Source organism: Capra hircus, chromosome 1 (genome assembly GCF_001704415.2).
Source record: "Capra hircus breed San Clemente chromosome 1, ASM170441v1, whole genome shotgun sequence".
Taxonomy (NCBI): domain Eukaryota; kingdom Metazoa; phylum Chordata; class Mammalia; order Artiodactyla; family Bovidae; genus Capra; species Capra hircus.
Window position 1 is genome coordinate 2226265 of NC_030808.1, and position 144179 is coordinate 2370443.

A 144179-nucleotide genomic window follows, 5' to 3' on the forward strand; every position below is an offset into this window, starting at 1 on the left:
TTTACCACTGTACCACCTGGGAAGCCCAGATCTACAAAAAGATCATAAATATGTATTGAAAATCCTCATCCTGATCTTCCTCTAAAACAGGTATCATCATTAGTCAGGGTAAATGTGTACTAAAGAAGGGGAAGTACCTAGATCTTCAGAGGATTATTACAAACTGGTCCATTACTAATGCTAATTCCTATGGAAACAGAATGTCACTGTTGTCTACCAGTCAGAGAGAAGATTACGGGCAATAAGGTAATAAATTGATTTGTTTGTATTCATTAGGCTCAATGAGCCCCCAAATCTGTGTTCATTTCCTCAGCTTATGAAGTTATAACTGGAACTGATACATACAGCAAAGAGCAATTCTCCACATTGGCTCTCTAGTCCATGAAGTAAGGGCTATTATGATAGGAATGGTCAAGTGCAAACTCTCCGTAGATAAAATAGCACATCATAAGTGAGATCACATCCCTAGAAGAATTTCAGAGATTAAAAGGTCTGAAAGACCAAAGATGATGATTGCTACCACATTCCAATTTAACTTTCTAGATTGGTCAGTGAAGAAAACCAGGTGGGTCTTAGAGAGCAACAACAGATTATTGTAATCTTATTTAATTACATCTACATCTCAGCAGGCTTCATTTGACAGAAGCAAACATACAGACCCTGGCACTTTGTATGCATCCATGGATTTGCCAAAGTGTGTTTTCTCTATTCCAGCACACAAAGAAAACCAGAAGCAAGCATTTGCTTGCTTGTTTTACCTGGCAAGGACAACAGTTCACTTTTATTATCTTACCTCATTAAGTTACTTCTCTGGTTTTGTGTCACAGTTGGGTCTGAAGCGACCTCAATTGTCCAAAGGACATCAAGTTGACAGAATCTAGGAAGCTGAAGTAGCAGATACCCAGGATGATTGGATTAGACAGTTTACATCAAAGGGTGAGACATAAGTCTCAAAAAAACTACACTGGATTTAGGGCAGTGGATTTTAGGAAGAGGTGGGGGAAAGGGTCTAATAATGGAGGACATACAGGGCTCTGTCTCCAAAATGAAGAGTAAGTTGTTATACCTTGCAAGCCCTATCACTAGGAATCAGGAGCTGTGTTTGTGGACTTTAGATTTGTACAATACATTGCCATCTGACTCCATGGGTGACTCGGCTCTCAGTTTAGAGAATGAGATGGTCCAGAGCTGGTCCAGGCTATAGTACAAGCTACTCTGCCATTTAGCACTTGTGATCGAGCTGATCCAATGAGGCCTGACATGTCTCTGGCCAATTGGGATGCAACAGAGTCTAGGATGAGATGGATAGCATCACCAACTGAATGGACATGAGTTTGAGCAAACTCCAGGAGACAATGAAGGACAAGGAAGCCTGGCGTGCTGCGGTTCATGGGGTTGCAAACAGTCGGACACAACTTAGGGACCGAACAACAACAAGTTTGTGGCAGGCCCTGATAGAAGAACCAAAATAGACAACCGTATGGATCTAAGAAAAGCTAAGAACTCTGAGCAAATAACAAACCTTTAGAGAGCCGGCTCTAGGGTTAATACGCTACAAGGCAACACGACGTAGTGAGTGAGCGAAAGCTTGCCTGGCTCCAGGCTGCCAGAGTTTGAATCTCATCTCTGTCACTCACTAGCTGTGAGGCTGAGGACCACAGCTTATGTTCCTTTTGTCTCAGTTCCCCACCCATAAAGCTGGCTTACCAGTAGGGACTTGTTGAGAGGATTAAATACGCTCACGCATGAGAAGTGCCTGGCATGGTATCTAGTACACGTGAGTGCTCTATAAGTATTAGTTATCACATCCAGTATGTTGAACAAGCATGGATCGTGCCACAAACAAAACCTTAGTTGTGGGTTTCCCCTCAATCCTTCAAGCTCTTCTCAGTGGAATTTATCTTCTCATCGAAAGAGCCTAAACGAAATTCTAGGAAGTCCCATAGCTTTTCTACTAATTTCTAGGTAATACATGAGTCATATTCAGTCACAGTTTTATTAGTTAGAATGTCAGAAAACTCAACTTGACAGTGTTAAGCCTTTACCCTCCCTTGACTTTTTGGCTGGAAGCTTCTGCTCCCCCTCTTCCCCTGCTCAAGTCCTCCCCAGATTGCCAGTTGTTGCTGTGGTGCCACTGGGGCAAAGCAGGGGTGGGCAAGGAGGAAACGGGGTCTAGACCAGCTCTCATTCAGCTGGTGCCTTCACACTGAGTCTCAGGGCTGACAGATGGTTAGTGCTGGCTCTCTCTCATGGGTTCATTTGTGGACTCTTTAAAGGTTTTCTTCTGGACCCTTTTCTCCCCTTCTTCCGTTGACCATGAAGGATGTACCTACTCTGTGTGGTCTCTTATATGATCTTCTTTAATCTCTGGGCAAGCAACACCTGGTCAACTCTGCCTAGGTCTCCAGGTGGCCTATCCAGTAAGACCCCAAATGAACCTTATCATTACTTTCCGCCTCCCATTCAGTCCTGACTGGTCCTAAGGAAACACTCAGTCATTTCCCCTACCCATCCTGGATCCAGGAGTCACAGGATTGTTTCTGCCACCAGAAAAGGGCTCACCCTCTAGATTTCTTAGGAGTCAGATCCCAGCCCACGGGTTACCTTCGTTGCCTGAGACGTGGTTTATACCTGTCTCCAATGTCCATAGATCATTTCAATACTCTCCCACGGACCCCTGAAGTCTTCCTCATGAGGCATGAGATTAGAACAGAGGTCAGCAAACTTTTCCTGAAGAGAGCTGGGTAGTATATTTCAGACTCTGTAGCCTCCAGCTCTGTGTCACAACTACTCAATTCTGCACTGTAGCTTGAAACACAGTATATAGACAATACATAACCCAATCAGCATGACTGTGTCCCAGTGAAACTTCATATATGAAAAGGTGATGCTGAAGCTCCAATACTTTGGCCACCTGATGCAAAGAGCCGACTCACTAGAAAAGACCCTGATGCTGGGAAAGATTGAGGGCAGGAAGAGAAGGGGGAAACAGAGGATGAGATGGTTAGACATCGCATCAAGCATCACTGACTTGATGGACAGACTCCAGGAGAGGACAGGGAAGCCTGGCATGCTGCAGTCCATAGGATTGCAAAGAGTTGAATATGACTTAGCAACTGAACAAGGACAACCAGGTTTGGCCTGCAGGCAAAAGCTTGCCGATCCCTGGGTTAGAGGTAGCATTCCTCCATTCTTCATTTCACTTCCCAAACAGATGGGGTGGAACCCTGAGAAAGACAGTCACTTAAAAAAAAAATATTTATTTATCTATTTATTTAATCTGGCCATGCCAGGGCTTAGTTGCAGCAGACTAGATCTGGCAGGACTTGGGCGCCCTGCACTGCGAGCAGAGGGTTAGCCACTGGACCACCAGGGAAGGCCCGACAGCCACTTTCTTATTTCCAATCCTTACACCAAACCCTCTCTCTTTGTACCCTGACCACTTTTATCACCTCAAAGTGGGGGAGGGTGTTTAAGAGTTTAAGAAACACTTGCTCAGACATTTCCCTTGAAAATGTTCATACATGGACTTGCTTCACAATCACTTTGGTAATTGATATCAAACGGGCACCTTAATTGAAAATGAGGTGGGAAATGTTTCAGATGCACTGAGCTGGAAGTGGCTGCAGACTCCAGCTGGCATGTCCAGTAGACAGCTGAAGGTTGTGCCTTGAAAGTCACAATGAGCTGGGCAGAGTTCCTTTCTCAAGAAAGACATAGCTATTCTAACATATGCTGTCTTGCTTTCTAAAAGAATGTGGCATACACCTTCAATTTCCTTGTTAACTGGGGTCTGACATCACAGCAACCTTGTTGTGACTTACTCTGAAAAGGATGCCAGCAGGGGTTGGGGGTGGTGGTTACGGAAGTGCCTAGAACCAGCTTCTTTTAAAATGAATGGCCCTGACAGTTTTGTCTTGATGAGTTCTTGTGTCTGCTTTCTGCAGACTTTTGTCTCCTTCCTCACTATGAGCCCTGCCGGCAGCCGCTTGGTGTTGCTGTGTTTACATTCTCCAGCAGCCTCCTTCCCTATTTCAGTGCTTTTAATGTGCTTGGACTTAAAAGACTCAAGGTAAGGTATTATAATTGTTGGATAATCGTAAGAGTGAGGGCTGAGTGACTGTCCAGTCGGTGGCAGGTATGATCTTTATATGTGGACAATAAGACATCTATTTTGGTTGTTTGAAGACTTGTGTTTGTTTAGCTGGAACATCTATTGGGGCTGCTTCCAGATATTATTCATTCACTCGCCCTTCATTTACTTATCTTTTGGTTGAATGCAGGCGCTCAGCCATGTTGCTGATTTGTTTTGGATGGGGTTGGGACCGCTTTTTTAATCTTCCAATTGATTTATGTAAATACATATAAACACAAATATTCATTTATATAAATATTCTATGTATTTTTAGAACGTGTGTGTGTGTGTGTGTGTGTGTGCTCTCTTCCTCTCCTGCTTCATCCATATTAGGGCCCCTTTCCCAACTGTGATGGAGCACGTGCCAACAACTGTATATATATCCTTCCATATTTCCTGCACGTGTATACAGTCATACAGCACACACTCACACACCGAGTGTCTTTAGACGGCAGTCAATCTTGGTTGTTCATTCAACAGCCATACCTTAGGGCTCTTCCTCACCCTTCTTTTTTAAGTTTGTTTTTTTTTAATGCAGACCATTTTTAAGGTCCTTAATGAATTTGTTACAATATTGCTTGTGTTTCATGTTTTGTCTTTTTGGCTGCAAGGCATGTGGGATCTTAGCTCCCAACCAGGGACTGAACCCACATTCCCTGCATTGGAGGGTGATATCTTAACCACTGGACCACCAGGGAAGTCTCTGCACCTTCTTCTTCTTCTCTAAAAACTATTATTTTTTTAATTTGTGGTTGTGCTGGGTGTTCATTGCTGTGCATGAGCTCTTCCTTCTTCCTCTTTCCTTTCCTCATAGCTCACTGCACTATTTTGGCGCCAACCATATAAAGAGCTCGGAGACAGAGGCTGACACAAAAAGGAACCAGGTGGGGATGAAGGAGGATGTCCACATGGAATTTTCTAGTGGCTAGCTGGAAATATAGTTGCCAACCAGGGGAGATTTCAGATCTGTAAGTGGGGAGGGACAGCAATATCTGAGATGTCAGGTGAAATCTCAGGAAGGGGAGGACGCTGGCCAGAGAAAGCACGCAGACCAAGAAGAAAGGAAGAGTCTTGTGCAGTATCATTAGTTTATACTTGCTCCGGAAAGCATACAGCCTAAAGCATGAGAAACAATGCTGTTTCCTCTTGAACTCTTTATCTATGAATGTTTTTCTGGGCTCTTCAGGAGTGAGCTGATTTCTAGTTTCCACTCCTACAGACTGTAGCCAGCATTCAAGAGAATGTGTTGACATGTGAAGGGCACAGAATTAACCGGAATATTGCTTTCTGAATGTCATCTTTTCTTTCCTCTGAATTGATTTCGTCTACTCTTTTTAAAAACAAGTTTGTTTGGAATGGCTTTTAAGAACTATTTCCACACCCACATTATGAACACATGAATCTAAGTCAATGTTCTTTGAGCGAAGGGAAGTCTGCAGGTGGATAAAATGTCTTGCTGACTTCTGCCGCGTGTATTTACGATTCGCCAGCCATCTTTCTAACAGGCTGCATTCCGACTGCTTCAAGGTCTGCTCACAAAGGACGGTCCTCGTGAATTTTTGTTATTTGCCCAAAATTTCCTATTGGAGGATTTGATTTGTGTGCCTTGAGAGTCAGAGATGGAAGTCTGGCAGTAGCTCTGCAAATGGTTGCCAGGCTTACCTGGTGACTGAGATGGTAAAGAATCTGCCTGCCATGCAGGAGACCCAGGTCTGATCCCTGGGTTGGGAAGATGCCCTGGAGAAGGGCATGGCAACCCACTCCAGTATTCCTGCCTGGAGAATTCCATGGACTGAGAAGCCTGGCAGGCTATAGTCCATGGTGTTGCAGAGTCGGACACGACTGAGCAACTAACACTTTCACTTCCTATGGGAGGGTTTGATTTGTATGCCTGGAGAGACAGAGATGGAAGTCCAGCAGTAGTTCTGCAAATGGTTGTCAGATATCCCGAAGCAAACAGAGGTGCTGCCATCTTCTGAACCGAAAATTTGTAGTAAATGTTGCCAAGGCACCCAAAGCCTAGCTGATAACACATATTCCCTAAACAGCTTGTCTAAAAGACCTCCCAAATACTATCAACACATAAACCAAACAACCCTATTCAGAATAGCACCCCCCGCCTCTAAATTACTACTTCAAACAGAAGAATGTGTGCTCAGTCTCATCCGATTCTTCGCAACCCCCTGGACTGTACCCTGCCAGGCTCCTTTGTCCATGGAATTCTCCAGGCAAGAATACTGGAGTGGGGTTGCCATTTCCTTCTCTAAGAAATATTCCTGACCTGGGGATGGAATCACACCTCTTGCTGTCTGCGCCACTTAAAAAGCCCTCAAATTTAAGGATGGTGCTGGGTGCTCAGATGTGTCCGACTCTTTTCAGCCCCATGGACTATAGCCCACCAGGCTCCTCTGTCTCTGGGATTCTCCAAGCAAGAATACTGGAGTGGGTGGCCATTCCCTCCACCAGGGGATCTTCCCAATCCAGGGATCGGACTCGTGTCTCTTGCGTCTCCTGCATTGGCAGGTAGATACTTTACCACTGCGCCACCTGGGATAGCTAGTGGGAAGTTGCTGTAAAACATAAGGATATCAGACGTCAAATCTTGTTCCTTATACATTCAAATCTCAATAGAACGGTACACAGAAAATGTTTTCCTCTGGGCCATCATTCCCTCAGTTCTCATGCAGACTTCTCTGGTGGTCCAGTGGCTAATACTCCAGGCTCCCAGTATAGGATGCCTGGGTTTGATCCCTGGTCAGGGAACTAGATCCCATATGCTGCATCTTAAGACCCAGCACAGTCAAATAAAGAAATATTTTTTAAAAATAGCACTGAGTCCCAAATGCAAAATATGTGAAGCTGAAGTCACCACCTTCCCCCCAGCTCAAGACTTCAAACTTCCCTGGCCCAATCTACTTCCCTGAATCAGAGGAGGAAAGAAGACTGCACTTATGAATTGAAGGAGAAGGAACTCCATTAGACTCTGTAGATTCCTTTTAAAATTCTGTTGCTGTTCACAGAAAGAGGGAGAGGAAGGCCGAGGACACAACAGACCTTTTTTCCCCCTCTTTTCAGATAATAGCAATATAAGGTAAGAGGTGCTTGGGTCATGGAAGCATATGGTGGGAGATGTTGAGTCTGGCTGGGAGAAGAGGGAAGCTGTTCAGCACAGTGCCTGACACAAAATAGGTATCTGAGAAGTGATTAATAATTGAAAGGAAGTATCATCTCAATGGGCTTCCCTGGTGGCTCACACAGTAAAGAATCCACCTGGCAGTGCAGGAGACCTGGGTTCAATCCCTGGGTTGGGAAGATTCCCCTGAAGGGAATGGCAACCCACACCAGTATTCTTGCCTGGAGCCTGGAGAATTCCATGGACAGAGGAGCCTGGCGGGCTACAGTTCATGGGGTTGCGAAGAGTCAGACACGACTGAGTGAGTAACACACATATACACAATGTCTGAACATCAACCAGGTGCTAAATCGGCCTGCCTATACCAGACGCAGGGAGGGATTTTACATAAGTGCAAAGGTGTGTCCAGGGAATGACCAACCTTGGGTTGGGCCCCTGGCTGTAGGCTGGAAACATGGTGTGGGAGTCTTGGATAGGCTTTGGTAGACAATGGAATATCCAGAAAAGCCAAGAGGAAGATCTTCATAGAACTGTATTTTCTAACACAGTGCCCTATGGATAACTACTTCTACAGAAGCCAAATGGGTTTAAAAAAACATAATGGTAGTTCAACTGAGAGATAAAAAAGGGAGTGAAATGAAGTAGAGGCCAGATGGGCCCTGAAAGAATATCCTGCTTGTTCCTTCAACAAAATTAAGAGTGCACTTCTCACAGCCTACAAGAAACAAGCACAGTCCTCATTCTACAGCTCTTTCCTGAGACCCTTACAAACTTGCTTTCATAGTCAAGACTGTCAAATACCTCCTGCTGCCTCCCGCTGAGTGCACCTCGGTCTGGCTTCGGCTGGCCACTCTCACCCACATTCCTGCTGAGGTCCCCGTTGCTCTCAGGTACTTTCCAATCTTTACCTTGCTGACTTCCAACTCCAGCATCAGAGGAGGCTGACCTCTCCTGCAGTATTCTTCCTCCGCCTTTCCTCACTCCAGCTTTTCTCCTCTCACACAGCTCAGTTCCCAGCCTCCTTTCCCCTTGTCTGTTTCAGTGAGCTGTCAGTTTCAGCTCCTCCTATCACTATGTGCACTAATGACTCCCTGATCTCCACCTCCTCTCAGCATCTCTCCTGACTCCACTGTTTACCCAGCTGCCTCTTAGACATCTTCACTTATTTGCCCCAAGTGGCAGCTCAAACTCCACAGGCCCTGGAAGGAAATCATCTGGCCTTGGGCCTGGTAGTTAACTGGGCCTCACTGCCTCAACTCTAAAACAGGGGAATTACCTATAGTCACATCATACAGAAACCCATTAAGCAGATTAAATGAAATAACACAGACTAGCATGTCAGATAGGGCTTCCCAGGTCGTGCTAGAGGTAAAGAACCCACCTGCCAATGCAGGAGACATAAGTGACGCGGGTTCAATCCTTGGGTCAGGAAGATCCCTTGGAATAGGAAATGGCAACACACTCCAGTATTCTTGCCTGGAGAATCCCATGGACTAGAGGACCCTGGTGGGCTACAGTCCATAGCATCACAAAGAGTTGGACACAACTGAAATGACTTAGCTCACACGCTCCTCCTAACTGTATCACACAATACCTGGGATGGGAAGATCCCCTGGAGGAGGGCATGGAAACCCACTCCAGTATTCCTGCCTGGAGAATCCCAAGGACAGAGGAGCCTGGAGTGCTGTGGTTCATAGGGCCATAAAGAGTGGGACAGGACTGAATCGACTTAGCATGCAGGCATACACACATGAAAGAAAAACAATAAAGACTAGAAAGCAAAAAGAATCCACCTTCCAATGCAGCGGACACAGGTTCGATCCCTGGTTGGGAACTATGGTCCCACATGCCGCAGCACAACTAAGCCTGCATGCTGGAATGAAGACCCTGAATGCCAATAAATAAATTAAAATATATACATATATATGATAAATTAAAAATTAAACCCATGCACTTCATTGAGCCAGAACCTACAGCATCCTCCTTCATGTCAACTGTTCTGCCCCAGCCCATCCATTCCCCCTTCTCAAGGTATTTGACCTTGTCTCTCCACTCCATTGCCTTAAGCCCTCAGCATCCCCTGGGGCTATTCTTTCCCTGACCTCACTCTCCGACTCTACACAGTAGTCTTGAAAGAGCTCACTGGACACCATCCTCCTTTTAAAAACCTTTAAATGGCGCCCTTGGGGACAAAACCCAGACTCCTTGGAAGGGCACAGACTGCTCAGGGCCTGGTCACAGTCCTTGGCACTCTCCAAACTCCAGCTGGTTCTCCTTGAGTTAATGCCACCGTGCTCAGCAAGCTCAGTCCGGCCAGAGTGCCTTCTTCAACCACTCTGGCCGCTTCTTCCAGATACAGGAAGATGCCACTTCCTCTAAGAAGCCTTCCTGGACTTCCAGTCAGACGAGTATCTTTGTTCCCCAGGGTCCCTGCCCTAACACTTACCATGCCATCGTTATTACCTGTTCATTTGCCTGTCCTCTCCCACTAAAACGAGCTGTCTGCGGAAAGAGAAATTATCCTTTAATTTCCGTATTCCCAGAACCCAGCACAGAGCCCGGCTGACAGTAAGGTTGCGAGGGAAGTGAATCAGAACAGTGTGGCCACCGACAAGGAAACAACGCGGTTGTAAGCGAATCCACTCCTCCCGCGGCCGGCAGTACAGGGCTCCCTTTAGGCCTGAGTGGACGTCCAGGGCCTGCATGTCCTCGGGGCTTCAGTTTGAGCAGATTTAACCCGCACCATCAGGGCAGACAGGGGACGGCATCAGCAGAGGCTGCGCGGGGAGCCCGCAAATGCACGCCTAGCGGGCTGAGGTTGAAAAAAAAAAATCGTGAGCCCTTTGTTCCAGGCGGCAGAGGGTAAGCGGCTCCGAGTCCCCCGACGGGTGCGGGGCCTGCCTGGGCAGGATGGCACACAAAAACGCACCCGGCAGCGCCGCGTCCGGTAGGGGCGCGCGTATCCGCGGGCCTTCTCCGTGCCAGCTTCCCGGCCCTGAGATTTCCCCGCACTCTCCAGCGCCCCTCGCGGGGACCCGGTGTAAGCGCCAGGCGGTCTCCCCGGCCTGAGGCGGCAGCAGGCGGGAAAGGGCTCGGCGTTCCGGCGTCACGCGCCAGCGGCTGGGCGGGCGGCGCGCGCACGCGCGCGGGGCGGGGCGGGCGCGGGGGCGTGGCCGGCGTGGGCGGGGCGGGGCGGGGCGGGAGCCGGGCACAGGAAGCGCTGGGAGGCCGGAGCCGTCCCAGTGTGCCCCGCGCGGCGTGGACTCGGGTCGCTGCCGCCATCCCGCTGGCGAGAGGCAGAGGAGAGGCCCGCCCGCTTGCCGGTCGGGCCAGTGTGGGCCAGTCCGTGAGGGCGCGGGGGGCCGTGTCAGCGAGACGCAGAGCGCAGCCGCCGCCACCGAACGGACATGTTGGAGCCCAGCGCCGCCGCCGCCGCCTCTTTTTCCTCATCCTCCGAACGGGACTGAGAGGGGGCCCGCCACCCCTCAGCCTCTTCAGCCTCAGCCGCCTGCCCCGCCGCCTCGGCCGCAGCCTCTTCCTGCCCGGCCTCCGGCTCCGCCGCTCGTTGCGTCCGCCGGCCCCTCAAGGCCCGGCCGGTTCCCCAGCTCCTCTCCGCCGCGGCGCGAGGTCTTATGTGACCGGCGGGCCCGGAGCAGCCGCCGCCGCCGCCGCAGCGCGAACATGGACGCCGTCAACGCCTTCAACCAAGAGGTGAGGGGTGATCGGGACAAGGGGGTGCCGGGGCCCTTCCAGGGGGAGCCGGACCGTCGTTTCTCCCGCCGCCTGAGGTTTAAAGCTTAGGTCGGGGTGGGGACGCTTCCTGCCCCGGTTCCGGGGCGGCGGGCCTGCGCGGAGCGGGCCTGTGTGGCCCGGGGAGGTCGCAGCGGCCCGGGCGCCGACCCCCACACCCCTCCCCCACCGCCCACCCCCGGGCGGCGACCTCAGGCTGCCCCCTCTCGCCCCCTTCCGGCCTCGTCCAGCCCAGCGACGGCCGCCGGTGCCTTTAACTTCGCCCCCCACCTCCCCCCCACACACCCTTTTCAGGTCTGGGCGCTCTCGCCCTCTGCTCCCGTTATTGGCTTCGCGGTGCCGGGAGCCCGCAAGGGGCTAAGAAAGAAACGCGGGCGGGCCTGGGTTGGGGGGTGGGGGAGCCGGGAGCATCTGCCGGTCGCGGGGCCGGCAGAGCGGTGGCCTGGGCTTCTCCTGTTGCTCGGGCCTCGCGGCGCGCCGGCTGCTGGACTCTGATCTCGGGTCGGGGAGGAGTTGGTGAGGGTGTTCATCCCCCCTCCCTTCGGGATTCCTGCACTTGGGAAATGAGTTAATAGACGGGGCTCTATACCCTCCCGAGTCGTGAACTCAGCCCTGTTAAGGGCTTCGTGGCCCCAACGTGACACCTAAAAAGTTGAATGGGAGAGGACAGCATTTGCTCCGCCTTAGACCGCTAGAAAGCCGGCTTTGGCCTCCAGTCTTCCCACCCTCGCACCCTCCTCGCGGTTGGTTAATCCTTGGCTCCCTTCTTTGGGAACATTTACATGTGAAAAACCTCCCAAAACCGGGAACAAAGCTGCCTGCCGCCCTAAAGCTCTCAGGTTTTATCTCAAAACCTTCCAGGTGCTGTTTTTGAAGCGTCGAGTCCACAGATTCTGTTTTTCAGAATCCGTTTCAGGGGAAGGGGTCTTGACCATTGATATCAAACGTACCTACAAAATGGAAACAATTGGCTATGTTGAGTTGGATTATCTTCCTTTTCCAAATACCGCAGATCAACCCACACTGAAAAAAACAGATGTAGCAGTGCTAGATGCCTTGGGACCACGTTGATAACTTGGTGCACCCTGCACAACGTGATTTTGTAGTTTCACTTGTAACAATTAGGGTGCAGTAACTTTCACTTTGTAGCGCCTCCAGTAACACTGCAGTTAGGACCGTTCATTGCCTTGTCAGTTATCCTAGAAATGATTTGTCTTTAACTGATGGATACAGAAAGTTGGACAGTGTCTTTTAAAGTTCTGTATTGCCTATTTTCAAAATGATGAAATAGTATTTCCTGATTTTTTTTTTTTTTGATGGCTAGGGAGTTTGTGATAATGCTCCAAAGATTTCAGGATTGGAAGTTGACTTTGTTTCCTGAAGGCAAAATATACTGGAATGTTGGCTTCATGAGGGTGGAGAGTTTCTGTCCTTTGCTTCCTCATAGCACATGCTTGGAAAAAACTTGTTGAATGAATGAGAACTTATACAAATGACACAATGTTTTAAAAGATAGGTACATTTCTTTCTCAAGATGAAAACTTTCTGGATGTTTTCAATGAACAAAGAGGAGGGGTTTTAACATATTCTTAAGACCAGAATTATTTAATTATGATTGAGGCATTATGGACATTAAACACGTTATTAAATAAAGTATCACGTTAATTCTGGGAAAATGTGATCAGTAGTTTTTACTTTGAAAACCAAGATTAGGAATGATCGTGTCTTCTTGAAAAAGGAAAATGGCATTTTAATCTTTTAAAATGTACAAAGTAAGAATTTTCCTATCATCGATCGTTTTCCTCTTTAAATAATTTTTATTTCTGTTCCTAGTCTTTATTAACTGCATTATGTTAGGTGTATGTTACCAATTCCAGCTCTTTTCTGCCAAACTTTCTTCCCCAAAAACTTTTTTCTGGAGAAATTAGTCCGACTTCAAAATCCATCTCCGTGTCCCTGCTTGATGTAGTGCTTCTCAGTTAATTCTCCCCATTCATAAAATGTTAGTGATTAGTTCCTTGTAACCTTAAATCTCCCAAATCTTCATTTTACAAATATTTGAGGGCCTGCCTAGCTGTAAAGCTGTGTCCTAATTAGGATGGCACTGCTACTAAGGATCTCTGCCCGCTAGGAGCCTAAACTAATAGAGGACACAAAACTTAGACAAGTAACTTTAATGTATGCTGAAACAATTTCCTTTGGGGTCCTTTTAAAGTACTGTGGGATGGCCATGGGGCATTATACTTGGGAGAAGAGAGTGTCAGTCTAAGAATTTCCGAAGGTGTAGGAAAAGTAATTCAAAGGCAACATTGGTGTGAAATAAGGAACAGCAGTTTGACTCCTGAGGCTACTGAAAGCGTGGTTAAGGTAGTTTGGGGACTGACAAGTTTCAAGTCTGTCTAATGTGTTTGAATTCCTTTTTCTTTTTTTCCCAGTCTCTGGATAAATTGAAGGTTTTAGGTAGGGGAGTAATACAGTCAAAATACTGCTTGATTTATAGTGTGTATTGTAGAAGGCAGAGGTTTGGGGAAACATGGCAGGTTGGGGACTGAGGTGGGAGAAGAAACTAGAATCTGAACTTGGCATATCTATAAAGGGAATAGAGAGGAGGAGAAGGATGTGGACCTGAAGAATCTGTGGATTTGACATCTGGTAGATTTATAAGCACCTTTTGCCCTGGACATCTAAGCTCTGGGAGAGGGGTGACACATCAAGCAGTCTTCAAAAGTATATTTAGTGGAGGGGGAAATATGTTTGATTTTGAACAGTTTATGTTTGAAACAGTCATGTGGAAACTTTTGGCCAGCACTTTATCATATTGGACTCAAACTTGGAAGCAACAAAGAGATGGAGGAAGACATCAAAGAGTCACTGTCAGATTGCCCTAGAGAAAATTGAGAGGGGGAGACAAAATGAATTAATAATAAGCATCTATAGCATATGAGGTGCTTTGTATGTACATATTGAAGTTAATACTCCTTCAACCTTGCGTAGACATCCATTTATAGATGAGAAAGCTGATTTTCGATTTCAAAGAAATCAAATAGTAATTCACCCAGGGGCATACTGCTAGTTCATGGCAGAGCTGAGGTTTAAATACAGATGGTCCCATCTTAATTACTGCCTGAAAATAATATTTTATATAATACCAAGGGAATGGTCATAGGTTAAGTAATACAAAGGCCACAAAATTTTTTGAGCATATGGGATCTGTAGTTTAAGATTGAATGGTGATGGGAGAGATACGGATAAGAGGTAGCAAATATAAAGTAGCTGGGTGTTTTGGGATTTATTGTTTTAAAAGTTTGATTGTAAGGTGTTCTGGGGAAAAGTCTCTTCAACGATAAAGGGAAGAAAGAGCAATTGACAATGTAGTAGACACTGGTGCTAGCCTTTTGATATGTTTATATATATATAGTGTATATATAAGGTCTTAACCTAAGTAAGTGGTGTTCAAGCCCTGGTCTTTATTAGATGGGCGTAGATGCTAGAGCATATTGAGGGAGGGGATGTGCAAAAAAGCATAGTTCAAGTGGCTAGAGGGATTGGTTATCTTAGAACAAAATTGTGGGATAAAAGGAAGGGGACGGATTGGAAGCATAGGTAATAGTATGTATCTGTGATACAGAAAAAGAGGAAGATAAAGATAAGGTTAAAGACCTTTTGAGAGAACTTTCATGGCAAGACAGTATTAAGTGTTGTAAAGAATGGAAAGATGAGTTTAAAAATCAGTGATCACTTAATTGTGTTCTATATTTATATACTCCTTATTGTGAAGGTTTGTTACATGGATAAAGGTTATAGATTGGAATTTTTGAATCCATTGATTGCATTTTTAGCCTTTAATCACTCTTCTCTAAATCAAAAAGAATAACTCTTCCCTCATCCTCACTTTTTTTTTTTGCAGCATCTGTGATTGTAAGATCTTTTAACTAAAGTACAAAAAAATGCAGAGGATATAACAAAAATTGACAGTTGTTATTAGGTGTTTTTAATTTAAAAATAAAATATTATGTCTTCCGTTCCTCCCTTTCCCACCCCTCTACCCCCCCACTGATCCCCCAGTCAGAAGCAATCAGGTAATGAATTTAGTATCAATCTCTGTGGTCCCTAAACTCTGTGTGTGTGTGTGTGTGTGTATAAAATCTGTTTTGATACATATTCCCTGATGTTTTGTGTGTAAAAATTACTAATGCTGTATATTAAGAACTGTATAGTTCGTTCTGATCATTGTGTAATATTCTATTATTTGAATAAACCGAATTTTATCTGGTTCCCCAGTTGATGAACGTTTGTTTCTCATTTGTTACTGACAGACACTGCAATCAATGAACTTTCTCAGACATGTCTCTGTGTAAGAGTTTCTCTCGGACAGCTGTTCTCAAACTTTGGATTTTGACTCCTTCAAGCTCTAGAAGTTAAGGACCACAGAGACTTTCTGTATCTATGGGTTATATCTTGATATTTACTGTATGAGAAATTCAGACCAATAAACATTTATTAAAAATAATAAACTTGTTACATGTTATCATAAATAACATTTCTAATGAAAAATAATATTTCCAAGACAAAACCTAGTGAGAAGAATGACATGGTTTTTTCTGTTTGCAGATTTCATTTAAACTTAGGTTTAATAAAACTTGAATTCTTGTATATACTCCATTCACTTTCCAGCTGTTACACAAGTCAAGTAGCCTTTGGAAAACTTCACTGTATACTTGTGAGATTAAGGATAAGGAATGTCTTAGCATTAATATGAAAACAGTTTTTACCTCACAGACCACTGAAAGGAAGTCAGACACCCCTGACCACCCCCCTCCTTTCTAGAGTTACTTTTTAAGAACTACAACATAGAGATGGTATGCATATAATGATACTTTAAAGTGCAGGAAGAAAACAGGAGTACTTTTATATTTTTATTTATTTTGGGGGGCTGCTCCTGGTTTTACTGAGAAATGGGATCTTTTAGTTTCAGCTTGTGAATTCTTAGTTGCATTATGTGAGATCTGGTTCCCTGACAAGGGATTGAAACTGGGCCCCCTGCAGTGAGAGCACAGAGTCTTTGCCACTGGACCACTAAGGAAGTCCCTTTTGTTTATCTTTAAAATCAGACAAATTAAACTTTATGAGTACTTTTAACGTATGAGTTGACATTACTGCCCTTAACCACTTAGGTTGTCAGTCTTGAACCATGTTACTCTGAAGAAGAATTGAGTTCACATCTCATTAGGGAGCTTGTCACCCTTCCTAGTCCCAGGGGAAATTGTTCTGTATAAACTGTTCTGTATTTTACCTCTTGATTACTGCTATGATTATCTTCTAGACTTTAGATCATATGATGACAGTACCTTGTTAACTTTTTTTTTTAACCTGTAATGTTAATCTGGTTGTTTTTGATCATTCCCTTGTTCTCTGAGAGGTCTGTCTAAAGAAGTGGACAAAGATTTGAAACAAGGTTCTTAACTGTATGGAAGAGACGTATCGGACCAGGGCAACAGAAGTAAAATTTGAGGTTTCTCATGACTCATCTGACTGTGTTATGCTATTTATAACAGGGGTTGGAATATTAAAAGTTAGTTGTAATTTTGTTCCTCTTGACTTGCAGAGATTTGCTTATCTCTGACAATAGTAGAAGTCTGGCTTTATTATGGAATAAAGCTGGCTCTTCAGAGCTTTCTGTAGCAGAATTTATCACTGATGTTCTTGTTGAAAACATCGCACTCCCTAATCTGTCATTTTGTTTAGAATTTTGTTTCAGAAGAAAAAAATACGTGGACATATGATAAGGAACTGATTCAGAGAATAATTGGAATAATGGAAAAGTTGGCTTGTAAATCTTGTGGAACAGAATTCGCAGACAAGATGGCTGTTGGTTTTTGTGGGAGTGTTTTGTTTTTGTTTTTTATGTGCTCAGTCGCGTCCAGCTCTTTTCGACCCCAAGGACTGTAGCCCACCAGGCTCCTCTGTCCATGGGGGTTCTCCAGGCAAGAATACTGGAGTGTGTTGCCAAGCCCTCCTCCAGGGGATTTTCCCAACCCAGGGATCGAACCCACGTCTCCTGCATTATGGGCGGATTCTTTACCATCTGAGCTACCAGGAAAGCCGAAGAATACTGGGGTGGTTAGCCTATCCCTTCCAGTGGAACTTCTTGACCCAGGAGTCTAACTGGGGTCTCCTGCATTGCAGGTGTATAGTGGATTAACAATATTGTGTTAGTTTCAGGTGTACAGCATAGTGATTCCAGGCTTTTCTTTTTTTTTTCAAATTCTATTCCATTGCTACTGCTGCTAAGTCACTTCAGTCGTGTCCGACTCTGTGCGACCCCATAGACGGCAGCCCACCAGGCTCCCCCGACTCTGGGATTCTCCAGGCAAGAATACTGGATTGGGTTGCCATTTCCTTCTCCAATGCATGAAAGTGAAAAGTGAGAGGGAAATTGCTCAGTCGTATCCGACTCTTAGCGACCCCATGGACTGCAGCCTACCAGGCTCCTTCGTTCATAGGATTTTCCAGGCAAGAGTACTGGAGTGGGGTGCCATATTATTATGTTATTACAGAGATACCTTGTATCTTGCAGTATCAATTGTCCCTTCCCCTCTCCAGCTCCTTTTCTGTTAACCATAAGTTTGTTTTCTATGAGTCTGTTTCTGTTTTGTATATAAATTCTTTTGTATTATTTTTTAGATTACATACATGTGATATCCATACTTTTCTATTATTTCACTAAGCACTCTCTAGATCCATCCACATTGCTGTCAATGACGATATTTCAGTTTTTATGTCCATGTAATGTTCCATTACAGAAAGAGTCAGACACAACTGGGTGACTGAACAACAACAAAGATCCATTGTGTATATTTACCACATGTTTTTAAGCCAGTCGTCTGTTGGTGGGCACTTAGTGCTGCTGTGGAACATTGGGGTGCATGTATCTTTTCAAATTAGAGGGGTGGTTTTTCTTCCTAGATACATACCCAGGAATAGAATTGCTGAATCATATGGTAGTTCTATTTTTGTATTTTAAGGAACCTCCATATACTGTTTTCCATAGTGGCTGCACCAATTTACATTCCCACCAACAGTATATAAGAGGGTTCCCTTTTCTCAAAACCTTTTTCAGTACTTATTATTTGTAGACTCTGATGATGGCCATTCTGAATGATGTGAGGTGATACCTCATTGTAATAGTTTTTATTTGCATTTCTCTGATCATTAGCGATGTTAAGCATCTTTCCATATGCCAGTTAGCCATCTGTTTATCTTCTTCGGAAAAAACATCTATTTAAGTCTTTTGCCCATTTTTTGATTATTTTTTTTTTAGTTGTATGACAGGTAATTTTTCTGTAGATAATCTGCATGTGTTTAAAACTCATTTCAAATATACTTTGATAACAGGGAAAACATTGTTAGGTAAATGATCAACCTTTAGAAGTTTGTGATAACGTTTGTTGAGATAATATGCAGAATCTTTTCAGAGCAACACCATACAACTTTTTAACAATAAGCTAAAAATAAGCTGTACTATGTTATTAGGTAGTGTATAGGATAAGCAGCTATTAACAATTGAAGTTTCAATAGAGTTGGTAATAGTTAAATTTGGTTAAGTTTTACCAAGTTCCGTTGTGAGCTTAGTCTAAAAGAGACATGTCAACATTTCTGTGTTAATATTAAGTGTAATTAACAATGTACTGTTCGTGATTTTTTTTTGCAAACTAGAAGATTGATTGCTGAAAAGGTATTAAAATTTATTATGCTTCAGTCACCTTCATCCTTTTCAATATTTGCATGGTTTATCAATTAACATTTTATTGTATTAGGACTCTTTACTGGTGCTTGTGAGGCCAGAGGTATTTATAGAAACTTTGATAATATTGAGAAAGCATTGTATAAGTTAGTAGTGAATTCAGCAAGAAATCCAGTGAAACTCTGAAGGGGATTTAAGAATTAGAAGCCAAGGTTCAGATGGGATGGGGGAAATACCAGGGCTCTTGAAAAGTGGAGGGCTATACAGGTACCCCTTAAAAGTTATAATTGGTGTTTGGATAATTCATGATTTTTGGTATAAATCCAGTGGGTCATGTGGAGGAGATTGTAGACAGTAGCATACCTAACATATTTGACATCCTGAGAACATCTGTCTTCTTTCTTTTTTCTTGAGCTTCATTCCTCTTTTAACAACAAAATTATTTTCAAATATAATCATAAAATTAGCCAAGAAAGAAATTTGAACTTCATGTCACTTACAAGTAAATATTACAACAAAGAAATAATTGATTAATGTATTAAAATTTCATTAATACTTCTTTCTGTTATATGTAGAAAATCTTACCTACATACTGCTATCACAGTAATGAGTAATAATATTCAGGTTCTTTTAAGTCTTAACTTCTGCATATTTGTCAAATGATTGTCAGTGTTGATCTTCACCGTATTTGAGTTCAGTAGACAATTATAGTCAGATTTACCAGTGTTATCTCCACCTGTAAGTGGTTGAAGAACACTTTTCATTAATTCTATTTACTAAAGGTTGTATGTGTAGCAGCAGATACACAGTAGTTGGGAAATCTTAAACATAAAGTTACCTTTGGCAGAAATTTAAGAAAAGCTCAGTTCACAATAAATTCTGGAAATCAAAATACTACCCATGTCTTTTTTGACATCGATTCTAGTGACTTTGCTTGGCGACTCAGTGGTAATGAATCCATCTGCCAGTGCAGGAGACATGTGTTCGATCCCTGGGTCAGGATGATCCCCTGAAGAAGGAAATGGTAACCCATTCCAGTATCTTGCCTGGGAAATCCCACAGACAGAGGAGCCTAGCAGGCTTTAGCCCATGGGGTCGCAAAGAGTCGGATATGACTTCTCTGCTAAACAACAACTAGTGACTTCCAAATGTACTATCAGTCAAAAAAATTTCACTAAAATATTTTCACCCACAGTTTCTATGTAGGTCTCTTTTGTAATTGATGAACCTCTTTAAAATTATATGTAATGGCATTCTCCATATTTTTATTCACGGATCATCAAGCTTTGTGTTTTCTTTAAGACTCACTCTGCTGTTTATAAATATTTATACCACACAGAAAAAGATATATCAGGAATGAAGAACTGCAAACAGCTATCATACATTAAATGTACTGTTTAAACATTTGAATATATACACTTAGGAACTGCAGAATTGGAGATACAAAATGAGCCTAAGGAGACTACAGGCTATCCTGAAAAACAAGAATCTCGGTCAACCAAATGTTTTAGGGAAAGGAGTATTTTATCCCTGATATCATTTAGAATTGCTAGTATTTGCTGATGATAGAACAGTTTTCAAACAGTTTTATTATTTTGTAAGTCAGACAATTCACCCATTTTTTGCCTGCTCCTGGGTGGACTTCTCCCATTGTTCAACTCTAGGTGTGTTACTACTCTGGAGAGCAGTAATTATCTAATGCTATAGTCTATAAATCTTGTGCAGTATCCCCTGTATATCTTTATGCCGTTTATCGTGAATACTCCACTTTAATCCTTCTTTTGTCAGAGTTTAGCCTTAGCTGATGTAGAATTAGAATACCCTATAGGAAGCCTGTAATAGGGAAATTTATGGTAATACCCTTTTAAGTTTTCAGAAAGCATAAAGTATTACCTGGTTCACTGTATTTACAAGTTGCTGATAAATCACTTTATCAAGGACAGCCGAGTTTGGGGTTCAGTTGGAGATATGTTCAAATCTTTATGAAGACCTTAAACATTGTTGACTAATGTAAGAGCATATTTTATAAAGTTGGGGGTTTTGCTTTAATATATGAAAGTAGTCCAAAATGGGCAAATCTGTATAGAGAGAAAGTAGGTTATTCATGAGGGGATGGAGAAGGAATGGGGATGACTGCTAGTGGGTATGGAATTTCTTTGCGGTATAATGAAAATAATTCTAAAATTACATAGTGTTGATGGTTGTAACTCTGAATATAGCAAAAACCACTGAGATGTACACTTTAAAGAGGTGAGTTTTATGGTATACGAATTGTATCTCAGAACTCTTTTAAAAATAACACAGAAAAGTTATGTTTTAACACCATTTTCATTATTTTATTGCTTGATTTGATTATCAGATCGAAAACAATATCTATTAGCTGCTGACTGGCTCTGCAAGTTGTTTTGTTGATCCTGAATCATAAGTTTGTTGAAAGGATATCTTTAGTTTTTACATGCTATTTTAAGAAGTAATCCAGCAGAGACAGTTCAAGGGAAGGACAGTAAATGAATCTTGCATTTGCTTATTCCCAACTAGATACTAGCATATGGGTTCTTATATATACTTTTCTTTCTATTTTATATATTCTATATATTTCTTATATATACCTTTCTATTTTAGAGGTAAGGAAGCTGGAAGAGATGGTGTTATTTCACCGAGAACTGTTAAGAGGCTGCTTGAGTCCAATCCACAGCCCCACAGTACTGCTCTGAAGTTTTTTGAGCAGCTCATCTTTGACTGTTGTCTTGTTCATGAAGGGAGAGAGCTTCCCAAACAACTTTTGTATATTTGACTCAAAGTAGCAAGGGCACTGTAATGTATATTTGTGGAAGGATTTGCCAGAGTTTAAGAAGGATGAAGTTTGGAAGTTTTTAAGTCATCTACAGTAATGCAGTAGATGCAGTCAGTGTTGTGAACTTAAGATATGCTTTTTAGATGTTATATTTCATTTGCTAATTTATATTCACGATTAAAATTTTTAATTGGGGATTTTATAAATGTTAACCTTTTCAGTTTTATTCCCATGCTTGTTTGTAGATCTAGTCATTACAACTCTGGGGAGAAAAGTAGATATGGATAAAACATACAATGTATAGGATAGTGTTTTTCTTCTAATCAAATGATTTTATATCCTGGAACCAGTTTTTATTTGTTCAATTAGTCTGGAAGGAGCTGTTTAATTCATTAAAATGTTTGATAGCCAGCTTTGGGTAAACACAAAGTTTACTTAGTGAGGCACAATAAAAGCAATTTTGAAACCTGGCAGCTATGCTAGTAAAATGGGGAGTAATGGCATGGGTACAATATTTGGCAGTTGCAAAGATCAAATCCTGGCCTATTTCGTGAGCAAGTGAAGACAAAGGAGTTAAGGATTGATTGCAGTTCAGTGAATCAAAATGGAGGAAAGGAATAAAAAATCATCTAGTAAGTGGAACTGAGGGGGTTAAAAGGCCTGATGGCAGGGGGTGCAGCAGCCTTGGTTCTAAAGTAAAAGGTTTAATTGAAGGATAGACCCTTGGAAATTGTAAGGGAGTTAGTCTTACATGAAGAATAAATTAGGGCATACTTTGTGGAGTGAGTCATCAGAAATTAACTACTTAGAAAATTAGTTCTGGCACATGGTAACAGAATTAGGGATTGGTGATATAATTAAATAGGGAGGAAGTTTAAACTACTGTTTGCTGTATTACTATATTCTATTTTCATAATGGACATAGAAACATAAGTAGTTAACTTGAAAGTGATTTCATATATAATTTAACAGTATATGTTTGCATTTATATGTGTGTATTTTGTAAAGCATTTCCCTTGGTTCTGGAACCAGGAGAAAAATTGGTGAGTTTGTGGGTAAGTATAGTAAGGTATAGAAGTGTAGAAAGGGGTAAGTATGAAAAATTTTAAGACTCTTTAAACTTGAGAATAGTATATGCAGCTTTGCTGTTCGTAAAAATACCTGGTTTATAACCTTATGGAGAAATAAGTAGAACTGATTTGTAGTGTTTTAAGTAAAGACCCTGCTCCATAGGAGCAGAGGAACTGTGTAGTTTCTTTTTTTCCATCTTAAGAGCCATGTAAATTTGCCCTGTTATTAGACATACTATGTATTAGTGCCAGACCTGTCTTATCTCCATACATTCCTTTAACCAGGTGGAAAATTGATTAAATATTTGGGTTTCAAAGGATTTGACTCTCTGGAAAGTAAATATAACTTACATGGGAGTAAATCCCTGGGTTGGGAAGATCCTCTGGAGAAGGAAATGGCAACCCACTCCAGTATTCTTGTCTTGGAAATCCCGTGGGCAGAAGAGCCTGGAGGGCTACAGTACATGGGGTCATAAGAGTCAGACACAAGTTAGTGACTAAAACAAAACAACAAAAATCATATATCAGTAATTAAAGGGATGCTTTCTTTAATGCACAGATGTCAAAAAATATACTTAAGTGATTTTTCAGTTTGGGGTTTTATGCACAAAGACTTCAGTTATAAAGATTTTAAATGGCAGATTTTATGTTTATTTTAAAAATTTTGTTTTAGCAGTTTTGAAAAGTTATATTAAAGATTTACAAGGCATTAATTTAAACATATGTGTTAACTTCAAAGATATGATTTACTCCGCAGACAAGTTGTACCTGGTAATGATGATTTTATATATTTACAATCAAGTTGGAGAAATGCATTTCTGTGTCTTAGACACAAATGTAAAGTTTTCCATTTTTAACCCATGAATTCTAATTTATTTATTTTTGAACTAATGCAAATTAGGTAAATTTAAGTAAGAAAATATCCCACCAAATATCTTTAACATTTTAGAGTATGTCAGTCTTTTTTCCCCTTCCACTTGTGTTTGGATGTGGTTACCAGTGATAACATGAATTGCTTTCTGATTTTAAAAGCCATCTTGAGAATTTGGGGAACATCTAATTTAGATAAATTTCTAAAAGTGGAATTGTTGGTTTAAAAGATAGGACTTTTTGAGTTCTTGATATATATAGCTTTAGATTTCTCTCTGAAATTGAAACTTCCCCGTTAGTTCTCATCTGCAGAGTGCTTTCTTTGCTTTTTGCTAATCTACACTCATGCCCATTAGATACATAAGTGAACTGTTATCTCATTGTCTTAATTTGTACCTTTTTGACTATTGGTAAGACTGAACATTTTTTTCCATGTTTGTTAATTAGTTTCTGGCTCTATTTATTACACTTTGTACAGTTTCCAGTTTTATTGTTTTTCTTGGTGTTTGTTATTAACTCATGCACAATATTCTGCTTTAGGGTAGAGTGGTATAATGGTACTTGTCTAACATGCTTGGCTTGCAGCTCTTCTTTCCTTCCCTGCCCACCCACACCCCCAACTCTCTCTGTCTGTCTCTCTGTCTCACATACATACACACGGTCACATTAAGTGCCCAGTATTAAAGAATTAGCTCAGACAAAGCTTTGGTAAAGGCATAAAATGAAATGCCAGGTTAGAAGAGACTGTAAAGTATCTCTTTATCTGATTGTTCTAGCAGTATTTTATAGAGCTGTCTTCAGGCTATAATTAGAGGGACAAAGCATCTTTGTGGAGATGACTTTAAGATTTCCCCCCTACGTTTTCTTTTGTTAAATTTAATGTGTGCTTTTATAAAGTATATTTTACCAGTAAATGTTTAAGTTGGCTTTAACTCTTGATTTGGTTGAAGCCAGTGTATCAGATTTGATGAGACAAATGAGCAAAAGATGGAGGGAGATTGTAGACTGGAACACTTTGATAACTTGATCTGTCAGAAGGGAAATTTGAGTACCAGCCTGTTACTGTATGTGTATGTATTTTTGAAAACATCCAAATTTTTAATTTAAATTTAGTAATTATTAATAACAGGAGCTTAAGGCAGAATTTGTCATCATGGAGATCATAATAGCAAAGGAAGGAATACTAGGTATCTTAAGTATAATTCATTATAGTAAGTTTAAGAGGATAAGATGGGGTAAGTATCCCATTGAAAGAGATTCTGCCTAAAGATTTCTAGTCACTTGGAGCTAGAACAGATTCTCACAAACCAAATCAAACATTTTTCTTTCATAAAGTGTGTTTCGTCTAGTGAGGACTCCATATATTTCAGATATTTGTCATGATTTCATCTTGAATAAATTAGAAAAAATATTGATAAGTTGAGAATATTGTTAAGTGAATTTTAGCTAACTGTCAGGGTCCACGGATTATTAGATAAAGTCTTCCTACAAGTTGCAAGTATAGATCTTTCTAATTTTTAAAAAACCATGGTGTTGGAAAAAGCCATCTATATAGCAGATTCATGAAAGTTACAAACTAATTGGAATAGCTGCTACGTTGAAAACAGAAAGTGATTTCTAGACTACCTAAGTAGATTGAAGGACTGTCAGAAACCAACATAAAATCAACATGAAGTTCTAGTTCTGATAAAGGTTGCAGTGAAACAGTCTGAGGGTTTCGGTTGCTTATAAATATGAGTTAATAATGAATTGAGCACTATATATTTAAACTGCGCTGGATCTTGATTGCTTCATTGGCTTTCCCTAGTTGTGGAGAGGGAGGGCTACTGTGTATTGCGGAACGTGGGCCTCTCATTGCAATGGCTTCTCCTGTTGTGGAGCACAGGCTTATGGGATCTTTCAAGACCAGGGATTGAGCCCATGACCCCTCCATTGGTAGGGAGACTCCTATCCACTGGACCACCAGGGAAGCCCCAGCTAAGCAGTATTTTAAAAAATAATAATAATAAATGATCTCCCCTACCCCAGAGTGACCATGTTCTGAATCCTAGAACCTGTGAATGTGTTACCTTACTTGGCAAAAGAGACTTTGCAGATAAGCACCCTTTGGCTAGAAAAGGAAAGAAATAGATTTTGACCTAGAGTGCCCAGAAGGAAGGCAGCCCTACCAATGCCTTGATTTCAGACTAATGAGGTTGTGACTTCCAAAAGTGTTGTTTTAAGCTACTGAGTTTGTGGTAATGTGTTCCTGCAGGAAGAGGAAACTGATACAAAAGACAACCCACTAGATTCTGCAGGAATATATCCAGGCCCTCTTTATTTTGTTTTATCATACTTTTAAAAGGAATTAGCCAGTATAGTCAGATCTAGAAATCATATCATTTGGCTAATAGTTGAAGCAGATAAGAAAACATGCTTAGTTATGTTTACTTTCTCAAATGAGAAAGATCACTATTGTTCTGTGCTCCAGAGGCAGAACTAGAGCAGGAAAAGGGAGGGAAGGTTATCAGAAGGGAGATTTGGGGTCAGTACAAAGACGACAGCTGTAACCGTTGGAGCTGATTAGTTATGAGTTAGTAAGCCTGTGAACTAACATGGGACCTGCCACATATATTGTGAAAGCAGGTGTGAGTTTAGTATGAATACTAAATTAGGTAGTAAGGTGCTATACAGCTGTAAAAGTCTTTGATACTGCTTTGTTTTCAGTATGGAGAAAATTTCTCCAAATGCAGCACTTGAATAGTAGATGTAACACAATAAAGTTTTTATGCTAAGCCATAATAAAAAATTGGGCTTCCCTGGTGGCTTACATGGTAAAGAATCCACCTGTAAATGCAGGAGACCTAGGTTCAATCCCTGTGTGGGAAAGATCCCCTGAAAGGAATGGATATCCACTCCAGTATTCTTGGCTGAAGAATTCCATGGACAGAGAAGCCTGGCAGGCTGCAGTTCATGGATCACAAAGAGTTGGACACAACTGAACCACTAACACCTTCAGTTTCATGACAAAAACTTAAACTTGAGATCTATGTTAAGATTCCCAGGGCATTATGTACTTCTTTTTACCGAGCCATTTATGTGTCAGATATAGGCCAAGATAATATACATTATCTCATTTAATCCTAACAGTTTTATGAAAGTGAAGTCGCTCAGTCGTGTCCGACTCTTTGCAACCCCGTGGACTGCAGCCCACCAGGCTTCTCCGTTCATGGGATTCTCCAGGCAAGAATACTGGAGTAGGGTGCTATTTCCTTCTCCAGGGGATCTTTCCGACCCAGGGATCGAACCCAGGTCTCCCGCATTGCGGGCAGATGCTTTAACCTCTGAGCCACCAGGGAATCCCAACAGTGAATTGAATATTACTAACCCTTTTTTTCATACATCATTGAAATTCAGAAAAGTTTAACTAAACTTGTCAAAGTTTATGCTGTCAATAAATAGCAGAGTATCATGTTATTTTGACTAACCCTCAAACCTTATGAATTCTACAGGTGTCATGGGCCAAATTTAAAATTGTTCTTAATTGATATTAGGAATCATTGTGAGTGATTTTTTTTTTCATAATTTTTAGAATACTTTGTATATCAGGCACCCAGCAGAACAGTGTTCATGTTTAGGTTTTCTAATAGTCATTCAGCTGATGACAGCAAAAAACAACTGATGACAGCAAGTATGTTTCTCTTACTAAGGTTTTCTAAGGAGGTTTTGTACCTTTTGGGGCCTACTGCTGCTATTATCCTGTATAAGAGAATTGCATCATTTTCTGTGGCTGCGTTGATACTTTTTTTTTGTTTGTTTGTTTTTTGACAGATCACATTAATTCTGAATGCAGATGTGTAGTAGCAAAGAGAATGCTGCACCTAGAGATGTTCATTGAGCATTTGCCCAGTTGCAGATGATAATACTAGTTATTCAGTTCAGTCGCTCAGTTGTGTCTGACTCTTTGCAACCCCATGGACTGCAGCACGCCAGGCTTCCCTGTCCATCACCAACTCCCGGAGCTTATTCAAACTCATGTCCATTGAGTCGGTGATGCCATTCAACCGTCTCATCCTCTGTCATCCCCTTCTCCTTCTGCCTTCAATCTTTCCCAGCATCAGGGTCTTTTCCAGTGAGCCAGTTCTTTGCATCAAGTGGCCAAAGAATTGGAGTTTCAGCTTCAGCATCAGTCCTTCCAGTGAACACTCAGGACTGATTTCCTTTAGGATGGACTGGTTGAATCTCCTTGCCGTCCAGAGGACTCTCAAGAGTCTTCTCCAACACCACAGTTCAAAAGCATCAATTCTTTGGCACTCAGCTTTCTTTATAGTCCAACTCTCACATCCATACGTGACTACTGGAAAAACCATAGCCTTGACTAGACAGACCTTTGATGGCAAAGTAATATCTCTGCTTTTGAATATGCTGTCTAGATTGGTCATAACTTTTCTTCTAAGGAGCAAGCGTCTTTTAATTTCATGGCTGCAGTCACCATCTGCAGTGATTTTGGAGTCCAAGAAAAGAAAGTCTCTCACTGTTTCCATTATTTCTCCATCTGTTTGTCATGAATTGATGGGCCTGGATGCCATAATCTTAGGTTTTTCGATGTTTTAAGCCAGCTTTTTCACTCTTCCTCTTTCACTTTTGGGCTTCCCATGTGGCTCAGCTGGTGAAGAATCTGCCTACAATGTGGGAGACCTGGGTTTGATCCCTGGGTTGGGAAGATCCCCTGGAGGAGGGAAAGGTTACCCACGCCAGTATTCTGGCCTGGAGAATTCCATGGACAGAGGAGCCTGGCGGGCTACAGTCCATGGAGTCGCAAAGAGTCAGCTACTACTGAGCGACTTTCACTTTCAAGAGGCTCTTCGGGTCCTCTTTGCTTTCTGCCATAAGGGTGGTATCATCTGTATATCTGAGGTTATTGATATTTCTCCCAGCAATCTTGATTCCAGTTTGTGCTTCATCCAGCCTGGCATTTCACATGATGTAATGCTAGTCAAGCCATACAAAAAAAACTGTAGCATTAAAGGTTTAGTTTCTGGCATTTGTCCTGGTGTTCTTTTGTGTCGCCTCCTTGTCTGTGCTACATTGAAATATTTGGTATATTGTAGTTAGTTGTATCTTTGTTCCCTTCTTACTCGTCTTCATGGTTTTGATTCTGTAACATCTCAATTTCTAGCAGGACCTCTGCTTTTTCAAGATCCATATTCCAGTCTGCTGAAATATCTGCCTGGATTTTCAGTAGGCATCCCAAGTTAAATTCAGTATGTCTCTTCATTATCCCTGAACCAATGCAATATATATAGAGAGAGAGATGAGCAAAGATGCCTACTTGATATTTTGCCTGCATTCTCCATCATAGTTAATGGTCTTTGCATGTATTTACAACAACAGCGTTGTATAAGGAGTTGACTGTATGGTTTTTCCAGTAGTCACGTATGGATGTGAGAGTTAGGCTATAAAGAAAGCTGAGCGCCACAGAATTGATGCTTTCGAACTGTGGTGTTGGAGAAGACTCTTGAGAGTCCCTTGGATTGCAAGGAGATCCAACCAGTCCATTCTGAAGGATAATAGGCCTGAGTAATCATAGGAAGCACTGATGCCGAAGCTGAAACTCCAATACTTTGGCCACTTGATGCAAAGAACTGACTCACTGGAAAAGACCCTGATGCTGGGAAAGATTGAAGGCAGAAGAAGAAGGGGACGACAGAGACTGAGATGGTTGGATGGCATCACTGACTCAATGGACATGAGTTTGAGTAAGCTCCAGAAGTTGGTGATAGACAGGGAAGCCTGGCGTGCTGCAGTCATGGGGTCATAGAGTTGGACACGACTGAGCAACTGAACTGATAATCTTAAGGATTGTGAGCTTTACAACCAACAAATTCTAGTCCAGACACATTCCCTGGGAATCATTTGAAAGCAGAGGTAATCCTTTTTGGTATCAGCTGAAAACAGCTGTGACAATCTATGTTAATTGTTAATGTGGTTAAATAAGATGATGCACCACCTTATACTTAGGCACTTAGTGTTGCTCCCTTCCTCTTTTTCTTGAGTTGTACCTTCTTTAGTGGAATAAATACTCTTCCTCTGTCTGTCTCTTAAATGGTAGCACTTAAATGCTCTCTTGCTGGTTTATTGCCTGAGTGATAGTTATACTGCTATATGGTATAGTCTGTATTTTAATTTTTTAAGAAAAATGATTTAAATGTAAACTGTAGAGCATTTCATCAGAATATAACACTAATCTGTCTTGTCTCCTCAGTTGGCTGGGTTTTTTTTTTTTTAATGGGGAGTTCCTTACTGTAGAAATAATCAAGAATGTGGGACATTAAATGAATATTCGTGCTGGCTTAGGCTTCAGAGAAATATGATTCTCTAAGCTTTTAATGGCCGGAGAAGGCAATGACACCCCACTCCAGTACTCTTGCCTGGAAAATCCATGGACGGAGGAGCCTGGTAGGCTGCAGTCCATGGGGTCGCTAAGAGTCAGACACGACTGAGCGACTTCACTTTCACTTTTCCCTTTCATGCACTGGAGAAGGAAATGGCAACCCACTCCAGTGTTCTTGCCTGGAGAATCCCAGGGATGGGGGAGCCTGTTGGGCTGCCGTCCATGGGGTCGCACAGAGTCCGACACGACTGAAGCGACTCAGCAGCAGCAGCAGCTAGTTTTTAATGGCCAGAAAAGTAGTTCTCGCTGTTACTCATTCTTAAGATCGTGTAACAACTTTTTGTATCCTGTTTCTCTGCTTTAAGATCCAGAAAAGGAAATAGAACTGTAGTAATAAATAACTGTCTCAATAGCCTTTATAACTTAGAAATGGGCAGAATATGCCCTTTTATAAACTGTGAGCTGCATATATTTTTCAGTTTGTATTGGAGTTAAAATACTTTAAATCGTTTCTTAGCTTCTCATTGTTTTGTATAGTTTTAAAGATTACTGTCTCTAGTTGTTTTTCAGTTAGTGAGCATTTATATTCACGGAAAATTTTTATTGTGCTGGAAATAAAGAATCATGACCCGAATTAGATAATGCCTTTAAAAAAAAATCAGTCTCTGTGTTAGTATCTTTGTTTTTCCCATTCTCTGTATTTTAGTATTGTTGTTCTTGTTCAGTCCTAAGTCATGTCCCACTCTTTGTGACCCCATGAGCTGCAGCATGCCAGGCTCCCCTGTCCTTCACAATCTCCCAGAGTTTACTCAAATTCATCTTAGTATTATTTATCAAAAAATTCTACTTTTCTCTGCTTAAACAGAGTACATTTTTGGTTCTTAAATTGATCATATCTTGTATTGCATACTTTTTTAAAAAATTACTGTTACCACTATCTATAGTCCCATTGTGTCTGTAGTTTTGAAAAACTGCAAAAATTCTGTTGCCAGAATATTTTGTTGACAGGTAGGGCTATTTATTCTGGAAAAGGAGACTTTTGTTCTTTAGGGTACCTTCTTAGTAGGTGTCTGGTAAAGATGGTCTGTGTCTTAGGGGTTCCATATTTGAAATTGGAGAGAAATGGAAATATGATTCATATAAGATTGATAATGCTTAGAAGACCCTGAAACTTATTTCAGAATGTATTTTTAGAAGAGTATGTATGCCTATGGTTAAAACAAAAACAAGATTTTAAGAAACTAGATATAAGCTTCTTAATGTCAGAATTTTATCATTGTGACTCTTCATGGGCTCTCATTATATCTTGGTTGGGCTTAAACTTTAGGGGAAAGGTGTGTGCCTGTGTGGTTTCATCTCCTGGGACTCCCTGATTGTTGGATTTACTGTAGTGAAATTTGTTAAATATGGTGACATTTTTATTCCTGACTAATCAAGAAATTGTGAATTTAAGTTTTATAATGACATGTTAAATTTCTTACCTGATGTAATACATGTGTATCTCCAAGTGAACATCAGAATTATATGAAGTCCTCCAAAATCTCAGTGAGGTTTGGATGTGAAATATTAAATATTGAATCACAATATTGCCATTTTCAGTATAGGAACATGGTGTGTTTGTTTCCATTCAAATCAGTTTTGAGTTCTTCAGTAGGGTTTTATAACCCTACTGTTACAGATTTTTGTCAATTTTTTTACCTTTTCCCCCTTTTTTGCTGATTTTAGCATAATCTTTTCCCATTCTGTTTTCAAAGTGATGATGCTAGCATGTAAGAAAGCTCTTGGTTTTTCTTTACCAGACAAATTATTAAACCTGGTTTCAGAAATTTTATTATTCTTTTAGTTACAAATATATTTGTCAAAATGAAGGGTAAACCTCTAATTTTACTTTTAATTAAAACTTTTTTCCTTTTTTTTTAATAAGCTCTTTTCACTTATGGATATGAAACCTCCCATCTCTCGAGCCAAAATGATTCTCATCACGAAAGCTGCTATTAAAGCTATAAAGGTAAGAGTAAAAGAAATATATTAATTTGGAAAGAGTTTTTAAAATGTTGAAAATATTATTGTTAAATTTGAGGTTTCATGTTGTGAAGTAGTTCAGGCCTAAGTCAAAGAGCACCAACCAAGTTTTGCTGAAAGTAATTACAACTGTGTGATGTGTCTACATTGTAGCATATTTCAGAATCTGTTAATGTTGTATTTCCTCTTTATATTTTTTAATTTTATTGAGGTATAGTTGACAGATTTAGTAGTATGTAATAGAGCACGGTTTGATGCACATGTACATTGTGAAATGATTAGCTTATACTAATTGACACATCCATCACCTCACATAATTACCTTGTTTATGTGTGGTGCTAAAAAAAAGTTGAACTCATTGAGGTAAGGAAAAGAATGACTGAGGGTTTTTGTTGTTACTGTTTGTCTTATTCCATTTAATTCTTACCATAATAGATCAGTGGAGTATTAGCTTTATTTTTATTTAAAAACTTCAGACTTCATGAAATTGAATGTCTTACCCAAGATCACACTTTGAAGAAGTGAGTCTCTTTAAAAACTGCATTATTTAGTTCCAGTTCCATTGTTCTTCTCTCTCCCATAAAGTCACTTGATGAACTGTTTTATGAAGATTTATTGATTAAAAATGGAAGGAAAGAATCTTTTGGTGGGTTTTTGTAGTTTCTGTTTTAGTTAATAGTTTCTTTCTGATTTGTTAAGAATTTTTTGAGTTGTTGCTATGGATTATTTACCAGGGTTCAGTATTACCTTGAGAATTATTCAGATTGTACAAATTCTGAGGTTTTAGGTATTTTCTAATTATAGGAAATATATTGAACAGAAAAGTGTGTTAGCTGGATAATGATACTCTTTTTGTTCTTTTCAGCTTTATAAGCATGTGGTTCAAATAGTAGAAAAGTTCATAAAAAAGGTAACTATCCATTTTATTATTATCTCATTTTAGGTATGATCAGTATTGTACTTTGTGAGTTGTAATTTGAATAATTACTTCTAAAGTCACTCTACAGAAAAGTTGTCACTGGAAGTCTTGTTTTTTTGTTTCATAACAAAACAAAAATGTATAGCAGTACTGTTGATTGAGTACTTACTACAAGTCAGGATTTGAAATAGTTTTTTGTCTGCTTGAGCCTTCTCTCCCCATTGCCCTGACGACTCTGTTGACTTTTAACTTATCTTGGAGTACTTCAAATGAAATTACCCTGGTGTTTTCAACTTCCCTTTCTCCCATCATAATTAAATCACTTTCCACTTCTACAGTTGTAAGTTGTTTGATAACATATGTAACATCAGCACATGTCTATGTCAGTAAAGGACTGAGAAAGGAGACTTAGACATCATTGTCTTCTCCCCCAACCTAGAGTTGTACCTTTTTTTTTTTTTAAACTTTTTTGGCCATGCCATATGGCTTGTGGAATCTTAGTTCCCCAACCAGGGATCAAGCTGTGCCCCCTGCATTGGAAATATGGAGTCTGTTTTCCTTAGTATAAATTTCTAGAAATAGAGTTGTTGGATCAAACAAGGTTTGTGTTTATTGCTAAATTATTTTTCATAAAGGTTGTACCACCAGAAATGTTTGCAGATATCTGTCTATTCATTTTATCTTGTCGGTTTGTAAGGCCAAGAATGACTTTGCCTTTTGGGTTTTGTTTCTCTGATACTGTACTTTATTAGGATTGAAATTAATATTTTGGTTAAAATTGGCTTTTTGATGATTTTAAAAGTTAAAAGTTATTTTTGTGAGCAGAATGAATGAGAGTAGATTTTTCCATAATAAATAGATCTGTATGGAGGTGGCTTAGGCATTGGTAAAGTAATGCTGATTCTAGGAAGCTGGAATGGGGGGAGGACAGAGGGATCAGAAAAAAGTAAAATATTGGGAGTCTGAAACATCAAGAGAATGGTAGTTCTCTACAGACCTGTGGGCTAGCCAATGAGAGAATTTAACATTTAAGTAGTTATTTAATTACTTGATTAATAACTTTAGTTATTTCTATAGAAATAACCTTGGATATATAGTTTCATAACAGTGAGATTAATGGGTGTCAGATTGTGATTTACTTTTCTTGTATTGACTTTACGTCTTTAATCTTTGTAGTGTAAACCAGAATACAAGGTTCCAGGATTATATGTAATCGACTCAATTGTGCGACAGTCTCGTCATCAGTTTGGAACTGATAAAGATGTTTTTGGGCCAAGATTCTCTAAAAACATAACTGCCACATTCCAATATCTGTATCTTTGTCCATCTGAAGATAAGGTATAGTTTATAATTTTTAAATTAAACTTGTATTCTTACCCTATTCTTAAATATATATTAGGTATTTAAAGCCTACTGTATTATTAGGAAATGGCAGCCCATTCCAGTGCTCTTGCCTGGAGAATCCCAGGGATGGGGGAGCCTGGTTGGCTTCCATCTATGGGATTGCACAGAGTTGGACACCACTGAAGCGACTTAGCAGCAGCAGTATTATTAGAAAGGTTGATCACATAGCGATCTCTGTGAACTTGAAACAAAACGCAGTTTTTTTTCTGTAGTAGTCATATCTATTTTCTTGTGAAGTGCTTCAGAAATGTTGTACTATTGGAATAAAAAGAAGCATCAGTTCAATTCAGTTCAGTTGCTCAGTCGTGTATGACTCTTTGCAACCCCATGAATCGCAGCACGCCACGCCTCCCTGTCCATCACCAACTCCTGGAGTTCACTCAGACTCACGTCCATCGAGTCAGTGATGCCATCCAGCCATCTCATTCTCTGTCGTTCCCTTCTCCTCCTGCCCCCAGTCCCTCCCAGCATCAGAGTCTTTTCCAATGAGTCAACTCTTCGCATGAGGTGGCCAAAGTACTGGAGTTTCAGCTTTAGCATCAGTCCTTCCAAAGAACACCCAGGACTGATCTCCTTCAGAATGGACTGGTTGGATCTCCTTGTAGTCCAAGGGACTCTCAAGAGTCTTCTCCAGCACCACAGTTCAAACGCATCAATTCTTTGGTGCTCAGCCTTCCTCACAGTCCGACTCTCACATCCGTACATGACCACTGGAAAAAAAGGAGCATCATCTTTCTTTAAAGAAAACATTATTAGAAAGATTTCTTGTGATTGAATGGTAAAGAAATTCTGCAGTAGAGGAGGACAGTGCTTATGTCAAATTGTTGTTTATTCCACAAGGAAGGGACCAATCATTGACTTTCCCCATCATATAGAGATGTTGAAGTATAAATGATATTCATTAGCAATCAGACTACTGTATTTAATTCCTCACATTTATAGCTGGTTTTACTCTGTACTGTAAAAAGATGGAAAAACATAGACCAAAAAAATAGACTCTTAATAGATAGGAGAAATACACTGGAAAGCTCAGAATAACGAAGACTAGAGCCTGTATAATAAATGACATATAAATTTCTGTGTTTTGGATTCTCTATATTCTTGGAGGAATGCTCTTGTGGGAAAGATGTACAAGAGAAAAGTTCATTCCTAGAGTAGGAGATAAGAGTTGTAACCGTGAATAACACATTTTCTCTGGATCTCCTTCAAATTTGGTAGCCCACAAAACAACTTACCTAACAATTAGAGGCCAGTTAATTGTGTTAAATATTTTAACTATTAAAATCATCCTGGATTTTACTCTTCTTAGATAACTGAATTTTTTGGTTTCTTTGTGATCATAAATATAAAAATTTCAAGTAATTCTAATGCATTTCTTCTGATTCTCTAGGTTGTTTGTTTTTTTCCTCTCCCTGTTTCTTACCCTGGATTACACTACTGAAGGAAGGCCCATTAGAGTAGTTTAATGAGGCTATAATTCTGATGATAGATTGTTTTCTATTTATGAAACAGATGTAGCATGGAAATGTTAGCCTGTGGTGTTTTGTTCTCTTTTCATAAGAGGTATAATTATTTATGCTAATACTTATTGTGTATTTGTGTTTTTTCACATAACAGAGTAAAATAGTTCGTGTATTAAACCTTTGGCAAAAAAATGGAGTATTCAAAATTGAAATTATTCAGCCTCTTTTGGACATGGCAGCAGGAACCAGTAATGCTGCTCCAGTAACAGAAAATGTTACTAATAATGAAGGTAAGGTCAGGTGTGTCTGTGCACTTAGAGAATTGTATCATTTTTTGTACATGATATGTTTGGAATCTGTTTATAGTGATGGAATTTTTCTGTAAGAAGGAACTTGAGTTAACATCTTGGAAGATAAAGTTTTCTTCCCATCATTATTATTTCTAATAAAAAGTATTCAGTGCTTATTGCAGTATAGGCTGTAATACCATAATCTATATTTTTTACTGTATGTTAAACTGAATGGAGTATTGTTTTAGTAAAGAAGCTTAATGGAGCTTAAAGGAAATATTTATGAATTAAAAGTTTTTGAGGCCTTAATGATCTTTTCTTTTTTAGGTTCACCTCCACCTCCAGTTAAAGTTTCTTCTGAACCCCCACAAGCCACTACAAACTCTGTACCAACTGTACCACAGTTGCCCAGCTCTGATGCTTTTGCTGCTGTGGCCCAACTGTTTCAGACAACTCAAGGTCAACAGGTAAACTGTCTACCCAAAGATTAAATAGTTTGCAGTTAGGTACTATTTTCAGTTCTTATTTTACATTCCTGGTTACCGAGCACATTGTGAGGAGGGAATATATCTACTGGAAAAAGCCTTTGTGAGGAAGGTAAATTCACAAGGGTACTGGGGGAAATGTGGGAGAGGTAAGCAAGGGACCAGCACACTGAGGAATAGTGTGCCCCTTTGGAGAGAATTGCAGAGCTCTAAGGGTGTTGGAGTTGCTCACAGTGCTAGTTACAAAGTTATATGGATTGATACAGATGATTGTTTTACACTTTTTTAGAAAACATATATATAGTGTTCACAATTCAGTCTATTTTCTCTTCTCTCTGACCATCATTGTCTACCATTGGCTTTTAACCTTAAGTGACACACATTGTATCCGTGATACATTCATTCACGGTAAACTTAACCATTACTAAAAGGTTGGTTCCTTTTTCCAAGTTCCTCCATGCCTGTGCTATTTTGATTCACCATTAAGATTTTTTTTTTTAGTGAATTAACTTTTGATACTATGATTATCCTTTGTTGTGTGGTTTATCAGTTTTCCCATTCTTTAAGCTTCAGCAGATCCTTCAGACTTTTCAACAGCCTCCAAAACCACAGTCTCCCGCCATTGACAATGCCGTGATGGCTCAGGTTCAGGCTATCACAGCTCAGTTAAAGACAGCTCCTACACAACCATCTGAACAAAAAGCTGCTTTCCCCCCACCTGAACAAAAAACTGCATTTGACAAGGTATGCTTCTCTCACATAACCCATCCCATTGTTTATATCACTCTGTAGAAGTTAACCCTTTTCTGACTTACCTGGATTGTTCATTTAGTTATTTGAGGGATTTTCCCCCTCAACATCAAAACATTGATTCTTATTCTTGGTTATAAATGTGATATATACTCATTGCAGAATTTTCAATATAAGAGAAAAATAAACAGTATAAAGGAAACAGAACATTCACCATTAACCTCCTTACTCAGGGATAAGTGCTGTGACATTCTGCTATGTATCTTTTCAGAATTGATTTTCTGTGGATATAGTCTTTTCTTTTTTGGCCATTATGTGTATCTGTGTTTGTGTGTACGTGTGTGTATATACATGTATAAAAATAGGTATTTTGAATCTATATAAATAAGTATATATACACATTGTTTTTAACTGGCTTATTTTTCATCTTAATCCTCATGTCTCTGGGTGGTTGTTAAGGTTAATAGATGTAAATATGTACTGAGTGCTCATTAGGGTTATTATTATTCCCTTACATGGGCACATCAGTTTAACCATTCCCCCTGTTGAAAGACATTTAAGTTGCTTTCTGTTTTCTGTTGTTGAAAACATTAGTTACCTTATCTATAATATGAGAGTTTGGGTTGGTTTAGTGTCTTCAGACTTCTCTTTTGGGCCTTAGTTATGTTTAAGACGCTCCCACTAAGGGTATAGATGTGTTGAAAATGCACAGCTCAGAGCTTCCTGTTGAAATGTTTGCCTAAACAACCCCCCTCTTACCTGTTTGTGTCTTGTCTATATATGACTATATAAAATTTAATTTCATTTTACAAGTTGCAGTACAAAAAACACAGAAGTTTGATAATCCTAGAAAGAACTATCTTTTAATTTAATCATCTCTAAAATATGTTTCTTTCTAGCATTCTAAGATACAGTAACTGTTGCTAGTAGTTAATATTAAGAATCCATATGGAAATTACTGCTTGTTATTCTATCTGTATGATTTATGAGTGACTACTGATTAAAAGAAGGTTGTATTAAAATTTTTGAGTACAAAAGAAGTACGTGCTTTTAGGGGAAAGAAATGCAAATTAAAAAAAAAAAAGAAATGCAGATAATACAGAAAGTTCTGGAGTGAAAAGGGAAATCAGTTCCACTGATTTGTGTATGGTTCTTCAGACCTGTCTCCTCTGCGTATGTGAATATAAAGTGTTAAGTGCTGTGGTTTTGTTTTTTAGTCTTCTGTTCTGTGTTGTGATTGGGAAAATTCTCCCCACTTGTATTAAAAATTCTCTATTTCTCCTAGTAGTTTTATATTTGTGTTTTTTATGTTTTATATTAGCATATAGTTCAAGATAGTTAAACCTTTATATTTTTGGAAATAGCTAATTCTCCCTCACAATTTTTGTCATACACTTTTTTCTGTGTCTGTCTCTAGATATTTCGTCCCACTAGTATCTGTATTTGTTTTGGCATCATAGCAGTTTAAACACTTGCAACTTACAGTTCATTTCTGGATGTGTTTTCTGCCTTTATTCTTTTTCAGACATTCCTTGCCTATTCTTGGGCATGTGAATTGGTATGTTCCAGAGAAACAGAACCAGTTACAGGCACAGACACACAAAGGGAGAAGGGGGGGATTTTTTAAGGGATTGGTTCATGTAGTTGTTAGGTATAAGTTAGAGTGTCAGGCTGGAAATCCAGGTAAGAGTTAATGCTGCAGTCTTGAGTCTAAATTGTGCAAGGCAAAGGTTTTCCTGTTGTTGTCGTGAGAATGCCATCTTTGGGAATCCCTGCTATAAGGCCTTTGACTGATTGGTTGAGGCACACCGATATTATGGAAGGTGTTTCTTTATTCACAGTCCACTAATTTAAATGTTAGTCACTTTTCTTTTTCTTTGCTGCTCCATGCAGCTTAAAGGATCTTAGTTCCCCAACCAGGGATTGGACCCCAGGCTATTTGTTTCATTTATTCTTAGATAATTTACTCATTTTTCATGTTTAGTGTTTCATAACACTTCCATGTCCAACTCTTTGCAATCCTATGGACTGTAGCCCACTAGGCTCCTCTGTCCATGGGATTCTCCAGGCAAGAATACTGGAGTGGCTTGCCATTTCCTCCTCCGAGGGATCTTCCCAACCCAGGGATTGAACCCGTACCTGCTATGGCCCCTGCGTTCCAGGCGGATTCTTCACTGCTGAGCCACCCTGGAAGCCCAATTGATGCTGTCGAGGGAAACTACTGAGTTTTTATGTTATCTTGTAAATTATTGTTTTTTCTAGTTGGTTCTCTCAGATTTTGTAGGCTGCTAAATTTGACTTTTCCCCTTCAACATCTAGACCTGTTTCTTTTTTTTTTTACTGTCTGATGGCTAGGACTTCCAGAGAAATAAAATATTGAGTAATAGCAGTGCTAGCAATGGCATTCATATTTTGTTGTTCATTTGAATTGCAACTAATTCCTCTAGTGTTTTATCTTAAGTGGATTGATCAATGTTTGTTAGCTACATTAAATTTAGAAAAAGGAATTGTGCTTTGCTTTTGACTGAAAAGGTCTATTTTAAGCTAGTCAAACAGCTGACTGGGAACAGCTTGTCTGTTTCAGCCACTTCATAGATGTTCAGTTTCCTTAAAAGCAGCAGAAATATCTTTTTAGATAGTAGGGCTCAGTTAAATTTTTTAATTGCTTCTGATGTTTTCCCAAAGCAATAGGTATGAATTGTAAAACTTTTAAGGAACGTGTCTATATGTGATAAACTGCAGAGAGTTCTTTTGTTTGTTTTTGTAGATAGTTTAAACCTAAGTTTTTTTGTTTTTTTATTTTATTTTATTTATTTTTGGCTATGCCGAGAGTTCGTTGCTGTGCAGGCTTTTTCTGGTTGCAGCAAGCAGGGGCTACTCTCTAGTCTCCTCGTGTTGGCTTTTCTTGTTGTGGAGCACAGGCCCTAGACATGCAGGCTGCAATAGCTGCAGCTCTTGGGCTCTTGAGCACAGCCTCGTTAGTTGTGGCACACAGGCTTAGCTGCTCCATGGCATACGGAATCTTCCCAGACCAGGGGTCAAACCTGTGTCTCTTCCACTGGCAGGCAGAGTCTTCACCCCTGAGCCATCAGAGAAGCCCTAGACCCGAGTTTTAATTTTGGCTCCTGTCATTGACTATTGATATTGAGTTACTTAAATATTCACTATATGCCTCTGTAAAAGAGCAATGGTAGTACCTTTTTTTTTTTTTTTAACTGCCTTGAGGATTAAATTAACCTCATGTGCAAAAAGCAACAAGGTGCCTGAGCCATGTTGGGTCTCTCGATTATAATCAGAACTTTTAATCATGTGGCCCAGATTTATGAAGAAAGAAGCAATTTAGAAATCTGTTGTCCAGAATTTCCAGGCAGAACTATCACAGAACAATACAAATTTAGGAGTTTGAGATTGGAATTCCATGCACGGGAAGGTCATACCCTGAGAGGAAAAGACTGCCTTATTGAACGCCAGGGACTGAGGTTAAAAAAAGACTATTGTCCACATCTAGACTCTAATATATATAACTGTACAGTCTAGGTTATGTTTCTTAATTACCTGACCTTAGTCTCCTTGCCTGTAAGAAGAGGAAACTGTATCTACATTGCATGCTTCTTGTGATGAAGTATTATGTATAATCTACCAAAACACAGTAGTGGTTGTGTAACATTGTAAGGAAAAACCCGAACAAGCTTTTGGGCTAGCCCAATACTTTGATTCCTTATTCTGAATAAATGTAATTATATTTCAAATGACTCTTCTAGACATGTGATCCTGTGGAGTACACTGGTTGGTTTTTGCTTTCTGTTTTTGTTTTAATGGAAGTTTCTGGTAAAAGGTGAGCTGTGAAGTTTTAAGAAAGAAGCAAGGGCACAGGTAGATTTTGCAGCCTTGTCTGTGCTGTTCTCTCTTTTTTTCATATTCTTGAGTGAGCAGAATTTATAAGATAGTTATAAGATTGGATAAGATGGTTTTTCTTTGTGTACATTTTACAAAGCCAACCAAAAATATATACCCATTTTAATGTGTGCAAAGTTTTTAGTCTAGGAAAATGTTTTCGTAAAATCTTTCTACTGCTAAATTAGTTATAATATAGAAAATAGAAAAAAAAAGGAAACACTGTATTTAGAATTGGAAGAAAAACTATTTTTAAAAGGGTCTTTTCAGAATGGCATTTGGGTAAAAATTGTCTGCACCAGAGTCCCTACGAGGCATGTGGGAAGATGAAATTGTACATCATAGCATAGCAGGATTATGCATGATGGTGAATGTCTGTTTTTATAAAGTTTTTTTGTGCAGTGAATCACAACCTGAATTTTAAAACGGAATATTGGCATACCTCTTGCAGAAGCTACTTGATAGATTTGATTATGATGATGAGCCAGAAGCTGTGGAAGAATCCAAGAAAGAAGATGCTGTTGCCGCCTCGGCCACCACAACACCTGCTCCTGCCGCTGTTGTGCCCACTACACCTGCCGCCGCCGCCGCCGCTGCCACCGCACCTTCTGTGGCTGCGCCCACTGCCTCTCCTCCACAGGCACCCTTGTATGTCTCTTTCTTTTGATTCCTCGGAACTTTGGTAGTCATTACAAGGCATAATGCAAGTAACACTTAATAACAGTCAATTTTCATATAGCATCTTCTAAAATTCTTTTTTAAATTGTGGTATTTGGGGATTTCTTCTGAATGGGGAGGGGATCCTGTCAGATTTACAATAAAAAATGACTTTTATTTTGGGAATAATGCTGAGTTTTTAAGTTAATATAGGCAAATAAATAAATGATTCAGTAAAATGTTGATTGTTAACAACAACTGAACAGCATTCTGTAAGTTTCTGCAGCGTAAATGTGGCCAAGAATGATGTGTTTTTGAATGGGTAAAAAGAAGACTGCTTATCTCTTTTAGTGGGTTTCCTGGCGATGGCATGCCACAACCAACATATGCCCAACATCAGAACATGGACCAGTTTCCGCCTCGAATGATGGCAGTGCCGCAGGATCCAGTGCACCATCAGGTGGAGGCATTTCTGATTACTAAAGATGTGTTCATTAGCGCATCTGGGTTGCACTTGCCAGAGTAGTAGTATTTACCTGTGTGGGTAGCTAAATAGTCCTTAAGCTGTACTAAAGGCTGTCAAGCACATAACTGGTTTGAGTTGCCTTTTTGCTTTAATTAAAACAAGGATGCTAAATATTCATGCTAATAATTTAATAGGTATTTTTATTTAAATAGTTGAGAGAGAGATTGTTGGTTCTGTTTTAAGGAACTGACCTATTTACAGCATTTCCCCTTCTGAGAAGCCTTCCCCCGCTCCCCTTTTCCCTTCTATTTATTAATTTTTGCGGTATACTGTGTTATGCAGGATCTTAGTTCCCCAGCCGTGGGTTCAACCTGTGCTGCCTGCATTGGGAGCACAGAGTCTTAACCACTGGACTGCCAGGGAAATCTCCTGTTTTTCTTTATTAATGTTGTGTGGCTTGTTGCTTTGGAGGGCTTTCAGCTCTTCAGCATTCAGGAATATTGTTTGAAATCTGTAGTATAAGATAAGGAGGACATCATACTGGAGAATTTCAGAAAGTTAGACAAAATTTGTTCATTGGATTTATTTTAATAAATCCTCTAATTCAGAGTTTTCTAAACTTGTCTGTACATCTCAATTGGAGAAAACATACTACAAAATACATATCCTAGACTTCTGGTGCTGTAGTCAATCTTAGAGGATCTTTATTTATTTTAATTATGTGATGATTCTGTTGCACAGCCAACCTTTGAGAAATGCTCCTTTTAGACTTAATTTAGAAAGTGTTCTAAGAAACCTTTTAGAATCTATTCATTTTCTTATCTGTATCATGTTCAATCCATTAATATATAAAGGCATACCGTGTTTTTCATTTCTCACAGATCCTGCACTTTTTTTTTTTTTAACAAATTGAAGGTTTATGGCAACCGTGGGTTCTCAAATGATTATTGGCTTTTTTTTTTTTTTAGCAAGATAGTACTTTTTAGTTAAACCATGTACATTATTTTATTTGGATATATTGCACACTTACTGAACTGCAGTAAGTATGAGCATAAGTTTTAAATGCTGTGAAAACCAAAATATTCATGTGACTCACTTTATTGCAGTATTCACTTTATTACAGTGGTCTGGAATCGAATCTATCATATTTTGAGATACGCTTTTATTTGGTCATATGAAACGACATCGTGATTCAGTGACTTGTTGATCAGTTCAGTTGCTCAGTTGTGTTTAACTCTCTGTGACCCCATGGACTGCAGCACACCAGGCCTCCCTGTCTATCAGCAATTCCCAAAGTTTACCCAGACTCATGTCTGTAGAGTTGGTGATGCCATCCAACCATCTCATCCTCTGTCGTGTCTTCTTCCTGCCCTCAATCTTTCCCAGCATCAGGGTCTTTTCAGATGAGTCAGTTCTTTGCATCAGGTGGCCAAAGTATTGGAGTTTCAGCTTCAACATCACTCCTTCCAATGACCCAGGACTGATCTCCTTTAGAATGGACTGGTTGGATCTCCTTGCAGTTCAAGGGGCTCTCAAGAGTCTTCTCCAACACCACAGTTGAAAAGCATCAGTTCTTTGACACTAAGCTTTCTTTATAGTCCAACTCTCACATCCATACATGGCTGCTAGAAAAACCATAGCCTTGACTAGATGGACCTTTGTTGGCAAAGAAATGTCTCTGCTTTTTAATATGCTGTCTAGATTGGTCATAACTTTCCTTCCAAGGAGTAAGCGTCTTTTAATTTCATGGCTGCAGTCACCATCTGCAGTGATTCTGGGGCCCAAAAAATAAAGTCAGCCACTGTTTCCCCATCTATTTGCTATGAAATGATGGGACCAGATGTCATGATCTTAGTTTTCTGAATCTTGAACTTTAAGCCAACTTATTCACTCTGCTCTTTCACTTTCATCAAGAGGCTCTTTAGTTCTTCACTTTCTGCCATAAGGGTGGTGTCATCTGCATATCTGAGGTTATTGGTATTTCTCCTGGCAATCTTGATTCCGGCTTGTGGTTCCTCCAGCCCAGCATTTCTCATGATGTACTCTGCATAGAAGTTAAATAAGCAGGGTGACACTATACAGCCTTGACGTACTCCTTTTCCTGTTTAGAACCAGTTTTGTTGTTCCATGTCCAGTTCTAACTGCTGCTTCCTGACCTGCATACAGATTTCTCACGAGGCAGATTAGGTGGTCTGGTATTCCCATCTCTTTCAGAATTTTCCACAGTTTATTGTGATCCACACAGTCAAAGGCTTTGGCATAGTCAATAAAGCAGAAATAGATGTTTTTCTGGAACTCTCTTGTTTTGTTTGATGATCCAGCGGATGTTAGCAATTTGATCTCTGGTTCCTCTTCGTTTTCTAAATTCAGCTTGAACATCTGGAAGTTCACGGTTCATGTATTTTAGCTTAGCTTGGAGAATTTTGACCATTACTAGCGTGTGAGATGAGTGCAATTGTGCAGTAGTTTGAGCATTCTTTGGCATTGCCTTTCTTTGGAATTGGAATGAAAACTGACCTTTTCCAGTCCTGTGGCCACTGCTGAGTTTTCCAAATTTGCTGGCATATTGAGCACTTTAACAGCATCATCTTTTAGGATGTGAAATAGCTCAACTGGAATTTCATCACCTCCACTAGCTTTGTTCGTAGTGATGCTTCCTAAGGCCCACTTGACTTCATGTTCCAGGATGTCTGGCTCTAGGTGAGTGATCACACTATCGTGATTATCTGGGTCATGAAGATCTTTTTTGTACAGTTCTTCTGTGTATTCTTGCCGCCTCTTCTTAATATCTTCTGCTTCTGTTAGGTCCATACCATTTCTGTCCCTTATTGAGCCCATCTTTGCATGAAATATTCCCTTGGTACCTCTTAATTTTCTTGAAGAGATCTCTGTTCTTTTCCTCTGTTTCTTTGCACTGATCACTGAGGAAGGCTCTCTTATCTCTTCTTGCTGTTCTTTGGAAATCTGCATTCAAATGGGTTATCTTTCCTTTTCTCCTTTGCTTTTGGTTCTCTTCTTTTCACAGCTATAAAGGCCTCCTCAGACAGCCATTTTGCTTTTCTGCATTTTTTTTTCTTGGGGATGGTCTTGCTCCTGGTCTCCTGTACAGTGTTAAGAACCTCCGTCCATAGTTCATCAGGGACTCCCTTAAATCTGTTTCTCACTTCCACTGTATAATCGTTAGGGATTGATTTAGGTCATACCTGAATGGTCTAGTGGTTTTCCCTTCTTTGTTCAATTTAAGTCTGAATTTGATAATAGAGGAATTCATGATCTGAGCTACAGTCAGCTCCCAGTCTTGTTTTTGCTGACTGTATAGAGCTTCTCCATCTTTGGCTACAAAGAATATAATCAGTCTGATTTCGGTGTTGACCATCTGGTGATGTCCATGTAGAGTCTTCTCTTGTTTTGTTGGAAGAGGGTGTTTGCTATGACCAGTGTGTTCTCTTGAGAAAACTGTATGACTTGTTGATAGGTGAAATTTAAAAAATATTTTATCATCCTGTTTAAAATACAGATGAAACCTATGAACTTAATTCCAAATGTTTAACAATTATTGATAGTTTATTAATAATTTAGAAAGACTGCTTTTTTATATTATAGTGATATTACAATTATACTTTCCATTGTATTGGCATCAGAATGTTACCTGTATAAAATTGTTAGATTGTGACATAATACTCTCATTATTATGATATTTCAAACCCTAAATAAATTCAGCCATAGGCATGTTGGCTGAAACTCCCCTTGGAGTAAAACTTTTAAAACAAACTTAGAAGTCAGTGCTTCTAAATACTTTTCCTCCCCTAAAGCTTAATTGCCTTCAAAGTTGAAGAGAGGAAATTTACAGTCGAGAACCTCTGAATTTTAAGTTTAGTCTGTCACATTGCTTCCTCATATAAATGGAGGTATGTTTTTAAATTATAAAACCTGACATGTGTGTTAATTTTAAAATGAGTTGTAGGGTTTTTAAGCTCTGTTCTTGGATATAAGCAGTTTTTTTTGGATAAAAATTGTATATGTAGAAATTGTCGGTCATGGTTGAATGTCATGGTTTTTTCTTGATCAAAATTTATTGAAGATGTTTTAGTTTTATATAAAGTTAACGAAAATTTTTTAAAAATTATTTTTGGTAGCAGCTACTTAAAATCTACTCACACAATTTTTTTTGTTTTAAACAAACAAGGTTCCACTTCCTCCTAATGGACAGATGCCAGGCTTTGGCCTTCTTCCTACACCTCCGTTTCCTCCCATGGCTCAGCCTGTGATTCCTCCAACTCCACCTGTGCAGCAGCCCTTCCAAACTTCCTTTCAGGCACAAAATGAGCCACTTACACAGAAGGCACATCAGGTAAAGCTTCACTCTCCGGTTGCTGATTATTTTTTGGTTCCCTTGATTTACAAGCAGATTCCTGCCTGTTTGTTGGCTTTCTATCTTCAGTTTTGAATATGAAGAAAAACTGTTAACTGTGGGCACATACTCACCTTCTCTGTGACCTAACTTATTCTTTTGGGAAGCGGACATAATAATAGTATAAATTTTCATAGGGTGCATGAGGATTGAGATAGAGTATGGAATGCTTAAATAGTGCCTAATTCACTGGCTTTAGGTGATGGTTTGTTAACACGGTATGTTAACTTTCACCAAACAATTTCCAGAAGTAGATGAGTATTTCTTCTAAGTTTGTGAGCCATATGAAAAAACTTTTTCCACTCATGCCCAGTCATCATTAAGCTAGTAATTAGGTCTCAAGTAATCAAAAGAGAACTTTCCAGGTAAGAGATTTGTAGTTTGGCATTTTGTAAGTTTTTGGCCTCTTTTTTTCTGTTTATAATTTCCATTTTCTCCTTTAATGATGGGTTTTATGTTTTGTTTTTCTTTTTAAAGGAAATGGAAGTAGAACAACCTTGTGTTCAAGAGGCTAAGCGGCACATATCTGATCACAGAAAGTCAAGATCTAGATCAGCATCCAGGTAGCTTATAGAAAATGTTAATCCAGATGTTCATGTTTTGAGAGACTTAGTATTTAAATCAAGTTGGATTGTTTCCAGATGTATGGGACTAATAAAATAACACTTGGTATGTTTGTATGTATGAGTGGAATGGGGGCAGGAGACTTACTAATTTTAAAAAACTAAGTCATCTTAACCAGTATTTTTTCCCTCTGAGTTTCTCTAATGCCTGTTTACAGATATGCATGGATTTGTAAGATTTATGTAGTCAAAGTTCCTTTACCAATTTATCAAGCCAAAAAAAAGTGGAAAGAAATTAAGGAATACTATAATCAGATCACATACTTTTAATTGCTACAGAAAAAAAGGCTTTCTGAGAAGATAGAGAATAGCAATCACAGTATATCTTTGTGATGACGTTAGCTTTTTAATTACAAAGATGTCATTTAAAATAGTACTAGAGGTATCGAAGATGAGAGATACTTTTTTATAAGTTAGCAAACTTATCTCGTTTATACTATATATGTGCTTTCTAACTTTCAGCATATTAAAAATCCTAAAAATGAATTCCCTACTATCAAATTCTTACACATCTTACAAATTCTTACATATCTTACATTAAATTACCTAGTTGTATTTTTTTCTTCTTCCAGTTAACACATGCTGAAGTTTTGTTTATTTCCGCATATTAATCCATTCTCCCTTGTCCTGAAAATATTAGGTCACCAAAAAGGAGACGATCTCGATCTGGTTCTAGATCTCGAAGGTCTCGGCATCGACGTTCTCGATCTCGGTCCAGAGATAGACGCCGACATTCTCCTCGGTCTCGATCCCAAGAAAGACGAGATCGAGAGAAGGAAAGAGAGCGTCGACAAAAAGGCCTTCCTCAGATCAAAGCAGAAACCGCCAGTGGTAAGTGAACATTTATATTCACATTTCCTGCATTTTTTTTTCCAATGTCATGAGTTTTAAATGATTTGTAACCGGTTAGCAAAATACTGCTTTATTGGGTCTTGTCTGTTTGTGCTCTGGCGTATACCTTTAGATTTGCTTTTGTACCTATAGCTGACTGTGAAGCAGCAATGAGAAGTGAGCCAAACTAACAGTGATGAGTAATAGTGTGTCTTGAGTCAAGTGTATGAAATATACTTGTTAACTAGTTCTACACACTGAGGAAAGGTGGGGGGGGGCCCTCCAGAACAACTAATACCCTCTTACTTTATAAAGATACACAATTTATAGGATGTGTTAGCTTGCATTATCTCCTGAATTTCATGATGTGTTTAGAATATGTTTAATAATGTATAGTAGATATTCTTGATATAACTCTATAGCTGTTAATGAAATTTTAATTGATAATATGACTTGGGCATATATAAAACTTCTGACTCTGCAGGGCTTCTTATCTAGGACACAGCATGAAACAAAAATCATTACCCTCGAGAGTTTAAAAGGGACAGCTACTCTGACTCTTTACATAGATGAAATCTTCAGATGTGTCTTCAAAAGATGAATTTTTTCCTACCTCATCTGTTTACCTTTCACTATCCTGGTTCCATTTCTGGAAGTACTACTGTAATTTTTTAAACTTATATGGGGTTTTGGGCTTTCCAGGTGGCTCAGTGGTAAAGAATCTGACTGTAGTTTCAGGAGACACAAGAGACCTGGGTCACGAAGATCCCCTGGAGGAGGAAATGGCAACCCACTCCAGTATTCCTGCCTGGGAAATTCCATAGACAGCGCCTAGCAGGCTACAGTCCATGGGATCAAAAAGAGTTGTATGGGACTGAGCAATTGAGCCATAGCACATATGGTGCTTTATACTTGTGGATATCATAATGTAACTCATGCATGTTTTCTGTAATGATTTTTTTCATGTGAAGTACAGAGCTGCTCAGTATGGAATGTGTATATTTTTATGATTATAATTTTATTTTAAGTTTGTAGTACTACACTCTGGGTGGGACAGCTGGACAAAAGGACTACTCAGCAGGATGTTGCCAGTCTTTTAGAAGAGTTTGGTCCAATTGAATCAATTAATGTGAGTATTTATTAAATTTCTTAATGACAGTAGATAGAAGTAGTTAATGTTATTTTGCGAAATTAAGGGCTTGAGACCTAAGTTAAAATTGGTCTAGGTTTGTGGAAGATGTGGCTGGAGTTGAGGTGTTCTCTAAGTTTTTGTTTAGTATTTAACTACATTTTTTTGATAACCAAATTTAATTTAAAATCTTTTTCTAAAAAATGACTTTATATAACAAAGCTTGGGGCTGTAGATTGTTGATTGGCAGTTGAGACTAAACCGGAACCACCAGTTTTCAAATTTTTTTAAACTCCAGTTATGGAACAGGCTCTAGAGGGTGCAGGGGGTTGGAGGTAGGGTGGGTGGAGCTGACTGCTTCATATTATGTCTTGTTACTGTTTGGTTTTGTTGTCATGTTTTATAATATTAAAATCTTTTGGAGCAGATGATTCCTCCCAGAGGTTGTGCCTATATTGTTATGGTTCATAGGCAAGATGCTTATCGTGCCCTGCAAAAACTGAGCCGAGGGAACTACAAAGTGAACCAGAAATCCATAAAGGTACTGTTTTATCATTGATGGTTCATTTTTTTTTAAATGTAACATATATTATGAGACTTTTAAAAACTGTAGTTTTGGACACTGGGGTATTATTACATGTGCATCTTTTTTTAAAGAGGTTATCTCCTAAGAGTTAACATAAATTTTAAACGCTAGGTATGTGGTAGAATTTTGTCTTTTTTTTTTTTTTTTTTTAAGTTTGCCATCTCAGAACTATGAAAAATAATCACTGAAGATAGAGGGAAAGATATAGGTGCATGGGTGTTCTTCCTCTGAGGGGCCAGAGTCAGTGTTTCCTTAAAGTCCCGATACCCTGTTCTACCCTTGGATTTCACTGCAAAAGGATTTTGTCTAATGTTGAGTATATCTGATGTGCCCAAGACTTTTAAAAGTGTTCCCTACTTGCTTATGCTCAATCAGCCAGTCCCGGATAAATTTTTCCCTTTTCTCTTAGTTTTATGCTGTCTGGGTAGGGGTGTTTGGAAAAGTGAGAAAGAAGATCATTGACAGTCAGATTTCCTTCTAGGACAAACAAGAGTGGGATGAAAGGGGAACCAGATTTCCTAGCACCAGAGATACTTTGAGTGAGCCCCACAGGTAGCCAGGCCAGATTGTTCTCTTGTTGACCAAGTCTGAATGATTGGAATCATGGGAAACAGTTATCTCTCAGTTTATGACATTCTTCTCCCTTCCGTTTTGTATTTTAACAAATGTTGAACTAGATTGCCTGGGCCCTAAACAAAGGAATAAAGGCAGATTATAAGCAGTATTGGGATGTAGAACTTGGTGTTACTTATATTCCATGGGACAAAGTCAAGCCTGAAGAACTGGAGAGTTTCTGTGAAGGAGGAATGCTGGACAGTGATACACTTAATCCAGGTAAAGTAGTATTTAGTTTTTTTCAATATATTTATTTCCTTGGTAGTACTATGACAGATGTTTATTCTTTAGGAACTGTTTTTTGAGATTTTTCAAATGCCCACTAGGTGGGTGCTAGTATCTCCATCATAAACTAAGGGAACAATGGTGAATAAGACAAATGTGGCCTTTGCCCTTATGCAACTTGTATTTAGTGGGAGAGATGCAGACACAAATAATTACTGATTGTGGGGTTCATTATTCATTATAATACTAAGTGGATCTTAAGTAGACTTTTTCAGTGTAAAAAACATTACAGATCAGATGAATCTTAAACTGAAAATTGTTAGTAAGGTCCACTGCCTTATAATAATTTCTTTGAAATGTTTAAATGTCCAGAGAAGCTATCAAAATTAAACATGTAAGATGAGGAGATGCAGTTATTTGAAGCCTGGATATTAAAAATGCCAGGCTGATAGTGGAATTTTCATTGGGGAAAATGCCAGCCTGTGGGGACATGACCAGAATGATAGATAGCAGGACAAAGAGGAGCACAGGATGGCATGGCAAAATAGAGTAAATATTTCAGACATTACAGAGCTTCAGTCAGAAGTGCGGGGCTGGACTTGCCCCACACACCACCTCCCTGCGCGTACACAGTGCCTTCACTTACGGATAGAGCTAGGCATTTCTGTTCAGGCAGACTGGTGTTGAAGGTCTGTGCTCCTGGTGTTCTGGGCGTCTCTGGTCTAGGATAAAAAGAACTCTGCTCCTCCCTCCCAGGGTCTTTGATCCAAAGACCTCCTCCTCCACCATTGTGGTTAAGAACAGAGACTTAAGAGCCAAATGTATCTGGGTTGAATCCCATCTCTGCCTCTGCCAAGTGTGTGTGACTTTGTTTTCCTCTCTCATAAAACGGGAATAATAAAAAATAGAACTATCACATCTGTGTATATATGTATGTACGTATGTAACAAAGGCGTACCTTTTCAGTTTATAATTTTAAACCCAGAAAAGATTTTTTTTTAATGTTGATGATATTAAAATCAGAGAGCTTTCTGATTATATTTCTTTAACTCTTCATAGATTGGAAGGGAATTCCCAAGAAGCATGAAAACGAAGTTGCTCAAAATGGAGGAGCCGAAACCTCACACACAGAACCAGTGTCTCCCATACCTAAGCCTCTGCCTGTGCCTGTGCCTCCTATTCCTGTTCCCGCACCGATAACAGTGCCGCCTCCACAGGTGAGAGCGCTGGGGCTGTCGGTGGAGCTCTCAAATGTCTGAAGGATACCTTTCTAAGTCTTACTGTTGATGTGTGTCTAGATTCGTAGTCAAAGATGTGAGTACATAGATGTGCATATTAATTTCTTATATATTGGTATGTCAGACCTAATATTTATAAATGCTTTCAAAACCAGAATAAATTTCATTTTGCCTTACATCTGCCCAGATTATTCAGTATCTTATTACCTCATAAACTTCTTGACTTGAAATGTGATTTTCCTGCTACATGTTAAGAGCTAAGTAACTAATGTGTTGGTAAGAATTAGAAGTACTTGATCCATACTTTCATGTGTGATTCACTAGATTTTTCTTTTCTTTCAGTACCTTCTTTCCTCAGTTTCTCACATTAAAACTGAATAAGATAAAGCTAAGCTCTCTCAGGGCGGTTGCCTAGCTTCTCGATTTTTCTCAGTGTTAGGAGAAAAGCACATGCTTTGATAGCTGTGATATTTCATAAATGGACTCCCCAGATTGGCACTCGTCACGTGACCTTTTGGGTATGACCTTGCAGTGCAGGTTTCAGTGTGTGTCAGCACTCTCTTAAAGAGACTTGACTAACCTGTTAAGGTTGGTACTCTTTTTAAAGCAGTAACTAAAGTGTTTGGTAGGTGTTACATGTCAGGCAGTAGCACTCAACATTTATTTATTCTCTAATCTCCATAATTATGTGAGGTTGGCACTTTTTCATCTTATAGATGAGTAAACTGAGGTCTGTGGAGTGTAATGTAAGTCGCTTTCTCAGGGTCACAAAATGACTTAAAAGGGGGAGCAGGCAGTTTGACCCCAGGAACTGTGATCTTAATCACAGTTAAAGTGCAAATTACCTGGTAGCTTTTCTTAGAGTTGTATTCCTCAAGCTTAATTGACCTGACTGTGAGACATTTTTTAACATTAATATTCTGGCAGAACACCAATATAGGTGATGGTGAATCATAGCGTGGTATTTGCTTTGATAAGTAGAGGGCAGACTGTGATTTCTGGAAATTCCTTGGTAACTCAATGGTTAGAACTCCATGCTCCCACTGCAAAGTTGCAGCTTCAATCCCTGGTGGGGGAACTAAGATCCTGCAAGCCACAAGGAGCAAGCAGCCCAGAATTTTTAGAAAGGGGGAAAAGTATGTAGTTTCCATTGTTTTGGAGTGGGTACAGATTACCACTGTTATCTAATAAGTGTATTCACATAATAAGCACAATTTAGAGATACTGGGTTTTTTTAGCAAGGTATTTTCTTTGTCTCTACCCACTATATGAGTGAGAGGGTGGCTAGATACGTGGTTTCATTTCCCTTTCTTTCTTTCTAGGTCCCACCGCATCAGCCAGGACCTCCTGTAGTTGGTGCTCTCCAGCCACCTGCTTTCACGCCTCCTTTGGGAATTCCACCTCCAGGCTTTGGGCCTGGTGTTCCTCCTCCTCCACCTCCGCCACCATTTTTGCGCCCAGGATTCAACCCAATGCATTTGCCACCAGGTACACTAAGTTATTTGAGAAGATACTCTCTTTTAATAGCCTGAAATAAAGTGACACAACTTAAGTTGGCATTGTTTTTCTTATTCTAGGTTTTCTTCCTCCTGGACCCCCACCTCCTATAACTCCACCAGTATCCATTCCTCCTCCTCACACTCCACCAATAAGCATCCCAAACTGTAAGCATGTTATGTTTTTCCTTAGTGTTCACTTGTCCTCTTGGAGTTGGGAGTAGGAGGGAGAATGGACCAGTAATAGGTTCTGTAGTATGGCAAAAGAATGTTAACCGGGGTGATAATTAATTATTCAGCTTCACATGTTGATGTAATTATATTCCTTAGCTACTATCGCTGGTATAAATGAAGACACTACAAAAGACTTATCTATTGGAAATCCCATTCCAACAGTGGTGTCTGGGGCTAGAGGAAACGCCGAGTCTGGTGACAGTGTGAAAATGTATGGCTCTGCTGTGCCACCTGCTGCACCCACGAATCTGCCTACCCCTCCTGTAACCCAGCCTGTTTCACTTCTTGGTAAGTTCATTTTTTTTCTCATTAGTTTTCTTTCCCCTGCCCAAGTTAGTCTTTTTAGAAACAGTGTTCATTTTGGTAAATTATTCTCTGAGGCTGTTTTCCTTGGAGGAAGATCTTTCTTTTAAATATGTGTACATGGTCTTCACCAAGCCTACTCTTAAGAGACAGCCTCAAAAATGAAATCATGTTTGTTTCTCTGTCTTAAATAAAAGTTTGGATTTTCACATCTTAATTTGGTATAGAAAAGTGATCAGACGAATCTCTATGAACGGGAATTGGTACATAGTCCATGATTAACAAAACCCCAGGCATCCTGGCATAATAAGTAAGGTACAGACTTTTTTTTAAAGTAACATAGGTTTTTTTTTCTGTCTGGATTAATTTTTATATATTTAAAATTCCTGGACTTTGGTAGCATTCTCTGTAGGCTGGCAAAGAGACTCTCTTTGATACATTGCAGTAAAATGGCTTTGTTACCTGAGTGACAGTTGCACAGCCTGAGGCAATGCTTTTCCACTGACCCCTCAGTTTCTCTTACAAGACTTAACCTGTTGTATTCTTTACCCACAACTCAACTTCAGAGATCCAAGGAAGTGTGGTTTAGATTGTTCACATCTTTAAGAGGCCTTACCCTTGCTTTCTTGAATTTAAATGAATATGCCATATACTTGTTACAGTGATCATCCTATAACAAATTATTATATTTGAAGTGGTATTGCTAACTTTAATTAACACTTGATTCTGATAACGGGTAGTTAATTTATCCTTACTATTGTAATGTTTCAATCCTGTGAACCCATTGTATTTTTTAAAGGTGTGTGTGCACAAATGTTTGTTTTCCTAATCTTAGATTTTTTTAAGGAAAGAGCCCTATACTCCTGGGATATAGGGCTGTGGGACATTGGTTTGTGATGTAGGACTTTTACTTTTCACCTGCAGTTTTCAGGACTGTTGGAAATTTTACTTTGTTGCGTGTACTACATTTATAATAAAAATTAATTTGTTTTTAAATGGCATGCTGTCTTCTGCCCTCTCCAAGACTGAGGTTAGGCTAACAATAAACTTGATTTTTATTTCTTTTATTACACAGACTGGGTAATAGTAAAAGAGGATTTATGGTTAAAATTTGTCACAAGTAGTGTCCAGTGGTCATTATGTAATGCAGAATGATTTGTTTGATGGGGAAGTTGCTTAAGAGGTCTGTGCCCTGATGGAAGTCATAGTAGAAGGAACAGTAGTAGACTGGGGGCCAGGAAACCTCAGTATCTTTGGATCTCAGTTTTGTTACAACCTCCCCCCCATATTTGTAATAAGATGATTATATAAGAATCACAGTGACTCTAAGTTGGGTAGAATTTTCTGATCACCCTCTTTCCTTCACCCCATACCCATGCCCCTGATTACGAATTCTCATTGAAATGAAATTTCCTACTCTGGTGTCCATAGATATTAGGTCGCCTGAGACTGTTTGCTTGCATTTGTGCTTTTTTTCTGGGTTTAGTAAATCCACTAAATCAGTGAAAAGATTTCATCATCTCTAAGACTTTGATAACCACTAGTTTTGAACAGCCTTCAAGAATAAATAACCCAGGGAGTTCCCCTGGTGGCTTAATGGTTAGGATTCCAGGCTTTCACTGCCGTGGCTTAGGTTCAGTCCCTGGGCTGGGAACCAAGATCCCACAAGCCACATGGCACAGCCAAAAACAAACAAGAATAAACATCCTGCCTTTTATTTAACATTTAGGCTTTGGAAACTCTGCCCTTAATTTCTTATCACTACTGAAATGTGTAATTTAAACTCATGTAAAACAAAACAAATCAAAGCTAGTCAGTGCTAGAAAAATAATCAAATTTCTTAGCATTTTTTGTTATGCAACATACCTGCTTAGATGTCCATCTCCTCCCACCCGCCAGACTGGAAGCTCCATGAGAGAGGAACATTTATTAAGTGGATGGATGGATGCTTTTCAGTGTAGGGCTGTTTATACTTCACCTCTGACGATGATCTTTGTCCTTAACTTTGAAAACAAAAAATTTAGGAAATAAAGGTTGTTCCAGATCTGGAAAGGTTAAAATAACTGATATAGCATAAAAATAAGAACAGTTTTGTTTCAAATAAGCACTTTTAAGTAAAATGCAGTAGCTTTATTTGAATCATGAAAAAAATATACTTCTGTTTCCCTTCAGTTAAAAATCTTGAAAAGAGTATCCCATGAATTTTGACCTTTTATAGAAATGAGACTTTTTAATGTATATGCAAATAAAGGAGGATTTATCCAAAAGACTGATCACAATTCCATCATTTTGATAAAGGAATATAGTAATCACATGCAGTATTGTAGTACTGAAGGATCAGTAAGTAGGTTGGACATTGTTGATGTCAGCCACGAAGCAGAAGACTAGAACTAAGATGCTTTCATGTTTTCTCTTGGTGCTCTAATGTTTTCTCTTATGATAATAAAAAGCAACATTACACTATACAGAAAAGTTTAAGCCTAGGAGGTGAGACTAAACTTCAGCTTCTTCATATGTGAGAAAAGAAATAAAACTGTTAAACCAGGGCGTTGGGATGATTTAGTTGGACTAACATAAACATATATAAACACCTGACGTGGGGCCTGTCACAAAGTAGGCACTCAGTGAATGGTGGGTGCTTATTACAGGTAAGAAATATCATAGACAATATTTAGAATAAAGAGGAGTATTTATACTTGGAAATTCTAAAATTATATTACTGTAGCTATAATTTATTTTAAATTGTTCTAATTGTCAGCAGTAGAAGTAGCTTTTTTAGGAAAGTATGTATCTTGGCATGGTTGCCTCAGATATTTTTACAGTATATTAAACGAGGTGATAAGTTCACATATATAGAAGTTCCATCATGGCTTAGTGATAAAATGTGTATTGGTTATATAGTAGTGGCATTTCATTTTAATAGCATGATATGGTATCTGTATTTATCCTATTCATGATACTCAAATTGTTTTCTTACAATGAAAGGTAAATATGTCCTTGAGAGTTAACTGAGTTCTTGGATCTTAATTTCTGAAAGGTGGCAATGATGTTTTTAAACTAGAGGGGCCAGTAAAATGTTCAACAGATCTTCCAAAATTCTGTTGTTGCCCTTGGTTATGAAGGAGGCAGTGGGGTGCTTTAAGGATGGTTTGGTTTAAAGAGTTTTCTGAATGATCAGACTTAAGTGTAGGTGTTGGTTTAGAAGTGATGACTCTCTGTTTCTGGAATTGGGCTGAGGTAGCCCACACCACCAGATTTGTAGAGAACCACCTCCATCTTCTAGAGATTTTTTATTGTTTTAGTAACCGATAATCTGAAAACATAAAAACTATTTGATGCACAATAATAACATATTACATATTTTAAAGGAATCTGTGCTTAATACCTCATACTTCCAAATAGCTTGCTAGAGCAGTGGTCATTTCATTAAAGTTAATAGTTTACAGTTGTTGACCATTTAGAAGAGAAGGAATATTAAAGATAATAGCAATTCAGTACATTCTCTTTACTGTATAAGTGTATGTATTTATTACTTTTCCAAACTTATGTATAACATGTATCTCTAATACAATGTACAACATATTCTTATTTAAAATTTCATTGTAATGTGAAATTTGGGTTACTTTCGTGTTCCAAACAATAAAAAAAATACACAAAAAAATGTTTGTTTGTGTTACATATCTATTGTGTTACCAGCATATCCAAAATATCTTTTCAAGGAATAAATTAAGCTAAGTCAGACTCATTCCTATTGTGCAAAATTAAAGTCTCTTCTCTTGTCAGGTACATACATTCATTAATTATTATTATACAGAGATTCTCCCCAGTTTTGTCACAGTGCTATATAAACTGATGGTAAACTTTCTAAGTAAGAATTGGGTATGTGTAAGATTCCATCTTATTGATAATATTTGTTACCAAAGATTTAAAGCACAAGTCACAGATCAGTGGCCTACAAGCTGAATTGCTGGACAGTAGTATGATGTATTTCATGCTTGATTTTTCACACTTCCTTGCCTGGCGTTTGATTTTCCATAATTTGAACACATCAAGAATTATGTAGACCAAATTGGTTTGTAAATTAATCAGGTGTATTTGCTTTTATGCTGTAGCTGTGACCTTAATACTCTCTTGAAGATGAACAATTTTACTGTCGACTTCTGTAATTTCACCTGATTCTTGAACAGTGCTGGGATTAGGGGCTTCAACTCCTGTGCAGTTGAAAATCCACTTTTAATTTTATAGTTGGCCCTCAGTAACCGAGGTCCCACATCTGTAGATTCAACCAACCACATACCCTGTAGTATGTATTTACTGGGAAAGCAGTCTGTGTAAGTGGGTCCGTACAGTTCAAATCTGTGTTTTTCAAGGGTCAACTGTACTTTAGAATTAATATTTTGAGTTGTGATTTCACTTAGCTTTAGAGTTTTCTCCCCAGAATTTTTATTTTTTTGTAATTTTTAATATTTTAAATTAGAACATTAGAGCACCAATCTACTAGTGTGAATAACATTTAAAGGAATCCTGAAGAAAATTCTCAATACTTTTTTAATGGTAATGTCTAATTTTTAAAACACTTTTTGCATTTTAATTTTTTTCTTATTGTAGATTTGGTTATGATATTGGTTATATTCAGTTATAACCTAGAGGGGTCTACCAAATGTCCCTTTGTCCTATAAAAGTGTTCTTTGAAAGCTTTAAAATATTTGAATTGGTACTCTAAATATTGTATTTTATTATTCCACTAGTGTTTTATACTTAGAAATGCTTCCAAAATACTCATCACAGTGCTTCTTTCAACTTTGTATAAAAACATTGTTCATTGAATGATTAATAGTGATCAATCCACAACAAATACTTACTTTGGGTATGAATTTATACATGAATATACTATTTTCTCAGAAGGTGAAGCACTTCAAACAAAAGCTTGGGAAAGTCTTGCACAAAAACGTGAAAGGTGCTTATCACATTGTCTCCATCTCTGTCTGCACCTTCTAGGCTGCAGAACTCCAGCCTGGAGAGTCTCTTTAATTTAAACCTGACAGCTTTTGGGGCGTAAGGTAGGTAGGAGGGACAGAAACTCTGGGCTCTAGATTGATTTTTGGTAGACAAGGATAATGCTGTGAAGAATTGCAGGTAAGATTTTTTCCAGATAACACTGAAAATTACGGATGATCTCATTCAGTGATGGATTACCAGTATATCCCAGACTTCTTGAGTCCAGTAGTACAACTCTTAACTCTAAGTCACACCTGTTATGCTTTTGTATACAAACTGAAATTCTAAAAAAAAAAACCTATAAAAGATCTATAGGAAAATTGACCAAACCTTATTGTAGATTATTTTGTGAAAAAAAAACAAGAAGTCATTTTTAAGAGATAATGGTTTCTGGGTTTTTTTGTTTTTTTGTTTTTTTGTTTTTTCATTTAAAATTAGGGTTTTCATGTCCTATGCCATGCTAAAAATAGATATACATCTTAGTGTACTTACACTATATATTATTGAAACTCAAATTTCTTTTAAGTCTTTACTACCATTCCTTTTTTTTTTTTTTTTTTTTTGGGTGTAGTAATGTGTAATGCAATCTAACATGTGCTTTCTCTCTCGTTCTTTGAAAACTAGCTCATTTTTTTCATTCTCCCCAGCTCCCAACACAGTACCTGCTAGAAGAATCACCTGGGAGTCTCTTCAGAATAATTATGCCCTAATTATTAATTGATGAATCTAGGCAAAGGTACAACATGTTTGGGTTGTACTATTATTTCAATGTCCTGAAGGTCTGTAGTTTAAAAGAAAAAAGACAGCTTTCAATGGTTCAACAAACATATCTGTATGCCTAGAGGCTCTCAGGGCGTTGATGGGAGAGATGAGAGTGGCTGGTATATCTTTTTCCTTGTGTGAACAGATTTCGAATTAGGTTCATGCACAGTGCCACAGTGGCATTCTTTTGGAATCATAAAAGGTGAAACTGCGACTGGGAGCGGAAAAGGAGGTTGTGAAAGAACATTGCAGCTTTCCTCAAAATAAATTTCAGGTCTTCATAGGTAAGGAAAGAGACCGCCCTGGGGAGAGACAGTTTTTGCCCCCTGAGAGGTATCTTGTCTATGAGTTTAGTTGTCAGTTTATGCCACCACCATACATTCATATGTCCAACATGTTTACTCCCAATACCTACTGTGGACCAGGCACCGTTCAGGGTACTAGAGATACCTGAATGACAAGAGAAGGCCTATCTTCCTGGAGCTTACATTCTAGCAGGGACTTAGATAATAAGTAAACTAATAATTTCACATGGAGATATTCTTGTGAAGAGAGTAAAGCAGAGAACGGGACTGGAGGAATGTCGTGTAAAGTGTGCTGTTCTGAATGAAATGGCTGGAGAAGGCTTCTGAGGAGGTAATATAGAGAGAAATAATAAGAGGAAAGAGTTGTGTAGATGCAGAGGAAGAGCATTTCATTTAGAGAAGACAGAAGGGGAGCTTGGACTGAGAACAAACTGCAGAAGGCTGTAGGGCTGGAACAAGGTGAACATAAGAGCAGCCATGATGAGTTCAGAGCCAGTTATCAAGGGTCAGTCGAGAGTGCAACAGCAAGTGTAGGTGTGAACACTGTTGTGAAGTGGTTTTCATTTTTCAAAGGATTGTATATGGCCATTCTGGAGAAAGCAAACTGCAAGAGTTGGTAAGAGTGGAATGAGGGGACTATTTTGGATGAAGATAGAGCCTTCAGAGTGACTCTCTTACTTACATACGTGAGAGAAGAGCCAAGAGTGACTACGTTTTGTTCTTTGTTTGTTTTTTTTAACCTGAGCATTTGGTAGTGTAATCGCCATTCCTGAAATGGGAAAATCTCAAAGAGGAGTGGGTTTAGGGTGAGGATGTCAAGTTAAATTTGTTGGATGTTTTGAGATATAGATGCAGATGTCAGCTAAACAACTGGTAAAGATAAGTTCTGGTGTTGTCAGCAAGTATAAATGACATTTACAGCCACCAGTCGTGAAATTACCTAGGGAGGGGATATAGTGCGAGGGATGAGCCCAGGAATACTGCAGCATTTAGCAGTTGAAAATACGGTACAGAGAACTAAGAGTTTGTATATATCAACCATTTAAGCCTTACAATCCTTTGAAGTCAACACAGTTATCCCCATTTCGTAGCTAGGGCGTAAGAGGCATAAAGAGATGAAGTAACCTGCCCGAGGTCACAGCTCCTTGTGGCAGTGCCTGGAATTCAAGGTACCCTTGTTCCAACCCCCGTGCTTTTAGCCACTGTCCTGTACTGTTCCATCCAGCAAAGGCACAGCCAGGAAGCTAGGAAACAGTAGCGGGAGGTACTCTGGAAGCTGAGTAAAGGAAGTTCCTACGCAGGAGGGGAGACAGCAACCATCAGAGGCCATTGTTGGGTCAAAGAGGAGCGCTGAGACTTGCCAACTGGTTTTAGCAAAATGAAAACTTCTGGGTGACTTTGGAAAATGTGGTTTTATTGGAGTGATGGGTTCAAAAGCCTGTATAAGGATATGTATAGGAGAGAATGAGCGATGAGGCAATGGTGCAGTGATTCTGGACATCTTACTCTGAGGAGATGTGCCATATGGGGGAACATTAAAATGGCGGTGAGAGCTGAAGGGAGATCCACAGTGAGGGAGGGTTTGTTGTTGTTTTTTTAATTTCTAAAAGATGGACAAAACTCCAGCGTGTTATTACTGGAAAACCCGGGAGGGGAAATTTTTGATGCAACAAAGAAGAGAGATTTGCTAGGTTGATATTCTTATATAGATGAGAGGGGGGCCTAGATTTGGGGTTTGAGTGTGGGGCTTCATTTAGCCTTTGGAACACATGTTCCAAACACGTTCACAGACGGAAGGAGCAGTACGGATACAGGTGCAGGTAAAGGGTAGGTTTGGTGGTAGGTGGGTGGATGAAAGTCTTTCTAAATGCCTTTTTTTTAATGCTATACCAACTAGGATAAATAAAACATATCCATTTAACATTACTTGGTAATGAAAAGAAGTGAAGTACTCATACATGCTATAACATGGATGGGCCTTGAAAAGATAAGCTAAGTGAAAGAATCCAGTCACAAAGGGTCACGTATTGTATGATTCCACTTACATGAAATGTCCAGAATAGCCAAGTCCATAGAGACAGATGGAATGTTGGTTGCCTGGAGGTTGGGGGAAATGGGGAATGGTAGTTAATGAATACAGGGTTTCTTTTTGAGATGATAAAGATTGTTATAAAATTTATTTTGATGGTTGCCCAACTCTGAATATATTTAAAAAAACATTGAACTACACCCTTTACATGGGTGAATTGTAGGCTATATGAATTTTACCTCCCAGAAGCTATATAAAACCAACCAGGCAAGAGCAGACAATTAAGGAAAAACAGGAACATTTGAAACATACCTAGAAGCATAAGAATGTGAATTGACTCCGGAAATTAGAATTGCTGGCCAGGATTAAGGGAGCATTTTTGGTTGTAGTTACAAATAAAATGAGGCCAGTCAGCATGTTGGGGGTGGTGCCCAGCCATATTCAGGGACAGATTAGGTAGAAGAGTTCCATTTAAAACCAATTTCCAAGCAGCGTGGTGAGGGAGAACCATGGACTCCCAAGACAGGTAAGGAAGAAAGGAAAGACGTGAGCGGCATGGGGAACATGATCCTAGTGGGATTGATGGTTGTTTGGGGTACTTGAAAATGAGAATTCGGAAGTAACGAAGTTGCTACTGATGAAAAGTCCAGGACTTCCCAGAGGCATTGGCTGTGGTAGATGAAAGACAAGATGATTGGTGGAGAAGAGGCAGAACCACCGTCCTTTCTGCTGATTGGCCTTTTCAGATGTTCCCTCTGCCCTTCCTCCCCTTGCTCTCCCCCATTTCCTTCTTCACATAGCAAATCCTTGCTTTTTTAAAAAAGAAAAAATCCAACTTAAATTTACATCATCTGTGAAAGAATACAAGTAACACATTCAGCTGGTCTCTGCCACAGTAAATAAGTCAAGCCTTATTCTTCTGAGATTTCAAGGTCCACACTGGTCTCCAACCATATCAACCTTCCCACACCACCCCTTTAGCCTTTTAACATACTTGTTTCTTATTTCCCATGATTACCAACATCTTTGCTATAGAAAGCAGTGGCATCTCTCTAATCTTGATAATTTGTTTTTTAGTTGTGGAACAGTTGAGGGCTTTTTGACTCATAGGAAATAGCCTTGGCTATTTAAACTCCAATGAGTTTCTTCCCTAGTAGCTTGGACGGTAAAGAATCCACCTGCAATGCAGGAGACCCGAGTTCGATCTCTGGGTCAGGAGGACCCTCTGGAGGTGGGTATGGCAACCCACTCCAGTATTATTGCCTGGAGAATTCCATGGACAGGGGAGCCTGGCGGGCTACAATTCATGGGGTCGCAAAGAGTCTGACATGACTGAAGTGACTTAGCACACACGCACGAGTTTCTTCTGCTTGAATTTAAATAATTTGTCTGCCTTAAAATCTTGCTGTATTAGAAAATCTGGAGTTTTCTGTGTACTGTGCTGTTTCCCCAGGTGTGAATTCCTCCCTTTTTTGTTTCATCCATATTCTGGATAAGTTAGCACCCTGACTGCTAATCTTCTGAGCTCTATACATTTAATCAATCTCTTGAGCACATTTCCATCAGGCGTAGCCCAGGCCTCTCCAACCCTCAGTGTTACTGTGTGAAGTTTGTCATCTGTCTCCAAAAATTGCTTCTGTTATTAAATTTCTACATTGCACAGATGCCTCCATCCTCTCGTTCAAAGCAGAGAGCTGTTTGCCCCCAGCTCTTCGATTCTGCCTGTGCTGCTGTTGAAAAGCTTAAATATTCCTCCTTCTCTATCACCTTTTTCAGTCATCTCTCACCTCTGTTTCCTGGATCCTTGAAATAAGAGCCTCACTACTCTCTAATATCCTCCCCCCTCCCCCTTCTTGCTTTCCTGAAAGATGGATCTTTCAAAAATGAACATAGGACCATCCCTGCTAAAAATCCCTGTGTGGTTTTCCCACCATTCTAGATCAGTCCAAGTTCCTTATTACGCATCCTGGATTGCCCCAGCCTACCTTGTTCGGCCTCAAACGTCTCATCTTTTTTTCTTTTTCTAATTTTTAATTGATAGCGATTTATATTTGTACAGATTCTAGCTGCTTCAATAATAAACCTCACCTTCTCTCCTCGATTTTCATTCAAAAGACATTCTGCTGCAGTAACAGCACACTTTACTGCTTGAGCTTGCTAATAGGCCTTTTCAAAAGCGCCATCCTCTTGATGGTTAATATCCTTCCTTCATAATGTTGGCCTGAATATTTTTCCCGTCTGTTGACACCTAATTCAGACATCTCATGAGACTTCTGCTCATTTTCACACCGACTTTTATCAGGTTTACTCTTGTCACCATACTAGTGTGTGCCATCTCCTATAGCAATTGACTTTTGTCTCTACTAGGCTATATTCTGTTTGAAGGAAAAGATTATTATTTTTAGTCCTTATATCCCCAGCACATGCGTCCCTGGTGGCCAAGTGGTAAAGAATCCACCTGCCAATGCAGGTTTGATCCCTGGGTCGGGAAGTTCCCCTGGAGAATGAAATGGCAACCCACTCCAGTTTTCTTGCCTGAGGTGCCTGGCAGGCAGCAGTCCACAGGGTCGACACAGGTTGGGACACAACTTAGCGACTAAAGAACAACATCCCCAGCACAGTAAATGTGTTAACAATGTAAAAAAATCTTCGATGTTCAACATATATATGGGTGAATTTTTTTTTTTTTTGAAGTTTGTAACTCCTGAAAACTTGTCCGTGGTATATTGCACATCAGACTTTGAAATAAAATGAATAATTGCTTTGAATGTCCTTTAGACCTGGGTAACTCACTGCATATTCCACTGGTATGTGTATAACATCAGCTTTCTTAATAAAAATGAAATTCAGCTGTTATCCATATCAAGGGCTTATACCACCTGATATGTTTTTTTAATCAAATGTAACTTTAATTAAAAGTACTTTTGTTCACTGCAAACAACAGATGAGCAAAAGAAATCTCTAGTTCTACCATTTGTGTATTTTGAAGGCCAACATTTGGTACTATGGAAATACTGTCAGGGGAGTCTGTACTTTGTTGGCCCATAGAGAGTTAAAGGGAAATCAGCTTATTTATGAAAGAGGAAAAGTATTTGAATGTATAATATTTTAAGTAAATCCCAAATACAAATATCCACATAGGTTGGATAGATAAATTAGGCTTTTTTTTTTTTTTATGCTTTGGGCAATTTCCCTGGTGGTCCAGTTGTTAGGACTCTGCATTCACTGCCATGGACTCTGGTTCAATACCTTGTTGGGGAACTAAGATCCCAAAAGCCTCGTGTTGTGGCCAAAAATTAAAAATAATTTTTTTTTAAGTGTCTGTAGGATGTTTCATTATATGGGATTTCCCTGGTGGTCTGGTGGCTAAGACTTCACTCTCCCAGTGCAGGGGCTTGGAGTTCAGCCCCTGGTCAGGGTGCTAGATCCCACATGCCACAATAAAGATCCGGTTAGACAAAATAAGTATTAAAAGATATATGTATGCATGTGCTGTGAAAGCTAACCCTGTTAAGTCAATATGTACCCTCAGATGCATGTTACAAAGAACTTAGAAATGAGTTCCTAGACATAGGTTTATATTTTACAAAGAATCATTGCCCATTTGATCTCTGTACAAAGATTGAGGTTGGCCTTTGGCAGCTGTCAAATTGGCAGTTGAGGAACCCATCAGTATTCCCATTGTCCTGGAAAGATCTGTTTCCTCTTAAAGGTTCATCTGAACTTAATTCTTTTGTTATAACAAGATACTTTTAACCCCTTCCCCGTCTCTCAAGTGTAATTTAAAACTTGCTATTGGCCCCTTGAGCTTATAGTTTGCTACTAGAATGTGCCACACCAAGTCTTCTAACAGAGTAAACATTTATCATTTTTATCCTTGAGTAAAAGCTGGTGGGAAAGGAAAATTTTATTTAGGTGCTTCTGTATATGATAAACTATTGAAAGAGGCTGTACATGGGTACGTATATTTTATGTTGCTTGTTTTAAGTCCACAAGTGTTGGTACTGTATGATTTCTTTAAAAAGTGGGAGCAAGGAAATACCTCAGATGCCGGTTGTCTCACTATATGGTACAGTCTCAGTAAATGTACACTAAATGGCATCAAGAAAGTTTGCTGTGAATTTCATATCACTCTGAGGTAGAGTATAAGTGTGAAGAGTCCATGAAGGGATGAGGTCTTTGCCTCATTCATCCAGTTCATTTGTGGCTTTTCATTATGGTAATTAACATTTTCTTAGGCCTGATAACATGGAAGCTTAATTTCTTTCAATTACCAAACTGCTTGACTCTAAACTGTGGTGGATATTGGGGGACCGAGAGAGGCTAGTAAGATTTTAATGATCAGAAATACAAAACATGGTATTTTTGCAAAGTGAAATACTTAGTGTTAGGATATTTACCATCTGTCAAAATAGATATATAGAATAATAACTTCAGCACTTAGCGATGTGCCAAGCTCTGAGCTCATGCTTATGTGTTTTATCCCATTTAATATCAGCAAAAAGCAGGTATTATTCCTATTTCTGAGGCATGTGTCCAGAGTCACTCCTGTGTGAGGTTTTTTTTTCACCAAATGTTTCTCTTTAAGCATTTAAAAGAAGATACTCTAAGTAAAGCGATGAGTTACAACTTCATGTTAAGAGTTATAACTGATACACGTACATTTTCAGTCCACTCTTTTTAGTTCCTAAGTCTAGCAGAGTAGTATTCGACCATATGTTCGGAGGAGCAAAAACTGAAGTAGAAATTCTTGTCTTCCATGTTAGTAATAATTATGTATACAGAAAGTCTATTGTGAGGATTTAGTAGGACTTCCTTAAATGTTTGCTAAAGTGAGTGGGAGGAAGGGATTGAAACTGTAAACGTGAAAGAACAAGATGTTGGGGATGGGGGAAAGATGAGAAAGTGCTGGGTGTGCTTTCAGGTTGTTTCCTGTCAGCGCTGCCCAAGCGTTTCTCTCACCATTGCCACTTGAGTCACAACCTACAACTTGGCAAAGACATCTCTGCAGTGTGTGAGTAGACGGCACCTTCTGATCATACCTGAACATTGTCCTTTTTAGAGTAGCTTGTTGTAATGTTAATATTTGCAGAGAAATGAGAGAGGTGATGATACCTGTTACTTAATTAAGTTGTGAAACAAATCCTTCTCCTTTTCTGTATCATACATGATGAGTTGAATTTGACTGTTCCACTAAAGCATAAGCAAAATGCCTCCTGTAAGTAGGAAATAAGACCAGTAGTTACTGTCACTTTCAGCGGCACTAACTTTTATCAGTCTTGCCATCTTTGGGAAAATGAATAGAAGGGGAACGGCTGAGCACTCGGCATAGTTCAGCAGTCATTTTGGCATAGCAGTTTACATGTTATGCTGTGCTTTAAAAAGAGACTTGTGAAAACAAACTCTACATTCTTGTATTGATCTTTATTTTACAAGCGTTAGTGTTTTCGATCCATGGGTTGGGAAGATCCCCTGGAGAAGGATATGGCAACACACTCCAGTATTCTTGACTGGAAAATCCCATGGACAGAGGAGTCTGGCGGGCTATACAGTTCACAGAGTCGCAAGAATTGGATACAACTTACCAACTAAACCACCACCAGTATTGCCTGAAAAATTCTAAGAGGAGCCTGGCAGGCTATAGTCCATGGGGTCACAAAGCGGCTGAGCATGTGAATGTACATTAACTACGTAAAGCATTTTAATGTCATAGACTCAAAGAAACCTCCCTCTTCACTGGATTTTCTGGGTCATTGACTCAGTTTTTTTCCTAATAGAAAGTCAAAGTAAGACTTAGAGTAAAAAATTTCTAAGCGTACACCTGAAATAAGTTTCAGTTGGCTCAGCTAGTTTATTTCTTTATCTCTTTAGGACATAGTGCATTGTGTCTCTTAAGTATTTTGAGTGGTAAAACAACTGCTAATCAAGGCTGTGCAGAAGGACATTTTGATATACTTTTTCCAGAGTGTGGTATATTAGTCTCCTTATGTGACATATTTGGACCTCTGACTGTATTATGTAGGTGTGTGCACATAACTTGTGTAATGTGTCTTTAGGACTGTTTGCCATGGATTGTTGCTAGGACTTCACATTGAGCTTCTCCTGGGTAGACTGGCAAACAGTATGACGTTGGAAGATTGTGAATTTCATTTTGCTTCAAGCACCACAGGAAACGGCTGAAAACAGAATATGCCATCTCTGTGTTGCTTTATTTACAGTCTCATTTTTATTGCCTCATCAGGTACCCAAGGAGTTGCACCAGGTCCCGTCATTGGGCTCCAGGCCCCATCCACCGGTCTCCTTGGTGCCCGACCTGGCATGATCCCACTCCAGCGCCCACCAGGAATGCCTCCACCTCACTTACAGCGGTTTCCCTTGATGCCACCTCGGCCCATGCCTCCACACATGATGCACCGAGGTCCACCACCAGGCCCGGGGGGCTTCGGAATGCCTCCACCACATGGAATGAAAGGCCCATTCCCACCCCATGGCCCCTTCGTCAGGCCTGGCGGGATGCCAGGGCTCGGGGGCCCGGGGCCAGGCCCAGGGGGTCCTGAGGACCGAGACGGAAGGCAGCCGCCACCACAGCAGCAACAGCAGCAGCCACCTGCACAGCCGCCACCGCAGCAGCCGCCGCCAGCCCAGCAGCCACCGCCCGCTCAGCAGCAGCCACAGCCATTCAGAAATGACAGCAGGCAGCAGCAGTTCAATTCAGGTAGAGACCAAGAAAGATTTGGAAGAAGATCCTTTGGAAATAGGGTGGAGAATGACCGGGAACGGTACGGGAACCGTAATGATGATCGAGAGAATAGTAACCGTGAGAGGAGAGAGTGGGGAAGGAGGAGCCCCGACCGGGACAGGCACAGAGACTTGGAAGACAGGAATAGACGCTCTAGCGGGCATCGAGACAGAGAGAGAGATTCTAGAGATAGAGAGTCTCGTAGAGAGAAGGAAGAAAACCGAGGCAAGGAGAAGCCCGAGGTGACAGACAGGGCAGGCAGTAACAAGACCGTGGAACCTCCCATTAGCCAAGCGGGAAGCGTAGACACTGTTTCAGAACTTCCTAAGGGGGAGCCTGGGCCTGCAGTCGCAAAGCCTTCTGAAGAGTTACCTGCTGAGGCTACCTCATCCGTCAACCCCGAGAAGGACCCCGGCTCAGCAGCAGAGGCTCCTCGTTAAGAGAGACTGGGATCTGTCGGATATGACGGCGACACAGGAGGGTAGGGCTTGGGGTGTACAGATGCTGTATTATACGTGCTCCCGCTATGTCACAGCCCCGCAGTAGTTGGTGGGAGCTGTAAGCAATTTGATTGCTTCCCTTCTATTTAAAAATAGCCACAAAATAACAAAAAAATACTGAAAATATGAATAAATATTACCCTTTTTGCTGTAACTTTTTAAAAGTTTTGACTTTAAAAAGTTTACAAATCGTAATTAGAAGTGCTCTCTATTTTTTTTTTTTTAATTTAAGACAAGGTAACGGTGAAAGCTCCTCAAAAAACAATAGGGATGTTTTTAATAAACTCTATTTTCGTAACAAACTTTAATGTGTGCTATTCTTCCTACACTGCATTAAGGTGGAAAAGGACTGTTCGTCAAAGTTTGAGTGGTTAATGCTGTATTAGTCTAAATTAGACTTGTTAATTTGATGGAAACAGACATCTTTATGTAGTTATTTTCAAACACTTCATCTGTAATATTTTTGATTCTTAGCATTTCATTCAGAAGGCTAAAGGTTAGTGGTTTTAATGTTAACTGAAAAGCTTGTGAGTTTTGGGATTCAATCAAGGTGTTCTCCCCCTCCCCGCCCCCCACCCATTGGCTTTGTGGTAAATGTTGCCCTAAATAATTGATAAATTCTTTGCCAAGGGAACATTGGACCCCAACATTACCAATTGTACTATAAATTATTGCCTGGGTATTACTTCTTTAGAAGGCTGGTGGTTTTTCTTTTCATCCCATTAAATTTTTCAAAAAGGTTAAAGAAAATCAAGGTTAGTGTCTGCAGCTTTAAAAGCTTTTTGTCTCATCTGTTTAAGAACTTAAATGCAGCCCCCATTGTTTCTGTAAGCCTTGCCTGTTGCCCCTCTTTTCCCCTGCTGAGCAGAGGTAAACTGAGCTTTTCACCCCTGCAAGTACTCGCTCTTCTTTAAAATAATTGGGTTAACTAGGAAAAACAGTTGTGAGTTATCCCAGAACTATTACATGAAGACATTCAAGGGGAAATCAAACCTGTACCTGAAGTACTACAGAGGAGCGGTTACATAAAGCTGCTGAGCTAGTGCCAAGGAAAAGACCGGCCGTTAACCCAAGTATTTGTGGCCTTGAAGCTCTTTTCTCCTTAAATTATGTATCTAAACTCCTAGTTTGTGTGCTGAACAGATTCTTCACCCTCATCCCGAGGCAAAGCTGATTTGGTTTTGAGTTTTCTGCAGCAAGATCCTTAATGGGTGGTGGGGGGAAATGTACATAGGGCAACAAGAGAAAATCCTGTTTCACATATGTAGACTTGAGTTATAAGCTTATCCTGGTGTATGTTGGCCCACTGAGTTTAAAAGTCCTAGCTGAAACTGCTTCTGGAAATACACATCTGATTAGTGTTCGGGTTTCAAGGAAACAGTCCAGTATTTCCAATCGAAAGTATTAAGGTCACCCTATTTGCTCATGACAAAACCCCAGAAGCATTAAGTGGTAGTAATTACATTTGAGGCTTTAAAGTGCACAAGCAAGTCCATTTATGTAACAAACTGTACCGCATGAAATGGTAGTGCTGGTTTTTAAGTCCCTACCTGATGGTCATCTTAACTGTTAATTTGTGAGCATACTGTTATCACCAGCTTAAAACTTTGAAGACACTGCATTTACTTTTCTAGATTAGCTTTTCCTCCAAGTGATCTTCACTTGCTGAAGTCCAGCCAGACAGTTGCTTATTTCTGGCTTCTCTGCCAACTATCCTACAATTTTCAATTAATAAACTATAACCCACAGTCAAACCTGCGTTAAGATCAACACTTCGTTTTAAAGCATTCTTCTATAGGCATACGTGTTTAGAGAAACAGACTTGAATTACTAGCTGGGTGTAGAAATTCTTGTATTTAAACAGGCAGAACCCACAACCAAGTCATTTCTTTGCTTCCACCTTACAGTGGGTATAATGTATTTCTTTAAAGGGCATATGTGAAAGCAGGTTGTGCCAAACTCTACTGTTACTAAAAATAAAACTAAGTGGTCAGTTCAGTTCAGTCGCGTCCGACTCTTTGCGACCCCATGAATTGCAGCAGGCCAGGCCTCCCCGTCCATCACCATCTCCCGGAGTTCACTCAAACTCATGTCCATTGAGTTGGTGATGCCATCCAGCCATCTCACCCTGTGTCATCCCCTTCTCCTCCTGCCCCCAGTCCCTCCCAGCATCAGAGTCTTTTCCAATGAGTCAACTCTTCACATGAGGTGGCCAAAGTACTGGAGTTTCAGCTTCAGCATCATTCCTTCCAAAGAAATCCCAGGGCTGATCTCCTTCAGAATGGACTGGTTGGATCTCCCTGCAGTCCAAGGGACTCTCAAGAGTCTTCTCCAACACCACACTTCAAAAGCATCAATTCTTAGGTGCTCAGCCTTCTTCACAGTCCAACTCTCACATCCATACACTACTGGAAAAACCATAGCCTTGACTAGACGGACCTTAGTCGGCAAAGTAATGTCTCTGCTTTTGAATATGCTATCTAGGTTGGTCATAACTTTTCTTCCAAGGAGTAAGCGTCTTAATTTCATGGTCATGGGTCTATAAAAACGGAGTATGTACCATTTTGACAGGTAGGTAAATTAATCTTACTCTTCGCTAAGGCTGTAACTTGCCATTTACAATTTCACTAAGTTATCAAAAGGGCTCTCTCAAATTGTTAACAGCTACTTTTAAAGATAAAGTTACCACCTTAACTTCCCTAAAGCTAACAAAGAATGGCCTATTTGTCTGAGATTAAAATTCAGCTTAGTCTTAGCTAAATATACCAGTTGCTAAAATTTTAACATTTTAATGATCTCATTTGAAAACACTTTCAAAAAAAGTTCTAAGATAGTTAATACCCATCAACGTATTACTAAATCTCTTCCATTCACGCTCTATGTATGAATATCAAGTTAATTTAATATTTCAATTTAAATACTTCAACAGGCTCAAAATACAGTGCCACAGAGAATGTTTATTGCAGGCTTGAGAGAATCGAAATTCAGACAAATAATATACATGTGATTAAGTCTGGCAAAATATAGAGATCAATGAAACAGACATTTTAATTGCGTATGAGTTTTATAAAATAATACAAATCTTTCAAGTGATCATAAGTCAGTTCTCATTACAGGTACTTAAAGCAATTTTTAAAAAGTCACACAAATTACACTTTTTAAGTTTACAGTGTTAAATGCTTATCAAGTTAAATTTCTACAACTAGCAAGATAACACGAGTTACTAGGACTCAGACCATGTCCCAGGGAATGTTTACGGGGCAATTCCAATTACACCACAGGCCAAACGACTTCCAGCGTTCCCAGTCTTTGTACTTTCTTCATTTCCACCTCTGCCCAAGTCATCTGGTTTTTCATGGACCTTTAAAAAATTTTAAGAACAAATTAACTCAGGCTATCAAGCAATTACCATCTCCTCAACAATACCCAAAAGACTTAAGAACCACTGAATACTAGAAAATACCATGTTAAAATAATCCTACTAGTAGGAAAGCACACAAATATTTAATCTAGTAGTAAAAAGTAGAAGCTACTATTCTGAGCTTTTTCTTGATGATGCAGACATAATAAAACATGAGGTTAGCAGTACTATCTCAAAAAAACACGAGAAACCCATAGAATTAGGTTACAAAGCATCCACATGCTAAATAAATCTACCATGAGAAATTTTAGTAATATCAGGGTAGACATTCTTTCATAGTACAAACTGGTTTGGGGGGAAAGGTGAACCAAAAAATATATATAAACTTATAAAAACTGTGCCTAATTAGCTACAGACCCATAAATAATCCTAAAAATATCTTGAATATTCAAATGAGAATACTGGAGTGGGGTGCCATGCCCTTCTCCAAAGGATCTTCCAGATTCTGGAATCAAATCCAGGTCTCCTGCATTGCAGGCAGATTCTTTACCAACTAAGCCATGAGGGAGGCCCTAAAAATATCTTGAATATTCAAGCAGTAGCCTTTTAAATTTTGCTTATAAAACATTAAGCCACCACTTGGTGGCTCAGATGGTAAAGAATCTGCCTGCAATGCAGGACACTTCGGTGTGATCCCTGGGTTGGGAGGATCCCCTGGAGGAGGGCATGGCAATCCACTCCAGTATTCTTGCCCAGAGAATCCCATGGACATAGCCTGGCAGGCTACAAGTCCAATGGTAGCACAGAGTCGGACACGGCTGAGCGACTAAGCATAGCACATCAAACACTGGTAAGTGACTTTTCTGCTTCATAACTACAAAAGGAAATTCTAAGGATAAAAAGGTGAACTGATAGGAAGTGTCTACTGAAAGTTAACTGTCCTCTGGGGGCAGGCAAAAGGGAGCCTTCAGGAGGCATTCCGTAGGAACCAGATGCAGTGTGGGACAACGGCCTCCCACACGTTGAACAAGTGAAAACAACCTGCAAACATGAATGAATATTGGTACCGAGGTCCACCCCAGATTTTAGATTTCAAATGCTCTGGTTAACTGCAAGGGGGAAACCCAGTAGTGACAGAAAGCCCGGCCATTTGAAAACCAAATAAAGACAGCTTCTGTTTCCATAACACAGATCTAATTAACATGATCAAAGGTAATCTGCTTTATTACTGCATCTTAGCAAAACTGGTCTTAACTGACCTTGATCATTAAATCACCTTCACTGTAACTGTCCAACAAAATAACTGCTTTTCCTAATCTGAACAAAAAGTACAATTTATATGGAAGCTTAGAAGCCAGGATTAACAATCGTGAAGTCATGAAAACATACATGATTATGTGTTAGAAGAAATTCCATGCATATCCTTATCATATGAAAACTTACCACCATCGTGCGGCCAATGATGGAATATTCTCCTGAGAGTGAGATCAAGGGATCTACGATATCCACAATGGCAACACCGTTTTTGTCAGCCTTCACATTGCCCAGGTCTCCAACATGCCTAACATTTAAAAAGCAGAGGGATCAGGACTGATTTCTATCTATCTAACTTTAGTTCATAAGCTAAATTTAAAATGGATGCGTCAGATATGTAAGGGTAGCTTGAGAGAGTGATACAGTCTGTATCAAATAGAACCCACTTTTCCATACTGACAAAACTTTGAAAACATACAAATTTAAAAACAAGTAACAAGATGTTTCAGACACACAGCTCTTCAAGCAAGGCTTCAAGTCTATAAAGCAACGCTCTGGAAAGACTTGGGGTGCACCCCTAACTTCAGAGGTAAAGTAAACTTAGAGGATAAACTCTAAAGTTACTGAGTTATGCCTATTAATACTTGGCACGGCTAAGAGAGTTATGCCCCTTGCCCTTTGATATAAACGTAAATTAATCCTTGTCCTTGAAATTTAATATTTTCCTGAAAGGCTTTCAGAAAACGAACACATACAAGGGGAGTCTCACTGAATTTTCAACATCAAATTTTTATCTACAAAGTTTCCAGTGTTTCACAATGATGTTTTAATTTTGCTAGTAGTTGACAGTACTGTTATTCATGACATTTCCTGTATTAGTTCCCTTTGACTCTTGTATTAGTTCTTTATTCAATAAACGCTACAAAACCCAAATCGTTTGCAGTGTCCCCATTTGTCAATTCCTTAGCCCAGGGAGTAATGCCATTCCAGAACTCAGGGGCAAGGGGTTACGTGGAGCAACAAATTCAAGAACAGAAGTGCAATTATCTTAGCATACAATCTGCAAGTAGTTAACCATACGGACCACCCCTGCCCAAAGCCAGTGCTAACATTTCGAAAAAGAATTAAAGTCACTTACCTCTCTTCATCCTTTGGCCCACCGTGTTTTTTGGACAGAGGATTAAAGTGAGGGCCTGCACTGGTACAGCCTATTTACAAAAAAAAAAAAAAGGCAGCTAAATTATGAATCAAAATTCCAAAATAAATTCTAAAAGAGAAACTGGTCATTGCTAAAAGCCTCAACTGGAGAAAAGTACTGACCCCCAAAGTGACTTCTGGGCTAGTAAAAACAGCAGCGAAGGGCAGGGAGTAGGGACAAATTCTAACCACTGCGACACTGGTCAAGGTAACACCATTCTCGGCTTGGCTGCTTCTGCCCCGACTTGCACTTCAATGGTCCTTCTATTAAAATCCCATGATTATGATCCTACTTCCTAAGACGACAGGATACCTCCACGACAAAACACGCGTCTCCCCAGCAACACACTGCCAGACAGCTGCTGTCTGGGTCTCGGTGCTTGTGGAATATAAAGCAGCATCCTAATCCAAGGGCTGCTGCCCTGCGCGACTCTGGGCCTTCAGGCTGTACTCTGTAAAAACAGCACTCCTGAGCACCGGAGAAGAGCATTCCCATAGAACACAACTGCGGAGGCGGCTCTCTTACACGGGCCTTCACTCGCTGGCTGTCAGGTGGGGTCGGGGATGGATAAAGGCTGTGAACAGCCCCCACCCTCCCCACTCAGGGAGACGACACGCAGGTTACAAGGTGTGGCAAAGTAAACCGAAGCCAAAGAGCAAGTCACCTCCCACCACAACGGCGGGAATGTTTTTCCTTTGGCTGCGCCAGGTCTCAGCTGCGGCACACGTGATCTCTAGTTGAGGCACGCAGGGTCCTTAGGCGGCAGCATGTGGCCGCTGGGTGGCGGCCTGCACGTGGGGACTCCTCTCCCTGACCAGGCATCCAACCCAGGTCCCCTGCGTTGGGAACTAGGGGGAGACCTACCCACTGGACCACCTCTTAAGTCCCAGCAATTTTTATATTGTTGAAGTGGATCACATCTGACCCTTAAATCACTATTTAAAGGAACCAAATTATGGGTCATTAAAAACAGGTTCCAGCAAAATGAATTAAGTTCTCATCACAGAAGGTCGAAACACTAAGTTTACTCAAATATAGCAACTTAACCCATAAATTTTGTTAACTTGCTTCTGATCCCAAATTAAGAAAATCAAACTCAATGCACAGGACCAACAGTTCACAGGCTGTCATCAGTCTGTCTCTCACTGGCCCCTACCCCTGCCACCCCATCCCAACTAAGGCTCTTGTGTTGGAGCTGTGGAGCTGTTCTTCCAGGGTAATGATAAATGTACGCCCTGCCTGTCACAACCACCCTCAACCCCCAGCTCACCAGGACCAAAGGCCACGAAGGTCAGAAAGCAGCAGCATTGTTTTCTATTGTTAAAAACATCTGAGACTCTTACATAATCAACCCATAAGATAAAATAAAAACATCAATTCCCCTTCCATTCCATTGAGTCAGTCACTTTTATCCCTGAGGCTGACGTGAGTAGTGCTATCGACTTTCTAAGAAATTGTTGCCAATTTTTAATGTGTGGAGGTGGCTTCCTGGATGGCTCAGCAGGCAGACAATCCACCTGCAGTGCAGGAGACACAGAAGACACGGGTTCGATCCCTGGGTAGGGAAAATCCCCTGGAGGAAATGGCAACCGCTCTAGTACTCTTGCCTGAAAAATCCCATGGACAGAGGAGCCTGGAGGGCTACAGTGCAGAGTCAGACATGACCGAGCACCTAAACACACACCCACACACTGCTAGGTTTATCTCGCTAGGTGAGGTGACTATGAATCGACCATCACCAGGACCACACCCACCTTGTGTATTGTCTCCAAACTGATGGACGTGGAATCCATGATCACCTTCAGTCAACCCTGTAATGGATCCAGTTACGACGACTTTATCTCCCTTCAGTCAAAGAAAAGAGAGAGAAGTTTGAGAGGGCGAATGCTTCTGAGCAAAGAAAACGACTGAATTTCCTTTACCACTCACAGGAAAAGTGAAAAGAACATCAACTCAGGAGTCAAAAAACCCATGTCCAAGGTTTTTGGCTAGAAAGGCCCACCACATTCTAGCAATGAACCCCCAGGTAGCTGCTTAACCATTCACGTGTAATGCGAGTAAGTTCTTGCTTATTATGTAAATACTTCAAATAGGTTGTGCTTGTGCGTGGCTAAGTATATATGCACGTATCAAACTTGTGAACCCAACTGTTTGCACGTCATACACTTTTCAGCATAGTCCTTTCTTCATGCAGACACTCTGCTGTATTATTAAACACACAGATTTGTCTTAAAAAGAAAAAAAAAAAAGGTTCGCTGGAAATACTCAACGTGCTATCCCATGGTCCCTCTTCTCCACTCCCCAGGAGAGGAACGTTTATCAGTTTCCCACACGGATATTTTTGGTTTGTACCCAAAAAAATATCCTCCTCACTGCCACTGGGAAGCTGATCCGAATCTAACCAGAAGTACTGCTTTCTGGAGGCTTTTCAGGCACTGGAACCTAGATAACCTTTCCACTCCTGAGATCAAAAAGAAGGGACAATAAAACACCCAAACAGGTGAAGAAGAAAAAGAAAACCGCACTGCAATCCCGGCAAAGGCGATGGGCAATGGTACTGCACGCTACATGGACAAATCAAAGAAGTTCCTTCCACAGCTAGAGAGAGATCTTAGCAACTAAAATAAAACATAACACAGCAACCACACCATACAGGAATATGAGATAGTGTTTCTGTTTTTTTAAAAAGCCAGGGCCGACAATTACAAGAGGTGTCAGGCCTTGAAGATCTGATTTTCCACTGGCTAGGTATCACTGCTCCTGGAAAGTAGCGTGGCGACTGCTGCCTCTTCTATTTCTTTTTGAAGACAGATACATTATGATTTCTCTAGGTAAAGAAAAACCCGAAATTTAATGGAAAATTCTGGAAAGAACCAAATGTGACTGTTATCCCCCAAACATGCCATGTTATCAAGAGCAGAGAGGCAAACACACAGGCTCTTCCACGCTCCCACTCAACTGGTAATACACAGAACAGGAGAAGTTCAAGGGTAAGCGGCCTGGTACACCCTGCGGGACCTGGGCTATTATCTCAAATGGGTGAAACAGGTCAGGGAAGCAGGAGGAAGGGCAACAGGCTGCAGTGTCACCCTAGGCTAATGAAGGCTCAGTAGGGGCCTTCTCCAGATAGATGATTTTCAAGACGACCTAGGACTTTGGACTTAAGAGGTGAAAATTTCCGATTTTTGAAAACTGGAAACTAATCCAAAAATTTTAAACACTCAAAAAGCCAAGAAATACAGTTGATGGTTTATTGACAGTTTAATACATCCGCATACCCAAGGGTCTTTTACCAGGTTCAGAGAGCACCACCAAAACAGAGGTTCAGAACCCAGAAGAGGGTGCCATACAAGCTGCTCAGGGAAGCTGCAAAAACTAAGGGGGCCCGGGCTGCGGCAGGTTTCACAGTTTGGCTGCTGAATCTAAGTAACACCAGGAGCTGGCTCTCAGTGGCCAGAGGGAAAGAACTCCTCAGAGGCTTCTGAGGTTCTCTAGTGGAGAGGCAGGAGAAGGCGCTGGCACCCACTCCAGTCCTCTTGCCTGGAAAATCCCATGGACAGAGGAGCCTGGTAGGCAGCAGTCCATGGGGTCGCTAGGAGTCAGACACGACTGAGCGACTTCACATTCACGTTTCACTTTCATGCACTGGAGAAGGAAATGGCAACCCACTCCAGTGTTCTTGCCTGGAGACTCCCAGGGACAGGGGAGCCTGGTGGGCTGCCGTCTATGGGGTCGCACAGAGTCGGACACGACTGAAGCGACTCAGCAGCAGCAGAGCAATGGAGGCAAGAGGAGAGACAAAACAGAGTCTGGCAAACGAAAAGAGCAAAACTTAGTCTAATGTCAAAAAGCCTTTTCGGAAAATTTGGAAACCACCAAAAGGAAAAAATTAAGCTCAAATATTTGTTTTCCTTGTATAAATCTCACATATAACACTTTACATATCCTTTCATGTTTCCATAAACCACTGTAAATCTCACTGGTACCTTAAATATTCCCTCAATATTAACAAGCCAACACAATCTTCCACTCACTGGCAACCTAAGATCTGGGACAGTCTTTTCATAACATCTGTGAAAAGATGTTTCACACTCCTCACAACATCTGTGCTTCAGTATGATCACTGAGTGTTTCTGTACACTTTATTTTACATGATTTGTGCAGAGGTTTGTCCGATACCCTCTCAGTAACAGGCCTACCGGTAAAGAAATTTCAAAGTCACCTGACTGAAAATTTGTTTACAGGAATGTTCCAAGCACAAAAATGACAATTCGGTGCAAAAGAAATACTCTAGGCCTCCTCGAATTCTCAATCCTCCATGCACTGTTAAGAACCACTTTGGAGGCTTTAAAAACTGCAAATCTCAGACTGCACCGCACCAGGTTCTGACATAATCGATCCTGAGTTGAGCCCTGGAATGTCTATTTTAAAAAGCTCAGCCAGTGACTGGGGCTTCCCTGATGGCTCAGCGGGTAAAGAATCTGCCTGCAATTCAGGAGAGCTGGATTGATCCCTGGACTGGGAAGATCCCCTGGAGGAGGAAACGTCAACCCATTCCAGTTCCTTTTGCCTGGAGAGTCCCATGGACAGAGGATCCTAACGGAGTACAGTCCATGGGGTCGCAAAGAGTCGGACACGACTAAAGCGACTTTGCACCCACGCAGTCAATCTGAGTCTGCCGTGCACCCAGGATTACTATCGCTCTCTAGAAAACCCCCCAAACAACGGAGTCTGTTAGAGCTCTGGTTTTTTTGGAGCTCTGACCAGGGCCGTTTTCTCTGTCCTCACAGAGCCTGACCATGACCTAGAGCAGGGTGTGTCAGCAAACTTTTCTGTAAAGGGTCACTGTTGCATACTCGTGTTCTCCTTTAAACACAAACATTAAAACAAAACAAAACTACAAAGACCTGAACAGATAAAACCACTCAGCTCGAGGGCTGTACAAACACCAACCACGGCACGGACTGTGCGCGTCGTTTGCAGAGCCCTGAGCTGGAGCACTCGAGCCTTCAAGGGAAGCCCCAAAGGGATAACGGATGCCACGAGAATCCTGAAGGCCCGGCCGCACCCCGCCACTCCCGAGATCTCAAGGACGGGTCAGGCCTCTGGACTGCGCAACTCAAGAATCGGCGCGCAACTCAAGAATCCGCAGGATGCCAGGACCCTGACACTGACCCCGCCGAGAAGGGGGGGGGGGTGCGGAGGCGGGGGGGCATAGCCACACGGCCTCCTCAAAGCAAGGCAGGTCTCCGTCGGGGCCTGCGGACGTCGAAGGGGCGCCGCGGCAGCCGGTTCTCCTCCTCCCTCGCTTTCTCTCCGCCCTCCCGGGCCCGCGGTTGTCGGCCTCCCCGCCCCCCCACACACAAAGGGGCCGACCGGGTGTTCCCTTCCTGCACCCCCGCCCAGGCCTCGCCTCGCACCGCCGGCGGGCTCGCCCGGTGACTCAGCACTTTGCGGCCGCAGGGGCGCGGGGGGCGGCCCGGGAGGGGGAGTGGACCGCGGACCCGCCGAACCGCGCGCCGGGGGAGGGAGGCGTGGCGAGGGCGGCACGAGGCCCGGCTGGGCCGCCCTGCCGCTCCAGGGCACAGGTTGGCGCGCACGGCCTCGCCGCTGGTCTCCCCCCTCGACCCCGCCAGCCCTTGCCTTTGCCTCGAAGTGGATGGTGCCTTGCACCGGGCCGTCACCCTTCAGCACGCAGACGGCCTTCGTCGCCATGACTCGGGGGAAAGGCTCTCCGGCCCGGACCGCTAGGGACACCCCCACCAAGCAGAGAAGGAAACGCCGCAGAACACACGCCGACGCAAAACCGAGGCCGGCGCGCCGCCGCACTTTTATAGGGCTGGACCGCCGCGCCCCGCCCACCCTGGCCCTCAACCAATCGCCGACCGCGCTCTCAGCGCGCTCCCCCGCAACGGGGAGGCCTCGGGGGGCCCTGACGGACCGGGGGGCGGAGCCAAAGGGCGGCGTGAGGAGCCCGTCACTCAAGAGCTGTTGGCCCCCTCTACCCTGTTGCTGTGTGAAAACACGCAGTAAAACCTGGATGCGTGGGGGAAAAAAAAAAAAAAAAACTCCCCCCAGCCTTTCTCCTCGAACGGGTGTGATCTGCGGATTGCAGTACGCGAAAGTGGGACAGGGACGTGGCACGCCTTGAAGATATGAAGTCCCTTTGTCCGCAAATGTTAGTGAGTGATAACTGACTTTGGTCCTGACGTTGTCGCCTTTGTGTTTCACAAGTTGAGACTCTCATGCTGGGTGTTTGTGATAATTTCCATTTTTTTAAATTGCGCTGTGGCTTTCCGAGGGTCTGTAAAGACGGTGGATCTCAGTCCCGGGTCTCACCTTTTCTTCTCTGCAGTTTTCTTCGTCCTAAACACATAAGACTTACGTATTTGGTTGTCAGAATTACGTCTTTTCGAATATTTCCTGTGTGGCAAGGCCACAAACCTGAAAATGCAAAAAAAAAAAAAAAAGCCAACTGATTGATTTCTGTATCCCTCTGTGTTTTGTCTGCTGCCCCCAACAGTCAAGGAGAGGGGGAGAATGGGTGAATGATACCTCCATACATTTCTTAACCTTCAAGGAAGACGTTTCATGAAACTAGCTAACAGCACAATCCACTTCTGAGGGTTTTTATTTAAAAGTATAAACGTTTACTTGTGTGCTCAGAAATCTCTAGAAAGATGTACAGGAGACTGTGGGTGGGTACCTTTGGGAAATGCAAATTTAACTTTACTAATGTTCTCTCAAAAATTATATATTTTTTACAATGACTATGCATTTGCTTCTCTCCTGGCTCAGATGGTAAAAAATCTGTCTGCAATGCAGGAGACCTGGGTTCACTCCCTGGGTGAGAAGGATCCCTTGGAGAAGGGAAGGGCTACCCACTCCAATATTCATGTCTGGAGAATTCCATGGAGAGAGGAGCCTGGCCAACTGCAGTCCAGTGGGGTCTGCAAAGAGTAGGACAGGACTGAGTGACTAACAGTTTCACTTTTTACTGTGCATTTGTCTGCAACAGTTTGGCTCAGAAGGAGAATCCCCACCACCACCACCACCATCTGGCCCCACCCCCACAAACATGCTTTTCTTGGCAAAATAGTTTGATAACCATGGGATTGCCAGGGGGCATCAAGAGAAGAATCTTCCTCTTCCCTCCTCAGCGGGCTGCCTGAGTAACAAAGATGAGTGAACTGTTTTCAGAGCTGAGTTTAATTTAATCTGGAAGCACGCTTTTGACTCATCTAGAAGGCTCGTTAAACCACAGATTACTGTGTTTCTGACCCAGTGGGTCTGTGGTGGAAACCTGGAATTTACCTTCCTCCCTTGTTCCCAGGGAGCTCTGATGTTGGCAATTTGAGAAATTCTGACCTGCAGGTGTTTTTCATGCCCAGTGAACTAGGCAAGTTGAGGGCAAGAGCTGGACCTACTTGACTCAAAAGAGGAGATGGGAAAAGTATACTGAAAAGAAACAGGGAGTCAAGGAGACCCAGACGGGCCGATGAGGGACACACCTAAGGGAGGAGAGCTCTGGCTGCTAGGGATTTCTGTTGAAATCCTCCGGTCTCCCAGTGAACTCCCAACACAATCTGCCTTTTCTTCTAATGTAGGCAGGATTTAGCTGAGGCGCTAGTGGTAAAGCCTGCCAGTGTAGGAGATGTAAGAGACCCGGGTCAGACCCCTTGGTGGTGAAGATTCCCCTGGAGAAGGACATGGCAACCCACTCCAGCATTCTTGCCTGGAGAATCCCATGGACCGAGGAGCTTGATGGGGTACAAGCTTGCTACAGTCCATGGGGCAGCAAAGAGTCAGACACACTGAAGTGACTTAACATACACACGTAGTTGTGGGGATGGTGAAATGCTGAGTGAGACCTAGTTCAAGGTCAGAGTGAAACAAGGCAGAAACTACTTCAGCCACGTGTTGGCTGCACATGACTTATTCACTTCTACCTTTGGGCTCAAATCATCATCTGTCACAGATACACAGTTCACTTTTTTTTAATCATCCTCTTGAAAGTATACATATTTGTAATTTTGCTTGTTGTACTCAACTAGCATTTTCTAGTTAGCCTGTAAGTTGCATAAATGTGCAGATCACAGCCAAAAGGCCTTTGCCCAAGGCCAAAGTTTCTTTGGCTTCCAGGAAGTTGGAATCAGATTTCAGTTCACATGCCAACAAGCTACCCCACGTGCAATGGTGCTGGGATCCGGGTTCCTCCTCTTTCGAGATAGGCAGGCAAGGCCTGGGGTAGTGCCAGGGCTGTGTCATGCAGGATTCGAGGGCCCCTGAGGTTCATTCCTAGAACTACCCTCACGCACGGAGTCCCACACTTCAGAGGGCCCTGTTCTGTTCCTCCTTAGGCCGTATTTCCCCTGGGGAGAGGTGTGGAACTGAGAAGATGCTCCCATAAGAGTCTTATCCCTCCTTCTAGAACAAGGTTGTGTGTGTGTGTTAGTCATTCAGTCGTGTCCAACTCTGCAACCCCATGGACTGTAGCCCGCCAGGTTCCTCTGTGCATGGGATTCTCCAGGCAAGAATACTGGAGTGGGCTGCCATGCCCTCCTCCTGGGGAATCTTCCCAACCCAGGGATGGAACCCATCTCCTGCATTAGCAGGTGAATTCTTTACCACTGAGCCACCAGGGAAACCCACCCAGTACGTTGGACTGACTTCAAAGAGTTAATGATCAGGAAACGTGAAGATGGAGAAACAAAGACTAGCCATTGAACCGAGGAGCTGCTAGCAATTTAGACTATAAGGCAGCCACAAAGCAGTGTCACCCAGCTCCCAGGTCCCTGAAGGGTGAAGGCCTGACACACGTTCCTCACTTGTTTTGTAGGAAGGAGATCCATGTGGTACAGAGGCCTCCCTTTATGCCCTTGCCCCTGTCCTGTGTTAGGGCAGGCCTATTCATTTCGACCTGGAGATTCCACGATTCTATGGCTTTGGGGTGCTCCTGCCCACTCATCTAGTCCCAAAGGTCATGTGTGTGATCAGAGAACTCAGGTGGTTTTGAAAAGTTCAAATCCCATCGAGAGTCATTATCTCCAAGAAGTCGAGGGCATCCAAAAGGAGGTTGGGTTGTCTTGAGCCCAGGAATGTGGTTGGCATCTGACAGTCAGGATGAGGCATGCTGACGCAGAGAGACTTGAATTTTGTAGGGAATGGTGAGGACTGGGTGCCTCAGACCAGATTACCTCATGTCCAGATGACTCAGCAGTTTACTGTGTGTCCTTCTGGCGTTCCTGAGCATGAAAATCAGTGTTTGGTTAAGAAGTGAGAAGGTAGACCAGCTGTTCAGTCTTGCATTTCCACCCCTTTCCTCTTTTCCTTTCTTAGGATTCATTCCTCCCTTTTCTCACTTAGTTTGGGCTTCCCTCCTGGCTCCAACAGTAAAGAATCTGCCTGCAATTCGGGAGACCTGGGTTCAATCCCTGGATTAGGAAGATCCCCTGGAGGAGGGCATGGCAACCCACTCCAGTATTCTTGCCTGGAGAATCCCCGTGGACAGAGGAGCCTGGCGGGCTGCAGTCCGTGGGGTCACAAAGAGTCAGACACAACCGAGCCACTAAGTACAGCACAGCACTCCTTTATTTCTCTCCCTTTTTCCCAAAATCATTCTTTTTCTCCTGAAATCCTAAGGCAGTTCCTCCTTTACACCTTCATGGTGCTCAGTAAATAAGTAGTTTTCTTTTCATCTGCTTCACATCACACATCACAAAGGGATTATCACCAAAGTTTTTGCTGATGAAAAATTTGTCTTTATATATGTGCTTAGTTGCTCATTTGTGTCTGACTCTTTGTGACCCCATGGACTGCAGCCTGCCAGGCTCCTCTGTCCATGGGGATTCTCCAGCCAAGAATACTGGAGTGGGTTGCCATGCCCTCCTAACCCAGGGATCGAACCCAAGTCTCCTGCATTGCAGGCAAAATCTTTTACTGTCTGAGCCACCAGGGAAGCCCATGAATACTGGAGTGGGTAACCTATCCATTCTCCAGGGGATCTTCCCAACCCAGGAATTGAACCGGGACCTCCTACATTGCAGGCGGATTCTTTACCAGCTGAGCTATGAGGAATGCCCAATGGTAAGCCGGAGGCCCCTAGGTTAGGTACAGTGCTTGTTGACCCTTGCTGCACCTTGGAACTAACCACCCGGGAGATTTTTGAAAACAGTGTGCTTGGGCCCGATTACCTTCACATCTTCAAATTGTGTTTATTTAAACGGTAGATGCACCTGACATTGCTGTAAGTTACATAAGAAACTGTCGATGGCGTTCATTGGAAATGGGCTGCTTACCTTGGCACTTTCTATCCTACGAGGAAAATAAACTTATATTTGGTTAAACAAGCATAATCAGGCTTCTGTTACATGCAGTTCAAAGTAAGTTCCAACTGAAAGAGCCACTGGGGGAGTTTTATCAGGAAGGGACTTGGTTATGTGCATAAGTAAGATGGGTCCTGGGATACTCAAGTGGGTAGATCAGAAGACAGTGAAGTGAAACAGGGCAGAAAGGGTATTTGGGAGTAGCGATATAAGGTCCTGGTCAGAGGCCACTGCTAGAAAATAGGGGAGAGAGAATGAAAAAGGAACCTTCAGCCTCAGAGCCTGACCAAACCTGCAGGGGGAGGGAGAGGCAGGGCAAAGGGTAGCTCCCAGTTGTGGGGCTCAGGTGCCAGAGTGGAGGATAGAGCTGCCACTTATTGATACCAGATTAAGACCTTCATTCAGGACAAGGGTGCATCTGGGTGCCTGAGGAACCTGGAAGTGCTGAGGCGGATGCATCCTTTTGAACACAGATGTGAACCTCAGGGTGGCCCTACACGGCATGGCTCAGAGTTTCATTGAGTTGGACAAGGCTGTGGTCCATGTGATTAGATTGGTTAGTTTTCTGTGATTGTGGTTTTCAGTCTGTCTGCTCGGAGAAGGCAATGGCACCCCACTCCAGTACTCTTGCCTGGAGAATCCCATGGACGGAGGAGCCTGTTCAGCTACAGTCCATGGGGGTCACAAAGAGTTGGACAGAAGCGAGCACACACACATGTACACACACAGGAACCATTGCCATTTTCTCAAGTTCATCTGGTTAAATTCTTTAGAGCAGTGATTCTCAAATGTTAATATCCTGTTTTGTTTTTGTTTTTGTTTTTTTTTGGCTGTGCCACATGGCGTGTGGGATCTAACTTCCACAACCAGAGATGAACTTGTGCCCCTGCATTGGAAGCATGGTGTCTTAACGACTATACTGCCAGAAAGTCCCTCAGATGTTAGTATACTTTAGAGCTGGCTAGAAGGCTTGTTAAAATTCAGATTGCTGGTCCACCTGCAGAGGTTTGTTGGGTTTTTTTTTTAACTTAAAAAAAAAAACAACAAAGTAGCCTTATTACTATATAATTCATGTACTATAAAAAATTCACCCATTGTAAGTATACACTTCAGCAGTATTTTTAGTAAATTTTTGTAGTTAGCAACCCTTTCCAAAATGCAGTTTTAGAACATTTCCTTCAGCCCAGCGAGTTTCCTCATGCTGGTTTTCGCTTAAGCCCTTCTCCCACTCCAAGCCCTAGGCAACTACTAATCTGCTTTTTACCCTGTAAATTTACTTTTTCTGAACATTTCTTAAAAATGGAAACAGTATGTAGTCTTTTGCATCTGGCTTATCAGCATAATGTTCAGAGCTTAATCTTGGTTGTAGCATCTGTTGGTAGTTTGTTCCTTTTTATGTCTAAAGAGTATTCCGTGGCATGGAAACACCATAAATTGTTTTCCAGTCACACATTGGTGGACATTTGGATTTGTTACATGTTGTTGAATTGTGAACCTCCAAAATACGTATATTGAAGTCCTGCTGCTGCTGCTAAGTCGCTAACCCCCATGAAATGTCACCTAGTTTGGAAATTGGATTTTTGAAATTGGTTACTATAAGATCATGCTGGAATAGGGTGGACCCCTTATCCAGTACGATTAGTGACCTTATAAAAAGGAAATTTGGACACAGGCAGAGAGAACACCACGTGAAGATGAAGGCCGAGATAGGATGATGCTTCTACAAAGCCAAGGGAAACCCAACATTGCCAGAAGCTAGGGGAGGGGCATGAGACAAATTCTCTCTCAAAGCCCAGAAGGAACCAATCCTGCTGACCCCTCCATCTCAGACTTCAGCTCTTCAGAACTGTGAGCCAATCAATTTCTGTTATTTAAGCTACTTTGTTACAGAAGCCCTAGCAAACCAATACAAGATTATTTCCGAGTTTTGAATGTTATAAATAGTGCTGCTAAGAATACACATGCTGCTAAGTGTACACATCTGTGTGGACTTACAATTTCATTTCTCTTTGATTTGCTTTTTAACTTTGGCTCAAAAAAAGTGCTAGGCAATATTTCAATGGGCTACATCAACAACGCAAAGATTTCACTTTCTCCACATCCTTGCCAACTCTTGCTGTTTTTTTTTTTTTTTCAATTATAGCCATTGCAGTGAGTATGTAGTATCTTATTGTGGTTTTAACCTGCATTTCCCTAACAGCTAATAATGTTGAGCATCTTTTCATGTGCTTATTAGCTGTTTATCTTCTTTGATGAATTGTCTCCGTGAGTCTTTTCCCATTTTTGGCCTTATAACACTGTTTGGGGGAGAAGGCAATGGCACCCCACTCCAGTACTGTTGCCTGGGAAATTCCATGGATGGAGGAGCCTGGTAGGCTGCAGTCCATGGGGTCGGTAAGAGTCGGACCGACTGAGCGACTTCACTTTCACTTTTCACTTTCATGCATTGGAGAGGTAAATGGCAACCCACTCCAGTGTTCTTGCCTGGAGAATCCCAGGGACAGGGAAGCCTGGTGGGCTGCCATCTCTGGGGTCGCACAGAGTCGGACACGACTGAAGCGACTTAGCAGCAGCAGCAGCAGCAACACTATTTGGAACCTCCAGGACAATGTTGTAAAAGTGGTAAGGGATGGAGATCTTTGGGTTGTTCTCAGTAGCTGGGGGAAGAATTCAGTCTCTTCCTCTTAGGTGTGATCTTAGCTGTAGGTTTTTCACAGATGCCCTTTATCCAGGTTGAGGAAGTTCCCATCTGTTTCTAGTCAGTTGACATGAAGGCTGTTAGCTTTTGTCAAATGGTGTTTCTTCATCTGTTAACACGATCATGTGGTCTTTGTCCTTTGTTCTATATACCTAGTGTATTACGTTGAGTTTCAGATGTTTAATTGACTGTGTATTCCAGTAATAAATTCCATTTGAACAGAGTGTATAATCCTTTGTATATGTTGCTGAATTTGATTTGTTAATATCTATAATGTTATTTTCTTGTGCTGTCTTTATTTGCTATCAGGATAATACTGGTGTCATTGAATGAATTGATAAATCATCTAGATTTAGGCTTTTCTTTGTGGGAAGATTGTTAATTTCTAATTCAGGTTCTTATTAGAATTCACATCAGATTTCCTATTTCTTCTTGATTCAGTTTTGGTCATTTCTGTCTTCTAAGGAATTTGTCCACTTCATCTAAATTGTGTAGTTTGTTAATACAGAGTTGTTCATGATATTTTCTTATAAATTTTAAATTTCTATAGGGTTAGTAATAGTGTCCTGGAGAAGGCAATGGCACCCCACTCCAGTACTCTTCCCTGGAAAATCCTATGGACAGAGGAGCCTGGAAGGCTGCAGTCCATGGGGTCACTGAGGGTTGGACACAACTGAGTGGCTTCACTTTCACTTTTCACTTTCCTGCATTGGAGAAGGAAATGGCAACCCACTCCAGTGTTCTTGCCTGGAGAATCCCAGGGACAGGGGAGCCTGGTGGGCTGCCGTCTATGGGGTCGCACAGAGTCCAACACGACTGAAGTGACTTAGCAGCAGTAATAGTGTCCCCTCTTTCATTACTGATTTTGTCTATTTATTTGTCACTCTAATTTTCTTTTTCAGCCTAACTAAGCAGTTGTCAGTTTTGTTAACTTGTTTTGAAAGAAGCGGCTTCTGTCTTTGTTTTGTTTCTTGGCTGTGTAACAGGGCTTAGGGGATCTTAGTTCCCCCTGCTGCTGCCAAATCGCTTCAGTCGTGTCCAACTCTGTGCGACCCCAAAGACAGCAGCCCACCAGGCTCCCCCGTCCCTGGGATTCTCCAGGCAAGAACACTGGAGTGGGTCGCCTTGCCTTCTCCAATGCGTGAAAGTGAAAAGTGAAAGTGAAGTTGTTCAGTTGTGTCCGACTCTTAGCGACCCATGGACTGCAGCCTACCAGTCTCCCCCGTCCATCCGGATCAAACCCCAGGTGGGGTCCTAACCACTGAACTGCCAGGGAATTCCCCCAAAGTACTGCCTTTTGGTTTCATTGATTTTCTCCATTGTCTGTTTTCTGTCTCAGTGATTTCCAATCTAATCTTTATTATGTCTGTCCTTCTGCTTACCTTGGGTTTATTCTGCTTTTCTTTTGTCTAGTTTCTTAAGGTGAAAGCATTGTTTATTGTTTATTATTTGAGATCTTTGTTCTTTTCTAGTGTGGATATGGAAAACTATAAATTTCCCTCTAAGCCTTGTATGTCGCGTTTTTGTTTTCATTTAGTTTGATATATTCTCTAATTGCTCTCATGACTTCTTTTTTCACGCATGCATTACTTTATAGTGCTTGCCTTCCAAATATTAGGGTTCCCCAAATTTCCTTCTGTTATTGCATCCTAGTTGAATTCCACAGTAAATTGAAAGAATATACTTTGTGTGATTTCATTCTTTTTAAGTATATCGAGATTTGTTTTATGATCTGGTACGATCTATTCTGGGGAATATTCTATCTGCTATTGAAATGAATGTGTATTCTGCAGTTGTTTGGTGAAACAGTCTACATATATCCCTAACTTGCATTGGTTGATAGTGTTTCTTAAGTTCTCTATACCTTTGCTAATTTTCTGTCTGGCTTTTCTATGAGTAACTGAGAGTGGGATATTGAAATCTCCAACGGCTATTGCTGTCTTGTCTACATTTCCTTTTATAACTCACTGAAGTACAGTTGATTTACAGTGTTCTGTTAGTTTCTGATATATGGCAAAGTGATTCAGATTCGTTTCTTTTATAGTTTATTACAAGATATTAAATGCAGTTCCTTGTGCTGTACAGTAGGACCTTGTTGTTTTATCTATTTTATACATAGCACTTCATATCTGCTAATCCCAAAGTCCTATTTTATCCCTGCCCGCGAACCCTTGCCCTTTCGCCCTTTCCTCTTTGGTAGCTGTCAGTTTTTTTCCTGTGGCTGTGAATCTGTGTCTGTTTTATAAATAGGTTCATTTGTGTCATTTTTTAGATTCCATATATAAGCTGTATCATATGATATTTGTCTTTGTCTGACTTACTTCACTTAGTATGATGATCTCTAGGTCCACCCATGTTGCTGCAAATGGCATTATTTCAGTTTTTTATGGCTGAGTAATATTTCATTGTGTGTATAAGGTCCGTCTAGTCAAGGCTATGGTTTTTCCAGTGGTCATGTATGGATGTGAGAGTTAGACTATAAAGAACGCTGAGCGCCAAAGAATTGATGCTTTTGAACTGTGGTGTTAGAGAAGACTCTTGAGAGTCCCTTGGACTGCAAGGAGATCCAGCCTGTCCATCCTAAAGGAGATCAGTCCTGGGTGTTCATTGGAAGGACTGATGTTGAAGTTGAAACCCCAATACTTTGGCTACCTCATGCGAAGAGCTGATTCATTTGAAAAGACCCTGATACTGGGAAAAATTGAAGGTGGGAGGAAAATGGGATGACAGAGGATGAGATGATGGGGTGGCATCACTGACTCAATGGACATGGGTTTGGGTGAACTCTGGGAGTTGGTGATGGACAGGGAGGGCTGGCATGCTGCAATTCATGGTGTCGCAGAGAGTTGGACACGACTGAGCGACTGAACTGAACTGAACTGATACACACACACACACACACACGCACACATCACATCTTCTTACCGTTCATCTGTCAATGAGCATTTAGGTTGCTTCCATGTCTTAGGTATTACAAATAGCACTGCCATGAACATTGAGGTGCATTTATCTTTCTCAAATTGAAGTTTTCTCTGGATATAGGCCAGGAGTGGGATTGTTGGATCATATAGTAACTCTGTTTTTAGTTTCTTAAGGAGCCTCCATGCTTTTCTCTGTAGTGGCTGCAGCATTTCGCATTCCCACCAACAGTGCGGGAGGGCTCCCTTTTCTTCATACCCTCACCTCATTTATTATTTGTGTCTACATTTCCTTTTAATTCTGTCCCTTTTGTTTCATGTTTCTGAGGCTCTGGTAGTAAATGCATATACATTTATAACTGTTATGCTTTCCTGTTCGAGTGACTCTGCTATCATTTTAGAGCATCTCTCCTTGTCTGTGGGAATCTTTTTGCCTTACCATCTATTTTAGCTGCTATCCACAGAGCTACTTCAGCTCTCTCACGGTACTGTTTTCATGGCATATCTTTCTCGGTCTTTTTAGTGTCAGTGTATTTATGTCCCAGAATCTAAGGTGTTCTCTTGCAGACAGCGCATAATTGACTCTTGCTTTTTTCTTGTCATTTTGTATATCCCTGCTCTTCGATTGGATTGTAGACCATTCACATTTAATGTAATGAATATCTGTTTGGGTTTACATTTGCCATTTGTTTCCTCTGTGTCTCCTATTTTATTTGTTTCTCTGTCTTTCTTTTACTGCTTTCTTTTGTGTTAAAAAAAATTTTAGTATAGCATTTAAATTCCTCTGTTAATTTTTTTTTACTATTTTAAAATTTACTCTGTAGACTGCAACATCTTAACTTAGCAAAATCCAGTTCTGATTATTACTGTTCCAGAATCACTGTAGATGGTGATTGCAGCCATGAAATTAAAAGACGCTTGCTCCTTGGAAGGAAAGTTATAACCAACCTAGATGGCATATTCAAAAGCAGAGACATTACTTTGCCAACAAAGGTCCGTCTAGTCAAGGCTATGGTTTTTCCAGTGGTCATGTATGGATGTGAGAGTTGGACTGTGAAGAAAGCTGAGCGCTGAAGAATTGATGCTTTTGAACTGTGGTGTTGGAGAAGACTCTTGAGAGTCCCTTGGACTGCAAGGAGATCCAACCAGTCCATTCTAAAGGAAATCAGCCCTGGGTGTTCTTTGGAGGGAATGATGCTAAAGCTGAAACTTTGGCCACCTCATGTGAAGAGTTGACTCATTGGAAAAGACTCTGATGCTGGGAGGGATTGGGGGCAGGAGGAGAAGGGGACAGCAGAGGATGAGATGGCTGGATGGTATCACCGACTCGATGGACGTGAGTCTGAGTGAACTCTAGGAGTTGGTGATGGACAGGGAGGCCTGGCGTGCTGCAATTCATGGGGTCGCGAAGAGTCAGACAGAACTGAGTGACTGAAACAAACCGAATTCTGGTAAAATACAGAAACCTTGCTTCAGGGTAGCTCCATTCTCTCCCCTCACCTTTGTGTTATTGCAGTTATATATAATATACATTTATATGTGGTATAAACCCAGCAATATAGTGTGACAATTATTGCTTTATACAATTTTATGTCTTTTAAAGACATCAGGAGAAGAAATGAGGAAAATATATAGAGTCTTTTATATTTACCCACACATTTACCATTTTCAGGACTTTTCATTTCTTCCTGTGTGTTCAAACTGTGATCTGATATCACTAACTTTGAATCTGAAGGGGTTTCTATAGTATTTCTTGAAAGGAAAGGCTGTCATCCCTTCTATTAACAGTGCCTCTGGACGTGGGCATTACCCACTACACCAAATCAACCAAGTCCCCTTCAATAACAGCACCGTGCCAGTCCTCATGGCCTGGCCAGCACTGGCAGGGCCTCCACACCCAGTGGGCTGGAGGAAATGGAAGCAGTCCTCGCAGGCATGCCTCAGGTATCCACTAGCCTTACCCAAAGTTCAGCAGTGTTCAAACATAAACACGCCTCAGACTATTGTACCTCTTTGTTCACCTTCTAGAGCCCTTAATGTTGTTCATGTCAATTTTATCTAGCTTTATAGTTGCTTTCTGGGGAAAGGATTTGCTAACCATTTCACTTTGCCCTACCCAGAGGTCTGTTTCCTCCCCGCTATGTTTCTGATTCATTAACCCTGAGATGTAGCTGGGAATTTTAAATTTTAATGAGTTCTCAGGTAATACTACTGCTGTAGGCCCAGGGCCCACACTTTGAAACCTACTGCTTTAGGTTAAATCAATCTCTTTTTGATGTGAAAACAACTTTCTCAAGTATGAATTCATTATGAGCACACACCAAATTTTATTTTAAACTTGCTGCAGGAGAACAAGGCAGCCAATAAAACCAGTTCAGATATTTCTGTTTTATAGAAACTTTCAATCGCAGTAAAGGTGACTAGATAATGCTGTTAACATTGGGTTCAAGAAAGGCTTGTCTGTTCAGCACAAGCCTGCTGGTCTGGTCAGCAATTTGGGTGATTCATAACAAGACCGTTCAAGTAAATCTAACAGCCCATGAGGGCTCTCAATCTCATCAAAGTCTGTAAGAAAACTGCTCAATTATTTTATCATGAATGCCAGACACTCTCCCCGGGAGGCTGTTGATTATCCCAAGCCCCTCCGGTCTTCTCCAGGCCGCCTTGCTCAGACAGTGGCAGTGCTCTCTCACCTGAGTAAATCCAGTTGCCCCGCTTCCCTGCTGTTGTGCCCTAGGAGGCACGCCGGGCATCTAGTTGGCAGAGGTCAGGCAGCAGTAGAGGCGGGCACTTCCTGTCCACATGGTGTCGTCAGGGTCCTCATTGGTTTCTGCTGCACAGCAGCTGGTCCAGTCTGGTTCTGGACTGGTGACAGCTATAGCATGACTGGTCCTCCACTGTCATCTGTGGTTCTGACTGTTGCCAACTTGTCACCAAACCCCTATTTCTTTGCATTTGCCCCAGGCTTCTGCTGGTCCACGGGTCAACTCAGCCTTTTCATATCCCAGCAGTGGGGCCCACAGGAACATCAGCGGCTCTAGGTACCAAACAGAGGTTACATTTTACTGTTCCGACTTCTCTTTCCTGACAGCTCCCTCTGCACCGACTGCCCGCCCTGGCGCCCTGTTGGGATGCCTCATGCGGACCCTCTGCACCCCACTGCCCGCCCTGTCCATGTTGGAATGTCTCCACACAGACCCTCTGTGCCCACTGCCTGCCCTGGCACCATGTTGGAATGTCTCCATGCAGACCCTCCGCACACCACTGCCCACCCTGTCCATGTTGGAATGTCTCCACGCAGACCCTCTGCGCCCCACTGCCTGCCCTGTCCATGTTGGAATGTCTCCACACGGACCCTCTGTGCCCACTGCCTGCCCTGGCACCATGTTGGAATGTCTCCATGTGGACCCTCCGCACACCACTGCCTGTCCTGTCCATGCTGGAATGTCTCTATGTGGACCCTCCGCACCCCACTGCCCACCCTGGCCATGATGGAATGTCTCTATGCGGACACTCTGCGCCCACTGCCAGCCCTGGTGCCATGTTGGGATGCCTCCACACAGGCCCTCTGCGCCCACTGCCCGCCCTGGAACCGTGTTGGAATGTCTCCAAATAGACCCTCTCCTAAAGCTTTTTCCTTCTCCACCCGCTGTGATATGAATGCCGCTAGCATTCGTGGGCTGCCATCCATGGGGTCGCACAGAGTCGGACACGACTGAAGTGACTTAGCAGCAGCAGCAGCATTCGTAAAGTTCTCAGGATCTTCCATTTCATCTAGGCGTTCCTACCTCAGCACTCACAGGGAGAGAGAGAGTGAGGACCCGAGGGGCTCACGCCCCTTGCTTCGCCTATGGCCCTCTCTCCTTTCCATCTCTTCCCATCATGTGAAGGACAGCATGTTTTACTTTCTCCGCTTCAGAGGATCTCTGACTTGAGCTACATCAAAATCCCTTGAAGGGCTTGTGAAAGTACAGATGACTCAACCCCATCCCCAGCGTTTCTGATTCAGCAGCTCTGAGATGGGGCCTGAGAAGGTGCACGTCTTTTATCTTTTAATATTTCTTATTTATTTATTTGGCTGCACCGGATCACGGCATGTGGGATCTAATTCCCCGACCGGGGATTGAACCCGGGCCTCCTGCATTGGGAGCATGGGGTCTTAACCACTGGACACCCAGGGAAGTCGCGAAGATGTGCATTTTTCCCTTAAATGTCATGTGTTTATTGTACATACTACTTTTTGGCTGTCCTGGGTCTGTGTTGCTGCAGGGGCGTTTCTGGGTCTGTGTTGCTGCAGGGGCGTTTCTCTAGTTGTGGTGAGGCGGCTGCTCTTCACTGTGGTGCACAGGCTTCTCCTTGCAGCGGCTTCTCTCGTTGTGGAGCGCAGGCATCAGCAGCTGTGAGCTCAGTGGCTGCAGCTCCTGGGCTCTAGATCAAGGGCCCAGTAGTTGTGGCGCACGGGCTTAGTTGCTCCCAGGCACGTGGGATCTTCCCAGAGGAGGGATCGAACCCGTGTCTCCTGCATTAGCAGGTGGATTCTCTACCACTGAGCCACCAGGGAAGCCCAAGAAGGTGCATTTGTTACAGGCTTCCTGGTGATGCTGTTGCTGCTGGTCTTCTAACCACACTGGAAGAACCACGGTTCTACCTTCTACCCTGATTTCTTGTTCTCCTCAATTTAAAGTGAAATTCTAGAATCTTTTCAGAAGACCTGATACGTGAGTTGTTAATGGATTCTAAAGGAACTTAGAAAATCCTTTTTCTCAACAAAAATCTTTCAAACTATTGTCCTGTAAGGTGGGGGTGACTATAATTTATTTGTCCAAATGGGGATACTTTTAACGGTTAGGTACATTAATATTAATAAGATTAATGCTAAGACCACAAGAGTCTTTGGGACTGCCCTAGGCAAACCAGGATGCCTGTTTACCCCATGCTACAGCTCAAGAACCCAGACAGCATATTCAAAAGCAGAGACATTACTTTGCCGACTAAGGTCCGTCTCGTCAAGGCTATGGTTTTTCCTGTGGTCATGTATGGATGTGAGAGTTGGACTGTGAAGAAGGCTGAGCGCGAAGAATTGATGCTTTTGAACTGTGGTGCTGGAGAAGACTCCTGAGAGTCCCTTGGACTGCAAGGAGATCCAACCAGTCCATTCTGAAGGAGATCAGCCCTGGGATTTCTTTGGAAGGAATGATGCTAAAGCTGAAACTCCAGTACTTTGGCCACCTCATGTGAAGAGTTGACTCATTGGAAAAGACTCTGATGCTGGGAGGGATTGGGGGCAGAAGGAGAAGGGGATGACAGAGGATGAGATGGCTGGATGGCATCACAGACTCGATGGACGTGAGTCTGAGTGAACTCCAGGAGTTGGTGATGGACAGGGAGGCCTGGTGTGCTGCGATTCATGGGGTCGCAGAGTCGGACATGACTGAGCGACTGAACTGAACTGAACAGCTCAAGAAAATCATCTTTGGAATGCAAAGCCATGACTTCCTTGTTCTAGGAGTAAACGGACTCTCCTGGGACAAAGAGGCTGGTGGCTCAAACTTGGAGTTGGAAGGCTGCCAGGAAATGTGATTCAAGAGGGAAACAAAAGTATAAAGGTTTAATATCTTCAAAACATCATCCCAATTGCATTCATTTGAGTTTCCCACCTATAGCACCAAGGTGACCCAGTGGTAAAGAATACACCTGCAGCGCAAGAGACACAAAACTCAGGTTCGATCCCTGGATCGGGAAGAGCCCCTGGAGAAGGGAATGGCTATGCACTCTGATATTCTTGCCATGGAGAATCCCACGGACAGAAAAGCCTTGGCGGGCAATACAGTCCATGGGGGTCGCAAAGAGTCAAACATGACTGAGCTACAGAGCACGCACCTATAGCACCAAAGAACCTGACTATCCTTCAGCCACAAAATAAAGGCCGTTTGCACTTCCTTCCAGGCACAAGGGCCATCAGCTCTGGTGGGCTCTTCTCCATCAGCCAGTGTCCTTAGCTATTTCTGAGCATGCCCCAAGTAGCAGCTCACAGGTGCCCACAAACCAGAATGTCAGTTGCAGCCCCCCACAAGGCCTGGTCCTTCCTCTTCTGCTCTGGCTTCTTGTTCCCCTCCGTGGTCCCCAGAGCCACCTGGAGCAGTTTCGCTTCTGCAGCTTCCCGTCACAAGTGCCCCCAGTTCCACGCCAGGATGCTGCCTCCAGATGCTCCCTCGTCTCTGGTACCAGAGTGTGGCCTCTCAACTGCCTGCCACTCTTTGTTTCCCGGGCCCCAAGGTGGATGTGTTTTGAAGGCAATGCCAGTAGGAGTTGCTTGACGGTTGGAATACTGTGTGCAAGAGGAGAGAAGTTGAGGATGATTCCATGGTTTCAATTCGATGCATGAGATTGTGGTTATTTAGGATGGTTGGGAAGACTGGAGGACTATGGGTGGAGTAGGGGTTTTTTTGTGAGGAAAAGGAAAGATCAGTAGTTTCATTTTGGTCACAGTAAAGTCTGTGATGTCACTTGGATATCTAAGATAAGAAAGGGAACAATGGACCTTCCCTTTCAACTTCTACAGTGTCGAACCGAACTACAAAGGCTCTTTTCCAGTTCTAGCAGGCGCTGTTGCCTGCCCGCCTGCCTGCCCCGCTTTCTTTTCTCCATGCAGACTGGCAGAGTGTGGATTTTGCTCCAGTGTCTGATGTCAGCTGTGTGACTGGAGGAAACACTGTCTAAACCAGCCAGGCCACCCGATTCTGCATGTCACTGAGAAGTAGAGGCGTAAGTCTGACGCTCAGCTCTGGTCAGTGAGACATGGTGGGCGGGGGGCAGTCATTTAGGGACTCTGGGGAATGTTTGCTTTCTTTAAAAAAGATTCACTGATAGGAGATGATAAGGCTGTTGGCACAGATACCCCTCACAGTGTGAAATGCTGTGAATGTGAAGTTGACGTTGAAAGGGAAAGTCCATTGTTACCTTTCTTATCTTAGATATCCATGAGACATCAAGAACTTAGCTGTGACCAGGACTGCCCTGGTGGTCCAGTGGTTAAGAATCTGCCTCGCAACGCAGGGGACGCAGGTTCAATTCCTGGTCGGGGAACTAAGATAGAACATGGAACTAACGGTGTCATGCTGCAGGGCGACTAACCCAATTGCCACAGTCACAGAACCTACACACTCCCAAGTCTGCATGCTACACCTAGAAAGTACGCGCACTGCAACGAAAGATCCCACATAACGCAACTAAGACCCAACACAGCCAAATAAATAAATATTTTTTTTAAAAAGAAATGACTTTATTTTTTAAAAAAAAGATATATGAAAAGAATTTGGCTTTTCCTCCTGAATGTCCTAGGGCAACCATCCTGCAAACATAACGTGGGTAAAAACAAGATAAAGATGGTCAAGCTGAAAGATAGCGTTTTCTAGCCCATTGGTTAACTAACTGGAACCCATCCCTTCTCTGGATCTCTTCTGTAAGATAATGCACTCTGTGACCAGTTAAGCCTTTCTGAGAAGTGTTTACTTCACTTGCCTGCAAAAGCATCCTAACTGGCACACAAAGCCAGGAGAGAAAGTCAGCCCGAGGAGAACACCTCAGAACCTTCAGGGCAGTAATGAAGATGCCCAGGTGGTCACTAGCAACATCAAGCCGGACCATCTCCAGTGCAAGGAACTGACTTGGTTGTGAACGTGAGCTTGCAGCTGCTTGTTCTGTGATAGGTCTGTACTCTTTCTTTGCTAGAGAGGGCTGGCATTTCACACTGTGAGGGTATCCGTGCCAGCAGCCTTATCATCTGCTGTCTACCAGGAGCTCCTCCCTCCTACTGGACAGTGCCAAAATGTCCTTGGCACGGAGAGTCAAGTCCGTGAATTGCCCTCACACTTCCTGTTCCGCCTTGCACTCACAGGCACATGCTAGGAGGCCAGGCAAGTATCATCCCCAAAGTGCAGACTGAGAATTAATACTCAGAGGTGATCACAGCCTAGAAATGGCAAAACCCGGACGAGCACCAGGGTCCATTCCAGGCCAGCAGTCTTGGAAGCACACCGTGAAATTTGTTTTAAAGTCTAAAATGACGTCTTATCGTTGTCCTCACTTGGTTATTCTAATTTTGCAGGTTAAGCCTGATTAAAGTGACTAATCGCTATAAGACTCTCACATGTCTTGATTCAAACAAAACACATACTAAGTACCTAAGGTCTCTCAGGTCTGTTTGGCTTCCTATTACTCAAAACAGTAATTTTCCTTCAAATGCCACTTGATCAGGATGGTTTTTCCCCTTACAGTTTTCTTATAAGCATGTTTTGAGTTTACTTTTAGTGCCGTATAACAGGACTCAGAATCACAATAATTCCGGAGAGGATCAGGTATTTAAATTAATAGCAGCCCTGCTACATATGCAATTAGTTGTGCGTGAACCAACATGGTATATAGATATATTTTTCTCGTAAAGCTCTTCATTTGCATGGGAATAAGAACTCTGAACTGGTTTGAAGTGAGAAATTCAGTCCAATTTTACCAGGAAGACAAGTCACCCCGGTTCAGCTGGTGGGAGAGTGCTTCAGTCTGGTTTTGTTGGGAACTAGGTATTTTACCAGGAAGACAAGTTTGTTTGGGTAATAGCAGAGAAATTAACAATTCAATATAGGACAAGCACACTATGGTGAACCATAGGCAAGTTCTGAAAAAGTGGTTCTTAATAAGTTGGGTTGAGAGTGACTGGGGAATGTCCTTATTGTTTACTTTTGTTTTTGAGATAAAATGTTCCAGAAATGTTAACCAGCTGGATTTTTCAAAGAGCAAGTCATTTTTTTTTAAAACGTTCTAGGAATGTTTGATTTGCAGCTAAGAATGGTGGGGAAGCGGGTAGATTTTCGCCCTGTTTCTCACATCAGGTGCTCATGCACCCACCCCTTCCTAGCTTTTCGCCTCCACGATGCTGTGCCCCAAATGCCTGGATCAGTGTCGCACTCAGGAGCGTTTGGCAATGAGTGACTTCCAGCCTCACCTAAACAGCTGGTTAGATATGTGAATCCAAGGCCTTTCTTGGGGCCTGGGGACTCATCTCATCCCCACCACCACCCTCTCCAGCCAGCAAGCCCGACACCTCTGGTCCAAGGATCTAGAACAGGCCTGAGAAGAAAGGAGAGCTTACCAGGAGCCCCCCTCCCCCCCACCCAGGCCCTAAACCAAAACTTCCCCTATCAGCTCTGGGGAAGGGAGGTGCTGACTTACCTGTTGACCCTTTTGGGCCATTTGAATTTACCATGCTCATGTATTTTCCAAAAATACTTTATTACATATGTCTTTAAATGCTTAACTATTAAAAATACCACTAAGCTAAATTTTACACCCCTGGCTGAAGCTGTTAAAAACAAGACAACAGGCCCCCAGTGGAATCGCTTGTGCTAAGCCCCGTGTTACCAAGCTGTAATTTAATTACAGTTTCAGCTTTCCCAGAAATGGAATCTTTAACTAGTCAATCAGGAATTGTCAGATTCCTACGCTGGTTAGGGTAGCACTAGTGTTGTGTGCAGAGGGCCTGTGCAATACCCTGCTTTTGCTCCAGCCAAAGCTATGCTTTTTCCAGTAGTCATGTGCAGATGTGAGTTGGACCATAAAGAAGGCTGAGTGTTGAAGAACTGATGCTTTTGAACTGTGGTGTTGGAGAAGACTCTTGAGAGTCCCTTGGACTGCCAGGAGATCAAACCAGTCAATCATAAAGGAAATCAGTCCTGAATATTCACCAGAAGGACTGATGCTGAAGCTGAAGTTTCAATACTTTGGCCACGTGGTGCAAAGAGCCAACTCATTGGAAATGACCCTGATCTTGGGAAAGACTGAAGGCAGGAGGGGGGATGGCAGAGGATGAGATAGATAGCATCACTGACTTGAGAGACATGGATTTGAGCTGACTCCAGGAGAGAGAGTCCAGGAGAGAGGAGCCTGGTGTGCTGAAATCCATGGGGTCACAAAGGGTCAGACCCAAATTATCAATTTGACTTAGCAACTGAACATGGCACCCCACTCCAGTACTCTTGCCTGGAGAATCCCATGGACGGAGGAGCCTGGTAGGCTGCAGACCATGGGGTCGCTAAGAGTCGGACACGATTGAGCGACTTCACTTTCACTTTTCACTTTCATGCATTGGAGAAGGAAATGGCAACCCACTGCAGTGTTCTTGCCTGGAGAATCCCAGGGACAGGGGAGCCTGGTGTGCTACCGTCTGGGGTTGCAGAGTCAGACACAACTGAGGCGACTTAGCAGCAGCAGCAGCAGCAACAACAACTTTAAAAGTGGCAGTTGTGGGTTTTGTGTTTTTTTTTGTCTCTGTATCTTTTCTCCAAAATTTGCCCCAACTGCTCATGCAGGCAGTTATTTTTATTTTTAGTCCCGTACAGCTTCTTTGTATTTTGTTGCTAGAGGAGAGGTGTGTCCAGGTACAAGCACTGCCACAAAGGGCCCCAGGTCCTAGCCTGTCTCGCTGCCTCCTTGTTTCTGCTCCCTTCTGCCTTTAGGACTCTCATTTTGTACGGCTCCTCAGAGATGCTTTCTGTTTCCTAGACTGGACGCTGACCAACTCAAATTACTCTTTGCTCAAATAAACTCTTAAAACATTTAATATACCTCAGTTTATCTTTTGACAAGACTGAGGTAAGGCTTTCAGTTCTCAGAAAGCTTTTTCCTCCCAGAATTGAAAATAATGGGAAGCCATCTCAGAGTGGTGCCTTTCTTCAACTTTCACCTTGCCTCCTTTGCTCATCAGCAAGCCTCCGGTGCCAGTCTAGAGCCCGGACACAAGTTCAGTTCAGTCGCTCAGTCGTGTCCGACTCTTTGCGGCCACAAGAACCGCAGCACACCAGGCCTCCTTGTCCATCACCAACTCCCGAAGTCCACCCAAACCCATGTCCATTGAGTCAGTGATGCCATCCAACCATCTCATCCTCTGTCGTCCCCTTCTCCTGCCCCCAAGCCCTCCCAGCATCAGAGTCTTTTCCAATGAGTCAGCTCTTCGCATAAGGTGACCAAGTATTGGAGTTTCAGCTTCAACATCAGTCCTCCCGATGAACACCCAGAACTGATCTCCTTTAGGATGGACTGGTTGGATCTCCTCGTAGTCCAAGGGACTCTCAAGAGTCTTCTCCAACACCACAGTTCAAAAGCATCAATTCTTTGGTGCTTAGCTTTCTTTATAGTCTAACTCTCACATCCATACATGACCACTGGAAAAACCATAGCCTTGACTAGATAGACCTTTGTTGGCAAAGTAATGTCTCTGCTTTTTAATATGCTATCTAGATTGGTCATAACTTTCCTTCCAGGGAGCAAGCGTCTTTTAATTTCATGGCTGCAATCACCATCTGCAGTGATTTTGGAGCCCAGAAAAGTAAAGTCAGCCACTGTTTCCACTGTTTCCCCATCTATTTGCCATGAAGTGATGGGACCAGATGCCATGATCTTAGTTTTCTGAATGTTGAGCTTTAAGCCCAGACACAAAGTAAACCCTTAAATATTTGATGAGTAAATCAATTGGTGTCAAAACAAAATACAGGCTGCTTATGTTCCCCAATTCTGCATTTCCTTAAAGAAAGCATGTTTGTGACGTGGTAGCGTTGCCGCAGCTTGGCCTGTGTTCTCCGGTGCCAAATAGAAACTCGGAGACAGAGTTTTGGGTAAAGTAGAAAAGAGTAGCTTTACTTGCTTTGCCAGGCAAAGGGGGCCACAGTGGCCTGATACCCTGAAGACCCTATGACCCACCCTGGAGGGGGTGGTGAATAGTTTTACAGTGCTCAAGGAGCAGGCTGTGATCAACTCGTGGACTGTTCTTAGATGGGTTGGCATCAAAGTGAGGTTTCAAGCATCATTAACCTTCTGGTTTTAACCGGTCTAGGGTCGGTGTTCTTGTGATCGGCAGTTTTCATGTGGAGGGGGGTCTGCTTCCTGTAAAAACAGTTTAGGAATGTGTGTCAGGCTTTTGTCTGTATCTTCCAGGGAACTGGCAGTTGGTGATTCTGTTACATTCCAGAATTACCGGTTCCTTAGCCCAACAGCTATTCTTTGTTTCTACATCATCACATTTCCCAGTCATTAACTCTTGTGTGCCTGCTAAGTTGCTTCAGTCGTGCCCAAGTCTTTGTGACCCTATGAACTCTAGCCCACCAGGCTCCTCTGTCAGTGGGCTTCTCCAGGCAGGAATACTGGAGTGGGTTGTTATGATGTCCTCTAGGGGGTCTTCCCGACCCGGGACCGAACCTGCGTCTCCTATGTCTTCTGCATTGGCAGGTGGGTTCTGTACCACTAGCGCCACCTGGGGAGCCCACTTAACTCGTAAGTCAGCATTTTACTTCAGAAGACAAGGACACGGGCTTGTATACGGGTTCAGTATGATAACATAATGAAATAAATATTCGGTCCTCGTCCACTTCCAACACAGAGCTCCTAAGATCCTTGTTATTTTCTAGGTGACTAGAGAGAGAAAGATGTCCTTTTTAAATAATTAAATGTTTAAAGTTTTTTATCTCTCTTTTCTGCACTGGGTCTTCATTGCTGCACGAGGCTTTCTCTAATCGCCGGGAATGCGGGCTACTCTCTGGCTGCGGTGCATGGGATTTTCACTGCAGCGGTTTCTCTTGTTGTGAAGCACGGGCCCTTGGCGCTTTGGCTCCGTTGTGGCACACAGGCTTAGTTGCCCTGCAGCATGTGAAATCTCCCTGGACCAGGCTTCGAACCCATGTCCCTGCATTGGCAGGCAGATCCTTAACTGCTGGACCACCAGGCAAGTCCAAGGTGTCTTTTTTTATGTTAAAATGAGATGACTTTTGGTTCCACCTAAGGATGGGAGTTGGTTGCCAGGAGAAACTGATCAGAGGTTGGCCCCTCCGGGAGAGGGACTGGAGATTGAATCAGTCACCAATAATGATTTATTCAATGATGCCTATATAATGAAGCAGAGATAGGCTGAGCCCTGGGACTCTCTGCTACAGAGTGGCAATGGTTGCACCTGGACACAACTTTCCTCCAGCAACAAAATACAAAGAAACTGTATGGGACTGAAACTAACTGCATGCATGAGCATACCGATTTGGGGCAAATTCTGGACCCAAAGCCTTTGACTGTGTGGATCACAATCAACTGTGGAAGATTCTGAGAGATGGGAATACCAGACCACCTGACCTGCCTCTTGAGAAACCTGTATGCAGGCCAGGAAACAACAGTTAGAACTGGACATGGAACAACAGACTGGTTCCAAATAGGAAAAGGAGTACGTCAAGGCTGTGTATTGTCACCCTGCTTATTTAACCTACACGCAGAGTACATCATGAGAAATGCTGAGCTGGAGGAAGCACAAGCTGGAATCAAGATTGCCGGGATAAATATCAATAACCTCAGATACGCAGATGACACCACCCTTATGGCAGAAAGTGAAGAAGAACTAAAAAGCCTCTTGATGAAAGTGAAAGAGGAGAGTGAAAAAGTTGGCTTAAAGCTCAACATTCAGAAAATGAAGATCATGGCTTCTGGTCCCATCACTTCATGGCAAATTGACGGGGAAACAGTGGAAACACTGTCAGACTTTATCTTTTTGGGCTCCAAAATCACTGCAGATGGTGATTGCAGCCATGAAATTAAAAGATGCTTTCTCCTTGGAAGGAAAGTTATGACCAACCTAAATAGCATATTCAAAAGAAGAGACATTACTTTGCCAACAAAGGTCCATTTAGTCAAGGCTATGGTTTTTCCAGCGATCATGCATGGATGCGAGAGTTGGACTGTGAAGAAAGCTTAGTGCCAAAGAATTGATGGTTTCGAACTGTAGTGTTGGAGAAGACTCTTGAGAGTCCCTTGGACTGCAAGGAGATCCAACAAGTCCATTCTAAAGGAGATCAGCCCTGAGTGTTCTTTGGAAGGAATGATGCTAAAGCTGAAACTCCAGTACTTTGGCCACCTCATGCGAAGAGTTGACTCATTGGAAAAGACTCTGATGCTGGGAGGGATTGGGGGCAGGAGGAGAAGGGGACGACAGAGGATGAGATGGCTGGATGGCATCACTGCCTCGATGGACGTCAGTTTGATTGAACTCCAGGAGTTGGTGATGGACAGGGAAGCCTGGCGTGCTGCAGTTCATGGAGTCGCAAGGAGTCAGACATGACTGAGCAACTGAACTGAACTGAACTGGACCCAAAAGATACAAAGAGACCACAAATCCCACTGCCACTTTTGAGGAGCCTACTCTGGGAGATAGTGAAGGACAGGGAGGGAAGCCTGCTGTGCTGCAGTCCCCGGGGTCACAAAGGGTGGCAAAGAGCCGGCCGGCCAGACCCGACTGAGTGAACAGGAGCGAAAGCCTGGTGTTGGGGGCCAAAGCAGGGTACTGCGCATGCCCCCTGCACTCAGCACCACCTAAGGGGTGGGCAGACCACCTAAGCCACCCCTCTGGCCTGACCCGTAGACACACCCCTACCCTCACCCCATATAAGGAACAAGCCTGCTCCCCAACCCAACCCCAGCTGCTCCCGGTCTGGGAGCCAGCAAGCAAGGGAGCCTGTGCTGTTTTCACTGCCACAGCAACAGCCCTAATACACCTTGCCGAAATTTCTTGTCTGGCCTCTAGTCAGTTTCTATTGACTAGGGAAGACCAAGAACCCTGCTCAGTAACAAAGCCTCCAGAAAACCTCCGAAAGATAGAATCTGGAGAGCTTCCGAACTGGTGAACACGTGAAGGTGGGGAGAAGGATGCTTAGAAAGGGAGCTCCACGTCCCTTCCCCATGCCTTTGCTTACACGGCGCGTCCATCTGGCTGTTCATATCCTTTTAGGCATGCGTACTAAGTTGCTTCAGGCGTGTCCGGCTCTGGGCGGACACCCTGTGGGCTGTAGCCTGCCAGGCTCCTCTGTCCATGGGATTCTCCAGGCAAAAATATTGGAGTGGATTGCCATGCCCTCCTGCAGGGGGTCTTCCCAACCCAGGGATCAAGCCCTTGTCTCTCATGTCTCCTGCACTGGCCGGCAGGTTCTTTACCATGAGCGCCTCCTGGGAAGCCTTTCCTTTATAATACACTGATGATCTAGTGAGTTCAGTGTTTCTCTGAGTTCTGTGAGCCACCCTGAAAGTGAAAGTCGCTCAAGTCTTGTCTGATTCTTTGCGACCACATGGACTATACAGTCCATGGAATTCTCCAGGCCAGAATACTGGAGTGGGTAGCCTTTCCCTTCTCCAGGGGATCTTCCCCACCCAGAGATCGAACCCAGGTCGCCCACATTGCAGGTGGATTCTTTACCAGCTGCGCCACAAGGGAAGCCCACCCTAAGCCACTAGGCTTAGCCACCCTAGTAAATTAATTAAACCCAAGGAAGAGGGTTGTTGTAATCAATCTGCAGCTGATAAACTGGCGTTAAGATTGACTTCCCTGATGGGTCAGCCAGTAAGGAACCAGCCTGCCAATGCAGGAGACACAGGAGACTCAGTTTCGATCCCTGGATCAGGAAGAAGCCCTGGAGGAGGAAACAGCAAGCCACTCCAGTATTCTCGCCTGGAAAATTCCATGGATAGAGGAGCCTGGTGGGCTACAGTCCATGGGATCGCAAAAGAGTTGGATGTCACAGCACGGATGCACGCAAGATGTGCTGACGCTTAAATCTGGAGAAAGATGGGAGGTATCTAACTGGAGTCATGGAAGCTCACGGTGCTTGGAGATCCCCTTTAGGGTGGCCAGAATGGCCCACATGGAAGGAGATCATTGACTGAGTCACAATCACACTGAAGAAATGGAGAAAGAGAGCCATGAAATGATGGGTGAACATATCAGGTGTCTGCGATCAATCTGCAGAAATTCAGATTTGGAGGACTGTAGCAGACCTCCATCTGGGAACATTAGCTGAAGCCCCAAGCCACGGATGTGAATGATAGATGACAGGTCCCTGACATTCTAAAGAGAGATGTAAGTACATAGCCTAAATGACATGAGAGAAAGTGAAGAATCTATCAGCCAGATCAGAGTAAGCATTTCTTTGAAGAGCATGGTTAGCTTGGGGAGAAAGGGTGTTTTCTACTCCCACACCCCCCAAACTCAAGGCAAATAACAGAGCTTCAAGAGAAGCCTGACTAACTTTGAAAGGATATATGCAATATCCATTGCAGCACTGTTAACAATAGCTCAGACATGGAAGCAACCTAAATATCCATTAACAGATGACTGGATAAAGAAGATATGGTACTATAAGCAATGGAATATTATTCAGCCATTAAAAAGAATGAAATCACGCCCTTTGCAGCAGCGTGGATGGACCTGAAGATGATCATACTAGATGAAATAAGTCAGACAGAGAAAGATGAATCATATTATTGTATCACTTATATGCAGAATTTTAAAAAAATGATACAAATGAACATATTTATAGAACAGAAACAGACTCACAGAGTTAGAGAACGGATTTATGGTTATAGGGGAAGGGAGAGAGGGGAGGGTTAGATTGGGAGTTTGAGCCTGACATGTACACACTGCTATGCTGCTGCTAAGTCGCTTCAGTCGTGTCCGACTCTGTGCCACCCCATAGACGGCAGCCCACCAGGCTCCTCCATCCCTGGGATTCTCCAGGCAAGAACACTGGAGTGGGTTGCTATTTCCTTCTCCAATGCATGAAAATGAAAAGTGAAAGTGAAGTTGCTCAGTTGTGTCTGACTCTTAGCGACCCCATGGACTGCAGCCCACCAGGCTCCTCCATCCATGGGATTCTCCAGGCAAGAGTACTACAGTGGGGTGCCATTGCCTTCTCTGACACACTGCTATATTTAAAATTAAATGCCTTTCCATGAAAAAAAGAGAGAGAGGCCTGACTGGAGTGTGGATGGGCTGCCAGGAAGAAAGAAAGGCTGAACATGAGGTTGAGCTTGGAGACGTTTAGAGAATGGTTTTTGGAAGGCAGGAGCTGAGGGGTGTTGTGGAGTGAAGGGGAGTTCTGGGCTGAAAAAGGACTTTGCTTTTCACTTTCACTGTCTTGCTTAATGTGTTTCTTTATGATTATATGTTTCTTATCTTCTAAAAAGCCAGTTGTACTTACATTCAATTCATTAAAAATGCCACTCTGGCCCCTCATTTAGGAGAGAAAGTCTCAGAATATTAAGTCAATGCTTCTCAAGGTTCAGCATGCATCAAATCCCCTGGAGATCTGGTTAATGGTGTAGGTTCTGATACAGTAGATCTGGGGTGTGGCTGGAACTCTGTGTTTCCAACAAGCTCCCCAGTGCCGAGACTGCTAATGCGTGGACCACACTTTGAGTAGCAAGGGGTAAGTGACTTGTGCAAGCCTCCCCAACCAGGACTAGAATTCTGATTACCTGCCTTCCCAGAGAAGATGGGCTTACTCTTGCCATTTACTTTCAGTTTATATTAACTGCCACCATTAATCAGAACTTCATAGGTGGTGGGGAGGCACCTGCACTGACTGTTAGGCTTGCTCTTTCTGTGTTGGTGTGGGGAAATGGTTTATTATTTTTTAACTATTATTGTTATTATTTTGGCTACACCATGCAGCATGTGGGATCTGAGTTCCCTGACTGTGGATCGAACCCAGGCCCCCTGCAGTGTAGAGTCTTAGCCACTGGATCTCCAGGGAAGTCTGGAAATGGTTTATTTTAGATCAATCACAGATGATCCTGTTAAATCTCAGACTTCAGTAGAGCTATGCTTCCCTTAAGCAGTTACATAAGCAGTTGTGTAACCGTAGTCCGAGAACGTGATGTTTTTCTTTTGCCAGAAAGAGCGTGCTAGAAAAGAGCCCTTAAGGTAGTAAAGGCATTTCCTCTTTTCTGAGGCCTGGGAACACCCGAGGGAACCCTGTTTATCCCACTGAGCTGTCAGTCCCCTAGGCCACCAAGGACTTTGCTGTGTGTGTTTCCCCATCCTCTGAGGTCCTTGGTGCCTGACTCTGTGACAACAGTCCCCACAGGCCATCACATCTGGCCCTCCTGACCTCAGTGGGAGGGTTCGTTAGACCCCTTTTACAGATGAGGAAACCGAGGCTTCAATGCATCAAGTATTTGCCTGAAATCACACACCTAGGATTCAAAGCTTTGTCCCTGTGACTCTGGAGTCCCCATTGTCACCAGCCCACCATGCTCAACCTGATGTGGGTCACCACGAGGGTTAGTTAGCCTTGGAGGAAACCCTGGAGCAGTCAACCCAAGGCCTGGTTCTTTCCCCAGCCTTCCCCTTCCGTGATAAGGATTCTGCATACATGCTCAGTCGTGCCTGCCTCTTTTGCGACCCCGTGGACTGTACCCGGCCAGGCTCCTCTGTCCATGCGATTCTCCAGGCAAGAACACTGGAGCGGGAGAAAGGACCCCAGTCGGACGTCATCTAATTACCCTTGGAATTTTCCAAGGTATAAAGTGGGGTCTGATGCAAAATTCCAAGCTACCATGCAACGTATTTTAACTCTAATGAGGAGGAGGAATTGTTCCTAACCTTCTTTACATGTTGTGCTTTTTGGTTCACAAATGCCGAATTTTTCAAGAGATGGCACAACTTTGAGTCCTTGGCTTGACTATATAACTTTGAGCTTCATGGCATGTCAGTTTTGCGATATTTAAAGGAGAGCTATTCTGTGTATAACAGCTCACAGTTGCAAGTACCACATGTGAACGATATGGTAACTTTAAAAAATGTTTGTGTTGTATTTGAAGACTGTTTGCCATAAATCTGAAGTTTGAACTTAATGTATTTCAATTTGGTATGCTAAGAAAATACTGAATTAGTGTAACAGCCTTTAAAAAAAAAAAAACTCAATACTGTAAGTTCAGAATTTAACTGAAAATATAAAACCCAAATGATTTCTATATAGTAAATTGAAATGTAAAGGTAACTTATGTGTGATTCTGAATACACAGATAACATGTTTTTAATTCCTCCTTAAAGAAAAAAAAAATACTGGAGCAAGTTGCCATTTCCCTTACTCCATTTCAACCCAGGGATCAAACTGGCATCTCCCGTATCTCTTGCATTGGCAGGTGGATTCTTTACCACTGTGCCACCTGAGAAGCACAGTGAAGATTGTAGCTTTATTAATTTCTCTGTGGCTGAACTTAATTTCTGCTTTGAACACTTACACCACAAGGTGTAGAAGCAACGTCTCAGCCAGTTCAGTTCAAGGCTTACGTAGTCCCATCAAGGTTTCGTTCCCCTCTCCCTTTAGCTTTGCTTGCTCCTTCTCCTTTTTTTGGTGTGTGTGTGTGTGTTTAAAGTCTTTATTAAATTTGTTACAATATTGCTTCTGTTTTACTTTTTGGTTTTTTCGCCCCAAGGCATGTGGGATCTTAGTTTCCCCGAGCAGGGATCAAACCTGCAACCCTTTCATTGGAAGGCGAGGTCTTAACCACTGCCAGGGAAGTCCCCTGGGTGTGTGTGTGTGTGTGTGTGTGTGTGTGTGTGTGTGTGTGTGTGTGTTTAATTAATTTATTTGGCTGCACTGGGGCTTTACTGTGGCATGCAGGATCTTTAGCTGTGACACGTGGGATCTAGTTCCCTGACCAGGGATCAAACCCTGGCCCCCTGCATTGGGAGCGCAGAGTCTTAGCCACTGGACCACCAGGGAAGTCCCTCAACATCACCTTCTTTTTCTTTTTCTTTTTTTTCAACGTCACTTTCTTAAAGACACGGTTCCTGTGCACTTGGAAATCATTCACCCAGTCAGTCCAACACTCTTTTACTCAGTGTTTATTTTTATCAGCTGTGTCTCTCTGTCATCACTCTCACTAATGCTTGGCAGTCATGGATGCTCAGTATTAATAAGTACATGTTCAGTTCAGTTCAGTCGCTCAGTCGTGTCTGACTCTTTGCGACCCCATAAATCGCAGCATGCCGGGCCTCCCTGTCCATCACCAACACCTGGAGTTCACCCAAACTCATGTACATCAAATTGGTGATGCCATCCAGCCATCTCATCCTCTGTCGTCCCCTTCTCCTCCTGCCCCCATCCCTCCCAGCATCAGGGTCTTTTCAAATGAGTCAGCTCTTCTCATCAGGTGGCCAAAGTATTAGAGTTTCAGCTTCAACATCAGTCCTTCCAAAGAACACCCAGGACTGATCTCCTTCAGAATGGACTGGTTGGATCTCCTTGCAGTCCAAGGAACTCTCAAGAATCTTCTCCAACACCACAGTTCAAAAGCATCAATTCTTCAGTGCTCAGCTTTCTTCACAGTCCAACTCTCACATCCATACATGACTACTGGAAAAACCATAGCCTTGACTAGGCAGAACTTTGTTGGCAAAGTAACATCTCTGCTTTTTAATATGCTATCTAGGTTGGTCATAACTTTCCTTCCAAGGAGTAAGCGTCTTTTAACTTCATGGCTGCAGTCACCATCTGCAGTGATTTTAGAGCCCCCAAAAATAAAGTCTGACACTGTTTCCGTTGTGTTCCATTCTGTTCTCCATCTATTTCCCATGAAGTGATGGGGCCAGATGCCATGATCTTCGTTTTCTGAATGTTGAGCTTTAAGCCAACTTTTTCACTCTCCTCTTTCACTTTCATCAAGAGGCTTTTTAGTTCTTCACTTTCTGTCATAAGGGTGGTGTCATCTGCATATCTGAGGTTATTGATATTTCTCCCGGCAATCTCAATTCCAGCTTGTGCTTCTTCCAGCCGAGTCTTTCTCATAAATAATTAAAATATCCCCAGGAGGAAGCCTCTGGGTCCTCTAGGAATGAGGCACAGGAGGGAAAGTGGGGGGCGGGGGGATGAGCAAAAATCCACCCTTGTCCTTATAATAGACCCCCACGGAGGCTTTGGTCATCCAGGCCTTGGGGTTGGGTGGGATTTTTTTGCTGCTTGTCCATGTTATGAAGGAATAGAGCATCTGTCTGTTTTCCTGGCTTCCTACTGGAGGAAAGCTGGAGGAGAATGGAAATCCTGAGAGGGACCCTGGGGGGCTGGAAGACCTCGGAGAAAAGAGACCTCTCCCCTTCTCCTTTGGGATAGCCCAGGGTGTAGAGAAAGCGTGTGAGGTCAAGTGAAAAGGTTTTCTCCTTCCTTCTAGTCCCCTTCTCACCCCTTCCCCATCCCCTGCATCCTCAGGCCCGAAGTTCTCTTCCTTTTCTCTCCCCACCCCCATCCATAACCAGTAAGGCCGGCGGTCCCCCATCTGTTGACCTTTGTCTGTGGTGCAGGCGGAAGACTTTTTCAAGTGTTAACAAGGTCCCAGAATGAATAAAGATGGGAACTTCCCCTCTTGTACAGATTGCAAGGCAGTCTTCACAGTAACATTTCCTCACTGGGAAAGGCAACCTGATAGAGGCAAGAAGCTTGTTAATCTTTGGAATTCCACCCCTGCCTCCTTTTTAAGAAAAAATGATTTGCTGCTCCAACTGAAAATCGATGCTGACTATGGGTTCTGAATGCAACCAAATCAGAAATGAGGCCAACCGGGCCTGACGCAAGAGCCACGTGGGGTCAGACTGACATTTCTCTTCCATACTGGATGAATAGAGAAAAACGCTGGGGGTGATTTCTCAACAACCAGAGCCTGTTGCACATCCTGTTGCAGACTGGCTGTCCATGTCCGTTTCCCAATCCTGCAGTCTGGCCAAGTGGGATTCCTCTTCACGCCGCTTAGGTGAGCACAGAGGCTGGCTCTTCCTCCAAGGTCATGAGCAGGTATGAATGTATCACAAGAAAAGGGCCCTGTATAATAAACAATTTACCCTTGCCCAGAGAGAGATCTGGTCTTTGCCTTCAGCTCCCCAGAGGTGGTCTCTACACTGTTAGACTCTTGTGCGTGATAACAGCAAACGTAGGTCCATTAACCCACAGGCAGTAAAGCCAATCTACCGAGCCCGCTTGCCATGAGGGAGTTCAGTATTTATTGTAAGCTGCCAAACAGGGACTCCAGGGCAGCGAATACGCAAAATACTCCAACTCAGGGAGGCATTTAAAAAAAATTATTTATTTTAATTGGAGGCTAATTACTTTACAATACTGTAGTGGTTTTTGCCATACACTGACATGAATCAGCCATGGGTGTTCATGTGTTCCCCATCCTGAACCTCCTTCCCACCTCCCTCCCCATCCCATCCCCCTGGGTCATCCCATTGCACCAGCCCTGAGCTCCCTGTCTCATGCCTCGAACCTGAACTGGTCATCTATTTCACATACAGTAACATACATGTTTCAATGCTATCTCTCAAATCATCCCACCCTCACCTCCTCCCACAGAGTCCAAAAGTCTCTTCTTTACATCTGTGTCTCTTTTGCTGTCCTGCATACAGGGTCGTCATTGCCATCTTTCTAAATTCCATATATATGCGTTAGTATACTGTATTGGTGTTTTTCTTTCTGGCTTACTTCACTCTGCATAGTAGGCTCCAGTTTCATCCATCTCATTAGAACTGATTCAAATGCATCCTTTTTAATGGCTGAGTAATACCCCATTGTGTATATGTACCACAGCTTTCTTATCCATTCGTCTGCTGATGGACATCTAGGTTGCTCATGTCCTGGCTATTATAAGCAGTGTTGCGATGAACATTGGGGTACACGTGTCTCTTGTCAATTCTGGTTTTCAGGGAAGCATTTTTAAAGGCCGTGTGAGGGAGGGGAGTTACAGGCCTGTAGTTAGCTCACGTGCAATTCTCTGATTGGTCGATTGGTAACCCGGCAGCGTGCCGCGGTGGATGGTGGTGCCACACCACCGGCTGTGAGGTGTAAGTAGGTCTGGGGGCTGAGTGCTCATGGTCATCAAGGAGTTAACATATTCCGTTTGGTGGGGGGGTTTCACATCTGTAAAAACAACTCCAGAAATGTGTATCAAATAATGTTATCTTAGTGCTTCAGAGAGGAGCTGAAGCAGAGGACACGGAGGGAGGGGGTCTGTCCCCGGAAAGCCCCACTGAGTCCTGCTCAGTTACATTTGTTCCCCTGGATGCCAAGTAGGGACCTCTCCTGACTCCACCCTGTGTGTCTCTTCTCTTGGCTGATTTTCACCTTTATCTGAATGTAATCTAGATTTACATTTAAAGGAGATCAGTCCTGGGTGTTCATTGGAAGGACTGATGCTGAAGCTGAAACTCCAATACTTTGGCCACCTGATATGAAGAGCTGACTCAGTGGAAAAGACCCTGATGCTGGGAAAGATTGAAGGCAGGAGGAGAAGGGGATGACAGAGGATGAGATGGTTGGATGGCATCTCAAATTTGATGGACATGAATTTGAGTGAGCTCTGGGAGTTGGTGATGGACAGGGAGGCCTGGTGTACTGCAGTCCATGGGGTCGCAAAGAGTCAGACATGACTGAGTGACTGAACTGAACTGAAACTTAGCTGGTAACTTAGCTGGTTAGTTGGTCATTATTTTCACCAACTTTCAACTGAAATTGAGCAACCTCTTTGCTTATGAATGAAACCACAGACCATAGCCGCACCAATGGCCCTGTTATTCCTGGAAATTCCAGGTGTTTTATGTCACATTGCATCTGATGCCGAATACTGTTTATACTTATCGCTCCCTTGAAATCATAGCAGTTATTAGATTCATCACTAGAGCTTGTAATGCATTAATTAGAAAAACAAATATATTACATATCACAAATTTTAAGTGCATTTGGGTAGTAGAGTTCAACAATCTTCCCTTTGTAATCCTATGTATTTCACTTTATGCACCTGCCTTTGTTTGGGCTGCTGTAACAAAGTGCCTGTAGTATCTGCTTCAGTTCTGAGTAATCTTCAGTGTGCTTTGACTGTCCGCCTTCATAGTCCTGATCAGTGCCTGGCTGGCTTGGCTTTTTTTTTTTTTTTTTTTTTTTTTTTAATTTTGGCCATACCTCACAGGTTGTGGGATCTCAGCTCTCCAGCCAGGGATTGAACTTGGGCCATGGCAGTAAAAATGCTGAATCCTAACCACTAGACCCTGATGCTGGGAAAGATTGAAGGTGGGAGAAGAAGGGGACGACAGAGGATGAGATGGTTGGATGGCATCACCAACTCAATGGACATGAGTTTGAGTCAGCTCTGGGAGTTGGTGATGGACAGGGAGGCCTGGCGTGCTGCAGTCCATGGGGTCGCAGAGAGTCGGACACGACTGAGCGACTGAACTGAACTGAACCACTAGCCCACCAAGGAATTCCCTAGTTTGCCTTTACTGTCCGTCTTTCCTACTGCCTTTTCTGTTTTTTCTACAAATGAGAAGCCTCATAGGATCATTCTTCATCTCAGAAGCACCTAACCCAGTGCTGGAACACTGTTCATGGCTAAGAAATGCTCCTGGGGTTGAATAGATGCAGATTCCCTGCTTTGGAACAAGAACAGTCAGGCTCAGGTTAGAAGAAATAACAGTTGGCAGCCCCAGGGCCAGAACTCAAGGCTTCTGGTCCCTGGTCTGATCCACTCTTGAGCACCAAGGGCCTGACCAGTTTGCTATCATGACCCTGAATTTCTCTCAAGCAGCTGTTAAGTTTTTGTTGTTAGTGGTGGATTTTTTTTTTTTTTTGATTGGATAAACAGTCTTTTTGAGACAGGCTTATTGCAAAGTTAAGTATATTAGTAACTATTATATCCATCAATTTCTGTTTGAATGTGACTTCTCAAATGTTAAATGATTCCTGAAACGTCTGAATTTATTCTTCCTAGGAGCCCCACGGAACCCTTTTAACTTTTGTATAAGAAGATTTTTAAATATTCAGAAAAGTACAAAGAATTACTTAATGTACCCATCACTTAGATTCAGCAAGGATCGTTTGCCCTCTTTTTGCTTCTCATTTTGTTTTACATAATTCCCTGAAACATTTTAAAGTAAATTACAAACATCATAGCATCTCAAACCTAAATAAAAAGGACAGCATCCTTCAGAACCATAATTCTTTTGTCACACATACGAAAATTAATTCCCTAATACCATTTTACACACAGCCTCTATTTGAATTTTCCCAACTGTCCTTAAAAAACCACTTTGTTACAGTTGATTTGAGTTCATGTAGAACAATTCCATGCTTTCTCTTTGTTAAATGCCAGTATTTTATTGAGACAGCCAAATCAGTCTTCCTGCAAAATGTCCCACATTCTGGATTTGGTTGGTTGCTCCCTCATGGAGTCATTTAACCTGTCCTTGGGCTTCCCAGGTGGTGCTAATGGTAGAGAACCTGCCTGCCAAGGCAAGAGACATAAAAGACACAAGTTCCATTCCTGGGTCGGGAAGATCCCCTGGAGGAGAATATGGAAGCCCACTCCAGTATTCTTGCCTGGAGAATCCCATGGACAGAGGAGCCTGCCTGGCAGGCTACAATCCATAGCGTTGCAGACACGACTGAAGAGACTTAGCACAGACACAGTTCTACCTCTTGTAACCTGTAATGTAGACCTAAAATCCTGCTCAGGCTTAATAAAAAATTAAGCATTTTTGGTAAGAATACTTCAAAGATGATGTCTTCTGCTTTGTGTTTCAACATACCAGGATGCTCAAAATATCTGGCTGCCCCATTACTAATATGATGCTAAGATCTGATGAGTTCCGGTAATGAAAGCCCAGTTCCTCATGGAAGAACTCTTTCCCTCTTTCAACCAGCAGGTAATCTCTGGCATGGCAGGTGACACTCTGTTCCCCATCAGTCTTTCACCCAAAGTTTTTCTCATCTAATGATGAATGTTGCCTGAACCAATTATTTTATTAGAGTTTGCAAAATGGTAATTTTAATACTGTGATTTTTCTACATTTATTAACTGGCCTTGTCTCATCATTCAGGCCTATTTGGTCACTCTGAAATATAGTTTCTAAAGTAAAGGCAAGATAAATGTTCCATTATTTTCCTTCAATGATCAATTTTCAGAGTATGGAGCTGGACCCGTAGCTACCTCCAATGGTGACAGACACATTATTCTGGAGGGCAGGGAGGAGGACTTCCTCTTTTGATTGAATATCATAGTGAGTTCATGGTTTGAGAAGGCAATTATTTTAGGTCTCATTATAGGGTCTCAAATAAAAATAGGATGACAATTGGCCTCTGTATCCTTGGGTTCTGTATTTGTGGATTCAAATAACCATGGATCAAAAATATTCCAAAGGAAAGAAAATTCCAGAAAGTTCCAAAAATCAAAACTTGCATTTACCGTGCAACAGCAACTAACATTTACCTTGTACTTGCAACTATTTACACAGTGTTTACATTATATTAAGTTTTATAAGTGATCTAAAGTAAAAGTGAAGTCTCTCAGTTGCGTCTGACTCTTTGTGACCCCATGGACTGTAGCCTACCAGGGGGTTTTCCAAGCAAGAGTACCGGAGTGGGCTGCCATTGCCTTCTCCAGGGGATCTTCCCACCCCAGGGATCAAACTTGGGTCTCTCGCATTGCTGACAGGTTCTTTACCATCTAAGCCACCAGGGAAGCCAGATCTAAAGATGAATTAAAGTATATAGGAGGATGTGGGGAGTTTATATGCAACTACTACCCCATTCTGTATAACTGATTTGAGCATCCTTGGATTTTCATATCCGTGGGAGGTCCTGAAATCAGTCTCCTGCAGGCGCTTTGGTTCCGCTTCTCTGGAGAACTCTGATTCTCTTTGCTAACCAGGATGTACCTTCTCACACATAATATGTTGTGCCTCTCTCCAAAGTGAACTTGATACGCAATCGGCTACCTGCACACTGAACTTCCCGGTGTTCGGAGGCGCTCTCCTCTAGACTGGCTGAACTTGGAGCACTAGTCTGTGATTCTACACATCCTGACACTTTATTTTCGGGTTTTAAATTTACAGCGCCCCTTCTCTGCCCCGTGGCTTTAGTGGCTTCCTGCCTCACTCAGCAGAGAGGCCACAGGAGTCCACGTGTCCCACCCTCACCTTCCCACGGGCCTGCTCTCTGCCCCACCCACCTCTTACCCTCCCACCATTCTCTCCTGCTTCCAATCAGTGGGCTTTCTGCTGCTCCTGAGCCTCACCATCTCCCTCCCACCTCAAGCCCTTTCCCTTTGCTATTTGCTGTGGGCTCACTCCACAACTGCCCCTCGAATGTTTCTGCAATATTGCGGTTTATAATAAGAAATATATGTTTGGTCTTTGTCCTCATCCCTGGGACAAGCCTCCTAAAACCCTTGGAATTTCCTAAGTGATAAGAGTGATAAAAGAAAGAAAAAAAGAAAGTGAAGTCGCTCAGTCGTGCCTGACTCTTTGCGACGCCGTGGACTGTAGCCCACCAGGCTCCTCCGTCCATGGGATTCTCCAGGCAAGAATACTGGAGTGGATTGCTGTCTCCTGCTCCAGGGGATCTTCCTGACCCAGGGATCAAACCTGGGTCTCCTGCATTGCAGGCAGACACTTTACCGTCTGAGCCAGCAGGGGAGCACCAAGAGAGATAAAGGTGTCTTGCTATTAATAACAAACCCATTTCAACCCTGACCGAGTTAATGAGGTGACGTTTGGAAAGCCCCCAAGGATGTGGGCTGGATGCCAGGGGAACCAACCACGTGTTGGGAGGTTGTTAACTGTCAAGTTCTGCCTCCCTGACCTCCTGGGAGGGGAGAGAGGTTAAAGGTCACATCAATCACCAATGGCCAGTGGTTTAATCAGTCACACCTGTATAATGAAACCTCCATAAAACCCCAGAAGGATGGTGTTTGAAGAGCTTCTGAATCAGCGAACACGTGGAGAAGCCGGGAAAGTGATGCGCCCGGGGGAAGGATGGAGTCTACAGCCCTTCCTACGTGCCTTGCCCTCTGCAGCTGTTCCATCTGGCTGTTCCCGAGTTATACATCCTTTCGTAATAAACCAGTCATCTAGTAAGACTACAGATGTTAGTAACTTATTATTATCAGTATTATGCTATCAGTAATATATTAGGAATTAACATATACAGATGTTAGTAATTCCTAAAGTCAAATCTTGGACTGAAAAACGTTTTTATAATTGTACGTAGTCTTCAATATCGAGAAACGTATCCAGGCATGAAATTAAAAGACGCTTGCTCCTTGGAAGAAAAGCATGACAAATCAAGACTGTGTATTAAAAAGGAGAGACTTCACTTTGCCAACAAAGGTCTGTCTAGTCAAAGCTATGGTTTTTCCAGTTGTCATGTATGGATGTGAGAGTTGGACCATAAAGAAGGCTAAATGGCAAAGGATTGATGCTTTTGAACTGTGGTGCTGGAGAAGCCTCTTGAGAGCCCCTTGGACTGCAAGGAGATCCAACCAGTCCCTCCTAAAGGAAATCAGCGCTGAATGTTCATTGCAAAGACTGATGCTGAAGCTGAATCTCCAACACTTTAGCTTGCTGATGTGAAGAGCCGATTCATTAGAGAGGACCCTGATGCTGGAAAAGATTGAGGGCAAGAGGAGAAGCAGGTAGCCAAGGATGAGATGGTTGGATGGCATCACTGACTCAGTGGATATGCGTCTGAGCAAACTCAGGGAGATAGTGAAGGACAGGGAAGCCTGGTGTGCTGCAGTTCATGGGGTCGAAGAGTCAGACACGACTTAATGACTGAGCAACAAGTAAGACATCTTGCAGAGTAAGAGTGCAGAAGTCTATCAGCTACAGATCACAGGAACTGATGTCAGACATGGTTCGTTTCATCATCTTGTCACCACTAAAGTAATTTTAAAAATAAAATCATGACCGATATTATCTCTGCATTAGTTATATATTCCTGCTGTCAACTGAAAAAAAAGCACCACCTAATAAGTTGAGAATCATGTTTTATTTGGTGGACTTTCTCAGGACCTGAAGCCTCTCAGATTACTCTGAGGGACTGCTCAGAAGAGATAAGGGAGGAGCTAGGAGATATAACGGTTTATGCAACAAAGACCAGGACTTCACAATGAAAAGCAAAAGATGATTGTTAGTAAAGAAAACCAGATATCTCAAAGAATTTAGTGCTTTTCTGTGTATGGGAAGACGCAAGAGTCTGTGCTCACTGAAATCATTTCTCGGATCTGCACCTTAGCTGCCCAGGGCCAGCATCCTGTTCTTTCCCAGGACGCCCTGTGCTGAGTCCCCTCGGGCGCACGGGTGGAGTGGCCGCAGTGACGGAGCGCTTAGCGGTGCCTCGTCTCCATCTTCAGGTCCCCCAGGACTCACTGTCCCCGCGGCTTCATGGTTGCAGATCCTTTGTTGACTGATCTGGCAGGGAGCCCTTTATCCTTCTCAGTTCTAACAAATCACCTCTTACGTATGCAGTGGCTTAAGACAGCAATAATGATGATTTATGATCTCTCGAGATTTCAAGAGTGGCTTGGCTGTGCGCTTCTGGATTGAGGTCCCTCTTAAACTGGGGCTTGAGTCGCGCCTTGCCCAGAGTTACAGGATGGGCTTCCGTCGCGGCTTCTCGCGTGGCTGCAGGTCGGCACATTCTCCACGCCTCTGTGCTTGAGCCTCTGCAGGGGCTGCTGGGGCGTATCCTCAGAGCGTGGCAGCTGGCTCCCCTGAGAGCCAGTGACCCAGGAGAGCAGAGCAGAGCTGCAGTGTAGCTTATGATCCAGGCCTGGAAGCCACGCACCGCCACACTCACGGTCGTCTGTTGATCACATAGACTGGCCCAGGGTGGAAGGGGACTGCACCAGTGTGTGGACAGCAGAGCGTAAGGACTCGCAGAGAGGGCCCATCTTGAAGCTGGCTTCCAGCTTCATGTTATTTTAATATAAAAACGTTACCAGAGTTAAACTTAGACCTCCGATGATAACTCCAGAACTACTCAAACAAAAAAGAAAAAGAACAATTAGCTTCATACAAAACGGTCTGAGAAGAAAAATAACAGGACATTTATCAGAAGTTTCCAGTCTCTTTTGGTATGCACAGAACTGCACTTGAAATTCTCTTCAGATTCAGAAATGAGAGAAGCTAAGAAGAATGAAAGCGGCTCTTCCCAGCTAATACATGTATTGGCTGTATATTTTACGTCTCGTGTGAGATACACGTACCAGAAAACTAGGTGGCTGTTAGGAATAGTGGCCAAACTCTTTGCCAGTGTTATGAAAAGAAACATTAAGGATATTATTTTTTAGTATAAGCATAACTCCTTTTTCATCTCTACATTTGTGATTTTTCAGTCGTATATGAAGTATATATGCCTATGTGCTCAGCCGTGTCTGACTCTTTGTGACCCCATGGACTGTAGCCTGCCAGGCTCCTCTGTCCATGGGAGTTTCCAGGCAAGGATAGTGGAGTAGGTTGCCATTTCCTCATCCAGGGGATCTTCCCAACCCAGAGATCGAACTCATGTCTCCTGTGTTAGAAGGTGGATTCTTTACTACTGAGCCACCTAGGAAATCACATACAAGGTGGTATGGTAGGGCTTCTGTTCACAAAGAGGTCAACTGTTTTATTTTCTTTATTCTTTGGAAGCATTTGAATGTAGGCTGATGGTTGCAGAGTCCAGTCTGCAGTTTTTTTTGTTGTTGTTTTTTTTTTTACCACACTGCGTGGTGGCATGTGGGATCTTAATTCCCCAACCAAGGATTGAATCCATGCCCCCTGCATTGAAAGGTGGTGTTTTAACCACTGGCATGCCCAGGAAGTCCCCAGTCAGCAATTTTTAAGACAGACTTTCCATGGGGCTACTTATGCTGGCATTTTTGTGTCAAGATCAGAGAGGTCTCTTTCACATTTCTATCCAAACTTGATGACTCTTTGGGGGACAGATATAAAGAGGCCTTATAATGCAAAATCAGGCCACTTTAATAGCACACCATAGTCTCAGGGAATTTGTTCTAGTAAATCTGATAGAAACCCAGACCACCACTCTTAATGTACAGTAAAGTCACATCCAACATGCGTTTACATATAACTCACATCAGTGGGGTTTCCCTCGTGGCTAAGTGATGAAGAATCTGACTGCAGTGAAGAAGGTGCAGGAGACATGGGTTCGATCCCTGGGTCCAGAAGATCTCCTGGAGGAGGAGATGGCAACCCACTCCAGCATTCTTTCCTGGAAAATCCCATAGACAGAGAAGCCTGGTGGGCTACAGTCCATGGACTCGCAAGAATCGGACGCAGCTGAGCGTGCAAGCACATAATATCAATTACAAATGCATATTGGGGGCCGAGAGAAACAGAGAGAGAATATGAACTAACTCATGAAGATTTCTGCCTGCTATTCCCATCAGTGAATTTATGGCCTGGAGTAGAAAAAAGACTGGAGGTTTGACTATAAGATCTCAGTTCCTAGGTAACTCTCAGTGTGAGGATCTCACCTTGTGAGTGCGATCCTACTATTTTAAGTATATATTTATTTCTGTATGCTAAGGCCCTGAATACCCAAGCAATTACTTCCACTGAGGCTCAGTTGAAAACAAACACACAGAAGCTGCAATTGGCTCATCTCTCGGGACAGGGCAAAGGACTGTTTTGGACAGCTGATGTATCACTCACCAACATACTATGTCAAGTTGGGCTCTTATTAAGAACTTAAGTTCATGAGGGTAATCTTGGCAATACTAAATTCTAGCCTTCTACATAGCACTTGAAACTAAGTTCCTGAGAAAACAGACTGCTTGATTTTTTTCTGCATCTTTTTTTAATAATTTTATCTATTTGTTGCTGTTCTGAGTCTCTGCTGCTGTCAGGACTTTTTCCTATTTGTGGTGAGCAGGGGCCACTCTCTAGCTGCAGTGTGGGCCTCTCAAGGCTGTGGTTCCTCTTCTTGCAAAGCTTGGGCTCCAGGGCATGAGGGCTTTGGTAGTTGCAGCTCCCGGGCTCTAGAGCGCAGGCTCAGTAGTTGCGCTGCACAGGCTTCGTTGCTCCACGGCGTGCGGGATCTTCCTGGGCCAGGGATTGAACCCCTGTTGCCTGCGTTGGCAGGAGGGTTGTTTACCACTGAGCCACCAGGGAAGCCCGGATTGCTGTTTCTATCCTGCAGAATGGCTCTATCAGGCAGGGTTCTCCAGAGAAACAGAAGCAATAGAACGCATATATATACATATAAAGTGAAGTGAAGTCAGTCAGTCATGTCCGACTTTTTGCGACTCCGTGGACTGTGGCCTACCAGGCTCCTCTGTCCATGGGATTCTCCAGGCAAGAATACTGGAGTGGGTTGCCATTGCCTTCTCCAGGGGATCTTCCCAACCCAGGGATCGAACCTGGGTCTCCCTCATTGAAGGCAGACGCTTTAACCTCTGAGCCACCAGGGAAGCCATATATATATATATATATATATATATGTATATATGTGTATATATATGTATGTATGTATATAAGTATTTATGTGTCTGTGTGTTATACGTGAAACAGATTGATTTTAAGAAATTGGCTCATTTTTAAAAATTTATTTAACTTTTTAAAGTACTTTTTAACTGAAGTATAGTTGACTGCATCTCTTGCAATCCTGAATTGCAGGCAGATTCTTTACCACTACACCACTGGGGAAGCCTTATTTTATATATATATATATATTTATATATATATATATATACACACACACAGACACACACACACACATAAATACATACGTATATGCTGTGCTTAGTTGCTCAGTTGTGTCTGACTCTTTGCAACCCCGTGGACTGTAGCCCACCAGGCTCCTCTGTCCAAGGGGATTCTTCAGGCAGGAACACTGGAGTGGGTAGCCTGTCCCTGGTGGCTCAGCTGGTAAAGAGCCCACCTGCAATGCAGGAGACTCTGGTGTGATTCCTGGATTGGAAAGATCCCCTGAAGAAGGGATAAGCTACCCACTCCAGTATTCTTGGGCTTCCCTGGTGGCTCAGACAGTAAAGAATCCACCTGCAATGAGGGAGACCTGAGTTCCATCCTTGAGTTGGGAAGATCCCCTGGAGGAGGGCATGGCAACCCACTCCAGTATTCTTGCCTGGAGAATCCCATGGACAGAGGAGCCTGGTGGGCTACTGTCCATGGGGTTTCAAAGAGTCAAACACGACTCTGAGTAAGGACAGCATATATGTATGTGTGTGTGCATACACACACATACGGCTTCCCCAGTGGTGTAGTGGTAAAAAATCTGCCTGCAATTCAGGACATGCAAAAGATGCAGGTTCGGTCCCTGGGTTGAGAAGATCTCCTGGAGAAGGAAATGGCAACCCACTCCAGCATCCTTGCCTGGGACATCCCATGAGCAGAGGAGCCTGGCAGCTACAGTCTATGGGGTCGTGAAGAGTTGGACATGACTGAGTGAGCACACAGGCATATGTGAAATTAATGCTTTATATGTGTGTATGATTCTGTATATACGTATTAATATATACAACTCTGTAGTTGGGGTGCATGGGCTTCTCATTGTGGTGGCTTCTCTTGTTGCAGAGCGTGAGCTCTAGGGCTCTTGGGCTTCAGTAAGTGTGGTGCATGGGATTAGTTGCCCCACAGCTTGGGGGTCTTCCCGAACAGGGAATGGAGCCTGTGTCTCCTGCATTGGCTGGCAGATTGTTAACCATTGGACCACTGGGGAAGTCCCTTGTGGTTTTAATTTGCATTTCTCTGTTAATTAGTGATGTTGAGCATCTTCTGATGTGGTTATGGGGGCTGTCAAATCCTAAATATACAGGGCAGGCAGGCAGGCTGAAGACCCAGGGAAGAGGTCATGTTACAATCTTGAGTCTGAAGTCAGGTTGGAGGCAGAATTCCTTCCTCTTCTGGAGACCTCAGTCGTCTCTGTTAAGATCTTCAACGGATTGATTAACGCTCATCCACTTGTGCAGGGTAATCTACTTTATTCAAGGTCTACTGATTTAAATATTGGTCACAACTAAAAAAATAGCTTCACAGCAGCATCTAGACCGCTAGTTAAGGAAGCAACTGTTTCCATACGCAAGTTGACACATGAAATTAACCATTGTAATGCCTCGAAGGGAATCTACTGAATGACAGTCCCTTCACTGACCGCCTTCCATTGTCTGTCATCAAAAGCGATAATCCCTTTTTTACACATTGTTGTTCAGTCACTAAGTCATGACCCTGACTCTTTATGACCCCATGGTCACACATGTCTGACTCTTTGTGACCCCTTCAGCATACCAGGCTTCCCTGTCCTTCACCATCTCCTGGAGTTTGATCAAACTCATATCCACTGAGTTGGTGATACCCCCTCAGTCATCTCATCCTCTGTCGTCCCCTTCTCCTCCTGCCTCAGTCTTTCCCAGCATCAAGATCCTGTCCAGTGAGTCAACTCTTCACATCAGGTAACCAAAGTACTGGAGCTTCAGCTTCAGCATCAGTCCTTCCGAGGAATATTCGGGACTGATTTCCTTTAGGACTGGCTGCATTGACTTCTGACATACAAAAGTGAAATCCAAAAGATGGAGGAAAATACTCACTCCTTTCCCTTAGAGCCGTCAAGACATAGGCCTCGAAACTCTCCATGGACAATAGCTGTATCTTTGGAAGTAGGAACAGATGAATTGGGAGCCCCCAGAGAATTCTAAAACAGAACCAAAGGGAGTGATGTCTGCTGACACTTTCCTACAGGAGCTGAAGCTAGGGCCCTGTGGGGCTCCTGGGCAAGAAGGCCTTTTTGTCCCCTATTTCTTGTAGGCAAAACTCCAGCTTCCATGACCTTCCCTGAGTTCCAAAGAGCAGATTTGAACAATTGCAATCAAGGGAGAAGCAGCCACGAAACCACAAGAGACAAGATTAAAAGGCCCAGAGAACTCATCAAGATCAGGAGACCCGCCACCTGAGACCCTGCACACACCCTCATCTTGTCAGCAACTCCACCCTTTAGAGATGGTTGGATGGCATCAACGACTCAATGAACCTGACTTTGAGCAAACTCCGGGAGATGGTGAAGGGCAGGGAAGCCTGGCGTGCTGCAGTCCATGGGGTCCCAAAGAGTCGAACATGACTGAGCAACAACTACCCTTTTGAAAATTTGCGGAAGGAAGAAGATTGCAAGACCATTAGCTACTGCCTCGATCCTTATCACATACCCTTGCCTGGCCGTATAGCCTCTCGCTTATACACCAGGGAGGGGAGCACAGTTCTCGAAGCCCTAGCCTACTCTGTGCCCCCTTTGCCTGGCAAAGAAAGAAAACCACTCTTTCTTTCTCCTCTATAACTCCGTCTCTGTATTTCTGTTTGGCCTCAGTGCCCAGAGAACCAAGATTTTGGCAGTGCTAAGAGCAGCAGGCGGAGAAGGCAATGGCACCCCACTCCAGTACTCTTGCCTGGAAAATCCCATGGATGGAGGAGCCTGGTAGGCTGCAGTCCATGGGGTCGCGAGGAGTCCGACACGACTGAGCGACTTCACTTTCACTTTTCCCTTTCATGCATTGGAGAAGGAAATGGCAAGCCACTCCAGTGTTCTTGCCTGGAGAATCCCAGGGATGGGGGAGCCTGGTGGGCTGCTGTCTATGGGGTTGCACAGAGTCGGACACAATTGAAGTGACTTAGCAGCTGCAGCAGCAGCAAGGGCAGCAGGAGCAGAAAGCCCAAGGGAAGGAGTTTCTGCCAGATGACGGAGGCCAGGGAGCATTTCGTAAGGGGGTCCTGAGGCCATCCTGCACAGAGCCATCTGGGCAAAGGGACTGCTAAGAAATCCCCAAATTGGCCCTATTCAATAGATTTGATCCTTTTAAAAACAGAAAATCTAGGGGGAACTCTAGGGTCTCCTTGTGAACTATTAACTACGGCTCAGCAGAATGCAGAGCAGGATGAGTGTGAAACAAATCTGATTCTGTATTTATTAATACTTTATATCTAACTCTGTATTTGTTGTTGTTTAATTGCTAAGGCGCGTCCCACTCTTTGAGACCCCTCTGGACTGCACCCTGCCAGGTTCCTCTGTCCATGGAATTTTCCAGGCAATAATACTGGAGTGGGTTGCCATTTCCTCCTCCAGGGGATCGTCCCAACCCAGGGATCAAACTCTCATCGCTCACGTCTCCTGCATTGCCAGGCGAATTCTTTTACCACTGAGCCACCAGGGAAGCCCTCTGATTTATATAAATATATTTATTTGACTTGACTTTAATTTATTGTGTGATCTCATGGTGGAATCAGCCTGGTCAAACTTTCACAGATCATAAGTATTTGACATCAAGCCAGGAACTCTGAGCAACCAATAAAAGGTTGATTTCACCTTTGCCCTAGGATTGGCGGGATTTGTCGCACATTAAAGTATTTCTCCTGCACACTCACCACCCTCCTCTGAATCCATCTTCCTGTTGAGCAGGCAAATGGAGAAGAATAAATGCATGGAGGAGGCACCAGCAGAGTCAGGCCCCCTCCAAGATCCACAGGGGTCCGTCTTCTCTCCTATAAGTGACTGGCATCAACAACATTCCAGTGTTAATGAGTATCCTGCCCTTACCCAGGAGCAGAGCTTTCTTATTAACACTTGGCTATAATTCTGGACTTCTATATAGTCTTGAGTCCCAGCAGGAAACTGAAGGTACACTCCCATGGAATTCTGAAATGAACTTTGTAACAAAGCATTGGTTTCGAAGTAGCTACAGGGTTAATGGATGCACAGAGGTGTGGAGGAACCCTGAGAGATCAGGAACAGTGGTAGGGCTAAGGCAAAGAAGAGACATCACTTTGCAGACCAAGGTCCGTGGAGTCAAAGCTCTGGTTTTTCCAGTAGTCGTGTACGGATGTGAAAGGAGGACCATAAAGAAGGCTGAGCACCGAAGAATTGATGTTTTCAAATTGTGACGCTGGAGAAGACTCTTGAGAGTCTCTTGGACTGCAAGGAGATCAAAGCAGTCAATACTAAGGAAATCAACCCTGAATATTCATTGGCAGGACTGTTGCTGAAGCTGAAGCTCCAATACTTTGGCCACCTGATGCAAAGAACTGACTCACTGGAAAAGACCCTCCTGCTGGAAAGGGAGAAGGGGGTGGCAGAGGGATGAGATGGTTAGATAGCATCACCTACTTGATGGCCATGAATTTGAGCAAACTCTGGGCGATAGTGGAAGACAGAGGAGCCTGGCATGCTTCAGTCCATGAGGTCGGAAAGAGTTGGACAGGACTTAGCTAGACACTGAACAACAAGAAAAGGAAAGAAACAGTGTTACTAAGCCTTGTTGAGAGCTGGAGCCAGAAAGCAGGAGACACAGTTGCTGCAGGAAGTGGGACTGGGAAAGTGGGTGGGCCAGGAAGTACAGGAAAGAAATGCCCTGGCCCCTCTCTCCTCCAGGTCTGATCTCTTGATACCTCCCATTGGCCAAGCCCACAGGGAGCCAGAAGAGGGGGAAACTCAGATGAAACAAACACAGGGGTCAGCCCCAGGGCACAGTGTGGGGCTGAGAAAGGCAGAGAACGGGGATAGGCCTGGAGGGGCAAATGGAGAATAACCCACACAGCCTTGAATGTGTTTCACATGCTTAAAGTCCTTAACAACTAGGGTCTTAGTGATACCAAGCAAGACCTCTTGGGACTTCTGGGCATAAAAGCCTTTCTTTCTGTCCCCCATTTCCTTCTTTTTTTTTTTTTTCATTTCTTTCTTTAAAAAAATTTTTTGGCTGCATTGGGTCTGTGTTGCTTCCTTGTGAGAGCTTTTCCCTAGCTGTGGTTTCAGGGTTCTTGTTGCAGTGCAGTAGCTTCTCCGGTCCATGCGGACTCTAGGGCACTCAGGAGTCAGAATTGGTGGTGCACAGGCTCAGTTGTCCCACAGCATCTGGGATCTTCCCCGACCAGGGAGCGAACCTGTGTCCCCTGCATTGGCAGGCAGATTCTTAACCACTGAACCACCAGGGAAGCCCCCCTCGCCACCACGCCTATTTCTTGATTATAGAAAATAGGCTTCATTCAGTCTCCATGACTGTCCTGAGTTCCAATGAGCAGGTTCAAGCCGTTGTTAATTAGGAGAGGGAGAGAATGTGAGACAGGGAGAAACAGTCAAGAGAAGCAATAGTGCAGACTTGGGACGGGATCCTGGTTCCCCATCAAGGATGCACACAGCAACATCTCCAAGCTGTTTTGCAGATACTGAAACCACCACCAGGTGGGAGAAGTTAACAGTATGCAGCCCACAAGTATGTAGACCCCAGAACTGTTGGAACCAGAAGACTGATGGTGCCAAGTCCCCCTTACCTCACCACCAACCACTCAGAACAATGTCCATGGGATTTCCTGGGTGGTGCAGTGGCTGAAACTCTGTGCTCCCAATGGAGGGGCCTGGCTTCAATCCTTGGTCAGGGAACTAGAGCCGACATGCTGTAACTAAGACTCAGTGCACCAAATAAAATAAACGAAAAAAAAATTTTTTTAACAATGTCCATGAGTAGATCACGCCCTCTTTAAAGTATTGCTGTAAAACTTCTCACTGCCCATTCCAGGGTGAGACAAACAGTTTTGAGGGCATTAGCCCATGGTGGACCCCCCCCCTACTCTTGTTCTGCAAAGAAATAAATCTATTCTACTTCACTCAAAACTCTGTCTCTGGGATCTAATTTGGTGTTGGGGTGCAGAACCTGGGTTTGGGTTCATTAGGAAGCATCTCCCCTTCCCCCAACAAATCGGGTTAAAGTGGGTTGTCACCTGCACCTGTTCACCTAGGAACACCGGAATCTCCTAAGAAGGTGTGAGTCGCCCAGTGGCAGTGTCCTTGTAGAGACAGGTTTTGGTGGGGGGCCGTACCTTGGGGCCCATTGTCACTAAAAGAACTATGGTCATGCTTCTTTATTCTGCCTGCACATCAAGGTCGCACATGCAGGCTTTATCAGGGGTGGCTCTTGAGAGAAGAGGAGAAAGAAAAGCAAAATGGGGGAAAGGAAATATTGAATAAAAAAGGGATTCACCACCCTTGAAGTGTGGGTAGCCTGGACCACTCAAAACCCTCCCCGTGGGGAACGGTGAGTGCTGCTGAGAATGTGGAGAAACTGGAACCCATGTGCATTGCTGGTGGAGGTGTAAAACGGAGCAGTCCTTGTGCAAGACTGTGTAACATGGCTCTACCATGTGATCCAGCAACTCTGCTGCTGGGTGCGCACCCAAAAGGACTGAAAGCAGATCCTTGTTACCCCAGCGTTCATGGCAATGTTATTCACAATGGCCGAAGGTATTAACAGAAACCCCCGTATGCCCATGAGCAGGTGATGGGTCCCTGCACTGGGAGCGTAGAGTCTTAGTCACTGGACCACTGGGGAAGTCTCTTTTTTTTTTTTAAATAGAGGCCATTAAGCTTTTGAGCGTTGAGGTATCTATTTTAGAAGACATCTTTTTGAACAAGCATATTGCCTGCTGTGTGACACAGCTGTTAGCTAAAGAACCAGATAAGGAACTAGACCCATGCAGGTCCCCTTTGAGAAAACCCTGGGCAACCTGGGTAACTAATTGCTTCAGGGACCTGCCTCTGTGGATGAGTGGATAAACAATAGGCGATATATCCATACCATGGAATATCAGTCAGCTTTTCTAAAAAGGAATAAATTCCGGATACTGGTAAAGCTCTGGGCTAAGAATGCACGCAGGCACTTGCCCCACAGAAACTTCCCCACTGGGACCAGAACCAGAATTTATTACTCACGGAGAGTTCACAGCACACCAAGGCCCATGCAGCAAGCTCGTGGGTTGAGAGAGTGCAAGAGGCCCCGAGTGCAGACCTGGGGTGCTGCCTTTATCGGGGTGTCTAGGGCTTTGCAGGTTCACTCATGGTTGGTTAATTTGAGCAGGAATCAGAAGCCAGCAGCACAGAGGCAGGTCCCTGAAGCAATTAGTTACCCAGGTTGCCCAGGGTTTTCTCAAAGGGGACCTGCATGGGTCTAGTTCCTTATCTGGTTCTTTAGCTAACAGCTGTGTCACACAGCAGGCAATACGCTTGTTCAAAAAGATGTCTTCTAAAATGGATACCTCAACGCTCAAAAGCTTAATGGCCTCTATTTAAAAAAAAAAAAAGAGACTTTCCCCAGTGGTCCAGTGACTAAGACTCCGAGCTCCCAATGCAGGGGACCCAGGTTTGATCCTTGGTCAGAGAGCTAGATCCCCAACTTGAAGACCTGGCACAGACAAATAAGAATTACAAATAAATAAATTATTTTAAATCTCTCTTTATTTAAAACAACAAAAGCTTAATATCAGGTATTCACACTGCATGCCACAACTTGGATGAGCCTTAAAGGCAGTACGCTCGATGCAATGAGCCAGTCGCAGAGGGACAAATACTGTATGATTCCACTTATCCAGGGCACCTAGAGTGCGCCAGTGCATAGACACAGAAAGTAAAACAGAGACTACCGGGGCGCTGAGGGGACAGGAGATTGGAGGATAGACTTTCAGTTTTCGATGATGAAAAGTTCTAGAGCTGGATGGTGGTGATTGATGATGGTACAAGATGAATGTACTTCACGCCATCAAGTTGTTCATTTAACAATTGTTAAAATGGTACATTTTATAAAATGGACATTTTATCACACATTTAAAAAAATTTTTAATGAAACCTGCCCAGCGGCTTCCAAGATGGATGTGCAGCCACGTCCTGTCTTCGGGGCAGAAGCCGCCCCAGAGTGGGCCTGCTTTACTCCAGCACCCCCACCCCCTACATTTGCAGTCTCTACCTGGGACCTCTGGGCACAGTCACTGAACCTGGCTTCCTTCTGCGGTCCCCAACCTGGGCTGAGTACACTGGGAAGTCATTAAATCAGCTTCTAAAATGGATACCTCCACACCTTAACACTCAAAAACTTTATGTCCTGTCTTTATTAAAAAAAAAAAAAAAGGCGGGGGGAGGGGGACTTCCCTCGTGGTCCAGCAGCTAAGACTCCAAGTTCCCAATGCAGGAGGCCTGGGTTCAATCCCTGGGCAGGGAACTAGATCCCACATGCCCCAACTAAGACCTGGCACAGACAAATAAAAATAATAAATTATTTAAAATCTTTGTTTAAAAAAATCTCCCTTTAAAAAAATTAGTTCCCACTTTCCCAAAGTCCTTTGCTTGCTTGCATTCCTGACGCGCCAGGCTTTTTCTGCTTCCCAGCCTTCCCACCTCCCTCTCCTTGGCTCAGGTCCCCACCCTGCCAACCCAGTTGCCCAGCTGACTTTTTATCCCCCAAGCTAGAGCAGGGCTGCAGAAGCCTTAGCTGAGATTTTGGCAATTCTGCCCTGCCAGTTGGTAAAGAATCTTCCTGCAATGCAGGACACCTGGGTTCAATCCCTGGGTTGGGAAGCTCCCCTGGAGAAGGAAATGGCAACCCACCCACTCCAAGATTCTTGCCTGGAGAATCCCATGGACAGAGGAGCCTGGTGGGCTGCCGTCACGGGGTCTCAAAGGACAGGACAGACCGACCCACTAACACTCTCACTTTCACTGTTTCCCACTGGATGCCCCGCCCAAGTGGGGCTGTGCCTTCCACCTCACCCAACCCCAGAACTCAGTGCCCAGCAGCCTGGGCCACGCTGCTCCTCCAGGACTCCACCATCAAGGTGAGCAGCTCAGCAGGGGAGGATCAGAGGGCCAACTTCAGAGCCAGGGGGCCTGGGCTCCACTGCTTCACTGCTGTGCAGCTTTGGGCAAGTTTAACCTCTCTGTGCCTCCATATTCTCATCTGTGACAAGGGCTAACACGCGTGCCCATCAGAGGCTCACTGTTGGGAAGCTGAGGGCCACTGTGTCAGTTGGTCCTCTCTGCCCATCCTTCCTACCCTCTGCAGTCTCTCATATGCATGGACCGCCCCCCTCCACCAACCCCATCTCCTGTCAGAGTGCCTTACCAGCTAAGTACAAACAATGGGAAAGCACTGACCCCATCGCCTACATTGCCTCCTCTCTCCCCTCAATCATCCAGAGCTTTCCTTATCCTTGGAATGCCAGCTCAAGTTCCTTTTTTTTTTTCTTTCTCTCTCTAGACCCTTCCCCAGGCCCTCTAGCAGGGCTGGGCTCTTCCTCTCTGAGGCCCCTCTGCCTTGATGGCTCGAGGGTGCTCCACGAGAGAACTTTCCCTCCCTTTATTTTACCTGAGCGAAAACGAAATACCTGCATGGAATTCTGTCCTCATTCACCTTTGCTTCTGCGCCCTCGACCAGAAAATAAAGACAAAGGACTATAGCAGATGCTGCGGGTTCCCTGCCCAGGTTCCCCTGGCAAGGAAAGTCACCCTGTGGGTGCTGACCACGGTCACATCTACGGCTTCTCCAGAGAAATGCCCTCCAGGCTCAGGAGCGCAGAGCAGGGAAGGCTGGGTCCCTTCAACCCCACCCCTGCTGCAGCCACTGACGCACCCACCCCTGCCGCAGGCGGACAAAAGGCCAGCCCCCTTGCTGTCAGTGGAACCACCTCTGGGGTGCCACTCACGGCAGAGCTTCCAGTGGGATCAGCCTGAAGTTAGTCTCTAGCTACAGCCACACTTTGCTTAGTCAACCATCTCCCTACCCCAACCTGCTTCCCTCGCCTGCTTTCCCTGAAAGCCACGCCCCAATAAATCCTAGAACAAGAATCCCTCTCAGGCTCTGCTTCTGAGAAGCAGCCGCAGACAGTGACTAACCTGTGCACGCTTTGTGCTAAGCACTGTTCCAAGCACTTTACCTACTCTGCTGAATTCAAAGCCCATCCGTTAATAACGAACAAGGTCTGCGACTTTGATTTCTCCGTAACCCCTTCAACTCAGTGAATTCCTGCTGACTGACTGCAGCTATGAAATTAAGACGCTTACTCCTTGGGAGGAAAGTTATGACCAACCCAGACAGCATATTAAAAAGCAGAGACATTACTTTGCCAACAAAGGTCCGTCTAGTCAAGGCCATGGTTTTTCCAGTGCTCATGTATGGATGGGAGGGTTGGACTATAGAGAAAGCTGAGCGCCAAAGAATTGATGCTTTTGAACTGTGGTGTTGGAGAAGACTCTTGAGAGTCCCTTGGACTGCAAGGAGATCCAACCCATCCATCCTAAAGGAAATCATTTCACTGCAAGGACTGATGTTGAAGCTGAAACTCCAATACTTTGGCCACCTGATGTGAAGAGCTGACTCTTTGGAAAAGACCCTGATGCTGGGAGGGATTGAGGGCAGGAGGAGAAGGGGACGACCGAGGATGAGATGGCTGGATGGCATCACCGACGCAATGGACATGAGTTTGGGTGAACTCTGGGAGTTGGTGGACAGGGAGGCCTGGCGTGCTGCGGTCCATGGGGTTGCAGAGTCTGACGTGACTGAGTGACTGAACTGAACTGTACTGATAGCCATAATTATATCTATATATATGTATATCATTATATCTATTTCTAGCCTTATAATATATCTAGCTTATGTATTCACGGAGAAGGCAATGGCAAGCCACTCCAGTACTCTTGCCTGGAAAATCCCATGGATGGAGGAGCCTGGTGGGCTGCAGTCCATGGAGTCGCTAGGAGTCGGACACGACTGAGCGACTTTGCTTTCACTTTTCATTTTCATGCATTGGAGAAGGAAATGGCAACCCACTCCAGTGTTCTTGCCTGGAGAATCCCAGGGACAGGGGAGCCTGGTGGGCTACCGTCTCTGGGGTCACACAGAGTCGGACACGACTGAAGCGACTTAGCAGCAGCAGCAGCAGCCTATGTATTATATCTAGCCTTATATCCTGGCTCCTCCATTGTCCATTCTCTCCTTTGGTAAAATTCTGGTCTTTCTCAACCCGTTCACTCTCCGTACCTGTAGACTGAGTGGGACTGACCTGTTCCCCAGATTCAGTGGGCACATGATCCAGTCCTAGCCAATCAGGGTGTTCCATTTTGGCCACAGTCATTGGCTCAGGGATGGGCACATGATCCCAACCAGACCAATAAAAATCAATTCCTGTCATTTCACTGGACCTACTGGGAAAGAGAAGTCGTCTTCCCACCAGGATTGGTTAATCGGGAGGATGGGAGGCCAGGGCTCCCTGCCGCCATATTGCCATGAGGAAAACCTGCTGTTAGGTGAAAACATCCAAGAGGAAAGGAGAGCCAAAACAAGCGGAGAGATATAGATCCCTGTTACTAAGCATATGGATCAGCCACCTCAGCCTTTTACTTTTTAGGCCAATAAATTCTCTTTTCTGCTTGATCAGATTTTGGTCACTCCCACTGAAATTATCCTGATTAGTACAAATTGGTGTCTTAAGAAGATACCAGTAAACATCTATGGAACACTATTATGTAACAAAGCCGCCCGTATTTATGTTACATTGATATCATCACCTCATAAATTTTCCAAATCGCTTTGCCAAAACCTCTTGATAATGGTGGCAAATGAATCTCTTTGCTCACAGGGAAGACTTTTGAAAAACTGTTGTGCCACCATATGCTTTTTCTGTTGCTGTTATTTCCTTAAAAAAAATTTTTTTTTCAATTGGAGTATAGTTGCTTTATAATGTTGTGTTAGTTTCTGCTGTACAATAATGCCATATGCTTTTTAAAGTTTTTAGCATTTAAAAAATCATTTTCATGCTGTTTTAAGTTTTTGCAAATGTAATTTCTCCCATATTGTTTTTGCTTAGTTGTTAAGTGGTACCTAACTCTTTTGCCACCCCGTGGACTGTAGCCCACCAGGCTCCTCTGTCCATGGGATTTCCCCAGCAAGAATGTTGGAATGGGTTGCCAGTTCCTTCTCCAGGGGATTTCCCGGACCCAAGGAGCAAGCCGGAGTCTCCTGCATCAGCAGGTGGATTCTTTACCACTGGGAAGAATGACATTTTCAAATAAAATTCATACATTACTTTTTCAGGTATGAAGTTCCACTTATGCAAGATGAATACATTCTGGCAATCTGCCTGCTCTGCAACACTGTAATTATAGTTAACCATCCTGTATTGTACACATAGATTTGTTAAGAGGGTAGATCTCACCTCAAGTGTTCTTACTACAAACAAAATCTCTCAGATCACTTTTATTTTTTTGTTATTATTGGCTGCACTGCATAGTTTGTGGGATCTGCGTTCCCCAACTAGGGTTCGAACCTGGGCCCTCAGCTTTGAAATCACCCAAGTCCTAACCACCGGACCGGTAGGGAAATTCCTCTCTTGATCACTTTTAAAAGCATCTGGGCGATTCCCTGGCAGTCCAATGGCTAGGACTCTGCACTTTCATTGCTAAGGGCCTGAGTTTGTTCCCTGGTTGGAGGACTAAGATCCAGCAAGCTGCAAGGCCTGGCCAAATAAATAAACAAATATAAAAGCTGGTGGAACCTTAATAGTAAAAGTGAAGTCACTCAGTCGTGTCCGACTCTTTGTGACCCATGGACTGTAGTCGGCCAGGCTCCTCCGTCCATGGGATTTTCCAGGCAAAATACTGGAGTGGGTTGCCATTTCTTTCTCCAGGGGATCTTCCTGAACCAGGGATCAAACTCGGGTCTCCCACATGACAGGCAGACTGTTTACCATCTGAGCCACCAAGGAATCCCGTAATACCCCAGTGACTTAATAACCATCACGAATCATTTGCAAAATAGATAACAAACTCTTTCATTAATGACAGTCAGAAATTTTGCTTCCTTTCCCCCTTCTGTTCTACATCCCCTATAGAGTTCTAGCTAGATATTTGAGAATCTTTGTTGAACACCCATCATTTCCCTCCAATGAAATGCATAAATTCAAATATCTTCCACTTCCTATGATCATAAGGCTATAAGGTTTAACTTTTCTTTAATTTGTATTACTTTACCATTACTGTGATCAGTAGTATACAATCAATTAAAACAATATACAAAATATTATATAAAACAATATACAAAAATATTGATAATTATGATATAAAACAAAAAATAATTGTATTAGAAATACATAGCTTAATGAAACAAGTGACTTCATTGGTAACAATGAATCCATCCCATTGGTGATAAAAATTCCTAACTGCTAGGGGACTTCCCTGGCGGTCCAGTGTTTAAGCTTCCACTGCAGATGACATGAGTTCAACCCCAATTCAGGGAACTACGTTCCCACATGCCATGTGGTGCAGCCAAAAATTTAAAAAAACATACTGCTAGAATGAATCAGGCTTTGGCATGAACTCTATCCCCACTTTTCATATAGAAAACTACTGTGGAAAACTACCCAGCAATAGAAAAAAAAATTGATTCATGCAACAACTTGGATGAATTTCAAGGGTAATGAAATGACTGGAAAAGCCAGTCTCAAAATGTCAGATACTGTATAATTCCATGTATATGACATTCTCAAAATGGCAGTATTCAGAGACGGGCTGCCAGGGGTTAGGGCTGGTGGGGGGAGGGGTGGTTGTGTGGATAAAGGAGAAGCGTAAGGAAGTGCTTTGTGGTGATGGCATAGTTCTGTACTGTGATTGTGGCGGTGGTGATGTGACCCACACACGCAATAAAAGGTACCCCCACATACCGCACTGGCATCAATTTCCTGCACTGCAGCTACAGAAGTTTAACCATTGGGGGGAGCTGGGTGAAGGATGTGTTGAACCTCTCTGTATTGACTTTGCAACTTTCTATGAATCTATATTAATAATTTAAAAAAAAAAGATGTAGGGACTTCCTTGGTGGTCTAGTGGTTAAGACTCCATTTCCACTGCAGGGGAGTGGGTTCAGTCCCTGGTCAGAGAACTAAGATCCCTAATGCCACGTGGTGCAGGCAGATTAAAAAAAGAAAAAGATGTATGTACTGAGAAACCAGCTTCACATTAATCAGGAGATGGTTTGGAAGAAGTTTTGTTACAGCCCTGTCATTCGATTCTTTAAATTCCTTCAGCACTATTTGCCAGAAATCATTTAGTGATCTTCCATAAAAATCACTTTTAATGCTGTATTAATGGGCAGTTCACTTAGGTCCCCCTCTAATTTTGTGTAAAATAATGCATGAGGGACTTTCTTGCTGGTCCCATGGTTAAGACTCTGCACTTTCAATGCAAGAGACCTGGGTTCAGTTCCTGATCAGGGAACTAAGATCCCACATCCTGTGTGGCATAGCCAAAAAATTTAAAAAAAAAAAAAAAAAGTTGAAAACAAAACTCAGGCATATTTTTTTAAATTAAAATAAGAAACACACACAGTGCTGGGGAAGTGACCTGATTTGTCAGGACTTGTGACCCAGGCATCAGTCAGTTCTCTTGGGCCACAGAGACACTGCCGTTCCCCCTTGTTTGATGCCCCCGGGGACCCCTTGCTTCCGGGGATGGGACACTTTCATGAGACTGAGAGTGGTTGACACAGATGTTTCCTCTGTAAAGTAGGAGAGGAGTAATTGTAAAGGGGGTGAGAGACTGAAAACCAGCTTGCAGCTTCATCCAGATCAGCCTTGGAGGAGAGAGTTAATGGAAGTTAAAGATCTGGAAACTTTCTCCCCTTTGGAAAGTTACCAAGACACACCATCACCCCAGGGTAAAGTGAGACCCTATTCAAAGATCCTATTAATAGTCTTGTTTTTATATCAGAGGGAAAGATGTCCTTGTGTGTGTGTGTATGTGTTTCAGAGGGAAAGATGTCCTTGTGTGTGTGTGTGTGTGTGCGCGCACGGTGTGTGTGTGTGTGTGAGTTGCTCAGTCCTGTCCGACTCTTTGCGACCCCATGGACTGTAGCCCTCAAGGCTCCCCTCTCCATGGAATTCTTCAGGCAAGAATACTGGAGTGGGTAGCCATTCCCTTCTCCAGGGGATCGTCCCAACCCAGAAGAAGTTATAACACGGGTAAGTGCAAAATCAGGCATTTGTCGGCCTCAGAAGTTGCCTCGTATGTTATAATGTCGAACACTGTTAGTACTACCTGCTGAGCACAAAAGTGCTGGAAAAGACCACTTGTACAAAAATACAAAGAAAACAACCATCCGTTTTTCACTTACCACTCCCACCCAGGGAAGCCTGCAGTCCATGGGGGTCTCAAAGAATCAGACACGACTTAGCAACCCCCACCCGAGAAATCCAACTTCAGTTATTGCAGGTTTGTGGTGCTGTGACCAGCAGGTGGCAGCACCACTTCACTGTTGTCTTCGTGGCCTTGTTGATGGCTGACTCATTGATTTGGGGAAAATTCCGTGTGTCCTCAGCTGTAGATTAAGATGAAATGGAAGCAAAGTTTGCAGCTCTTTCCTTCTCTCCCACTTTGTCTTCTTCACTTTTTTTTTTTTCCCCTCAAAGGTGGGCAACCTCAACATCTAGCTCTAATTTCGTTTCATTGAATAACACGTCTTTGATGCCAAAGAGGAATTTAGCTTTTAGTTTTGGCCATGAAAAGGCGAAGAATAAATAGATGACTGTGAAAACTCACTGATGGCTCATGTGTGCCCAGCACTGAGCTTGTCGCCTGGATCACCTCATTCAATCCTCTCAGTAAGATAAGGAGGCAAGATCTGTTTTGACAACAGTGGTTCAGGCCTGGGGCACCTGGATCCTTTTAATAGCTAACCAATGTGTTTTGCAAAATGTTCATAAAATGTTACATCATCAGTGTTTCTCGTTGGAAGTTTATTGTTTATAAACCTTTATTGGATAATGCCGTCTGTTCTGGGTGACTAATAATATGGGATGAAAATCAAATGATCCATAACTCTTACGTATGATATTTTCATTTATAACTATTATACACACATATAATATTTATGGGTTTCCCTGGTGACTCAGATGGTAAAGAATCCACCTGCAATGTGGGAGACCTGGGTTCTATCCCTGGGTTTGGGAAAGTCTCCTGGAGACGGGCATGGCAACCCACTCCAGAATTCTTAACTGGCAAATCCCATGGACAGAGGATCCTGGCAGGCTGCAGGCCTTGGGATCTCGAAGAGTCAGACACGACTGAGCGACAAGCATGCACGCACATAATATATATGTTTATTATATAAATATATACATGTGTTGTGTGTGTGATATACACTGGCTGGGGGAGGCCAGTGGGTTCCAATCCTCAGCTGATGTGTGTGTAGCTGGCTCCTTCCCAGATGAAGGGTCATTACCAAATATCACTGGATGGTAAAAGATTACCAAACCCAACGATTAGGTTCACCTGGTATTACCCAGCTAAACCCGTACCATGCAGATAAAGACATCATGATACAAAGAAGTGGAGACTTGGGACTTTCCTGGCGGTCCCGTGGTCAGGACTCCAGGCTTCCAGTGCAGCGGGCACAGGCTGAAACCCTCCTCGGGGAACTAAGATCCCACATGCTGAACGGCACAGCCCAGAAAAAACAAGAAGTGGTAATTTATTCAAGACACACAGTTGTTGTTCACTTGCTAATTCATTACAAAGTCTTTTTGACTCCATGGACTCTAGCCCACCAGGCTCCTCTGTCCACGGAAATTTCCAGGCAAGACTACTGGAGTGGGTGGCATTTCCTTCTCCAGGGGATCTTCCTGACTTAGGGATTGAACCCACGTCTCCCATATTGGCAGACGATTCTTTATTGTTGAGCCACCTGGGAAGAAGCCCCAAGACACATAGTAACAGCCTAATTCCCTGTCCCTTCCAGATGTACAGCTCTGACCTTGTGGATTTAAGGAAAAAAAGAAAACTCTGAATCCAGGCTTCTCATTTATCTCTTGATAAATGTCATCTTTCTGATCTGGACTTTGTGACAATTTAGACTTCCTTATAACTATTAAATCTGTCATCTAACTGATAATCTATCAAATGCTGTGCTGCTTAGAAATTTAATAATGTCTTCTATGTCCTCTTCTTTGTGGCCAAGTTTAAGAACAGAGCTTACTGATCGTTCACAAATTTCATTTACAATCATAAGTGAAAGTGAAGTCACTCAGTTGTGTCTGACTCTTTATGACCCCACGGACTGTAGCCTACCAGGCTCCTCCGTCCAAGGGATTCTCCACGCAAGAGTACTGGAGCAAGTTGCCATTTCCTTCTCCAGAGGATCTTCCCGACCCAGGGATTGAACCCAGGTCTCCCACATTGTAGGCAGATGCTTTACCGTCTGAGGCACCAGGGAAATCCTATTTAAGATCATGCTGACAAATTATTATTTTTTTTTGTTCATGCTGACAAATTAAATGCAGGGCTGGCTACATAATTTGTGGGGTCCAGTGCAAAAGGAAAATGCAGGGCCTCTTAAATTTCAGAATTTCAGGATGGAGACAAAAGAACTGTAAACAAAGGGTGGGCCCTTCTGAGTGTGAGACCCTGCAAGACTACACAGACCACACACCCATGAAACCAGCCCTGATTAAGCTTCTTTTCTAATGGCTTAAGCAAGTGAGATTTTATTCTTTCCGTGTAATAAAAGATCCAGAGGCAAATAATGCAGGACATCTGCCCTTCCCTCTTCTTTCCCACTCTTTTTAACATCCAGCTTTCTCCTCCTGACACAGAATAGCTGCAGAACCTCAAACCATTGTATCCACATTCCAGGTGGGAAGAATGAGGCGTGACCAAAAACAAAGAGCAGAATGCTTCACCTTTTAAGCATTTGCCCTTTTAATTCAGGAGCTAAAGCCTCTTCGGAGATTTCAGCCTACATCTCTCTGGCCAGAACTGTCACATGGTCCCTTAGCTGCAAGGGAGGCTTGGAATAAGAGTGTCCCATTCCAGCAAAAGAGACACAGAGGTATAGAACAGTCTTCTGGACTCTGTGGGAGAGGGCAGGGTGGGATGATGTGGGAGAATGGCACTGAAACATGTACATTATCACATGTGAAATGGATCGCCAGTCCAGGTTTGATCCATGAGACAGGGTGCTCGGGGCTGGTGCACTGGGATGACCCCGAGGGATGGGATGGGGAGGGAGGTAGGAGGGGGGTTCAGGATGGGGAACACATGTACACCCGTGGCAGATTCATGTCAATGTATGGCAAAAACCACCACAATATTGTAAAGTAATTAGCCTCCAGTCCCTTGGACTGTGAGGAGATCCAACCAGTCCATTCTAAAGGAGATCCGTCCTGGGTGTTCATTGGAAGGACTGTTGCTAAAGCTGAAACTCCAGTACTTTGGCCGCTTCATGCGAAGAGTTGACTCATTGGAAAAGACCCTGATGCTGGAAAGGATTGAGGGCAGGAGGAGAAGGGGACGACAGAGGATGAGATGGTTGGATGGCATCACCGACTCAATGGACATGACTTTGAGTGAACTCTGGGAGTTGGTGATGAACAGGGAGGCCTGGCGTGCTGCGATTCATGGGGTTGCAAAGAGTCGGACACAACTGAGCAACTGAACTGAACTGAACTGAACTGAAAATAAATAAAATTATATTTAAATAAAAGTGTGTCCCATTCTCCAGCCTCGAATTGAGAATGGAGTGCAAATGGCTGTGGGAAGTATTTCAATGATGTATTTTGCAGAACAAATTACCCCAAAGCGTCATAGCTTAAAGCAAGAATTTTATTTTCTATGACCTAGAAAGTCAAGCATTTGGGCAGGGCTCCGCTGGGTGATATTAATGAAGGTCATTCGGTCTGTGCAAGAGTCCAAAACAGCTTCCCCCATCTATCTGGCACTCTGGTGGGGATGGCGGGGGTCTATACACGGCCTTTCCATACACTCTCCAGTGCTCAGACTTCTTACACAGCAACTTGGGAACCCCAGAAGGTGTTCCCAGAGACTGTTCCGGTCTCAGGGCAGAAGTTGCACAGCCTTGATGACTGTGTTTTGCATTTCCAGAGGTCACTTGCACTGGGACTCTCTTTTTTTTAATTTTTCGTTAGAGTATAAGTGATTTACAATGTTGCATTAGTTTCTACGGTACAGCTAAGTGAATCAGTTATATATATACATATATCCACTCCTTTTTAGATTCTTTTCCCATGTAGTTCATTACAGAGTTGTTGTTCAGTCGCTCAAGTCGTGTCCCACTCTGCGTCCCCCTGAACAGAGGCACGCCAGGCTTCCCTCTCCTTCACTATCTCCCTGAGTTTGCTCAAATTCATGTCCATTGAGTCGGTGATGCCATCCAACCACCTCATCCTTGTCACCCCCTTCTCCTCTTGCCCTCGATCTTCCCAGCATCAGGGTCTTTTCCAATGAGTCAGCTCTTCGCATCAGCAAGCCAAAGTATTGGAGCTTCAGCTTCAGTATCAGTCCAGCCAATGAATATTCAGGGTTGATTTCCTTTAGGATTGACTGGTTTGATCTTGCAGTCCAAGGGACTGTCAACATTACAGAGTATTGGGTGGAATCCCCTCTGTTATACAGTAGGCCCTTATCGAAAAGAAAAGTGAAAGTGTTAATTGCTCAATTGTGTCCGACTCTTGCAATCCTGTGGACTGTAGCCTGTCAGGCTTCTCTGTGCATAAAATTCTCCAGGCGACAATCCTGGAGTGAGTCGCCATTTCATTCTCCAGGGGATCTCTCCGACCCAGGGATCGAACCCGGGTCTCCTGCATTGTGGGCGGATCCCTTACCGTCTGAGCCACTGAAGCTCTAGGCTCTTACTAGTTTTTATTTTATGTATGATAGTGTGCACGGGTCAACTCCAGTTTCCCAAATATTTCCTCTCCCCTACGCCCCTTCCCTCACTTTCCCCCTTGGTAACTGTAAGTTTCTTTTCTATATCTTTGCACTGGACTCTTAATCAACCTGTCAAATCCAAGAGAAGACAGACCCAGCAGTGTAATAAAGTCTGCTCAGACTGGCCAGCAACACTGTCAAAAATTTTGCAAATCAAACACTGAATTGAAATAAGTCACAGTGTAAGTATTTACACCACAGAAATTGGGAAACACTGCAAATTAGGACTTTTTCCCTTTAGAAATCCGGTTGTTAGGCATTTAATGGGATAACACTGCACGGAATTTATCTCTCTACAGGAAACGTATCAAAACATTTCCAGCCATGTTTTATACCATCCACAGCAAGCCAACCTCAGTATCCTCCAGATAAGCTTTCTCTGGTCCAGCCCATATTTCTGTGTGGTCCATGGGGATATCATGAAAGATCTTGTCAACTGCTTTCTACAATTCATGACCCACAAGTCTAGGAACTCCACACAAAAACAAAACTCAGCTGTTTGGGGCTCAACTTGTTCCAAAAGAACCGTGCCAACTCCGAGCATCACCACTGTCTTTCCATGTCCTCAGTAACTTGTTCTAGATTTTTTTTTTTATTAGCTTGTTTATTTTTGAGTTGATTTACTTTCAGCTCTGCTGCCTCTTTGTAGCTGCACAGGCTTCTGTCTAGCTGTGACAAGCGGGGGCTCCTCTCCAGCTGTGGTGTGCGGGCCTCTCGTTGTGGCCTCTCTCATTGCAGAGTGCAGGCTCTAGGGTGCAGGGACGTCAGTAGTCGCAGCGCGTGGGCTCCGTAGTCGTGGCTCCCAGGCTCTAGAGCACAGGCTCAGTACTTGTGGTGCTTAATCTTAGTTGCTCCTCGGCATGTGGGAATCTTCCTAGAGCAGGGATCGAACCCGTGCTTGCTGCATTGGCAGGTGGATTCGCTACCACTGAGCCACGAGGGAAGCCCCTCGAGTTTTTTTTTTTTTCCAAGAA

General features: G+C 42.9%; 2 protein-coding genes across 3 annotated transcripts; one reads left to right on the forward strand and one right to left on the reverse strand.

The window, feature by feature from the left end:
• Positions 10629-69545, forward strand: SCAF4 (SR-related CTD associated factor 4). Of its 2 annotated transcripts, none has more exons than XM_018048224.1 (20): positions 10629-10979; positions 31794-31877; positions 32757-32801; positions 33987-34148; positions 35832-35967; positions 36295-36434; positions 37020-37196; positions 41548-41744; positions 42105-42213; positions 46406-46570; positions 47108-47193; positions 47894-48084; positions 49113-49213; positions 49641-49754; positions 50477-50633; positions 51699-51856; positions 53200-53365; positions 53455-53541; positions 53704-53895; positions 68246-69545. In XM_018048224.1, the coding sequence occupies exons 1-20, from the start codon at positions 10950-10952 to the stop codon at positions 69181-69183; spliced, it is 3435 nt and encodes a 1144-aa protein (XP_017903713.1). In that variant the 5' UTR covers positions 10629-10949; the 3' UTR covers positions 69184-69545. The 2 variants fall into 2 exon arrangements, with proteins under 2 accessions (XP_017903713.1, XP_017903774.1); XM_018048285.1 differs by having other exon boundaries at positions 53770-53895.
• SOD1 (superoxide dismutase 1, soluble) lies at positions 72497-80771 on the reverse strand. The gene is given in 5 exon segments (NM_001285550.1): positions 72497-72604; positions 74048-74165; positions 74997-75066; positions 76811-76901; positions 80700-80771. Coding segments are annotated over 5 exon segments (459 nt in total).

Excerpts from the sequence above, each read along its gene's own strand:
- SCAF4 (XM_018048224.1), top strand. The coding sequence starts at position 10,950 with ATGGACGCCGTCAACGCCTTCAACCAAGAG. Across the intron at positions 34,149-35,831 it reads TTTGTCCATCTGAAGATAAG|AGTAAAATAGTTCGTGTATT; the intron begins GTATAGTTTATA and ends TTCACATAACAG. Across the intron at positions 53,366-53,454 it reads CCCAATGCATTTGCCACCAG|GTTTTCTTCCTCCTGGACCC; the intron begins GTACACTAAGTT and ends TTCTTATTCTAG.